The following is a 135,000-nucleotide window of genomic DNA, read 5'->3' as shown; positions in this document are numbered from 1 at the left end:
GGGTAACCTAGGTTAGACTGCTTGTTGTCATCCTTCTCTGAATTGTTATCACAGTGATTAGTATTTGCAAAGATCTGTGCAAATTACATCACCTTTATTAGAAGAACATCTTTTTGTGGAATAATTACAACAGTCATAACAATGAACAAAATGAAGCACCTAATCTGGTGTAGCAATTTTATCCAAGATATGGAAATTGAACTTGATCATTAAAGTAATCATTTCTTAAAAGACTTAGAGGGTTAGTCACTGCTATATGTGATCATTTTTTGATAAAAGCTTTAAAGTTTGCTCTTTTAATGTGTTGCACTTGAGAATCTTAACATTTCCTCTCTAAATTTTTTTCAAAATATTCTGTTACAAGCTGAATTAACTTAATCTTCTTGTTCAACCTCAATATATATATATATATATATATATATATATATATATATATATATATATATATATTAGATATTGTGGATAAATTAGAATAAAAAGGCATGATTATTTAACAGTTTTAAGTTTGTTATATTACAGAATGATTTTAAACACAAAAATTATACTAAAATGTGGTTATGCAAAATACTTCATAAGAATTCAAATGAAATCGAAATCTCAGGATAGACACGATAATGGATAACTTGGGGGTCTATACTGACACAATGGTTGATAGACATGATAATGGGTATCTTTAGGGGTCTACACTTTTAAAATGGGAACTTTTTGTCTTAGTTTTACTTAAAATGCAAGTTATTAAGTTTAAAACTTAGTTTCTCAATATGTATAACAAAAGGGTTGGAATTTGAAGCCATAAAAATAGCAGCCTACAAAAATGGTAGCATACACTATTCATCATTTGTGTATATACAATTTGTGATTTAAAAATGTTGGTATTGTTTATAAAAATTATTATAGAAACAAACCTGTGAACAAAACTGTTATCTGCAAAAATACAATTCAAGTCGATTAAAGGTTTCTTTTTCAAGTTATACCAAAGAGTTAGAAGAAAGTTTTGTTTCTTTTAATGTTAACTGCTTGTATTTACTGAAGCATATCTCCAGTTACCTGTTTTGATTTTAGATTTACATTGTATTAATATGATTTAAAAGGCTTTAATTTTTTGAATAAGTACATAAATCCAGAAAACCTTTTTATAAAAATAAGTAAAATAGTGTAAATATATATATATATATATATATATATATATATATATATATATATATATATATATATATATATATATATATATATATATATATATATATATATATATATATATTTCACTGTACCTCAGATATGTAGATAATTCTTCTCCAAATCCTTACTCATTATTAATTGTAATTAAATAACTGACCTACTTCTACATCATTAGAATATCATTAGTGAACTTTCATGTAGATTAAAGTCTGCAGTTTTTAATTTTAAAAATATCTCTACACTTTGGATCTCCAAGAGAACTCTGTCATAGGCTGATAATTTTTTTTAAACTTTAGTTAATAAAATCTTTCTTTAGTTTTCAAATTTTTTCATATTGTTGTTATACCCCACATAAATTCACACACTATGTTCAACAAAAGATGGAAAAAGCAAAAATAAGTTTTCAAAATTAGCGTTCATAGTTTCACACTTGTCTGGTTTAGACAGGTTTTGATAATGTCTTTTTCTTATTTAACAATGATATTATGAGACTTGAAGCAGTTTTTTACCACCATATGTCCTTCCTCACAGTGGATCAAATAACTGTCATATGTTTCATGGACATTTGTTTCATTTTGAATAAAAAGTGCTGTGGGGTTGATTGAGAACTTTTCGGAAAAATTTTATTGTGGAAAATTTGATAAGATAAAAAAAAAAACATTTGATAACACTAAATAAATAAAAATCCATAACTATAGAAATAAATTAAAATCTGTATAGTAACTTTTATATTGGTTTGCATAAAATTTTTTTTTTGAGGAAAGTACTTGAAGAGTAACTAAGGGCATCAATCCAAATTTTTTTGATGTTGCATGATATTGAGCAAGCAATTGTGTTATAATTAAATCCCTTTTTGTTTTCTTGTAAAAATTTTCTCAAGTAATGTTACCTGTTGTTGTTGTTCCCTTTTTCCCGGTAGTATTAGGGTAGTCACAGTTGATCACAAAACCATTTTCAATTTCTTCAATATCCAAACACTAATCTTTTAAGCATGTACACAGATCAAAACATGCATTTCCAACTCCTAAATAATGATTTGCTTCTTTCAGATCTTTACAACTAAAGTTTGCTAAAGCTAAAGTTCGCCATTATGCCAATCTGAAAACATTAAACATATATCATGCCATTTTTGGCTCGCATATACGATATGCTTGTCAAATATCGGGACAATCTCAACAGCAAGAAGTTTTAAGGATATCTCATCTTCAAAACAAAGCTTTAAAAATAATACATTTTCAGAAATCCAATCCTAATGTGCTTTATCTTACTTCTAAGATCCTTAAACTATGTGACCTTGTTCAATTCTTGAATTGCCAGTTTGTCTGGAACCACCAACACAAAAACCTACCTCTTACCTTCAACAATTTCTTCCCAAAAAATGCAAATAACCGATACTATTTTTGATCAACTGATAATCTGAATCTTGCAGTCTTAAATCATCGTTCTGTTACTTATGGATATAAGTCCATATAAAAACCAAAGTATAAAATCTTGGAATAACTTTCCCTATGACCTAAAAGCTCTCCATTCAATCTATGTTTTTAAGAGTAACCTATTCCATTCCTTCCTAATCAAATACAGTTTATAAATCCAAAGATATGTGTATCTATGTATAAGTGTTTGTGATAAGCGCATGCGAATAAGTGTGATTGTATATGTATGCATGTGTATATGTATACATGGATGTGTATGTGTGTATGTGTATGTTTATATATTTATATGTGTATATATATGTGTACATGTATATGTAAGTATATATATATATATATATATATATATATATATATACATATATATATATATATATATATATATATATATATATATATATATATATATATATATATATATATATATATATATATATGTGTGTGTGTGTGTGTTTATATATGTGTATATATATATATGTGTATGTAACATAATGTGTGTATAAACATAATTTTATAATCTGATATTTTCATAATTACTGTCGTGTAAGGTTTTTATATAACCAAAATTATTAATATATTTGATTATCTATTTGAGTTTATTAATCAAAGTATAATATAAATCACATTAATAAAATATGATAATAATATAAATCATATTAATAAAAGGTGTATGTGTGTGGCTAATACTAAATTACTATTATTCTTTTTATGATTATTGTAATTATTTTTATTGTTGTCATTTTATTTTTATTATTATCATTATACTCTTATCATTTTATTGTTATTATTGTTACTACTACCACTTTTATTATTATCATTATTATTATTTTACTCCTTTAACTTTTAATGTTCGTTTTGTTACAGCTGTGGACGATTAATATTACTATTAACATTAACAATATATTTAGTAGCTTTTTTTTACAAGGTTTTTACTTAAGATTAGTACATGTACTATTTGTAAACTCCCGTGAATGTAACAACTATTTCAGAATATATATATATATATATATATATATATATATATATATATATATATATATATATATATATATATATATTAGGGTGGAGCAATTTTCATAGCAAAAAAAAAAGAGTTTAAAAACCAATATTACTGAGACACAAATCAATGTCTATTAATTATAAGATAAAAGTAAAAAATATTTTTTGATTTTGATGAGATCTTGAGGGTCCTCTTTGGAATTTAAATTCTTGACAGGTCCTAATATTTTTGAATTTTTTTTTTTCTAAACCATATCAACCTTGGACTCAAAAAAAGCAGAAAAATGCTTGTTTAATAAATAATAATTTTATTAAAAAAATTTTTTAGTGAAAAAAATACTTGCAAAAATATACCTTAAAACCCCCGTTTTGTTGAGGACGGGGGTTTTTAATGAAAAAAACAATTCTACTTTTTTACTTTTAATTTTTTAATAAAAACAAATATTATTTTCAAAATCAGCATATTATTTTGCTACTTTTAAGTATCAAGTTGATATAGTTTAGAAGAAAAAAAATTTAAACAATATTAGGACCCATCAAAAATTTAGAATCCAAAGAGGAACCTCAAGAACTCATCTAAACTAAAAAAAAAAGAGTAAGGTTCTTTTTTCACCAAAAGATATTGATTTGCTGCTCAGGCAAATCAAATTTCAAAAATTTTCAAAATCGCTCCACCCTAATATATATATACAACCATAAAAAACCAGCTTTCGTTCTAAGTGAAAATGAACATTGTCAGCATGATATTAAAAGTGCTATCATTATTATTTTGAATAAATGTTGCATGTCTTCCACTCATTTAATCCAAACTTTATTTTAATTAGTATATTATCAGAGTCTAAAAAAGTGTTCTCCTTGGGTTGTTTAATAGCCTAAAATGAATTGAAATAAACACCAAAATAGATTTCAAGCATGTTCAATATATTACTAAGCAATACATTAAAACCAGAAAATGAAAGAATTTTTTATTTGAATGCCTACTAGGAGCACAGTCTGTCCAGACTTGTCTTAAAATCTTGTTTAAAAAAAATCAAGAAATTTGGCTAAACTAATATTTTCAAGTTCACAAAACTTGTTTAATTTCAATAAAGTCTAATTTCATCAAAGGAGTTTTTATGTAAATCATATCTTGCAATCTTTTCTGGCAAATTGATCTCTTCAGATATGCTAAAATATTTTAAAAATACAATAACAAAAAATTTTTAAAATTCTGCAACCTAAAAAAATAATAACAACCTAAAAGTTAAAAAAATTATTAAAATTATTATTATTAATTTAATTATATTAATTTACATATTTAACTATATTAATTCAAAATATATATTTTCAACAAATAAATACATAAATGCATAACTTTTCTTTCCAGCTAGAAATGAATGCTAGCATATCCCATTTTTTTAAAGTTTATTTTTCTTCAGATGTTGAAGTATTTTGCAGCTATTCTAAAGAAATATTTTTCGTAAAAATATAAGTTCATCAGAACCAAGTGTTTTAGCATTTCTCAGTATGCATTCCATTACATTTGAAGAAATGGCTTTTAGTTTTTTATTTTCCTTAAAAATAAATATTTTATTTAAATCATATTCAGTGAGTTTTATTATTATAAACTAAAACTAAAAATATTTTTGTTAATTTATGTCTAGTAAAGTTTTAAAACAAATTAGTTTAAAATAAAACTTAAAACAGCAGAAATCTCCAAACAAAAAGTATAAAGAAGTTTATGCTTTATATAAATAAATAAATGTCTTATGGTGTTTAACCATGGCTTAACAAAGCATAGCAGTTTACTATGCAATTTTTTACAATTAATTTTTAAAATGACTTATTTACATCTTAGTTACAATGATTTTTCTTTTATAAACAATTTTGTGAACTTAAACATAATATTTAAGTTCACAAAATTGACCAATTATAAAATAGAGCAATTATAAATTAGTAGAAAATCACTTGACAAAAATTTTTAACACTAAATAAATAAAAATCCATAACACTATAAATAAATAAAAATCCATTTTACACTGTGTTTCATCAATAAAGAGTCATCAGAAATCTGATGAGTCTTTATTGATGAAACACAGTGTAAAATGAGAAAAAATTTTTGTTAAGTGATTTTCTACTAATTTATATATATATATATATATATATATATATGTATATATATACATATATATATATATATATATATATATATATATATATATATATATATATATATATATATATATATTTATATATATATATATATATATATATATATATATATATATATAAATATATATATGTATATATATATATGTATATATATATTCAATATATATGTTTAATATATATATATATATACAAATTGTTGTAGTATAAAATAACTTATATTACAAAATCAACAAGTTGTAAGCCATTTGTATAGTTAAAATATAATCTCAAGCACTACAAAAAAATTGTTACGCAAAATAAATAAACAATCACATTTTGTAAAAAGTGGTTTATATTTATGAAAAAATAATATTTTTGCTAGAGCCATAAATTGCTCCTGAAAACTACTTTAGGGGAGTGTGGGCGAGAGCCTGAAAAAATATCTTATAAATATAAACTATAGACACCAGATAGTATATAATCATCGCATATCATATCATCATATGGTTTTCATAGACACCAGAGAGTATATAATCATCACATATCATATCATTGTATGGTTGATCATAGATCACTCCGGATTTATTATTAAGATTGTGCCTTGATGAGACTGGAGATTAGATTTTAAAAGAGTTGAAAAACAACTGCATTTATTTTTGGCATTTGATTGATCCAAATTTTGCAAACAAAAAGAGTTAGAAATGAGTTCAATGCAGTCATCTATTTGTTATAAATTATCACAATAATTTATAAATTGTTTCTAAATTATTGAGAAAAGTGCTCAATTTAAATTTTAAAATAGAGTATTATATAATTGAATCAGTGAATGTTATATATATATATATATATATATATATATATATATATATATATATATATATATATATATATATATATATATATATATATATATATATATATATATATATATATATATATATATACATATACATATACATATATGCATGTACTATATATATATATACATATACATACACACATATGCATGTACTGCCTGTCTACACAAAGTTATATACTGTCTGTTCAAACATAAAATTATAAAGAAAACATAAAAAAAGTAACACTGTATTCATGTTTAGACACAAACTGCAGGTGTGTTTACTTCCTGGTGTTTGGTTTTGGTGACATGGCGTGAAGATATGGGAATCTATATGTATTTGAATGGTGCTCTTGTTGCTAAAGAAAAAGCAAGTCGTTTCTTTGTTAGTGAAATGAAGTTTTTGTCAAACTTTACAGTTGGATGCAGCGTTAATAAAGGTTTTTTTTTTTAGTTTTTTTTTATTTAAAAGAAGTAATCATGGTTAATAATTTAATTACTAGATTTTTTTTCTTGTCTAAGTTGTTACCTGATATCTTTTTTACTTGTGTAAGTTGTTACCTGGTATCTTTTTTACTTGTGTAAGTCGTTACCTGGTATCTTTTTTACTTGTCTATGTTGTTACATGAATTGATAAGTGTTATTATGTTTCTATTGACATTTTTAAAGAGAGGTTTTATGAATACCTCTTAATAAAATTGTTATGTTAAATTTTACAACTTATATTATGTTGCTTTTTTTAATGGAAAAGAAGGGAGGGATAGAAGTTAACCTAAATGCAAAACTGCTTATTGACAAAAGTTAAATTATTTTACATTAGTGACCATGTCATGCCATGCAAATGTTGCCATGTCTGGCGATGTTTATTTATTATTTTTAAACATGTTTATATTTAGGTGAAACAAGTTATGGGAGGTTTCAGATTGCGATGACATCATTTTTTCCCACATATACATCAATTGATGAACTTATGAAAATTTCTCCACCTTTGGTGTTATTTCCTACATTTGATTGGTTTTTATTGCTGATTCAAAATAATCGAACATTAACATCTCCATCATTAAGAGTATTTGGTGATGTTCAATCAACAGAAAATGGTCTAACATTTGATGGAGAAACTGGATGGGTAGAGACAGATTTGTTAGAAGGTTTCTATTTAAATTAAGTTTTTAAAATGTTATTACCTCTCACCACAATGATGAAGCAACCAATACAAAATATATTTTAAATTTGCTTTTTTTTTTCGAGCTTCAATCATAAACTTCTTTGAAACAAATTTTTATTTTTTATTTTTATTTTCTATTTTTTGAACTTTTAAAATTTATGATTTGCATTATAATGATATTAATGGTAAAAATTAATAAATAAAAAGTAAAAAACTGTCAAATGTGCTTGGTGTAATTCCTCCTATATAAATAACAGTATAGTTAGAATTAAATCCCATCAAAACTTGCAATTAACTAATATTTTGATGAAAAAAAAGTTATTTATGGTACTAATTATGTGCAGCACTAATTATGCATGGCATTAGTTGTGAACAGCACTAAGTATGAAATTTAGAATTTATAAATTATATGATGATTGGAAGATTTTTATTGCTACAGTGAAAGAGTTCATTGTTAAAGTTTCTTTTTTTTTATGTTAATTCTGCTCCCCAAGGCCCAGAAAAACAATTTATAATTTCTTTATATATTGTCGCATGAGAATTATAGGGTTCTATCTGCCTTTCTTTACGTTAAAAGAATTTAAAAAAAGTTTTAATTAGTAATAAAAACAAACAACTTGAAAAATATTATGAATAATAATATATGTTTAATAATAAAACCTAAATAACAACTTATAATTTATAATTATAAAAATAACACCATTAAAACATTTTAATAATTAGATATCGAAACTTAAGTTTTCACAACATAAAAAAATGCAGATAAAACCCTATAATTCTCATGCGACAATATATAAAGAAATTATAAATTATTTTTTTGTTTTTTTGTATACTTTACAATTTATTCACTTAAAATTAAGAAATTGAAAAACTTTGTATGAAATATTAAGAAAAACACAAAAATGATTATTGAAGGTTTAATAAATCAAAGGCAACAAACGTGTATAATGTTAAAAACAAAATTAGAATTAGTAATTGAGCTAAAAGTATCTCTCAACTTTTTCTCTGATTTTTTTAACTAATTTTTAATTTTAAAGTTCGAAGTTATTATTAGCAAATGAGTAGCTTGAAGTAAAAAAATTATTTGTATAATTTTACTTCCATACAACATGACACACCCATGTTTCAAAATAATATCTTTCTGTCAACCTTTAACACATTTGCTACGCATGCTACATACTTGCTACATGTTTGCTTCATATTCTGTGCATATTTACTACTCTTAAAAATAATAGCTATGTCTCAACTGCTTGTGAATCCACAACAAACACTTTGATTTGTTAGCCATTTAAACACAAACTTAAAAATAGTAAATAAAATATTAATAAAGTATTGTAGCTTTCTCTTTTTTATTTATTTTTACACATGTAGTCTTCATATTTTTTAATTGTTAAATCCGTCCTTTTAGATGATAGATCTTTAGATTTTGTCTTTCTTTTTGATTCCATCCATTGTAGTGTGTTACCCATTAAGGTAGCATTAGTTTGTTTTTAAATATTTTCTTGTTTTTCAATCAAAAACTAAGTGCATAAATCAGCAGCTTTCTAAGCTTAGCTGAATTCCAGCTTAATGTGCCAGTGCCACTACCACAAGTAAACACTAAAACAATTTATTACTGCATTATAAAAAATTAAAACTAAAATGAATGGAAAATCTGATTGGCAACAAAATGTTATTTTGTGTTGTTATGAAATTCTATTTTTATTAAACGTTTATTAAAAAAACGTTTAATAATTAAAAAAAAACAAAAAATAATTTAAAATGGAGCATTAAATGGAGCAATAAATGGAGCAATGCTAATTAATGCTACAAATTGATATTTTATTTTATTTTCAAATGTTTTTTTAATACTATAATAAATTATATTTGATATACTATATAAAAGTTATATTTAATATACTATAATAAATTATATTTAATATAATATGTTAAATTATATTTAATAATATAATAAATTATAGTTTAATAAATTTCTAGATTTTTCTGAAGAAAAAGCAGAAATAATTTGTGAACATTTTCAAAAAGATGTTGCATGTCCTTCTTACCAAACCATAAAAGTAGTTTATGTTAATTATGGCCGAACTTCAGATATACCTTGCCAAGGAAGACGCAAATACATCATTACAAATTGTAAATCAGTTGGATCACTTACAAAAGCAAAAGAGATGTGTGATGGAAAGTCTGTATGCACCATTAAGGCGCTAAATTCTGTTTGGGGAAATACTTGTCCTGGTGTTGTCAAGTATCTTGATATTCGTTTTCAATGCATTGGAAGAGTTCATCAAAATGCAAGTGATCTTCAATTAGGAGGTGGGGGAGGTTTTTCATTTAATTTATTTAGCATCAATAACATTTTTTTTTTTTTTGGTGTTATTTTTATGTGATTTGATAATAATAAGTTTTTATGAGCTATTTATTTTTTGTTTCTATATGATTTGATTTTTTTAATTGAGTTTGTTTCTCTGCCTTACCTCTGTCTCTCTGCATTACCCTCCCTCCCTCCTTTTTTTTTTCCTTTTTAGATATAGAAAAAATTGGAGCCTGCTGATAACTCTTTCGTTGCCAGTGGTTTTAACAAAAATTGCAGTGACCGCACATTTTTTTTGTATAAAATTTAGATGACATAACATTGAAAGTTAAAATTTGAATAGTAAATCTCTTTGAAAGCATAGCAAACTATGTATCAATAGAAAGCTAAACAAATGAACTTTTTAATTAAATAAGTTTTTAACACACTTCATTTAACAACAAGAAATGCAAAGTGCTTAAAATTGTTTTTATAAATAGTAACTAAAACATTAAGTCCAAAACAAAACTCATTTAATGTGTAAAAAGAATGTTTTTCTTCAAAAGACCTTTGTAACTACTTAGTAAATACTTATACACTTCTACAAGTTAGATTTTACAGTGTTAACGCTGTTTTATTTTAGAACGAAATTTAAAGAAGTTATTTTTTTATCAAGGATTTCATGAGATTTTATAAATTTATCAAGTGATAACTTTCTATTTCTAAATTACACAATAAGGCTCTTATTTGTTCTTAATTATGTAGAGACTTAATTAAAATGTATTTTAATTAAGTCTCTACATAATTAAATTTGTATTTTAATACAAATTTAAATGTATGTACAAAAAAGGATAAATTGTGAAGCATATTCATAAGCCGCTACCAGTGGCTTGCAGTAAAAATTTAAAAAAATCAAAAGCTGCTCTCAGCGGCTTGCGGTAGTGAAAGAGTTAACTAAGAAACATATTAAAAATTTTACTTAAGTTTTTTAACGTTGTAATTTAAAAAGTAGTATTGCAGTTGCATGATCTTATGAATTTGATGCACCGCAGTTGTATATTTATGAAATTTGTGATTTAGCTCATTTTCTCACAAACCCATCACTAGCAAGAAATGGTTTAACAATTGTCGTTAAAATCAGACTAAGCAAGATTGTCGATAGTTACACAACCCCACATTTTATATTTGATTCTGGGGGTCATCATGGAAAAGGGGTTTCGTTGTATGTCATAAACAAAAGGTTATATTGCACTTTATCTACAAGTGAATCTGTTTGGGAAGTATGCCTTTTGAATATATTTTAATTTTTTTTTTTTTTTTGCGAGTTAGTATATTTACTTTATTTAAATCCTTACACCATGTTTTAAGTTTGAGTTTTGTTTAGGTTAGCACTTTGGTCCATAGTCAAGATTGGCTTTTTGTTTTGATAACGTGGCATAAAGACCAAGGAGTTGTTCTTTACATAAATGGGAATATCAAGGCAATTTCAACAAAGCCTTCTTTAAGCAATCGGCAAGTGGCAGCCGCAACGACTTTTGTACTTGGAAAGTCTGTTTTTAATTATACAAATTCTTTCACTCAATTTCAAGTTACTACGTTTACTGTGTTAAAAACATATGTTGCTAGAAGTGAAAGTTTTCGTTTATTTTCTTATTACATTGGAAGATCTATCGCTAACAGCTACGAAAGTTTTTGTGAGTTTTTTTTTCATCCTTTATTTTTGTTATCATTTTTCGGTTTTCACTTTATTTTTGTCTGCATTTTATTGATGTTCATGATGATTATTGATGTTGCATTTTTTTCCATTATAAATTGCCCACTAAAAAGTGATTATTAATCATTTTTTTTAGTGTTTATGAAATTTTTATAATTATTCTTTTTCGTTACATTAATTCTTTGCCCGATTTAATGATTTTTTTGTCAGCTTCTTCAATAAACCAAGACACTGTCATAGTTTGTGAATATCAGAGTAAAACGATATTGTGCCCAAGTGATCAATTTATAGAGATAGTTTTTGCAAACTATGGTCGCACGTCTCAAAGACCATGTGCTTGGGGAACTCATCGTGAAACTAACTGTAGCTTAACAAATGCAGTAGATATAGCACGAAAAGAATGCAACGGCAAAAACTCTTGCGAAGTTGTTGCAAAGAACTCAATGTGGAAAATAAATCCGTGTCCTGGCATTATCAAGTACGTCGAGGTTAAATATATTTGTGATGGCGCCGGCCCTCAAGGTATAGTGGAAGATTACTTTATACTTTTTATTTTAATGCAAAAAGTTTGTAACTTTTTTTGACATATGCATTTCCATATTTCAGGTGCTGTGAGTTCGCAGTATGTTGGCAGCGAAGATCCTAACTCCCTAGTGATTCCCTAACAAGAATTTTTCTAATTTTAATTTGACATATTAATAAGCTATTCAATATAGCTATATGCAATATATGTGCTTGTAATATAAGAATGGCAAATGTCTGTCTTTTCTACCAAAGTATTCTAAAAAACAGTAAATATAAAAAATGGTTATTTACAATGAAACAACAAGGTTTCACACCTTTTTTATCAAAATGATGACAAAAGAGTGACTCCTTCATGGTGACTATACTGTAATTTATGTTGAATATTTTATGTCATATTAATTTATGTTTGCTTGACGAACTTCATAAAATTATATAATTTTTTATACATACATATATATATTTTTAACTTAATAGTTTGTATTCAAACAAAATATGTTAATAGTTTTCTGAATAAAGTTTACACAAAATAAATGTTTCGAATATTTCAAATAGTATTGAAAATAATAAATTTATATATATATATATATATATATATATATAGAGAGAGAGAGAGAGAGAGAGAGAGAGAGAGAGAGAGAGAGAGAGAGAGAGAGAGAGAGAGAGAGAGAGAGAGAGAGAGAGAGAGAGAGAGAGAGAGAGAGAGAGAGAGAGAGAGAGAGAGAGAAGAGAAAGAGAGATGTAAATTTTGACGTATATATTCATTTAATATACTTAGCTATAATTAACCTTGCAACTTAGCAATTTCTCTAAGAAAAAGAACTAAGCAAAATTCGTATGCTTTTCTAGAAACAATAGTAACTAAAAATATATATTTTAACTTGTTACTAGAAAATGGGAAGGAAAAAGGAATGATTGATGATAAACAGTAAGTTATCGAATCAAAAATTAAAAAAACAAAACGCAGACGTTTCCTTTATTTATTAAAATATCCACTGATAGAGTTTCCGAACAGACAACTACCTATAAATGGTGACATAGCTTGGTACTATCAATTTGTCGTTAGTATGAGCAGCAACAAATATAAAGCTTCTTTGAATGACATAGGGTGCAAACTAAAACATAAGAGCGATGACCACGTTTGCTCTGATATGCCTTCAAGTATATGATGTTCTTGCCTTGTTTCCAAGCTTCAAAAAGTTTAGTAAAAACCAGGATTTATTTCAAAGTTTGCAATTTCCGGAAACTCAATTTAACAGAAAGTGTTAAAACTTTTCAATAAGTTGATCATAAAATTCTGAGATGTTATTTCATTTTTTTAACTATATCAAGCGCATTGCATGAATCCAAAATTCGAATTATTCCCGTTTTATCATGAACATTAACTCCAAAATATTTTTTTTCTCTTAAAGAAGTAACCTCATCAACAGTCGTGTTAAAGATTATTTATTGGCTACTTTCAATTTTATGAAAAAAATTGAACCATTTAAGTAAGAAACTCCCTAGTACAAGCCTGTGTGCTTAGTTTTTTTTATAAACAAATGCTAACTACTAAACTAAAGTCATTTAATAAAGTTATTTTTTATCCTATTTTAAAAACAATTTATCAAATTATTATTAAAAAAGAAAACCAAATCAAATTACCATTTAAATTGTTTTAATTTTAGTGTTGTGAAAGAAACTTTTCTATTAGCAATTGGTAATTTTTATTTTATTTTATTTGAAACTTTTATCTAAAAATGTACTAGTCAAAAAATTCAATCAGTTTCAGGTTTGATTGAAAGTTTATGCAGTTAAAACTAGGGTTGAAAATTTCCAGAAATTTTCCGAGAAAACTTGCTCAAAATTTCCGTAAATTTTCAAAAAATTTTAATTGGAATAAACCAATATACTTTTATAAAATTCATTTCTTTGTTTCAAAAATATGCATTTTATCATCGTAGTATTTGGGTATTCTTTAAATATTTCAACAAAAAGTATAAAATAATAATAATATATACTTTATATTATATTGTAAATTTATTAAAAGATTATTTAGGAGTGTTTTTTAAGTGTTTTTTAAAGAGTATTTTTTAATATTTTTCACTGTTGCTTGTCATTCAAATATTAAACTGCTTGTGCCAAAATTTGAAGAGTAATCAGAAATAACATTTTCTAAATCCCTAATTTTAACTTTTTTCTTAACTAGCATTAAGTTTTTTATATTTAATCTATGAATGTTGCATAATTCCTCTATATCATCCTAAAAGATGGGTTTAACTGAACAATAATTAAGCTAGGAATTATTGGGAATAAATAATTTCAAAATATACTTTATAATGTATTAACCAAAAATATGAAATAATAAATACCCCCAAGCAAGAAATACACATTGTTTGACTCAAATTTTTCAACCGTTGTCGTAATCTATTTTTTATAATCAATTTTATCAGTTTATAAGTTTTGCATAAGATAAAAATGCAATAAAACAATTCAATGATATTTTTCTTAAGTCGAATTCAATACAATGATAGTTTTCTTAACTGCTTCCTTTTTTCATATTTAATTCAAATGATATTTTTCATAACTTTTTTTAACTGTGAATGAAATTTTCACTGATAAGACTTACAAAATGAAAAATTTAATACTCTCATAGAAGCGATTTGGAACGAATGGAGTCAACAAAAGTATATTTACCGAAATGTCAAGGACTGGTGGGAAGCCGGTAAAGAAAACAATCAGATTATTTCAAAAAAGTTTAGCAAAAACTGAAGCAAACAAAGAACAAAAGAGAATTTAAAATTATTAAGAAATGCATTTAAAAAGATGCTTCTATTATAACAATATGTAAAATTGAGGTGACGAACTAAAATTAAAACTTGAAGCTATTAAAATAGAAAAATCCAAAGGCGCAGCAATAAGAGCGAAGAATCAGTGGAGTCTAGAAGGTGAAAGATGCTCCAATTTTTTTTTTGGTTTTACAAAAACTAGCTAAGCAATATGTCTCTGAAATAAACGGCAGAGACGGGGAAGTTAAAACCGAACCAAAAAAAATTTGCTGGAATTTAAAAATTTTAATAAAAAGTTTTACAAGTTCTAAGAAAATGACAAACCTTCTCAGGAATTTTTGTTCTCAAACGACAAAATTAAGAAAATAGCTAAAAAGAAATAAAATGTTGAAAAAAGAAATTTCTGAAAGCATGGTGTAAACAAAATATAGGGCAAATGAAAAATAATAAATCCCCCGGTTCAGACGGTTTAACAATAGAATATTACAAACATTTTTTAAATATATTTAAAAAAGACTTGGTTGATAGTTTAAATAATGTTTTGTTAACTGGCGAGATGACAAACTCTCAAAAAGAATCTCTGAAAGCATGTACTTTTAAAAAAGGAAACAAAAATGATAAAGAAAATTATAGACCCATATCATTAACAAATGTGGGTAATAAAATGCTAACAAAAGTTTTAAAAAATCGCGACGTTAGAATTATCTTGTTCTATCTCCACTTTTTGAAAAAATCGAGTTTTTATAGTTTTTGAATAGTTTTGCACTATGTTTTTCTATTTTATTTATATTGAAAACATATAAAACTTTAAATACGGTGTTGCATGCCATATTGCATTGTTCTATCTCCTAAATAAGCAAATTTGAAAATGTTATCTTATTTTAACGATCAACCAATCATATATTTACAATTACATATTTGTGCGGAATAATTTTGTTATTGTAATTTTCAAAATGGCAACTAAAAATATTAACCAAAAAATGGAACATGCTCTAAATCAAAACGAAGGTATTTTTTCATTTAGTTCCAGTAGTTAAGCATTTAATAAATGCTTAACTACTGGAACGCCAATGCAATCAAAATTTGGAAGACATGTAAAAAAAAGCTTACCGGAAGATTCTAAAAAAGTTGTACGAGACCATATAAATCTTTTCCCAAGAATTAAGGCCCATTATTGCAGGAAAAAGACATTTAAAGAGTATATGGAAGGATCACTCAATATAGGTAAACTGTATGATCTTTTAAAATATATTGTGATGAAAATGACTATATACCAGTAAAAGAACATATGTATCGTTATATCTTCAATCACGAGTTCAACATAGAATTTCAAAAACCAAAGAAAGATTTATGTGACACATGCTATGAATATTGCAACATTGTTAATGCAAGCAATGAGCAGACAGATAGTTATAATAAGCACATAACACCAAGGAATGATACCGAAACTGAATGTGAAAAAGATCGTCAAAATGCTGATCCTAAAACTGCAGTTGTTTGTATTGATCTTGAAAATGTTTTACGTGTGCCTCGGGCTAATGTTGGAAAATTTTATTACAAACGGAAACTTTCAAATTATAACTTAACTGGTCATTGTTTGCTTAACAAGAAAGGTTATTGCATCCTTTGGCTTGAAGCTATGGCTGGTCGTGGAGGAAATGATCTTGCCAGTGCTGTAACATGTCTGCTTCTGAAAATCATGGATGACCTTGACATAAATAAGTTCATACTTTGGTTTGATTCATGTGTACCACAAAACCACAATAGTTACATGTCAGCAGCTTTATGTGAATTTATTATACGATACCCAAAATTCATTGAGCAAAAGTTCTGCGAGCCAGGTCACTCCAGCATTCAAGAATGTGATAACATTTATAGTCAAATTGAAAAATCTCTCTGTTGCAGAAATATTTAGTCCGCTTGGACTAGAAAGAGCTATTAAAAATGTAAACCGTAAAAAACCATTCTCTGTTTACCAAATTCAATTAATAGATGTGAAGAATTTTTCAGTTGTTGCTGGTTTTTCAAGTTATAAGTTAGTGCCTTATACAAGAGTTAAAAATCTTGTTTATTGAAATGGACTGCCATACCATGTTTTTTTTAAAACCTCATTTTCAGACAATTATTTACAAGCTCGTATTAATAAGTTTGTCAAGCGAGCAGCATCAAGCATTATTACCAAACCATTAAAGACAAATATACCAATGGCAGCTTGCTTACGTGCTCCTTATCAGTCTTTATCTGCTGAAAAAGCCAACGATAACATTTCCATGTATTCATACATGCCTGCTGTTGATATTGCGTTTTACAAAGCATTAATAAAGTGATTTTATATATGACTTTCTCTGTTATTTATTTAGTATTAATATATAGAACATATAATTATTATTATTATTTAGAAATCTTGATAAAATTCCTTATTTAGCTTATTATTTATAATAGTTTTTAATAAATACTTAAACTCTTGTAATAGAATCACAGGTATACGAAAAATAAAATCAAGTTCATCTTGCATGTTATTTGTAATTAGATTAGTTTAATTGTTGTGTTAATATCTGTAAGAGTTAAATAATTGATAGAAAATTTTAAAAAAGCTATTTCTTTGATAAATATTTTTCATCCCTTTCCTATACGCTATATATTACCTTTTTTTATTATGTAGCGAAGTGTTCTGTTTTAAATTAGATGTCTTAGTCTTGTTCAGAGCCGGCGCAAACAGGTATCAAACAAACTTGTAAGAACAGTGCAATAGCTAGTGGGTCGGAGCCCCTCCCAAAATAAATTTTAAAAATTCCATTTTTAGGTATTACAAAAAAAAATAACTCCTTTTACTTTAAAAAGAGTTCCCATAGATTCGCCGGGTCCCAACCAACTCTAATTTAGGGGCGTGGGGGTGCAACAACACTGCGTGAGAAGAATGACTACCTAGAACAAAATTCCATCGATTTTCAACATGTCTTTGTTAAAAAATGTAGGTAATATATTTAATATATAAGATGTAACAAAATAACATTTATGCATTTTACAAAATACCAAAGTTATTTTGTTCTCCAAAAGCGGGTGGGAAAATATGGGCGTTAGCGAAATTTTTATAAGTTTTTTTTATTTAAAAATAAACAACGGAACAATCATCAATCTAAAGAAAATCTTTAATTCCCAAATAATTTTTTCAACTTAGCAGCAAACAAACTCAAACTTTGACATCGATTTTCTCAGTTTGCAAAAACATGGACTTAGAACAAGATAATTCTAACGTCGCGAAATAGATAAAAAATATTTTACCAAACATAATACATAGCAACGAAAGAGTGTGTATTGAAAACAGAACAATATATTTTAATCTCAGTTACACGAGAGACAATATTCTCATTGCTAAAAAAAAGTGATTTAGATGCATGCATACTTTCTATAGACCAGGTGAAAGCTTTTGATAGGGTTGATAAAGCTTTTTTGTTTGATAGTTTGAAACATTTTGGATTTGGAAAGATTTTTACATCTTTTGTGAAAACAATTTATAACAAGATAAATTTAAAATAAACGGTTTGTTATCAGAAAGAATAGATATTTTAAGAGGGGTAAGTGAATAATACTGTACATCATTCACGCATAACTTTTTTCGACCTATGTTAGACAAAACAAAGATAAATCCATTAGAGTAGTTGGGGACTTTTTAAAGCTCAATCAAAAAGCCATTTGCACTAAAATAAACAATTTGCGCTAAAATAAACCTTCCCAAATGTCAAGGCTTATGGTTTTGTAAAAGTATTTTCAAAGACAAAAATCTAAATTTTAATTGGGACGAGAACTCCTTTAAAAGCTTAGGAATAATTTTTTTAAATTACAGAAACTTCCAATACGACAACCAATGGAAAGAGCGTTATAAGAAAATGGAAAGCTCTTTGCGAAAATGGAAAAAGTACAAACTATCTTTAAAAGGCAGAAAAGCAATCATGAACACTTCGAAATTCCCGCAATTAATAAACTTAGCTTTTATAGCACCCCAACCGAGCAAAGGAATCCTGAACAAAATAGAGGCAAAAATAAATGATTTCTTGGGCAATATATTGGGTAAAGTATGTAGACTTAATAAATCAAAAAATACTTAATAAAAAAAAAATACAACAAATAATAAAAAAAGGAGTTAACTGCTTAATCAAAAAACTCTGTTCAATTGCAATGGGTAAGCAAATTTTACAATGAAAATCTAGATAGACCTTGGAAGGATGCAATGGTTCATGGAAGGATGCAATCGTACACATACTAAACCACCATAGAAATGTGAACCAAAGCAAATACATTTTTGAAACTATCCCAACTCAGATCAAGATGTTACCCTCTTTTTATTCTCAGTTATTATTCAATTGACATAAGTTAAAACAAAAATATGTTTTACCTTTAACTGAAATTGAAGAAATTTTGAATAAGCCTCTTTTTTTTAACACAATTATTAAAAGGTTCGCCTGAAAAGTTTTTAATTCCAAACAAAAAACACGTAAAAAATGATATTGTAGTTGTAGCTGATGTTACTAAAACATTTCAGCAAGGTTTTTTATACCATAAAAGCATAGGCTTAACTGAAAACGAGTTATTGAGGAATCCTTAAAATGGGTATGATTAAAAATGAAGTTTCGGATCATTTCCCTATTTTTTCTCCATTACCGTTGAGAAAAAAATAAAAAAAAAGAACACTATTGTGTTAAAAAATTTAGATTTTTCTCATGAGTGGAGTTATTTTTTATTTAAAAGAAAACCTAAAGAAGTAATTTTTTCAATACATACTTACATACTTTTAAACTATACTTAATTCATAAATACCTAAATATTGATTTATTTTAATCAATGTTAATTTAAATTTACTATTTATATACATTTATTTGAGTATAATTGAAGGTTGCATTGACTACGATATTCGGTTTATTAATTTTTCATTTTATTTACGCTTTTATACTGAACGACTTTAAATGTAAATATAATTGCTGTGCTAGTTTTTAATCTTTATTTAAACTTGTATTATTAACTATGTATATATATTTCTTATTTTGTATATGTACTACGAACATCGTAGTACATATACAAAAATCGTAAAAAAAAAATAAAATAAAATAAAAATAAAAGTATATGTATACGTATCTATATGTGTGTGTATGTATGTGTATGCATATGTGTTTATGTGTATGTATGTATATGGATATATATGTGTGCTTATATGTATATGGATTAGGGCTTCTCATTTCCCGTAAAAATCTAATTCCCAGGATTCCGGGACAAAAATGAATAATTTCCCGGGATCCTGGGAAATCCCGGGATTTGGTAAAAGCGACAATTTCTCCAATTAGGTGGAGGAAATGTGTAAACTCAAACAAATACAACTAAAAGCCCTTTTTGATACTATTAATTTTAACAAGAAAATAAATACAAAATAATTCTTAGAAACTAAGACTCTCAAAACAAAACAAATATAAACTTCAATAACATTATATTTTATATATATATTAATTTTTTAAATAATTTTTTAAAAACAAAAATTGTCAATAGCGCTATCACTTAACGATGACCGAATTTTCGTAATAAAAAGACCTGCTACCGAAAATCTTATTCTGAATCGATTGATGTTGGTGGGATAGTTAATAGAGCATTATATAATTTTTCTAAATTATTTGTACGCTTTTTCGTTGCATCAAAAATATCCATTTCTTTTGTAATATTTTTAATGCCATAAAATACATTATCTGGACTTTCAATTCGACTGACGTTTGTAATGGCAGCATCCAACTTTTGATGAAGTGTTAATTCAGATGTTGTCTTCAAATTTGGTTCGGCCATAAATTACTGCATTCTAATTCTTCAATTTAAGCGGAATTTCCACCACCATTAATATCCTCAACAAATAGCTTAGAAAATAATTTTTTAGCTGTAGCTTAAAGGACTGATTTGGAAGGCAATAATAATACAGAATCTATGTCCGATTCATGTTTATAATTTGATGGATTATTTAAATATTTTAGCAAGTCAACTGAATTTTTTACTTCGTCTTTTAACAATTCTCTGTTGCACATACTGCAGCATTTTAACCAAAAAACAATCTTTATTTTTGCGCAAAACATCTAATATAAAGACTAATACACTCTCTGCATCAAGTAGGGATGCGTTGCGTCGGCCAAGTCTTTCAACTCTCAGTTTAATTGGTTGTACCACCGTTACTACAGTTTGCACCACTAAATACTTGCACCACTTCATCCTCCGAAATATTGGTAATATTGTTGTGTTTAAAATCTATCAATGCTTTTAATATACATGTTTTTAATGCAATAAATAGCTCCAACATTGCAAGAAAACTATTTCACCTTGTCTTTACATCCAGTATTAACTTGATTTCTTTATTGTATGTAATTTTTACGTATTTTAGTAAAATTTCATTTTTGAGTGGTGATTTACGAAACATTCGTACAGTTCTCCGGACTTTTTTAATTGTTTGTGCAATACTTATGTGGCCTAATAATTCGTCAGTGATCTCAACGTCTCGTAATTTAATACATCGTTGTTTTAGCTTGACTGTAAATCCACTGAAGTTGGATTATCGATTTCTTCAGACTCGTCATCTTCACTATTATTTTCATCAGAATTCTGACTGTCTGATGCACTACACTCACTGCCCGATAAATTTGAAATCACTGATTTTTTGTAGAGAACATCACAAACTGCTAAATGTAGCCCATGTGCATAACAAAGTTATGCACATGGGCTACATTTAGCAGTTTGTGCACATGGGCTACATTTAGCAGTTTGTTAATCTCCCTTTCTTTTATAACTGATACACCGTCAGTTACACTATAAATTATATGCTTCTTTGTAGATAAATTAAATTCGGATAATTAATTTTCAACCATATCAATAATTTTTTCAGCTTGAAGCGACCCAACTATTCGAATCATGCCCAAGTTTCAAAGCCTAGTTAATGAATGCACATTTAAATTCAAATAGCGACGATATTTTAAAGATGTGTATTTGTCCATCAAAATAGAAAATCTTGAGCCATCTTGAATTTGTATAGTCATTTCCTTAACCACTTCTTGTTTTGCTAGATGGTATTGAATTTTTACCAAATTCATTACATGTGAAAGGTTTTTTGGCAATAACATTCCTTAATCAGATAAAGATTTTCTTATAAATTCAGATTTTGCAATAGCATCAATAGAAAAGCCATCTACAGCCACCAATTTTGAAACAATTTCTTCTATAGATTCCTTTTTTATAAATGACGTAATTTTAGGTTGAGCATTTCTAACTTTGTGTCTTTGTTTGGCGTTTTTTTCAACTTAGGTTGAGCATTTCTAAATTTGTGTCTTTGTTTGGCGTTTTTTTCGTTACTTCAACTTCGTCTTCCTTGTGAAGATTTTTTAAATGACGAAGAAGAGCACTTGTTGAAAATCCTTTACACATTATTGTTGTTTTACATATATTACAAGTGGCAGATTTTGTGTTTTTTCTTTTGTTAAATTTTGCCATACCTTCGATCCATTTGACATGATGATATTTATTATCCTATTAATTAAATAGATTAAAATATACTAAAATATAAATATAAAACTATATTATCTACAATTAAATCCCGAAATAGTGTGCTAATAGTAGATTTACATAAACTATTTTAAATTAGTTGTAATTACTAAACATATATTTTAAACTTCACTAATTTGGTTTTTCACTTATTTCACTCTTTACATACTAACGACTTTCTTAACGTAACTAATTACTTTATTCATTAACTACCAACATTTATGCGTAACTAATTATTTTTTTTGCTCTTACATGTACTTGTAACTTGTCCGTGGTTATTTTATATAACATATCAGGGACTCCCCTTTATTCATTGTAATTTCTTGCAATTTTTTTTTTTTTTTTTTTTTTTTTTTTTATTTACACTTTGCCGATAAAAAAAATTTACAGTCGTAACTTATAAAAAAAATAATTACATGACCGGGGCTAGAAGAAGACAAATTTAGTCTTATCATTAAGCCCCCAAAAATGCGTCATTACTAGACAAAATATAGTTTGACAATAAAATAAAGTTTCAATGTATGTATCTCTGATATATATTATAAAAGAAAATTTAAATATATCGCATATCGTTTAAAATTTATAGTTTTTCAAAAAATAAGATATAACAATTGCTTTGTAAAATAAAAGAAACAATATTTGTTAAAATATTAAATGACAAAAATAACATTTAAGAATTGGTTTGAAAAATAAGAAGATATGATTTTATATAAAAACATTTTATTGGTAGAGCATTTTATAGTTTAACTTATTTAATTATATTTATAATACTTTTCATTGCCAATTAAGTAAAAGCAAATAAACAGTATAAAATAAAAGTAAAAGATAATAAATAACGCAAAAATAAAAAATAAATTTCTCAAAAAGAAGATTATCATTTAAAATGATAAAAATATATGTACAATTGTGATTATTTATTAGATTAGTCACCAATTTCTTGCAGTTTTGGTTTGTGTCTAAGATAGATAAAATATTATTATTGAATTTGATTTATAAATTGATTGGTTTGTTTATTTAAGCTTTATATGCTGTAAGTTACAACATAAAATTTAAACAAGTAAATCAAATCTATTTATAAATCAAATTCAATAATAATATTTTATCTATCTTAGACGCAAATCAAAACTGCAAAATATTGGTGAGTTAATTGTCCTCTATAATATCTCTTACTAATTTTTATAAAAATTCATTACAAAAGGGAAAAGAAAGTTATCAGTACTCAAATTTTGAGTACTAATTACTTTCTTCTTCAAATGTTTAAAAAAATGTTTAAAAAAATTACTTTGAATGTGTGTATGTATGTATGTATGTATGTATGTATGTATGTATGTATGTATGTATGTATGTATGTATGTATGTATGTATGTATGTATGTATGTATGTATGTATGTATGTATGTATGTATGTATGTATGTATGTATGTATGTATGTATGTATGTATGTATGTACGTATGTATGTATGTATGTATGTATGTATGTATGTATGTATGTATGTATGTATGTATGTATGTATGTATGTATGTATGTATGTATGTAAGTATGTATGTATGTATGTATGTATGTATGTATGTATGAATGTATGTATGTATGTATGTAAGTATGTATGTATGTATGTATGTATGTATGTATGTATGTATGTATGTATGTATGTATGTATGTATGTATGTATGTATGTATGTATGTATGTATGTATGTATGTATGTATGTATGTATGTATGTATGTATGTATGTATGTATGTATGTATGTATGTATGTATGTATGTATGTATGTATGTAAGTATGTATGTATGTATGTATGTATGTATGTATGTATGTATGTATGTATGTATGTATGTATGTATGTATGTATGTATGTATGTATGTATGTATGTATGTATGTATGTATGTATGTATGTATGTATGTATGTATGTATGTATGTATGTATGTATGTATGTATGTATGTATGTATGTATGTATGTATGTATGTATGTATGTATGTATGTATGTATGTATGTATGTATGTATGTATGTATGTATGTATGTATGTATGTATGTATGTATGTATGTATGTATGTATGTATGTATGTATGTATGTATGTATGTATGTATGTATGTATGTATGTATGTATGTATGTATGTATGTATGTGTATGTATGTATGTATGTATGTATGTATGTGTGTATGTATGTATGTATCTGGATATGTGTACTTGTATATGTGTGTGCGTTTGTATGTATATGTGCACATTCATAAACCTTTATACCAGAAGAGTAGCATTGTACAAATATATCACAGAAGAGGTAACGTTATTACAGACGAAGAAAGAACATGAAATTACATTACAAGTATTTGATCAATATTTATCAATACAATAAAGATCAAGATAAATATTTATCAATACTATAAAACGAAAAAAAGTAGCACCCTAATTATTTATACTTTATTGTTGACTTTGTATGGAGAAATTAGTCCTAAATATAGAAAATGAAGTAGAAAAACTCAATTGAAATATCAAATAATAAAATTTCAACGGAATTCCAAAATTATGATTATAAAAAAGCTTCTTTTTATATATATTATTAGTTAAAAAAGTTAAAAACAAAGTACAAATATAAAAATCTAACAGTTTTAACTTTATATAATTTATTAAATAAACCAATAAAAAAACCAAAATATAATTGGAAATTTTATAATTGGAAAGCATCTATTGAAAACATTTTTTTCTAAGTCTTCATAAAAGAAACACCAACAATAAAACTAGCAAAATTCCTTTAAAACAGCACATTTTATATTGCCCACCAACGAAAAGATGTTTGATTTTAAAATTAGAAAAGACAAACTTTGCCCACAGTGTATAACAAAAAACGAAAATACTGCCCATATAATATACGAATGTGATAGAGTACAGCCACTCATTTTTTATGTTTTAGATATTTTAAACCAGCTCTACCCAACCAAATATCCTCATGCTAACACTTTAAAATTTTTTTTTTTGGATTTGCAAAAATGCGAAGAGAGAATTTTCCGCTGTTTGTTATTAGAAAATCTTATTGTTGAAATATATTTGATAGAATAAGATGTCAATATGAAAACAAAATATTTACGAAAAAATATTTGAATTGAAAGAATTTGATGGAAAAATTCAAAAATTATTTACAAATGAGTTACTTATGTTAACACAACAAAATAAACAAAAAGATGAAATTAGAAATATTTTAAAAAATAGAAAATTAAATTTGATAGTAGATATTCGTGACAATTTCGTATAGTTTTTTTTTTTTTTTCTTAAATTTTAATTTTTATATTATGAATAGATTTTACTTTACGGTGTTTGTTATTTTTATACGGGTCCAATAGCCATCTTTGTAAAACGTTTTTTATTTTATTTTATTTTTTTTTACGATTTTACCTTGTGATTTATTATGAGGACATCAGTATGGAGAGTAGCCGGATGACGGAATAAACTATAATACCAAAAAGCAATAAAACGTTTAAGTGGTTATATTTTACGTTGTTATAAGTTTTAAGTAGTTATATTTTACGTATATTTCTTTTATCTTTTACGTAGGGGAGACCGGGGTTAGCTGGAACGTTTTTTTTTTATTTGTGAACTTATGGCCAAAATGCAAATTCTTTTTGAAATTTTTTGTATTGCCTTAATACTAATTACTAAAGCACACAGTATTTACTAATAATAATTAAATTTAGTTATGTAGTTTTTAATATATCTTTGATTAGAGAGCTATAAAAAAATGTTCCAAAAAACCCATTGGGACTAGTTGGAATAGACATTGGGGTTAGTTGAAACATAATATGAAAGTTTAAAGTACGGCATGTTTAATAATAAAAAATACGGCATGTTTAATAATAAAAAACACAAGTATATTATATATCGTATATTGAAAAAATAATTTAAATTTAAACAACAAACTTCTTTGAAAAACTAAATAAAAGAACTTTTAAAATGTTTAAGTTTTAAGTTCACAAACATAGATTTGTAAAGAGTTAAAAACCATTGCTTTTAAGAATTCAATGGATATTAAAAAGCCGCAACCAACGGATTGAGTTCAAAATAATAAAGAACAAGCCGCTGTCAACAACGTGCGGTAGCAAGATTTAAATAAATGAAAACAAATGCTAAAGAATAAGTTCCTTGATTTAAACTCTAATTTAGTATGCCAGTATGGATAATTATAAAATAACAAAAATAATATATGAGCGATAATAGAAGGAATATAATTGATGCCTTAAAACAAAAACGTTCCAACAAACCTCAATCACAACGTTCCAACAAACCCCCATTAAACCAGTGCATTCTTAAACTTAAATTTAATTAAGGTATCCTAAGCACAAAAACCTATAAAAAGTACATTAAAAGAAAGCCCACAAAAAATACTACTTAGATTTTATCAAAACTATTTTATTATCTTTTATAATACAAGATTACCATTAATAATACAAAAACCACAAAAAGTTACTTTCATGTGTACAATTCTCTAAAATCTTGAGCAACAACTTAATTTTCGCAATTTATTTTATCCAAAAACAAAGTAGTATGTATTTTAGTTCTTGAAACCTTCGTTTCTTGTTTGCAATAATAAACTGCTCGTTAGTCGGCGCAAAAGTTCTATGTTTCAACTAACCCCGTGTTTCGACTAACTCCGGTCTCCCCTATATTTCTTTTGTGGAGCAACAAAAAGTAGATGTTTTTCGTCTTTTGAGCTTGTGTATTAGCATATTTCTAGCTTTCACTTCTCCTTTTTTTAAATCAACAAATTTTATGTCGTATTATTTTTACAGAGTGTTTTAAAGAAACTAAGATTTTTATGTGTAAAAGTTGTTTATAAAATTTCAAATAAGATAGGAAAATTTTTAGGTGTAAAGATTGCATTTAATTTTTTTCTATAAAAGGTACACGTTATAAATTAACATACTAGATGTGTTATAATACTCTATCTAAAAATGACATTAGAAAATACATTTGATCTGAATATTCAGTAAAATAATAATAAAATTATTTGCTTGGTATGATTTATATATAAACAAATCGTCCAATTGGCAGTACCGATTAAAAAATATGGTATACATGTAAACCATTTTAAAGTGTAGCATTATATTTTAATTTATTGATTTATAACATCAAAAGTGTAATAGCAAAGTTGTGGCGAGTGAGACTCTTAAAAGTCTTAAAAAGTCTTAAAAGTCTTAAAAGTCTTAAAAGTCTTAAAAGTCTTAAAAGCAATCTCAGAAAGGCGTTTATTTACCAATAGCGCCAGAATTTATGATCTCGAAATCGTTAGTTTATTATTTTTATTGCTAACTATTTTTAAATAGTTTAAATTAAACAAAAATGTCATTTTACTTTTTGCCTTCCATCAATCAATAACGCCGTTAAATCAAGAAAATAAATATAACGCATAATATATAATAAATATATATATATATATATATATATATATATATATATATATATATATATATATATATATATATATATATATATATATATATATATATATATATATTATATATATTTTATATATATATATATATATATATATTTTTTGCGGAACTTCGATGGAGTTAAGGCCGTTCTTCATTCAGAATTTTTTGCGCTTAGGCGGAAAATTTACGCGCTATAGTTTGCTCTTGGGCGGAAAACTACAAGCGGAATTTAATCTCCATTTACCGCGCTGAATTTTGTGCTGTTTTGTTTTTTTATAAAAAAAAATGGTTTTAAATAAAAGAAATCTACTAAAAAAGAAAATTACTTTGTTGCTTATATTAAAAAAAGTGTATTTTATTGAGAAATCGCAGGAAACATAATATGTGGATGCGTAGAATTTTTATGGAACGTTCACGAAAAGGTCTTTTTAATGTATTAGTAAAAGATTTAAAACTATTTGACAGTGTATACTTCTTTCAGAGTTTTCGCATGAGTTCACAAACTTTTGAAATATTACTATCATGGGTTGCTCCATTTATGTCTAAATTTTCTCTAACACGGGCAGTTGCAACTGCTGAAGAAAGACTATGTATAGCATTAAGATATCTTGTTACTGGCGATGCTCAGATAACAATCGCAATAAGTTTCAGAATGAGCCCTACAACTATAGGAAGAATTGTCATAGAAACATGTAAAGTAATTTGGAATGTTATTTGAAAAAAAGGATATTTGTTAGCACCATCTTCATAAAAAGAATGGCTTGAAATATCTTCTGAGTTCTACGAAAGATGGAATTTTCCTAATTGTCTTGGGGCAATAGATGGTAAACATGTAATTATTCAGTCGCCAGCCCGAAGTGGCTCAATGTATTTTAACTACAAAAAAACATTTAGCATTGTACTTTTAGCAACGTGTAATGCAAAATATGAATTCACTTAGGTTGATATAGGTGGCTCCGGGCGTCAAAGTGACGGTGGTATTTACAATAATAGCAAAGTTGGATCCGCTATTGACAATAATCTGTTAAATTTTCCTGATCCATCATGTAAAGTGATTACACTTTTTTAGCCGACGAGGCACTTGCATTAAAGCCGCATATGATGAGGCCTTATCCAAGAAGAACTAATCTCGATAAAACAGAAATTGTGTTTAACTATCGCTTATCAAGAGGAAGAAGAGTAATTGAGAACTCTTTTGGGGTATTGGCTAGCAGATTCCGAATATTTAGAAGACCGATAGTATTAAAAGTTGAAAATGTGAATTGTTGAATTGTTGTAAAAGCAACTGTGGCTCTGCACAACTTTCTAATGAAAATACAAATAAAAACAGATAATTTCTCATATTGCCCAAGTCATTATGTTGATCAAGAAACTTCACACGAGAGTATTCCTGGTCAATGGAGAAAAGAAACAAATAATTATTAAGGACTTAAATCAATTCAATGTCATGGAGCCCATAATTTTATCAAAAAAGCAAAATCTATAAGAAATAATTATAAAGATTACTTTAATTCGGAGGAGGGCTAAGTTTTATGGCAAGATAGAATAGTTAACAGTACATGTAATCCTTTTGATGAAGAATAATATAAAATAGTAAATAATAATATTCAGACAGTATACAAGGAATAAAAAAAAATAATTTAAAGTTTGACGTTTTTTATCATAAATAGAAATAAATTTATAAAATTTTTATATAAAAAGTTTTGTTTAAAAAGTTATTATACTTCAAACTCTAAAGTAAATAAAACCTCTTCAATTCTTATTCTTGCCAAACGATTTTTCTTTTTTGGAAGCTCTTTTAACCTGCTAAACAAACTTCTACAATATAAATCATCAGAATCTGTGTTAATAGTTTCATTGTCATCTTTATTTAATTGTTTTAAACATTCAACAAGTAAGGTGTCAATAGCATTGACTGGTTTATGTTTTTTTTTATTGCGACTTGAGCAAGTTTTTGTGTTGAATTGCAAATCGGTGGAACTGCAACCGACTTGTTCAGCTAAATTTTTTGTGTATATAGTTGGTTCAACTTGAAACTCTATATTGACGTTTTCTCAACTATTGAATCTAAGTTCGAATCTGTGTCTTGAGGACAGACTGTATCTGTCAAGAATTGTAGTTGTTTGAAATATTTGCATGTTGGCAGTATAGATGCTGCTGCCCCTGACCGTGTTGCTTTCTCTCGTCTGTCATTGCATTGTTTAAAATTTTCTCGTAAACCTTTCCATAGCTTTTTTAGGGATTCAACTATAAAATTAATTAGAACAGAGTGAGTTTTAATAACAAAAAATCAAGTATAACAAAAAAACTTAAAAAAAGCACTACTTAGAGTGCCATGATATATTAAAATAAGTATAATCAGTTACTATTAATTGATTAGAATTATAAATTATATCTATAAACATAAATCAGCCCAAAACTTTTCTCTATAGTTTCCCTTTGAATGCAAGAAACTTATTAACCTGTATAAGCACCACCAAGACTTTCATTAATCATTTCCCAAGCATTTTTTCTTTTATCATAATCTTTAAGCGAAGATAATGCAGTATTGCATAAACAGAAGTATTTTTTAACACACTCAATAAACTCTTCATTATCGATTTCGTCTATATTGTTGGAGTTAATTTTTCTTTTTAGAGTTGTATTTACATTTTTTTAGTTAATTCTTTAGAACATATAAGTGAGGTTTCAATTGTTGGTTGCGACAAAAACAATTGCTGTGAATTGTTTTGTATTTGAAGCAAAGATAAAATATATGTTTGTTGTTCAGGTGGCATATTAATTCTAGCCAAATCACCATTGCTATTAATTTCCATTTTGCTTTTATACCTTTTTATAATTCAAAAACAAATTAGTTGTAAAGTAAAATATTATAAAAGTCTTGTTATATTATTCCTAAAATAATTATTACTTTATTTACCCGTTTACTATATCTAATTTAGCATTAATATTTCATAATATAATCATAAAATAGCAAAATTTTTAATCCAAGTATACTTGTTAATTTTTTAAAGTTTGTTTAAAAATATTATTTCTAGTATTATGATAGCTTTCTTGTTTTTTATTGGATAATACTATAGGAGCAAATAACTTTCCGCTCAAAAGCTCAACGTTGTTGAGCATTTATTTCCTCCAATGCGCACACTGTAATATTTTTAATATTACAGTGTGCGCATGCGTGAAGTCGCTTTCCGCGCGGAAAGTTTAAAAAAAAGCTGGATGGAGAATAGCCTTTAGTAGATTTAAATACTTCGTAAACTACTTTTCGCTGATATATCAAATTTATTTTTCTTCATTTTTTCATGCACACATGTATTGTATTTTGTTTGTAAACAAAATTTAACTTTGTAGTTTCATAGTCTTTAGTAAAGTCTGTGACTGCTTTTAACTTAACACCAAAAAATCAAATTCATAAGCGGCTAATAAATATTTCTTAAAATATACTTTTTGATTCACCCGAGTCTATACAAATAGATTTACATGCTTAACTGGTTTATATTTTATAAATTTACTTTTGTAGAATGATATAATGTAGTTAAAATAGATTAAAGTAAACAATAAGCATGTTTTACAAGTAAATTAGTATACTAATTGTAAAAATATTATCATCAAGTAAGTTATTATTTTGTGCAAAATTTAAATAGTTTAGTACTTTAATAAAGTGTTACTAATTTATTGCAAATAATTTATGTGTCTCGTAATAATAATATGAACAAAGTATTTAGTTTTAGAAAATAAAATATGCCAAAAATAAAAAAAAGGCCCTATACGCGATCGAAACGTGAAGAGAATTATGGAGGTTGCCCTTGTGATTAAATTACAACGGATCCAAGCACATACAGACAATTGATTCAATTTTATTACTTCTTAGATTGTTCTGACTTTAAGCCAAACTGTTAAGCGTGTTTCATGTGTTTTAAAATCTATATGGTTATCTGTCAATCAACGATTGCTTTTAATAAACGATAAATCTATTGAAACAAAAATTAAAAATCTATTTGCAACTGTAAAAAACATAAACCTCAAACACGCTAAAGCACGTATTAAATGAAACCTGTATTTTAAACTCAGAGCAGTATGGAGGATGGGGAGGGGGGGGGGGAGCAGGGGGTTCGAGTGGAGCACGTGCTCCCCCCTGCCTTGTCCTATTTGCGCCCCTAATATGTTGCAATATAATATAAACTTTAATAATGAAAATTAGTGTTCATTGATAAAAATTAAAAAACTGAAATATTTTTTTAATATAATAGCTATTTTAGTAAATACGCGTCGCAAAGACGCTTGGCGGGCCTGCATACGATTAGTTTGCGTCTAAAAACAATTAGCTTGGGTTCCTTTGTTTGATTTTTTCCCGCGCTACGGCACTTAATTATAACAAAATAAATAAATGTGATTTAAGTTAGAACGTTGGTTTGTATCTTATACATAGTTTAGTTTCCTAATTTATCTGTTGTTTCATTTCAAATTTCTCTCAATTTTAAATACAAGTTATTGGGTTGACTCGTTAAATCATTAATTGTTTTGATGATAGGGGAATTGATTTGTTTTTAATTTTTTTTTTTCGGATTTTTTAAATTTACAACTTTTTACATAAATTTGATATACAATTAACTATAAGATTTTGTATAACAAAATATTTGCATTAACATTATGGGTAACGTAAGAAACGAACGTGAGTAAAGTTCGACTTGAACTTTACTTTGTAACCAATAGCGGCAGAGTATTTTTTGAGGGAAAAACACATATTCTGCCGCTATTGGTTACAATGTAAAGTTCAAGTCGAACTTGACTCAAGTTCGCTTCTTGCATTCCACCCTATATTTGCATTGTTATTCGGGCTAGTTGCAAAGTGGGCAAGTTGCAACAGTGCAGTTTAAAAGATTTTTTCTATTTTTTTAACAAAATATTTTAAATTTATATAACTACAATGGTAAAACGCCTAGTAATAATAAAAAATTGTAAAAAGTAATACTGTAATTTGAGTACTACTGTAAACTAAGAAGTATATTAATAAGTACATAATTTTTTAAATATATTTTGTATAACTATTTTTAATTTATTATTTATTTTAAAATTGTATATTTTTGTAATTTAATTGGTCAATTACTGAATAAAATGCAAATTTGAACAAAATAATTAAAAAAAAAACAACATTTAATACAAGAATTGGTAGTTATATATATTTTTTTAGAAATGTCAAAATCAACTAAAAGAAAAAAATCAGGTTCAGAATTCAAGCATGCCAAAGAGCAAAAGGTTATGAAGAAAGCTGGCAAATCACTTACTAAAATTACGAATTTTTTTGGAAAATTGATATCTACTCCAAACACTTTTGACATTCCTCAAACAGGTGGCAGTGACGGTAATGCTGCAGAAACATCTCGAATTCATGATGTTACAGCTCAACAATTGGAAATTGATTGCAGAACAACAATCTGGAAGCAATGGTTATACAACTCAACGATCTGACATTGACGATAATGCAGCACAGCAATCTGGTAGCGATGGTAATGTAGCACAACAATCTGGCAATGGTAATAATGAAGCGCAACAATCTGATACTTCAGCTCATCTTTGTTATGATATTGGGTTGTTAGAGATTGAAACACTGCCATTGTTATCCAATGCTGAAAAACTTAATTTGTATGATAACCACCACCGTCGTGTGTCAACACCTCTTTCTTTATCAGTCGATGGAAAAAAGCGACGTTTCCCCATTAAACTACTTGATAAATATCCATACTTAAGGTACAGTAAGGAAAATAATGGTTTATACTGTTGATCTTGAGTTTTTTTTTGCCAACTGGTAGTAAGGAAAGTAAAGGACAATTTTTTTTGACTCCAGCTGTTGACTGGAAAAATTTAGCAAAACATCTTAAAAAACATGTTTCAAACAAATATCAATCATATGCTTTGGAGTATTTGGATGATGCAAAGAGATTGTGCAACAACCCCAATTCACAAATACACATAAAACTTGATACAACGTTGCAAAAAAGAATTCGCTTTAACAAACACATTCTTGAAGGTTGCATTACTGAAGCAGTTCTTTTTTTAGGAAAGCAAGGTCTGACATTCCGTGGATCTAACGAAAAGATATCTGATACTAATACAAGTGTCAACCAAGAAAACTTTATTGCACTGCTTCAGCTTCTTGCAAAGCATAATTCAGAATTACTTCAACATCTCAATTCACAAAGACTAAAGAATGCTACGTATCTCTTTGGAACAATCCAAAATAAACTTATTGACATTGTTGGTTATCATATGATTCAAGCTGATTTTCTCTTAGAAATAAAAAAGGCCAAATTATATACTCTTTTGATAGATGAAGTATCTTTACACAACAAAGAAAAGGTGGTGATTTTAATTCGGTTTGTTAACTTTAAAAATATTATTCGAGAAGAAGTTCTTGATGTTATTCCAGCTGACAGAATTACAAGTTATGCTTTATATCATTTGACAAAAAAATGGCTTTTAGACCATGAATTAGAAATTGAAAATCTTCGTGGCCAAGGGTATGATGGAGCAAGCAACATGCGGCATGGTTTGGCAAAGACCATTTTGACAGAGAATAGCTTAGCATTCTACGGATGTTAAAATTAAAAAACTGTTTAAATCTTGTTATATCCCACAGCTACGCTATTCCGCAAATACATAACGTGTTAGTCAAATTAAAGGCTATAAAATTATGGATCAACAATTCACCAAAGAGAGAACAACTGCATATTGAAATAATAAAACACAGAAAAAGTCTCCTGAACTTCTGTATTACAAGAGGGATGGAGAATATTGATGGCTATCATTATTTTTATGATGCACTATGCTACATTGTTATTCTGTGTGAGGTTATTAGCGATAAATTGCATCTGATTGTAAACACCGGTAAAGATGAAGATTGGTCAAGCTGGAATGTTTTGTGAACAATCTTGTCAAGCAATAAAACTGTTGCATGTTGTGTGTGAAAATATATCTCAAGCCTCAATATGTGACATAATCGAAAGTCATAAAGGTGTTGTCGAAATCTATAGCAACGATCTACCTCTGCCACGTTTGCTTGATGTAGAAATTATTCGCTGTAAGACACTGATTAACACTGATTATTGTACATACAATAAAACATTTTACTACAATATTTTATTGTATTTTACTTAATTTGATTTTCCGAATAAAATGTTGTCGCAATGAATGCAATTTATACCGTTTTAGCGCCTTTAAAAAAAATGCTTCCCCCTTCAAAATATTCTGGCTACGGGCCTGAAACTAGATAAACTTTTTGACATATCTACTTGTTGCTGTTCATTGGATATTGTGTCATGTAACAATGTTTATGTAAAATGCAAATTGGAAAACAATATTTGGATATGCCCTAAAGAAGCAAAAGTTCAAAAACAGGACCAAAAGGGCTATTTCAGATGACTTCGGTATATAATTCTGCTTTAAAACAAAACAGCAGGTTTAAAGAGAAGGAAGGAAATATATCACACCACAAACATATTAATAACGAGCTTTCAAGTTTATTACCAGATCTCCCAGAATGTATATCTGAGATAATAACATCTCAGGTATTTTTATTTGCGTGGCCTTATAATTGTAATTTGTTTAGTATGTATTTAACGCTTACTAAAAATAAAATCACTTATCATAAGTATTTTTAATTTTTTACTTAAGGAACAGGATGAGTGGAAACCAAGTAAAAGAACTCAGGCAGATTATAGTATTCAAAAGTTTCCAAGATATACAATGGAGCTGGTCAGAGGCGGATGTTCTTCAAATCTCGGCGCAATTCTTGGAAACGCCTTATATCCATGATATCAAGCATCTATTGCTACCGGAAATTGACATCATTAATATTTTAATGGGTAAGTGTAAATTAGACAGAGCTAAGTCAAAAGTAAAAATAATTTCAAAAAACGCAGATTCAGAAGAATAGACATAAATATTTTGCATTGGTTTAGATGGAAAGATAGATAAGAACAAAAGAAGAGAAAATGATTCTTGGAGCTGATTTTAATGGACATGTTGGTGAAGGGAACAGTGGTGATGAGGAGGTGATGGGTAGATATGGGGTTAAAGAATGGAATACAAAAAGACAAATGGTGGTAGATTTTGCTAGAAGGATAAAGATGGCTGTAGTTAACACTTATTTTAAGAAAAAGGAAGAGCACAGGGTGATTCATAAGAGTGGGGGAAGAGGCACACAGGTCGACTATATCCTCTGTAGGAGAAGAAACCTGAAAGAGGTTAGTGATTGCAAGGTGATATCAGGAGAGAGTGTAGCTAAACAACATAGGATGGTGATATGTAGGATGGTTTTTGAGGTGAAGAAGAAGAAGAGATTGAGAGCAGAACCTAAGATCAGGTGGTGGAAGTTAAAGGATGAGGACTGTTGTGTCAAGTTCAGGGATGAGGTGAGACAGGCACTGGGTGGTAATGTTCTGGAAACCTGGGATGAGACGTCAAATAGAGTGAGGGATGTGGCTAGGAAGCTACTTAATGTGACATCAGGACAGAAGGAGATAGACAAGGAGACGTGGTGGTGGAATGAGGAATTTCAGGAAAGTTTAAGAGGAAAGCGGTTGGCTAAAAAAAGTTGGCATTTTCAGCAAGATGAAGAAAGTAGACAGAAGTACAAGGAGATGTGTGGCAAGACAAAGAGAGCAGTGGCAAAAGCTAAAGGAAAGTCATATAGTAATCTGTATGAGAAGTTGAACACTAAGGAAGGGGAAAAGGATCTGTACAGATTGGCTAGACAGAGAAACAGTGATGGGCACGATGTGCAGCAGGTTAGGATGATTAAGGATAAAAATGGAAATGTGTTATCTAGTGAGGAGAGTGTCTTGGGAAGGTGGAAGAAGTATTTTGAGGAACTGATGAATCAAGAGAATGATAGGGAAGGAAGATTAGAAGAGACAGAGGTTGTGAATCAGGAGGTTTCCCAGGTGAGCAAGGAGGAAGGAAAAGCTGCAATTCGGAGAATGAAATGTGCTTAGGCAATTGGACTGGATAATATTCCAGTGGAGGCATGGAAATTTTTGGGAGAGATGGCAGTGGAGATTTTGACAGGGTTATTTAACAGAATCTTGGAAGGTCAGAAAATGCCTGAGGAGTGGAGACGTAGCATGATGGTGCCAATTTTCAAAAATAAGGGCGACGTTCAGAGCTGTAGTAATTACAGGGGAATAAAGTCAATTAGTCACAGCCTGAAAATCTGGGAAAGAGTAGTGGAAGCTCGGCTTAGAGGAAAAGTAGAGATCTGTGAGCAGCAGTATGGTTTCATGCCAGCTAAGTGCACCACAGATGCTATGTTTGCTCTGAGAGTGTTAATGGAGAAGTATAGGGAAGGACAGAAGGAGTTACATTGTGTGTTTGAGGACTTAGAGAAAGCTTATGATAGATATGATATGGTATTGTATGAGGAGGTCAGGAGTAGCGGAAAGGTAAGTGAGGGTGGTGCAGGATATGTATGAGAGCAGTGTGACAGCAGTGAGATGTGCAGTAGGAATGACAGACAGGTTTGAGTCCCTTTCTGTTCATAATTGTCATGGACAGACTGACGGACAAAGTTAGACAGGAGTCCCCTTGGACTATGATGTTTGCTGATGACATTGTGATCTGTAGTGAGAGTAGGGAGCAAGTGGAGGTAAACTTGGAAAGATAGAGGTATGCTTTGGAAAGCAGGGGAATGAAATTGAGCATGAGTAAAACAGAGTACACGTGTGTGATTGAGAGGGCAGACGGTGGACAGGTCCAGTTACAAGGAGTTGATTTGGTGAAGGTCGACGAGTTTACCTACTTAGGGTTGAGGGTACAGAGTAATGGAAGAAGTGAAAAAGAGATAAAGAAGAGAGTGCAGGCAGGGTGGTGTGGATGGCACAAAGTGTCTGGTGTGATCTGTGATAGAAGGGTGTTGGCTAGAATGAAGGGTAAGATCTATAGGACAGTAGTGAGACCTGCTATGTTGTATGGACTGGAGAGAGTGGCACTGACAAAGAGACAAGTGAGGGAGATGAAAATGTCTGAGATGAAGATGTTAAGATTCTCATTTGGAGTGACGAAGAAGAGTAGGATCAGAAATGAGTTTATTAGAGGATCAGCACTGGTAGCATATTTTGGGGATAAAGTTAGAGAATCGAGATTGAGATAGTTTGGACATGTACAGAGGAGACAATAGAGCTATAATGGCAGGAAGATTTTGGGAATGGAACTTCTAGGTAAGAGGAGGAGAGGTAGACCTAAGAGGAGGTTTATGGATGCAGTGGTGGAGGATATGAGAGTGGTTGGTGTGTCAGTGGAGGACACTCATGACAGGGCTAGATGGAGGAGTTTGATCCTCAGTGGCGACCTCTAAACGGGAAATGCCGAAAGAAAAAGAAGATTGTGCTCTGTTTTATAATATTAACTTTTAATTAAGGTTATTAATTTTTTTTGTTTTTTGCAATTTTTTTGAAAGTAACAATGTTTTTATTTTTAGAAACAAAAGCAGTTATGGAATAGAAAAAAAAAACCTCAACTAAATTGGAATGCTACGAGCTGGATATCTCTTATTGATATTGCTGATCTTGCTTACATCGAAATGGAGCCACTAACTACAAAAGAGTTTTTTGATGAAGATATTTACAAATTCATTAAAAATGAAATAAAGCCTAATATTCAAGGCCTCCCTTCTCATTCCCAGAGCGTTGAGAGATGTGTCAAAAAGCTTCTAACACAGTATATGGATTTGAAGCCAGGCATAAATCAGTACTAACAAAACTACTTAGCAGAAAAATGCGTCAAAGGTTTTTGTCTAAAGGACATTATTCTCAGTCGTACGATGATTTATTTTCTTAACTTACTTGTTACATTCTCGAAATAATTTTTTTTAGTTTAATATTGTTTTTTAAACGACTTATTAAACTAATAATGATTATCTATTGGATTTTATAGAGTGTTTAATTAGATAATAGATGTAACACAAAAAGTAAAAAATTTATAGTTAAATATGAATTGGACTTGTAACATATTTGCTTAATAAAACGAAACGATAAACCGTAATCAATGATTTTAAATACAAATATTTGAGTTATTTCTTGGTGTGTCAAACTTTTTTGATTGCAATTTTGTCTGAACTTATTGAAAAGTATGAAACCACAAGCAAAAAGTTTATATTTTTAGAGCAAATGTTGATGAGGGAACTTTTAAATTTCGATCGTTAATCCGCAAGCCGCCGCTTGACTAAACATATTCAACTTTTTATTTTTTTATTTTATATATATAAATACAGCTTTCAGTACTTTTTTTGAACTTCCGCTTTTAAAGTGACAAGACGTGTATTTGCGTACGATTTTATCAACGAAATTATTACAAGTAAAAAAGGTTTAATAAAGTTAAATCAAATAATAATGGTAAATGTTCAGTCAACTGAGTTCAATAATTATAAAGTCGAGCAAGATAAAATAATTGGAGCGTTAAACAAGACAATCGATGAGCTAAAAAATTGCAATTCACTGTTGTTAGAAAGAATTAAAGCTTTAGAAAATGTCTCTAAGCGCACCAACCTCAACATCTTGGGCAAACGTTGTTAGTGGCAGAGCACCATTAAAAAAGTCAGTTGAGCAATTGCATATTATGAATGCTGTTGCTGCCGAAACAAAAGAAAGGGAGAAAAGGGAAAACAACGTAATAATTTTTGGCATAATTGCGTCAAAAGTTTTGGATACTGCAAGTGCTAAAGAGGAAGATAAAAAATCAATTCTAGATATGTTTAGTTCAATCAACTCAAATATTGAACTTAAACAAGTTATAAAGCTTAAATCTAAATCTGATAAAGAACCACTGTTTGTTGTCGTCCTTAATAATAAAAAAGAACAAAATTCTATTTTAAAAGCTGCGAAAATCTTAAAAAACTCAAGCAGGTTTAGCAATGTTTTTATTAACCCTGACTTAACTGAAACCGAAAGGTATAATGCCAAATTATTAAGAGATAAGTGCAAAAAACTAAGTTTAGAAAATGTACAACCTTTGGTTTATTATTATGGAATACGTAACAGAGTTGTAAAAATCGTCACGTTGCAATTAACTGCAAATAACAGGAAATCAAATCTGAACTGTTACGAATCATTAAATTCTGTTGGTTTTAACAATATGTCATATAAAAAAAATTTTCGTCCAAAAATAGCTCGATTTATCAGAAAAGCAGAAAAGTTAAAAATGAAAAAATAAGTCGAAAAAATATAGCTAACAAAGAAATTGATTTCAATAACAATGCCAGCTTTTCTTTACAAAAAAATTCAAATAAAAAATTTTCTTTCCGTCTTGTCAATGCAAGATGCCTTGCCAATAAACTTCATGAGTTTTATTTATATGCCGAGGCTACAAAACCTGCTGTAATCTGCGTACGTGAGGCGTTTTTCAATAATAAACTTTCTAACGCAATTTTATGTCCTAAAGATTACTCAATTTGTCGCAAAGACCGTATTAAAATTGGCGGAGGAGTCGCAATTTACTGTAGAAATGACATTAAAGTAGAACAAGTACAAATTAAGTAAACAGATACTGATATTGATATCATCTGTATTGATATGATTTTTGGATCTCAGAAACTCCGTCTAATAACTTGCTATCGTCCACCTTTTTATACAATAACAGATGTTGCTTATCTTGAATTTATAATTTCAATTATTTATAATTTGTGTTACTCGGTGTCACAGATTATCATTGTTGATGACTTCAACTTACCTAAAATGGATTGGCCAAGCTATGTTTCACCAAACGAAAAGTGTCATAGTATATTCTTAAATTTGGTAAATGAACTCGGTTTGCACCAATTCGTTAAAGAACCCACGTGCAATATGAATTTTCTTGATCTTATTTTTTCGAATAACAGTTCTCTTATAAGTGATATATCTGTTGAGTGTCCTTTTAGCACTAGCGATCATAACACAGTCCAATTTTCTATAAATACGAACGATTTCAACCAGTGTGAAAATAAACCAGAATCTTTCTACGACTTTTCTAATGCTGATTTTAAGAGTCTTGAGTTATATTTATCAAAAATAAATTGGTATTTCGAGTTTTCTTGTGCCTGTACAATTGAGGATTACTGGAGCATTTTTCTAAGGCTTTTTGTTACTGGTATTAATGAACTTGTACCTATTAGGAAAAAGTATTATAACAAAACGAGTAATCGCTATCCAAAATACATTAAAAAAATCTTAAGCCGCAAAGTATTATTATGGAAAAGATGGACAAATAGTAAAACAATTTATAACAAATCAGCTTACAAACAGTTCGCCAGGAATTGCAAACTAATTTTATCTAATTACCAATCGAAAATTGAATTAAACCTAGTAGAGGGAAATAATATTAGCAAGTTTTATAAGTATGTTAATAATAAAATGAATATCCTTAATAAACACCACCAGTGTCAGTGTATTAAACCCTAATGGGAATTAATCCTTGTACCTCGTTCGGTCCTGATGGTTTACCTAATGCAATTCTTAAAGTTAGCTCATGTTTTATGTTTTCCTCTTTCATATATTTTGGAGTATCGCACTTGACAATCATCAGATTACAGATATTATGTATATTGACTTCCGAAAGGCGTTTGATTCCGTATCACATTAAAAACTAATATTTAAACTTTCATTATACAATATTCGTGGTAATCTTTTAAAGTGGATTTCTGTATTTCTCACAGACAGATCTCAACAAGTAAAGATTGGTAATGATTTGTTAGATCCGATTCGAATTGTTAGTGGCGTACCTCAGGGTAGTGTACTAGGACCAACTTTGTTCTTATTATTTATAAATTTATTTATCATCTGACGTACACAATCTCGATTGTACAATAAAACTTTTTGCTGATGATGTAAAGTTATACAGTTCGTTTCGCGATATGAATCATAGTCACGATTTAACTATTGCTCTTGATAGGATAATTATTTGGTCGGATACTTGGCAATTGCCACTTGCCAGCAAGAAACATTTTGCACACAGATTAGCACTTTCTCCATTGCATAGTATTGGTTTTAATTACATGTTAGGTGATTGTTTCTAGATTGGTCATCTAACCCAAAAGATCTTGGAGTAACTATGGACTCCCACCAAAACTACAAAAAACATATTGCCAGAGTCATTCATGTAGCAAATACTAAAGCATACCTAATCTTAAAATACTTTAAAACTCGCAATCATATTATATTAGTACGTGCATTTATCACTTATATAAGACCAATTCTTGAATATTGCTCTCCAGTTAGGTTGCCACACCAAACTATGTTAATAAAATCTATTAATAATATTCAAAAACGATTCACAAAAAAAATTGCCAATCTTAGTTGTTTAAGCTATTCTAGCCGTTTACAGCTGCTTGGTTTGGATTCTCTGGAGCTCAGACGTTTAAAACATGATTTAGTTATATGTTTCAAAATTATGCATAATTTGGTTTGCATTGATAAAAATTTGTTTTTCGAAATTACCAATAATAAATATACCCGTGGTCATTTGTTCCATATGTACTTTGTTTTCTTATTTTGGGGCATATTGTCAGTGTCCATTTATTGGACCTGTATGTCCTTTAGAATATGTAATTTTTAAACTTGTTCTAATAAATCTTTATTCATTTTATTTTTTATTTATTTACCTCACGATTTAAATTTATAGCCGTTACGATTTAAAAAACAAAGCGAAAAATTGACCTACCCTAATATATATATATATATATATATATATATATATATATATATATATATATATATATATATATATATATATATATATATATATATATATATATATATATATATTAGGGTAGGTCAATTTTTAACTTTATATATATATATATATATATATATATATATATATATATATATATATATATATATATATATATATATATATATATATATATTGATGGTGCGTATTCTCGAGTCATTAATACATGGGAGGAGGGTGGGAGAGGGGCGCTTATTAATTTTTGGAAACATTCTCACTCATCCTAAACTTATCTTAAGACCCCAGCCCCGTTTATTAATTTTTAATTGTGAACGACAAAAAATTAGTATCTCAAAACTATAAAAACAACATTATTTTTATTAGATCTTGACTAAAATTACCACCAAACCCCCCAATCCCCGTTTATTCCCAACCCCTCTTGTATTAAGGACTCGAGAGTAGACTTGAGGGTTCTCAAAAATGATTTGATCAATACCTTTTGAAATTCTAAATTGTCGAATCAAATCATCTCGAACTCTCCTTTCTTTAAGTGTAGTTAAGATAATAGGGTAACCTGGGGCAAAACGAGACACCGGGGCAAAGTGAGACATTTAGGTTTTCTACCTTTGTACAGAATTTTTTAGAAATGATTCAGTAATTTTGTTTTTCTTATGTTTTAAAGTAGTTTCCATCAGCTTTTTCATATAATATGACAAAGAAAAATGGGTTATAAGCTTACAAGTTGCGTCAATGTGATTGAAAAATCAAAATTAATTTTTTTTTCTTTTACGGAAAAAATCCACGTACTCTAGACGTACACTACACGTACACATTTTTTACCACAGAACAAACATAATATTGAGTTTGTAATCATTCATTTGCTATCTTTCAGCTGCCATGTCAGATTATTTTGTTTCAAAGATATTTAAGAAATATATAACTTCACATTTACGGGAAAAGTGCGACAACGCTAGTTGCTGAAAGATATCGTCAAAGTAAATGTTTAGGATAGCAAGTTTATAATCTATCATCATTTTATAAAAGAATTTTATGTAAAAGTAAAACATAATTTTATTAGAAACTTTAAAAGAATAACATAACTTTGTTGTCATTTAGTGACCAATAATTTTTAAATGAGAAACTACAAGAGAAAAACTAATCAAGCTAACTGGAACGACGATGACATGAAAAATGCTATTACAGCAGTAAAGTTGAAGCAGATGTCTTTAAGAAAAGCTTGTAAAACCTTTAGTGTGCCAAAAGATTCACTACATCGGCGTGTTAAAAAGGCTTCACTTGAAAGTAGTTTAGATACTAATTTACTTGGAAGATTTAGATAAGTGCTTTCTGTTAACCAAGAACAAGATCTAAATAAGTATATTAAAGATATGGACAATTCATTTTATGGTCTCTCGATGATATTAGATTTATAGTATTTGAGTTCTGCAAAAAAAAATTTAATTCCAAATCCTTTTAACAAAGATAGTAAATTAGCAGGAGAAGACTTTGTGCGAGGCTTTTTAAAACGCCATCCTAATTTATCACTAAGGAAACCAGAAGCAATTATCATAAACAGAGTATTTGGTTTGAACGAAGATGATATTAAAATCTATTTTAGTAATTTAGATAATTTGTTAGATAAATATCACTTTAAGCCACACCAAATTTTTAATTGTGATGAGTCTGGGTTGTCATGTGTCCATAAGCCATTAAAAGTTATCTCATCTTCAGGAAACCGGTGTGTTTCATCAGTGACAAGTGGGGGAAAAGGAGTCACAGCAACAATTTTATGTCCATGTAATTCTGTTGGTCATTATGTACCATCCATGTTGATATTTAAGCACAAAAAAAAGAAACTATTACTTGCAGTAATGCTCCAGTTGAAACTATTCAAGGATGCTCAAAAAATGGCTGGATTAATACTGATTTATTTCTTGAATATATACAACATTTTGTTAAACATGTACGATGCACCTTGATCAACAAAGTTTTTTTTATATTTGACAATCATCATTCTCATACCAAAAACTTAAAACTTATAGACTATGCTCGTCACAATGGATTGTTTTTGTTATCGCTACCACCACACAACTCATAAACTTCAACCATTGGACTGTGGATTTTTTCAGCCTTTGAAAACCTTTTTTAATCAAGCATGTATGAGATAGATGCCAAACTATTAAGGAAGACGAATTCAAACAGAAACTCTTGGCAAATTTTTTAATGAAGCATATTTAAGAGCTGCTAATATGGAAAATGCTACTTCAAGTTTTAGAGCAACTGGAATTGTCCCATTTAATTGGCATTTGTTAGAAAATGAATATCCAAGAGCATCTTTGAGTGATAATAATAAAATCAGGTTATCCATACCTCATGAAATTCACTTTGAATGCGATAACAAAAAAGAAAGTGAAATTTTACAGCAGCCAGAGTTGACTACATTAGAATTAATGAGTCATGATAAATTAAAGCCAATTGAAAGCTTTTCAGAGACCACTGTTACTTCATCAAGTTCTTTTGAAGACATACTTCAAATTCCAAAACTTCATCCTCCAAAAAGAAAATTAGCTGGAAAATCTCAGATTATAACTAGTTCTCCAAATAGGAAAAATATTTTACTTGAACAACGAGAAAAAAACAATAGGAAAAATAAAAAAAAGAGCAATAAGAAAAAGAAACTACTGGAAAAGAACAATGACAATAAATTAAACAAAAAAATATTTAAAAAAGAACAAAAAAAAAAAGAAAAGTAAAGAAATGCTTGATTGAAAAAGATGTAAACAATGAAGAGGAATGGTTTTGTCCAGTTTGTCAAGGGAAATGGTGCAATGGTACCCATATTGACTGGATAGCTTGTGTATGTACTGTTTGGGTACGTAAAGACTGCACATTAAACGATGTTTGCTTTTTATGTGAATAGATTTTATTCAAATTTTTCGACTAACATGAAACTTAGCATATGCATTTTTTTTATTGATATTATTTTTTTAATTCCTATCATGTTTTTTGAAGGAAAAATTACATTATAAAATAATACCTTTGTGTTTTTATTTGCATTCTTATATTTAATCAGATCAAATTTATCAAGTCTGCTTTAATTTTATTGAAAATTATATTTTTACTTAGTTTTTCTTCAAATGAAATCTGTCTCACTTTGCCCAAGGTTTTGGGGAAAGTGAGACAGGGTAGTTGTTGCCATTTTGAATTTAATTATGTATCATGCAACAACCTATCACCACAAATATTTAAGAGATTATTAGACACATAATGTGCTAGTGAGCTGCAAACTTTCTTGTTGTGAAACGTGATTCCTCTCAAGTTATGAACATTCTCCCAGAAAGTGTCTCGCTTTGCCCCAGGTTACCCTATGACGGAGTCTTTCTTCATATGGCAAGTGCTTTATTTCCGTGATTGTTTTAGTGGTTTTATGCTGCGCTTGCTCTAGACCAACAATGTCTCTTTCCTTGTGTAATATATATAAATATATATATATATATTTATATATATATATATATATATATATATATATATATATATATATATATATATATATATATATATATATATATATATATATATATATATATATATATATATATATATATATATATATATATATATATATATATATATATATAACAAGACTTATAATGTAATAAGACAGTTTAATATTTCAACTTTTCTAAAAAAGTTCTCTCTTACTTATTTAGTGTTCACTTGTTTCTTCCCTGATACAATTTTTGCAGTTACTACATACAATTTTCAGTAAATTTCATAGTACTTTCTTTTCGGTATCTTAGAATAGATACCGAAAAGAAAGTTTAAATTATTTAAACTTTTCAAATAAAATTTAAAAAGAGTTTTTAATGGACAAAAATGTTTTTGTTATTTATACATTATAATTGCTCGCTAAATTCCATTCGTGTAACTTATTAGCTGTTGGTATATTTATGAACAGGCAATCCGACAAAATATCAATTTTTTAATCTAAATTGATTTTTTTATTGGTACTTTCAGGTACTGTGTTAATTCAAGACTTGAAAATTTTCATTTTATATCAAATAAGAATGTTTCACAAAAAACCATGGTGCCAAGAAAATTGCAAATGTCAGGTAACAGAAATGCCGAAAATGTTTGCCGAACCTACCCCAAACGTAAGAGCGACAAGACACTAAAAGTTTATTTTTACTTTCTTGTAATAAAGGTAATCATTTGACTGGATGAGTTTCTCGTAACTCGTAATTCGATAAAATTACTATTCTAATAATACTTATATATGTCTGAAAAAAATGTTTTAAAAAAACAAAAGTTATATTTTAAGATTGGAAGTTTTCGCCACTTTATCATGTCTCTGAGGCAAAGTGAGCTGTTTTGGCTTTCTTTTATTTTTGCGACATTAGAAAGATTTAAATAGAATAGTTGAACTTTTATTTTAATAAAACTTCCTTGATACACTGTACAGTGGGCTAAAATCGTCTAAAAATGGCAAAACTATTTATGGGTTAAATATAAACATATTTAGGCTTTATAGATATTTTTGGGCTCCATTTTAAATTTGGAGTGGTCATGACCATACAAGTGGTCATTTTAGGGGTAGTCAAGGTGGTACTGGAACATCCCAATGGTTTTTCAATTAGATGGGACATATTGTATGTTTAAACATAGTTATTTGAGGTCGGAGAATTTAAATCTGGGCATATTTGATCTCCAGGAGTGATCATGGTTTGTCAGGATGGTATTTTATTTATTTTATGTACTTAATTTCTTTGATATTGTGAGTATAAACATAAAACTTTTAATAAAATCAAACTTTATAAACACAATTATATATATATATATATATATATATATATATATATATATATATATATATATATATATATATATATATATATATATATATATACATATACACACATGTACATATACACTTACATATATAGTATATATGTTACTGTTACCCGCAGTACCAGGAATTAGCTAAATGCTAATGTTTGTAATACAATTTAATATTGCAACTCTGAGTTTTATGTGTTACTACAATCATCAGGCAAGTAGTAAAAGTTTAATTTTGCTACGATTTATTTAGTCGACGTTACGGTTTATATTTGTATTTTGGACCGTTACGGGACGGAAATCAATTTGTAGTTAGGTTAATAATATTATTAATTTGTTTTTAGTTAACTAATAGTTGTAAAATAGTTATACGTTTAATGTTGTTTAAAATATTTGTTTATGTGATAGTGTGCATTATTTATATATCAAAAATATTAAAATTAAAATTGATATAAAAATGTATATAACATGAAATATATTACAATAGCAAATTTCTCAGAGTTGCAATATTAAATTGTTTTATAAACATTAGCATTTAGCTAATTCCTGGTACTGCGGGTAACAGTAACATATATACTATATAGCTCTAGTTTATCTATTGAGCACTCTTTTAAGTATACAATTTTATGCATGATAATATAAAGATATTTTCTTTTTTCATATATATATACTTACATCATACATTAGTATGTCACGAGCTCCTTGGCCTCCTCAGGTTGATTGGAGTCTTACTTTTCTTTCACTCATAACCATTCTGTAAACCTTAGTATCGTAGCTGCAAAGCATTTTCATTGATCATTACTTGCCTGGAATTTCCTTGAGCAGTGCTCTTTATTGTTTTAGTGTAAAAATGTAATATTCAAGTGTATGAAATGACTACTTTTTACAAATAATATACTGTTTTTCCATTTTTTGGGCGTTAAATGAACAAAACAAATTTGACCCATTTAAAATACAATTTTCTAGTGAAAACTGCATTTTAGTTATTTAGACGACATTTTTTTGCATAAATAAAAACTTTTTGCATGCATAAATACAATTAACAACTCTTCTCTTCCATTAGTCCTCTTTTAACACATGATCCCGTAAAATTAACATAATACAACATAACAATCCACAAAAACATACATTAAAAAACGGTTAAACATAACAAAAATAGTTGAAAATAAAAAGCTTTTATACTAACACCACATAGTTGTCATAAAATGTTCCATCACTTTTCCACAATAACATTAAAAGTGCTATTCAAAAAAGTTTTACAAGATTTAAATGATTAAAAATCTAAAACCATTCGTTATACGTCTTTTTCAGTTTTTCAAAGCAAAATCTACGATGGGATTATTTATAATAAAAAGCCTTGCGCCTACTGCGCTCAGAATATTTGGTTGTAAATTTTTTTCTATATATGAGAGTGTAATTTAAAGTTGATCACATGTGCGGCCTAGTGTTTTTCTGTGTGCAAAGGTAAGTGTTAAAAAAAGTGTTAAAAAAAAATTGCGCATTTTAAGGGGTTTTAATTGAAAAGAAGCAATTATAAAAAACAAATTTTCAAATTTCTTCTTCTTATTTCAATATATGATTTCGTTGGAAATATATGCCGTTAAGAAATTGAAATTGTCTCACTTGGGCCATTTCTTTTTATATGATTTTTTTGCTTTTACCAATATTTGAAACGAAAAAATATTGCCATTTTCGTGGTAAAATTAATATACTGGGCTCAAAAATCTATTCAGGGAAAAAATTATATCAGTTTTAGGTACTGGGGGTCTCTAGATTATATTTATAAAAAAACAACAACTCTAATATAGAAGTTGGTTTTGAGGGGTTTTGCTTACCTCTGACCCACTGTGCTTACCCTCTGTGCACTGCAGCGCAAAAAAATTCATTTTAAAATATTGAAGGAGGACTGAATTGACTAGAAAACTAAAACACAAATTGACTATTAAGAAACATTAAAATTTATTAAGTATGCGTTAACTTATACATGTTTTTTTCAAAATTTATAACTTGAATTGTTTTACAAATATATTCTTTTAAAATAAAAATACCATAAATATACAAACTTAAAACAAAAATTTTTTAAGCGGAACATCCAAAAATTATTTTCATTGGTCGAAATAATAGTAATTTTTTTATTAACATTACATTTTTTTAGTTACTGTAGCGTTTTTAAGTCGTTAAATATCGTAAAAAATGTTAATACCGTTATTTTTCAAATTTTAAGTTTAGCAATTTTTAATAACGATATTAAGCAACTCTTTAAAATTTTTATATATTTTATATATCATATAAATAGATTATCGCAAAATTTATTTTATATAATAAATAAAATAGTTTTTGTAATATAAAATTAAAGTTATGTTGCATGCAGGATTGCCACTCAATAATTCATGCAATCCATTGCAGGATTACTACTTTATATTTTTTATCCTAGAGCATTTCTAAAAAATAATTCTTAGAATTTTATTTATATAAATTTTAAGAAAAAGCCACCTTTAACTTATCAAAATCTAAACTTAATACGTATCTTGGTAGCAAGTCCATTCATAAAAATTATATTGTTATTCATAGATTGACAACACAATTGAGATAAACATCAATTGTGAAAACCTCAACTTGATCAAAGCTTGTATTAATATACGAAGCTAAACAAAAAGTGACTTGAATTTAATTATATATAATAATATTTAATAAACATATAGTAATTTAAACAAATAGTAATTTGAATTTAATTATATATAATAAGTAATTAAATTAAATTATTAAGAACACGTTTAACGTAAGTTATCTAAGGGTAACTAATTAACAATTATTTCACTCGTAATTATTACAATATCTGATTATGTTAATAAAAAACTTTAAAAAAAAACCAATCATCAAAAAGATAAAAACTTATTCAAAAGATTACACTCCGCGAAAAAAGCATAGCTTACAAACATAATTTATTAAATTTTGAAGATTTAAAAAATACTTGGATCTTTTTTTAATTTTATCTGATTGAGTGGCAACTCTGTAAGTTTCAATCTCGCTACCAACATGCTATATCACTAAAAAGGTGTTTATAAGCCAATTAATAATAATAATAATAATAATAATAATAATAATAATAATAATAATAACAACAATAATAATAAGAAAAACAAATAACAAGAATTAACAAAGAAAAACAAAAAATTGCTTTGCAACAAATGTCTTAAAAACTGGTTTGGAGTTTTAATTAAATTTAATTTTTATGAAAAATAAAATGCCAAGTTTTCATAAAAGTGTAAAAATTCTTATAAAACTTTTTTTATAAATAACAAAATAAAAAACCAGACACATTGTATATAAATCGATATATATAAACTTGACTGGTTAACTTTACAACTGCTAACAATACAATACAATATTTTATATATAACAAATTATAAGATATTAGTTTTTTCTTTGACAAATTTTTGTAAACTCAACAGCATATGTAAAATTTACAAAAATTCGAGAAGATTTAACTTCGGATAACAATATTCTACATAATTTTATGACAAAATTATTGCAATATTAAAAACTATTTGTTTTAGAAACTTTATGCAATTTTTTAAATTTAGGCTAAATATTTCATAGTGACAACTTCAGCTGTAAAATCGATTAATAAATCCAAAATACAGTTTTTCTAACCATATCTGAAATAATCATGTGCAACCAGGCTTCGGTAAACCATGTCTTTTATATAAAGGCCATTTGTAAAACCATTTTCGCTCTTCTCCTTCTTCCCATTCATCAAATACCTGGAAAAAAAAGCAACACGCTTTTAAAGTTTAATGTATGTTGATCACAATACAATTTATAACTATGATCAATAATCAGTATACAGATGAGAGTACTACTAAGTAAGTTCACAAAAAGTGTTGTCGGTTTTTTTTTTCGTTCAATTAAATGTATACCCAGAATCAAAGTTATAAATAAAATTTGATTAAAATGTTGGCCTCAATACTAGTTTCAGTTTAACAACTTTCATGTTATTAAAAACTGCCCAAACGGCTTATTATATACGAGAGAGCTATTTTATCTACATTTTTCTAACTGTATACGAAGCTCGACATAATTTAATTAATAATTAAACCAAAATAAATGTAGCAACCCAGTGAGACACATTAAAAATTGCTCAAACGGTTGATTATGCGTCGTAATCAAGAAAATAGCGACTTTACAAAATCAAAACGCCAACTGCAACGAGAACGTTAAATTTATAACCTTTTAAGTTGTCGTCCTCGTAGCCGTTCTTAGTAAAATATCGTTACGAAAATTACTATGAAAACGTCACGGAATGAAAAGTTTTTGTATAGTTCTGTATTATTATTTTGTATATAAATGTCTATAATTTTGACATCACAACAAAAAAGCAAAGTTTAAAATAATTTTTAAGTAAATAGTTATCCGAGGTTTGTAATGACTTATTTATTTTTCATTCTGATAAGATAATAAGCAATGTAGAGCTATTACTTTACGATGTTAATAAATGTAATAACTTAACTTTGCTTTATCACAGTTATCAAAGATTCAATTTAGACGACACATCACAGTTATCAAAAATTCAATTTAGACGACAAATTAGGGGATGAAGCCAAAATTAAATTTTGTTTTTTATCAAAAGATATTTACGACTGATCTATATTTATAATGTTCCCGTGAAAATAACATGTTACAATGGTATCACTATTTCAAGACTTGAATTTTTTCAAAACGTTTCGCTTACCCCTGCAAGTATCAAGATATAATACCGTGATTTTCAAGACCAATACCGCAATTGTGTATGATTTTCAAATCATATCATGAATTTTTTGTTAACAAAGTAGGGCCATATATATATATATATATATATATATATATATATATCAACGCATGTATATATAATTATTAAAGCCTTTTTTTAATATTTATTTTGTATAAATATATCATAAAGTTAGTAATTCAGGCTTAAAATAAAAACTAATAGCCGATATAACGATATGAAATTAACCACAAAAAAAAAAAAAAAACTCAATTTTTGTGAAAAAATTTAACGTTTTCAATAAAAACGCTAAAACTTTCACGTTCGGCCTAGAACTTTAAAACGCGAGTAGGGATTTAATCTGATCTTCACATACGCGCATTACCAATATTTGTGCTCAGACATTGCGGTTGCAGTTGGCGCTTTGATTTCGTAGTCGGTAGTTGAAGTCGGTAATATTTAACAGCCAGCGGAACTAATAAATTTGGTTAAAATAAGATGTTTCCAAAAAGCAGTTTAAAATTGCAGGAAGCTATGTCTAGCTGTAAAACAGTACTGTACTCATTTTAATGTATATAACTTTAATGTATAAAACAATACTGTACTCATTTTAATGTATATAACTTTTTTATTTTGATTTTATGAAAGTTATTATTATGAGTACCACCTAAAAAAAAATATTTAATTCCGTTTCTACTCTCACCTTAAACATAGACGTGTTGAGAGCGGATTTTGTAAACTGCAACTCTTTGATTAAGAGTCTGCTTTAAGCACGATTACGGCTGTAGCGTACTTTTTTACGTGTTATAATTGCATTGTTTGGTTTTCACAGCATTCTATTGTGCATTTCTTATTTATTAATGTTTCACAATTTCTTGCATATTTATTTATCCATAGGTTTTCGTTTTTACTTAAACTTTAAAGACAATATATACTTTTAATGTGTAGGGGCAAATGAGATGAGATGGGGCATATGGCAACGGGAATGTTTAATTTTTCATTAATTTCAATGGTTTCAATTTGTTTAATTATTTACCAAATTTGAGGCTTCATACTATGTTATTGTTCTGATGTTAATTGCATGTACAAGTAAGTTGTTGCACCAATAGCCATTAGTTTTAATTTATGATTTCTTTGGAATAGAGTAATCGATAAGTTATAAAGTTATAACAATTAGCTGTATCATTTTTTTTTAGCAAATATTATTAGAGGAAAGCTCCTTTAAAAGCCTTCCTGGTTTTATCAATCTAAGTCTCTACTAAAGTCTCAGCAGAAATGGTTATGGATTGAAAGATAGAGCTGAATCAAAAAAAAAAAAAAACAAAAAAAAAAACAAACAAATTACTGACATTTTAGCCTCATTAATCCTTTGTGTGTGTGTCTATGCTTTTAATACTCTATTAATAAGGATGATAACGCCCGGTTTAGGAAGACGACGTTGTAAAATTCTTATCAGCTGCATTAAAAAAATATGTCATTATAACTAGAAGATGATTTAATAGCAGCAAAAGAAGCCAAAATATCAAAAATACATTTTAATATATAAAAAACAACTTAAACTTTATTCCATTTTTTATCTATAGTAGAATACTTATTTATCAAATGAGGTCTGAATATGATGAAAACTTTAAATGTGATAGTATAAAACATTAAATGTTTAGATGGAAAATAATGCTTCCAAGAAAGTCTTTTAAATCCAATTTATTATTTTTCCCAAACAATTACAGGTCAAAAAAAATTATCTCAGCTAAACAACTTCAAAAACAATGTACACCTGCAAGTTTTTGTAAACAAATTACAAACAAAGGTCTTAATGCGATTAATTGATTATTTAGGTGATGAGAAATATGGGGTAACAGATTTGTAACATGGAAACAGTAAAATAAGTTTATAAGTTTATTAAATAAGTTTATTCTCCAAATTGCCAGATAATGGTATTTTTTTTACATAAATTATTCCTGTCTAAGGTTTGACAATTTCTTTGAATCAAAAATCATAACAATCCTCTCTTTTATCATTATTATTAAGTTCTAGCAACTGAGACAGTCCTTTATTGATATAACATTATTGACCTTTAGACATTATTGCCATAATCGTTTATGTAAGTCATATTATTGATATGACTTACATAAACAATTATGGTTAACCTTTAACATTATTAGTATTGATTGCAACCAAAAATAAATAAGTGTTGTAAGCCTCACTGTTGTTAAAACTGTTCACAAGTGTTATACAATGTTGTAGCTAAAATTCTACTGTCTTATCATTTGTTAATAATGACCTTGTTAGACTTGTACTAAAATATTAATACTAAAAATTAAATCCTTTTAAAATTCTTTCAATTAAAAACAATATCAGACAACCATGCATCTTCCTTGATGTTTTTATATTTGCTTAACTCTGGTTGTTTATTTGCTTAACTTTGGTTTTTTAAATAATAGTCGTCAGTTTAATAGTTATTCATTGTTATTTTTAATTCCATTATTCAATTAGATTTTATAATTCTTACATTAACATCTTACATTTAGGCCAATGTTTCAGAAATCGTACGCTTACGCCAAAGTTCAAAAAATCTTATGCTTAGCATTAAATGCTTTAAATCAAATTTTAAATCAAATTATGAATTTTAACTGTACCTTAAATTGAGCAACAAAAAAACAGCAATACTTTCTGCAGATTAGTAATATCCATAAAGATATTACTAATCTCAGTAGTATTTTTTAGAAATATTTTTTACACATATGCCCCCACCAGAGCCGTGGCAAGGCTCCTCCACACCCCCCAATAAGAGAGGCCAGCAATTTTAGGGGATTTATTTGGAAATTTAGGAGCCCTTTTGCAAATTAAAGAAGGGCCTCTTTGTCCTATGGTGACCACTAGCACCGGCACTGGCCCCCACCATAAAACAAAGTAGTTAACGAAATTAATACTACATTAAAAAGAGTTTCTAATAAAAAAAACTCTAATACAATAAACTCAATTGATTACATATTACTTTTTAAAAAGTATAATTGCTTACCCTTGTGATCCATTTAGAATCTGTTTCTTTTCGAACACGAGCATCCATTCTTTGTTTATCTTCGAGCTAAAAAGCAATTAAAAATGCAATATAAATATAATATATAATATAAAAGTTCAACAAACAAAATAAATAAGATTAGTTTACCCTTAGTTTGTTATTTGTTGCGTTGTCAATATCATTGATTTTTAAACATTTTGTGACATCACACCACATCCTTTTAATTTTAAAATTATAAAAATATTAAATTTATAAAAATATAACATTAGGCAACTAAATTAAAGAATTTGCCTTATATTGGGAAGAAAAAAACAAACAAAAAGTAACCCCAGCATTCAAAACTTTTTACTATCACATACCTTTGGCATCAGTCTTATAAATACATTATCTAATAGATAACTTAAGGTAACAAAGGTAACACTTTCATCAAAGCTTGACTTACATTATACAGGTAACGAAAAAGTTTAGAACCACTTAACAATTTTGCATAATTTCATTATTTTTTCAATGGTATGAAACTAATATTGAACTTTGATGATAGATTATATATATATGACATGCTTTAATAAAAAACCTAAAGGAATTTACACCGCATTCAATTGCATACACATTAAGCGATCAATAAACAAACACACACAAATGTATTGAATTCAAATGAAAATAAATACATTTTAAACATTTAAACTTTTTAATAAATACATTTAAACAAAGCAATGTAAATATTTATCAATATTTACATGGATATCCTTTGTTTTTAATCACCAGATGAAGTCTTCTATATATCCTTTAATTTTTAAAAGGATATATTCTATATATCCTTTGTTTTTAATCACCAGATGTCTTCTCGGCATTCTTTCAAACAACTTTGAACACTGATCTTTATTAGCTTCCAGACACCAAACTCGTCTGATTTCATCCTTCAAGGATTCTGTAGATGTACATTTGGTTCTATCAAGATTATATTTGATGTATTTCCACAAATTTTCAAACGGATTAAGATCCGGACTATTTCCAGGCCAAGGAAGAACTTTTATTTTGTTGCCTACAAACCAAACCTTTGATATTTTAGAGGTGTGACAAGTGGCATTAACTTGCTGAAATTTTGAACAGTGAAGCTTTTTCAATGAACATTTTGCATTTTGTGACAAGATGTCAACATATCGGGCTATATATTGTTGTTGGCAATCTTTTTGCAAAAAGGTTGACTCGTCATGCATGTCATATATATATCAGTAGCAAACACTGTAACTGGCAGAGTCAGTGTGTTATCAGGCACACTTTGAAAGCCAAAATTATCGATTGCTGCTCATCCAGCAATCAATTGCTGCTCTAAAGCTGTAGACTGAAGGCGATTTAACAACTTCTTCTGGCAGAGAGTTCCATAAATTCCCTACTCGATTAAAAAAGTTTTCTCTGTGCTTATGTTTTGTCATTTCCTTGGACATTTTAAAACAGTGACCTCTCGTATGATTGTTAAGGATTTTAAAACGAATGGCTTTCTCTAATTTGTCATTATTATTCATAATTTTATACATTTGTATTAGATCTCCTCTTTGTCTCCATTCCACTAGTGTAGTTAGGTTTTATTCTTCGTGTAGTTATTTCGTGTAGTTAGGTTTGTATTGAAAAGCACTCCAAGATCTCTTTCTGTATCTGACTCTGTTAATTGAATACTTTTTAAATTATATAAATAGTTTTTGTTATTATGGCGATAATGCATAGCTACACATTTTGATATGTTAAACAGAAGAAGCCAAGTTCGAGACCATTAGTAGACAATATCTAGATCATTTTGAAGATTAGTAGCGCATAGCTCTGAAGATAATTGAGCAAATAGTTTGGTTACATTAATCAATTTTTTTGGAAGGTCGTTAATGTATAAAATAAATAAAAGTGCTGCAATTACCGAACCTTGTGGTACACCACTAAAAATCTTAAACCAGTCAGAAATGATTTCACCTTGAACAACTCTTTGTCATCTATTTTCTAAGAAAGCTGCAATCCATTTAAGTAGCAGACCATCAAAGCCGTATACTTTCAGTTTGGCTAACAGTCTCCTGTGAGGAACTGTGTTGAAGTCTTTAGCAAAATCTAACAAAATTACATTAACTAGAATACCAACATCTAAGCTTGATGAAATGTAGTCAATGTTTTATAAAAGATTAGTAGTACATAATTTGTTTCGAAACCATGTTGCTCTTTTGCTAATAGATTATTTTTATACAGGTACTCTTCCATTTTAGCTCTAATTATACTTTCCATAATTTTATATGGAAAAGTCAATTAAACTGGACAATAATTGCTGGGAAGAGTCTTATTACCTTTTTTGAATAGTGGTGTTACATTTGCTGATTTAAATTGAACTGGAAGCTGACTATTAGTTAAAGATGCCCGAATAATTAATGATAGAGGAATAGCAAATGCTTAAGCACAGTTTTTGAGCAGAAATGGATGCATATTACCACATGCTTTATTTTGATTAAGGTTTTTTTAATTTATCTAATATCATTTCGTAGCTGATATCATTTGGATTTAGATCAACAAACTTTGAGTGATTTTCATTAAATTCAACTGTGAAATGTGGAAGTTCCCCTTCTTTTTCGTTTATGAAAACATCTTGGAAATATTTGAGTAGATTAGCTATCTCTCTAGGTTCTTGAGTTAGATCACCATTAGCTGTTTTTAAGGCTCAGATTGATTCTTTAACTAGTTTTTGGCTGTTAAGGAATTTATACAGAAGTTTCGAATTCAATTTAGATCTTTTAACTAAAACATTTTCATATGCAAGACAAGCTATTTTAATTTCTTTTTTTATCTAACTTGCAAGTCAGTTTATACTCTTTACACATATTAAGTTCTTTCCATTTACAAGTACAGTTCAGGTATCTAAGATTTTGCTTTTTTTTAATTAAAGTTTTAAGTTTTTTTTATATCCATGGAGCAATTTGTTTTTTTATTCGAGATACATCAAGCACTGGAATGAACTGATTATATGCTACATTTAAAAAATGAATTAGTTTGTCGTACATTTCCTGAACAGATAAAGTTTCAAATAGCATTACCCAATCAACAATTGTAATAAATTCAGAGATTTTATTGGTGTCAGCTTTTTTGTAATTAAACTTTAAGTAGCTGTGCAATAAGTTATTAACCCTATTTTTAATGATGAAATCGAAAAAGATGACCATATGATCTTTATTTATGTTACCAAGGACAGATCTTGGATCAATAGTGCAGATGCTTCCTGGCTGAGTTGTGAAGATTAGATCAAGACTGTTAGTAGCAGAATTATATATTTGAAAAGTTGGAACACATGCTGATACAGAAATGTTTTGCTAAGAGTTTCACTTAAGTTTTGTTCGATGCCATTTTCATTTTTAATATTTGTGATGTACTCATTTGACCATACGACTGATGGGAAATTAAAATCCCCAGTAATTAGTAAGTCTTTGTATCCTTTTCTATCAACATAGTCTTTAATCTTTTTGAAAACCAAACCAAAATCGTTCATGTCAACAAAACTGTTTGGTCTGTAGATACAACCAACTAAATACTTATTGCTTTCAAAATACACTGTAGCCCAAATTAGTTCAATTTTACTTAAGTTAAAAATAGCATCGCTTAGCTCTAATGATTTAATAGTTTCAGTAATATATAAACACACACCACCTCCTCTGTGCCCATCATTTCTGTCTCTTCTACACAGATTTTAGCCATTTAGATTTACAACCGAGATGCTTTTAAACCATGTTTCACTAACAGCTATGATTTGTGGACGGTACATGTCTACTAATACCTTAAATTCTTCAAACTTATTTTCTAAAGGCGTTGCATTAAATAAATACATTTCAAAGCATTTAGTCTGTTTAGAGATAGTGGCTGATATGATTTTGTTGAGTTAGTACTGTTGAGCTTTGATTTTGAAGATCTTATTTCCACGAATGCCATATCGAAAGGGTGAGTCTTCAGAAAGTGTACTGTTTGCTTCGTTTCTTTTCTTTCTTAAATCGTAATCAAGATTTCTTTGTGCTTCAGTAAATCTGGACTTGAATGTATGTTGATTTGTAACCTTCTTTCTCTCTCAAATTTTTTGCTGCTAGAAGAAGTGGATTTCTAAACAAAACATTAATTGGTTCAACTATTATTGGACAGGGTTTATTTGTGTCTTTAGAATTTAACCTTCTTGCATAAACTGGTGAAATATTGCTTTTGCCAATTACATTAAAAATCTCTTTGATTTTTTTGCCATCATCTGCTTTTTTATCTGCTAAAAATTCCATTTCGGATTCAGGTATTTCATAAATAATTACATTTTTTTTCTCTTCTTTCTCTTTCATTAAACTCACTTATAGTTGCATTTGCTACAGCAAGTTGGTCAGCTGGTTTTTAGCACTTTCATCATCTTGTTTTATTACTTAAACCCAATTGCTGCTGATGTTTGAAGGATTTACTTCTTTTTTTGCTGATTCCAAATTTACTCTGAGTTTTGCTATTTCATTGTTTTTCTCATTTCCATTGCACTCAAGTAGATCTATTTGATCAGCGAAGGTTAAGAGAATCTTTGATATATTCCCACACTATTCATGTAGCTGCTTACTTGATTCACTCGCTCTGCCATCATGTTTTGGCCAGTTTTTCTCTTGTAGAAATTCTGTAATCATTTTGATAAAACAAAGGTTTCACTTATTATTTTTATAAAAGCAAAGGTTTCACTTATTATTTTTATAAAAGGTTTCATTTTTTATTTCACTCACAAAGGTATTATTTTTATAAAAGGTTTCACTTATTTTGTTTATAAAAACAAAGGTTTACTTATTATTTTTATGCTATTTACGGTATCATAATTTGTAATATAACTTTTACTGATTTGTAACAATTTTATTTGTCCGTTAATATTTCTCTGTAATTTCTTCAAATTTTGATTTTATATTCTGAGCTTTAAATGTAATTTTTTCTTTTAAAAATATAGTATGTAATCTATGAAACATGTCAAGATTGAAAAATATTGTGTTTTTTTTAATATATATATATATATATATATATATATATATATATATATATATATATATATATATATATATATATATATATATATATGTATATATAATTTATATTTAAATTATAACTTTATGCTTGAAGGTGAAAACAAACCTTCTTGATTCAAATTCTTCTTGTTTGTCTATTTTTTTCACAATCTTTTTAGTAACAGGCATTTTAAGAGTATCAACAAATGGAGTAGCTTCCTAAAAAATAATTTGATTAAACAGTTGAAAAAGTTACTTAATTTCTAATTTATTTTATTTGAAATTTTTTGGACTTTTTTGACTCTTAACTTGACAACCTTTTACTGACATATTTTTAGTTTATTTTTTACTGATATATTTTCTTATATTTAAAAAAAAACCAAACAAATTCAAAAACTTATAAATAACCTTATCATCAGCAAACTTTGCATACATGATTCCATTCCATTCGCCGCTAACAGATAGAATTGGTTTTTTTTGATTTGGTGCGCTATAATACAAAAACAAACAAACAACAAACAATTCAAAACCCAATAATAAAGTATAATTGAAATGTTAAATTCAGGAATCCAAATATAATAAAAAACTATATTCAATAATGATTTATCTATCTTTCTTATTTCCTTTGCTCAAAAAGAAGCCCATTTCTTAATATTTTAAATTCAGGTGTTTTGGCAATTAAACAATAAATAGTTTAAATAATAAAAACATTTGGAGTTTGATTAAAATTTTATGTTTGAAATTGAATTTTTAAATTGTAACTAACAAATATAAATAAATCTGTTTTCTGTGTCAAAATATAGTACAGGTAGACTGCTTTATTTAAAGACAGTAGAGAGCTTCAAAAATACCCACCATGGCAGCCTCAAACTGCATACACAGCTAAGAATATTGAACTAGTGCATGCCATTATTAAAGAAAACTCTCAATATTTAATTGAAGCCTTGATTTTGAGTAACAGTTTTACAAACAATGAAATTATTCACAATACTCTTAAAAAAAAGCTTGTATCGAATTGGATACACAAATCATTTGATGAAAATTGAAAGGACACTTTTAACCCATGTAAAAAAACAAAACAGGGGATGAATTGACAATGACACAGTTAAGCCATGTAAAATAACAATTATTATACAGGGGATGAATTATGGTTTAATTTAAGACAAGTTTGACCTAGTCAACTAACAATAGTCTAAAAACTGTAGCAAGGAGCCAAAAAAGATCTTCTACACCTTCTTCAAAACATCAGGTTCATTTGGGCTTTGTTGTAAACCATTACTGATCAATATTGTTTAGAAATTGTTCAAAACCCATTATACAAAAATAAAATAAACAATGAACAGCAGCAGACAAAAGTTTTAAATTTATCAAAAACCATCACCAATTATCTTAATTGAACTGCACATAAACCCACCACCTGCTGTATTGACATTCCTTAGTTTCATGTTTACACTACAATGCAAATTATTCATCATGGAAGTTTTGCAAAAACCATATTTTTTTTGACATCTTTACGCAATTTATATACATACATAAATCATTATCAACATATGAAACAAATTTTTTTGGCGCTATTAGTGCTGACCTTAAACACAATAAGTAAATTAAATTAAGTATGTGCACACATAAAAACATATTGAATTTAACACTTAAATACAAAAAAAAAAAAAAAAAAGTCAGCTGAATGTAGTTTTGGTTGCTTAAGGTTTACAATTTTATTTCAACACTGACAAATTATTTGTAACAAACTACTTTATTTTAAACAAGAAATCTTTTAAGTACATTTTTGATTTTTTTTTCTTTTGCTTTTTTAACTTTAATGTTAAATTTTTACCTAAAAATTTTATTGCTGCAAGGATAAACAAGTTTATAAACACATAAAACTAAACTTACAAAACTTCAGCAGTAATTCTATTTCGCTTTCCACCATAAAATGGCTGAATAATAAAAAAACCATCATCTTCATTAACATGATCATCGCCATCATAATCATCATCATCATTATCATCATCAGCAGCATTATCAAAATTCATAAAAAAAACAAAACCTTAGTATGTAATTCTATCTGTGAAGAATACCCAGATTTTGCACATGTGATCTCAGTACGACCACCAAGCTCCACCCAGGGTACAGTTAATATTGATCTAAAATCATATAAAATAGGGTACAGCTAATATTGATCTAAAATCATGTTTTTGGTATGATAGGTAAATCCTATTTAAGAAGTCTTATAGAATCCTATAGGATTTTGGATAAAACCTTTATAATTAATTCATTTCAATTTTAGCTAATTCAATTTTAACAAATGTCAAATCATCAAATTAAAAAAAAAATAATAATAACTTTAGAAGTCTAAAGTCCTAAATATATAATTATATCTATACTTGTCAAACAACCCTGCACACTCAGTATAAAACTTGCATGAAACACACTTAGCCTTGCATTAATGAGATCATACTGATCATAGCCATCTGCAGAAGTTTCAGTACATACATTAAGTAAGGGTTAGGGCAGGTACTAATAGTAAAAAAATTTCAATAGGTAATGTCCATCACGATTAGATAGTAACTATCTAATCGTGATGGACATTAACTATGGAAATTTGTTTTAAATGTTCTTCTTTTTTTCCCATTTTGTCTGGAATAAATTTACATTTTAAAACTTATGCAAAATTTATTTGAACAGCGCATATCTAAAATATTTTCACAAACCTTTATATACATAACTACTCTTGGTAGTTTGTGTTCAATTTTGAGCAATTAAAAAAAAAATCTAATAAATAAATAATCAAAAAAAAATTAAATGTGATTTTGGGTTATACCTTAATTAAAAACTCTTTGAAAATATGTTTTAACAAATATAAATTGCACTTCTTTGTTAGTACTTCTTGTTTTAAATTTTAATTGCTTTTAAAAAAGATTTAAAAAACTTCATTATAGTATTAAACCCTCCAGATTTCCAGGTGATAAATTAGTCAAAGACAAAACATACAAAAAAAACAACAACATTCAATTCAAATGTAGATTAACAAAATAAAATAAAAATAGTACCTGCCATATGCATTTGGGAATGTCATTATATATTCTTCATCATGATCACTCACAAAAACACTTCCTTAACCACAAAAAACAAATTGTATATAGCAATGTTGGAAAGATAAATGTTTTTAAAATATATTTGCACTTATCAAAATATCCGAAAGTCTTTATTGAACATATTATTGAATTTTTTTCCCTCTTTTTTTGTTTTTGTTTTATATTGTGCAAAGATATATCATAAATAATAATAACAAAAAAAAAATTGAAATTTATTGTTATTTAAACCTATTTATTTAAAAAAGAAAAATAACAATAGAAATTAAAATATATATGTATTAGAAAAACATTATTAGAAACTTCTAAAAAAATTTTAATTCAGAGTTTTACCACTTCCCATCATATGAACTCCGATAGATAGACCAAGGAATTTTGATTTTGTCCAAATTTGGGAATTAAAGCAAATTCTTTTGTTCTCGCATTCCGCATAAAACGCTGAAACTAAAGATTTTTAAACATAAACAGTTAAAATAAAACTAAAATAAATCTAAACTCAAAAAAAAATTAATTAAAAAAAAAAAAAGATTACTTAAATAGATTAGGAAAAAAATTTTGCAAACGTGTTTTAAATGTTTTAATGGAAAACTGGGTCAATAAAATCATAACAAAAAATGGTTGCAATATGAAAATATTTATATAGGAAGTTTATACTAGTTGAGTAACTGTTTTTCATTTCTGTTTTTATTTTTAACCAATAAAAAAAAGTTAAAAAAAAAAGTTAAAAAAAAACATTTTTAATCTAAAATTGGGAATTAATTCAAAAATAGGTTTCAAATAATTGTAAAGTTTTTTGAAACATCCTTTTTTTCTGACTTACAAAGGCAGATTTTTGTATTTCATAATCTAGCATACTAAAAAGTATTTCTAATGTCTCCAATTTTTTTTAGTGTTAGTCTTAACAAATCAACATCTGTGTTAAAAATGAGCAATTAGTCATATTCCAGTGTAACTGCATCATAAACATAACAATTGTCATAAGGTTTATTATTATTTATTTATTTGTGGTAGTGGTGTAGTACTAGATCGCTCGCTTCATAAGTGAGAGGTTCGGAGTTTAATTCCCACCACATCTCTAGTAGTAATGCGCTCAACTTGTTTCTCTGCGCAGCGGCCTTGTTCGTCAAGGTTCGTGTTTTGGAGTTATAGAGTTGAGAGAGGGTTATAATCACAAGTAACCTCCTCATCTGTAGTTGCCTTATCAACCTTGGGAAGGTGATTTACAAAATCAAAAAAAAAATTAAATTAGTAAATAATAAATATTAGTATTAATATAGTTTATAATAAATACTTTAGGTCTTTAAAAATCAATAATACAAATTTTTACTTTAAAAAAAAAAAAAGAACACAAACTTGGAGGATGATGAGATACTTGTTCTGCTAAAAATGTAACGTCATCTTTTGTTGCCCAGGGTATGGGACCACTTGAAGCCAAGTTATCCTTAAGAACATTTTAATCAATAAATAATATTGTGCCTATTGTCAATTTAAACAAAAAATGTGTTGAAAATAAGTACCTGACTTGGTGCAACATGATTTTCTCTGCATTTATAAAAACACTGGAAAATTTCACCTAAAATTGTGTTATAAGGCTTCTTTGCAACAGAACCCTAATATTAAAAATTAACAAAAAACTATATATATATATATATATGTATATATATATATATATATATATATATATATATATATATATATATATATATATATATATATATATATATATATATATATATATATATATATATATATATTGACCTAAAATAATAATAAAATTCAGCTATAGAGTTTCTTTCCAATAAAATATTTAGGAGATGCAGGAAAATTATTTATAAAGCTAATTTTTTTCAAACAAAAAGAAATTCAACCTTTTTTAAAAGTTAAACTGTACACAAAAAAAGCACCTTTCGCCCAGCATGAAATGAGGAGAGATACCATTTTAAAACTTGAATCATTCGATCACCTGGGTCTTTGATATCAGGAATTCTAAAAAATAATACCACTAATATACTAATAATATAAAACTCTTTTTATAATATATAACTAATAATATACAACTCTTTAACAAAAGTGATAAAAATAACTTCACAAGTTACTTATTACTTTTATTTTTAGTGCTGTATTTTTTATTTCTCTCATAACACAGTGGGACAGAGTGTGCCAAAATACCTAAAAAACAATGTCGGCATTGCCCGGTGAAAATTTGTCATAATGGAGAAGAAATGTTGATTAGAGGAAATATCTAGTTAAAAAAACATTAATATTAATTTAAGCGTTATTTTATGCAGTTATTTACACGCTAATTTGACATGTGTTCCAAAACACTGTTTAGCATTTTTTGTTTATCAACTTTCTTACACTACTATTGCTTTAAATTAACTTTATTGACTTTCATTTTAAAATATATTATTTTAATTAACAATGCTTTTTTCGCTCAGACTTTTAAAAACAATTTAACGTAAGTTTAATCATAAGTTTTTATGCATCAAAAACAGACAGTTTTTGATATATTTTTTCCTACTAACCTTTACTATTAGGTATCACACAAACCAACCTCCAATATCCTCCAAACATTTGCTTATGTAAATCTCATGCTAAATGTATGTAAACAGCCATGCATCATAAATATTTTGCAACTTTTTGCAATAAAAAATGTTATAACAAAACATTGGTCTTCGGTTAATGGTCAGTTGATGAGAAATACTGAACATGTAAAAAAGATGTTTTGTACACAAAGAATACCTACAAAATCTTTCATTACTGTTATAATATATAAGTTCTGTAAATATAAATTTAAAAAAGGTATTTTATGACAAATACATGCATTCAAAAATATTTTTTTTGATGTTTACACTGATAAAAGTTGTCTTGTCCATTAAAAATATTTCGTATTTTTCACCAAAATTTAATATTTTTAATATATTTTTTTTTATATTATATAATTACATGTTTATTACTTTATTTATGTATTTTATATATAAATATAGCTATTTAAAAAAAAACAAACTATGAAAATAATTTTGGCAAAAAACTTGATTTTGTCCCACTGTGCATTAGGCATCGATTTCAACTTATAAAAAATTTTCAGTAGAAAGGAGCAGAAAAGAAAACTATCCAATCAGGTAACATAAAAATTGTGCATCTTAAATTTTTTTGTTACATGATTAGATAATTTTCTTTTCTGTTCAGCTCCATAGAAAAATTCCTGAAAGTGGAAATCGGCCTTTAGTGTTGTATTTTTATTTCTTCTTAGTGTTGTATTTTTTTGTCATTAATGTAATACTATTAAGTTTTTAATTTAATTAGAGAATAATTTAAAACTTAAAAAAGAAAAACTTTCTCAAATAAATTCAAAATAGCACTAAAAACTTTCACACTAAAGACGAGCTATGAGGATTTTTTGTTTATTAAAAAGCTTTAGAAGATATCTTTTTTTTTAAAAAAAATTTTACTTTTGTTTTTTTAGTTCTAACCACTGCAAACTTGAAGGGTTATGTACTGTATTGTTTATATTCTATTTGAAAGGATTATAAATTTTATATACATTTAGATGTTTATTTTTTATTAAATTTTTTTTTCTTCTAGTTTTTTAAATTTATCTTTCCCATGAAAGATAAAACTAAACAAATATAAATATAGAATATATTAAAAGATAACTTTCTTTTGTTTTCCTTGTTTTGTTTTCCTTCTGTTGAAATATGATTTTAATTTAGCAAATTTTCATAATTTGAAATTTACTTTATTATTTATAAGCAGTAAGAAAAATTGAATACAACAGAATAAGAGTAAGAATAGTTTTTAAGCCTCAAAATATTTTTATAGATGTCATCAGTGAAATGTTGTTTGCACCTAAGCATTTAGTTCATATCTAAACTAATATCTTAACATTTATTTCTATATTTTTCTAGCTTTAGTCGACTCCAAGTAGTAAACACATTTGGTTTAGACCATAATGCAATTTGTGGTCAACACACATTAAAGCACACATATGATTTAGGCAAGTTTTCATAATGTAATTATGAAAAAATTACCATCTATAGGTTATGAGTTCCTCCTACATATATCATTCTTACCCAAAAATACATTCTGGGCTTTATATTATATTTTCCCCATTCCAATGCAGTTACATATTTAGAGACAGGTGAAATTCCCCAGGAATTTCACCTGTCTCTAAATATGTAACTGCATATGTTTTTTCTGAATAAAATTTTTTTTATAAACTAATAAATTGTTTTTCTTTAACTCTATAAAAGATATTTTCAATATTTCAGATATTTTCAATATTTCTATATTTCAGATAAAAGATATTTTCAACATACTATGAATGATATACTTAAATAGTTAACATACTTACTCTTTGAACAAATCTGGATGTGCGAAAAAATCAGCATACATCTCTAGTAAAGATCTGCGCTCAAGTATAAAGGTAGGAAGAGTGACCTTAAGAAAAATCAATTCAAAAATCAGTACATAATATGCAAATTTTCACTTAAAGTATTTAATTTAAAACGTAATTTAAGTCAAATAATGGATGTAATATATATATATATATATATATATATATATATATATATATATATATATATATATATATATATATATATATATATATATATAAAATAGCCAATCCCATTTTAACTCTCAGGAACAAATTTTATTACGTGGAGTGTCAAAATATTTCCAAGGTATTGTTTTTTTTTATGAAATTTTTTATTTTTTATTTTAAATGACTATTTATACTAGCGCTACTTATTTAAAGTTTAAAATTTTTACATTTTTTGAGTTTTTAAGAGCAATTGAAACAATTCAAACAATTGACGCAAATAGAGATTTACAAATCATTAACTATATAATAACGCCATTACAAATAATAGAAGGTTTTTTATCTATACTGATTGTGCACATTTTTATTACTATTATTTTTGTTAACTGGTGGTATTTTAAAAAAGCACTAAATTCGTTATAAAATTTAAAAAACATGGTTTTTAAACACAATAGCGTTGAGGCCCAATACACAGCAATTAGAAATTTGTTTGATTCTTTTGATCTCATACATTTCACCCACTTCAATCCCCGGCTATTTAAAAGGGGTTTGCACAAGATTAGCTAAGTTTCCTAGCCAACAATTATTCTTGATAACCTCCTGCCATCATGTCGGAGAGCTTCATATAGCCGTAAATAAAACTGTTAAGCCAGTGAATAGACTATTTTTTATCATAAAACTATAAAAGGTTAATAAATAGTAAGGTAAAGATAAAACAATTTCAATATAAAATACTTTTTTGCAAAAACATAATGAATAAGTTTCTAATTTTAAAATTATTTCATTTAGACTTTTAAGAAGTGCAGAAATTATTGTGAACTTGTGGAAAAAAATCAGACAATTAGGTGAAAATTAACAAATATGGAGCTGTTTCACACTCCTTGAATTTCATAAAATTCAAGTTGCATTTCTCTAAAATCAGGAAGGTTTTTATTCTGAGTAATAAAATACTCAAAGAGATCAATAGAATAGCTGACTACATTTCTCTCTCCTGGACATTTTGGTTTCTGACCTGCAATTTTTAAAGTAAAACTTAATTTCATAAGTTTTGATATTTTAGTCTTATTATTTAAGAAGAATATGACATAAAAAAAACAAATTATTTAAAGCAATGGTTTGCAAAACGGTTTAAAGTCAGATATAAAATACAAAGAAAATAACTCTAAACCAATTTTTTTTTCCACTGACATACTTTTCTTAAAATCACTAGAAATTTAGTAAAAATGAACATAATGACAAAGGGAGGTCCGTAAAGATGTAAAAACGGATTGAATCAAAGTTGAAATCCTTCTAAAAGCAATTTTTGTTAATAAAGACCAGCCACTAGGTCTTCAATTGTATATTTCCCCAGAATTAATTTTTGATATTCTAAGTAATAGTTTGAAAAAATGCCTATTGATGAGACTCCCTCAGACATTTTGGATAGAATGAATTCCAAAACTTTTTGAAAGACCAAAGTCTTTCAAAGTTGCTAACAACTCATCAGAACTCACAGCAAAATTGTAAATCTATTGACCATAGTTTAAGAAATTTATTCCTCAAAACAAAAAATATATTTGTTGTTTTTAAAAATAAATTGCAGAGTAGGATATTTTTTTCTTAATACAAGAAACATATTTCTTGTTTTAAAAAAAATATTTCATAATAAAAAATTCAATTTTGCTGTGCTTACAGTAAAATATATTCAAGATAATGTAGAGCTTGTGATGAGCTTGGAGAAGCTTCAGAAACTACTTCAAATAAAGAGTTCTTGTAAAAAACCATTAAAAAAGAAGAAGAGTGGATTCAAGGAGCTAGCTACGGCGACTTCTTTCTTGTTATTGAATGGTTCTAATAATTTGAATTTTGATTCGATACCTAACTGCAAACTCTGAACCTTAAAAGTACATTTAAAAACAATTGTTTGGAGTTTCCACCATGTTTGTTTAGCTATCTGAAACACCAAAAAATGCTGGATCCTTCGCTGATCTGTAGTTCGATGCCTACTCCAGGATTTTTTTCGAGATAAAGAAAGCGTAAACTTTTAAGGTAAAGGCTCTACTGCAGAGCTCTTAGGTTATTTTAAGTCTTCTTTGAGCATCTAAAATAACCACAAAAAAATGTGTACAGTAGCGTGCAAAAGTAACCGGACAAGAGCATAACTTGAGATAACCTTTTGAAAGAAAAGTCCAATTTCTTTCAAATTTTCACTGAAATGTCAAAAAATTGATTACAAATCTGTTTTTCAAATTTTCACTATTGCAAATCTATTTTCAAATTTTCACAAGGGTTGAAGTGTGCTTTGGGTCATTGTCCTGCTAAAACATCCTTCCTTGAGGCTATTTTTTTTTAACATGTGGTAGCATAACATTCTTAAGTATACAAAAACATGTACAAAGTACAAATTTTTGTCCATTTTGCCATCAATCAAATGGATAGGACCGATACATTCTCTATTCAAGTTAGCCCAGTTCATAACGTTTCAACCTCTGTGGTTTACTTTTGGTAGCTGGTATTTAGGATCGTTTTTATGGCCTTTGTGTCGATGGACTTATCTAATATTATCAGATCCAAATAACATAAACTTAAATTATTAAAAAGTACTTTCACTCACTGTTTTCTTGCCCAATTCAAATGTTCATTAGCAAATCTTAAGCGTGCTTTTCAATTCTTTATATAAATAAAAAGTTTCTTTGTAGGACATCTTCCAAATAGATTTGCAGACCTCAAAAGATGTTTGATTGTGTCAACACTACATTTTACATTATAAAGTTCTTTAATTTCAGCATTTACCAAGACAAAATTTTGCATGGAACATTTTTTAGGGCTCGAGGATGGATATTTTAGCAGGACAATGATCCAAAGCACACTTCAACCCTTGTGAAAAACTTTTTCAAAACCAAAGAAATTTGATTAATCGAATAGCCTTAGCAAAGTCCTGACCTTAATTCTATTGAATGTCTATGTAAGCTTATTGATCGATAAATTTCAGGTCGAAAACCAACAAATAAACATGATTTATTGAACACTCTAAAACAAGAATGGGGAAAAATCAAAATTATTGTGATTATGAAGCTGGTAGACTCAATACCTTGTCACTCTCAAGCAGTAATCAATGCTAAGGAATTCCCGACGAAGTACTAAAGCAATTTACTTTAAAATAAAGCATTTTCAATTTTAAAAATGTTTAAAAATAAATCCAATTCAAGTTTTTTTATTTCTGTCCGGATACTTTTGCAAGCACATAATTTAATTAAAATAACTTTTAAGATTAGATTGCTTAAATTTAGTTAAAATTCATTTGTTTTTAGACTTGTAATCAATTTTTTGACATTTCAGTGAAAATTTGAAAGAAATTGGTCTTTTCATTCAAAAGTTATCTCAAGTTATGCTCTCGTCCGGTTACTTTTGCACGCTACTGTATATATATTTTTGACTCACATTGATACATTTTGATCTCGTTTAGTTTACAACAAAAGATCGAAATTCCTTTACCCAATCTTTTAAAAAAACCATTTTGGATTTGGATTTGTTTGATCCAAGATTCTAGTAACAGTATTTTAAAAAAACATTAGTTGATACCAAAAATGAGGTAAAAATCATAAAGTTTGTTGCATGACTGAAAAAAAGCTCAAAGATCAGCAAAAAATCATTTTACAATAATCAAAGTATTTATCCATTGTAATCAGCGTAAGATAGGTACAAAATATTTCTCAAGTTAATAAGCACAGTGCTTTTTTTGGTACAAGAACATATTAAGAAAATATCATTGAACAAATTAACTGGATTTGACATCAGAATCAATTTGCGCCAATGCACGAAAATTGCTCTAAATTTAGTCAAAAATCATATAAAGCATAACATCGAATAATCGGCGTGAATACTTCTATAAAAAAAAATTTAAAATATACATATATATATATATATATAGTATGCAAAAAAAAAAAATAATAATTGTAAACTTAAAAATTTTTTTTTAAAGATTGTATCAAAAAAAACGAGTTTTCCATTAAAATTTGAAATTTTATTTTATAGATAATTTTTTTTTTAGATATCAAGTATTGTTTTAAGAACTTATTTGTGTATTGGTGAATTAATTGTTTTTCAAACATATTGAATTTTACACAATTGATCTATTGGTCTATATAATAAACTGCAAAAAAAAATAATTGTACAATTCAAAAATAATGTCAAATTGATCAAATTCCATAGAAATTAATATCAAGTGTGGGGCTTCCTTTAACCTTGATAGCCTCAGCTAGACGATTTGGCATTGGGTTGTCTAATTTTTGGGTCTCTTTTGTTATTTTATTAGCCCATGTGCTCATTATTGCTTCTTTCAAGTCGTCTTTGCATCTAAATGCTTGGTTGACAATTTTCCTGTCCAAAATATACCACAAATTTTCTATTGGATTCAAGTCCGGATTTTGAGATGGCCATTTCAATACATTGATGTTATTTGTGTCTAAGTATACCTTTTTCTCAATTGTTAAGAATCATAATCTGATTGGAACTGTGGCTTGTGGGGGACAAAAATGCAAGACCACCAGTTAGTGGTCTTGCATTTTTGTCCTCTACAGTATCATCATTAATGTAAAGAAAAATAGATTTGTTTTGGCAGATAAATTAGCTTTAAAAATTCTAGAAGATCACAACATCGCAGTGACTCCTCAAACAATCAGAAATCGAATTAGAGAACAAGGATATAAGGTAGAGTAGTTTAAAAACAACCCTTTTTAACTTTTAAACAAAGGAAACGTTGATTGGAAATTGCAAAGAAATCATGGAAATCACGGAAATAATAATAAAATCGTGGAAAAAACTTTTGTGGTCTGATGAGTCAAATACAACCTCATCTCATCAGATGGAGGCCAAAAAAAAAGCTTATAAATTGAATTATTTTCAAGGAAATGTTAAGTATGGAGATGGAAATGTAACCGTTTGGGGTAGTAGGAGTTGGAAAGGAGTAGGAAAATTTACATTTATTGATGACAAAATAAATGCTTCAATGTATTGTGAAATTCTCAAAGCCAACTTGCAACCATCTACTTAAAATTGAGAATGGGAAACGATTTTAAACTCCAGCAGGATAACGATCCAAAACATACCAATAAGAAAATGTATTCTTTGATACAAATAACATCAATGATTTGGAATGGCCATCTCAAAGTCGAAACTTTGAGATGGCCATCTAAATCATTGGAAATTTGTGGTAATATTTTGGACAGAAAAATTGGAGACAGCATTTAGACACAAAGACGACTTGAAAGGAGCTATAATAAGCGCATGGGATCATATAACAACAGAAAAGACCCCAAAATTGGTCAACTCAATGCCAAATCATCTAGTTGAGGCCACCAAGCCCGATGGAGGCTCCACTTGATACTAATTTCTATGGAATTTAGTTAATTTGACATTATTTTTGAAGTGCACGATTATTTTTTTTGTAGCCAATTATATGCACCATTAGATCAACTGTGTAAAATTCAATAGGTTTGAAAAGCATTAATTCACCAATGCACAAATAAATTCTTAAAACAATATCTGATAAGATATCTAAAAAAATTTTTTTTTAATTTTAATGGACAACTCATTTTTTTGATCCTTTAAAATTATGATTTTTTTTGAAGTGTACGATTATTTTTTTTGCATACTGTATGTGTGTGTGTGTGCGTGTGCGTGTGTGTGTGTGTGTGTGTGTGTGTGTGTGTGTGGAAAGTAAAAGATAGTCAAATCAGTAAACAAAAGTAAATCTTTTTTTCTCAAAAATCAAATATTTATTATTAAAAATATTTTTTAATTTCCAAAAAACGCACTAATAAAAAGTATTTTTATATTTAAATAATTAATTAAATTTTAAGCACTAGAGACCTTTCAAAAAATCATCAGTAGTGCTGACAAACACACAAGGAGACACATTTAAAAAAACACAGATTACTAGACACATTATTTAAAAAAAAAAAATTAAGAAACGTATTGAAATTTTTTAAAACAATTAATTTTTTTTATCAAAGCAATTAAAAATCAAAAATAAATACAGTGTTACACAAAAAAAACTCTAAACAAGTTATAATATTCCTAATAGAACAGTTTTTGAAAAATTTGGGGGTTTAAATCCTGCAGCTTTAAAACAAATGATTTGGAAAAGTTACTTTAATTTGATGTAAAACCTGCAGAGAGTATTCAGAGTTTTTAAAAAATTGTCACAAAAATAAAGACTACTAAATTAGTTACAAGAGCATTCATATGCTGAAAATCAGTCATAAAAAGAGTAACTTTTCAGACTGTGTTTTACATTCTCATACAGGTGTCTTATAATTGAGTAAAGCTAAGAAAAAAAACTCCTGTTACTATTAATTCCAACAAAAAAGTCAATTTCTAATTTCAAATTATTTTAATTAATTTTCTAAAAGCAAATTCTTATTCCTGGTGGAGGTTAGAATAATTGGAAGTTAACTGTATCAACTAATTTTTTAAAATAATTTGACGTTAATAAAATCTTTGCCTACTGCTGATAGACTAAATTTGCATTTCTAATAACTTTCTTTATATGATCAATCTAAAAAATGATCAATCTAAACTATGAAATTATTTGTCAAAACTAAAAAAACGTTATTTCATAAATTTGCTAAATAAAAAGCTATGCTCCTACAGAGCAATGCTTTTGTAACCAATAAATTCTTATAACAAGATGCAAAAAATGAAAAGCAAAATTTTTTTGACAGATAAGTATGCCAATTTAGTGCTGACCTAAAATCATTTAGATTTTATGGGCTGAGTCATAATTTAAAATATTCTTTTTGATATTGAAGCAACATGACTTCATTACAGTTTTTCTTAGATCTGCTAGAGAGGTTAAGTTCTGTTTAGAAACATTTGTTTTTAATTTTACTAACAGTTTTTAATGATGTTTAAATTATATAAAATGGTAAATTGGAAGGTAAGCTTGGCTTATCTTCCTGTTGGTGTCCATAATTTTAGATTTATTGTATCATGTAATTGTTATGCTTTACTAATTTGCAAAGAAACTTATTAAAAATATATATTTTGTGTTCATTTTGTTATATTTTCTTTATATTGTTTAGTAAATAAGCTTTGCTGTAAACATAATACTTTTAATAATTTTAATAATTACAAACCGAGGTCCATCAATATGGAATCGTTTCCAAAATAAAAATATTAAAGACCTAAAAAGCATCTCATTGTTTAAACAACAAACTAAAATGCATCTCCTTAATTCCTGACATATATATTATAGTTTACAGTATTTGTTTTCAGATTTTTTTTTATTTATTTTTTTTATTTATTTTTTATTTATTTTTTCTTATGTGTTTTAATTTTATTAAATTTTGTTTTGCATTATATTATTATAGTAAGTGCTGCTCCTGAATAAAAATCTTAAAATTAAAATCTTGATTAATTATTTAAAACTCGCTTCATTTTGATATAATGTATACTTGATTAGGTTTCTTTTTAAGAAACCATCCATAAAAAACATAAGTAGCAGCCTAATTTTTTGTTGTTTTAAATCTGAACAGATCGTTATACTTAAAATAATGCTATAATAAAACTGTTATAAAATAAATCATAATAATAACCTGTTAAAAAAGCAAATATTTTATAGTTTAAAGAATTTGTAAGACTGCTAGTTTTTAAAAGCTTAAAAATAAAGTTACATCTAAAATCATAAAGTCATAAAGTTGATAAACTTTTTTGAATGGTATCTTAAGTGTACAATTGTTTTTTTGAATGGTATCTTGAGTTGCTTTATTGGTATCTGTTTTCACTCAAACTGAAATATTTTTCACACTTTTATTAATACAACGGTGTATATAAAATGTTTATACTTAAGCATTAAATAAAGAAAAATCACTTTAACTCAAACTAATATCTCATATAAGTTTAATTTGATGGGAAATCGAAGTCGAATCACTTTCCTTGGTTCTTGGAAAGTTCAAGTCATTGAAAATTATTAAAAAAAAATATATTTAAAAAAAAAAGATCATTGAATTTCGGGAATTTTAAACCCATTTAAAATTCCGCAGTATATGCAGTGCCATTGGGCCAGCTAACACCCTGATATATATATATATATATCAGGGCCTATTCTAAGAAAATAATTTGGCGGCGGTACCACCTTGTTCCAGCAAACTTTAGCGGAAAATCTGCACTTTTTTCAAATTTTAATTTGAATGGCCCCCAAATACTGTCAACACTATCGAAAACTGTCTAGAATAGCCCCTGTATATATATATATATATATATATATATATATATATATATATATATATATATATATATATATATAAACATCTTCACTTCCTACAAGGCAGCAAGCAACCGCTATTAGAGTTGGAAGTTACTGGTAGAGAAAAAATGAAATTTATAGAGCAAGATAATGATTAACAGATGACTTAAAAGATTGCAAATTATATGAATCAGAAAAACAAGATAAAGGAAGCGAATTCCAAAAAACTGATGTTTGAGGAAAAAAACTAGACAAATAAGAACTTTTGGAGAACTTTAGAACAGTCACAGTAAAAGTATGAGACTTAATAGAATGACGAGTAACAAAAGAATGATTTTTAGTATATGGCACAAGAGTATATGGCACTAGCTCTTTAGAGCAGTACCCATTATAGTATTTATAGAAAAGAGAAAAAGAAGCAACATTACGACAATGTGATAATGGTTGGAGGCATTCCATACAAGGACGGATTTGAGATTTATAGAGATAAAGAATAGAATCCGGAGTAAGAAAGTGGCTAACATGATAAAGAGATGTAAACTTAGCAGAATTTTGCAATCAAATTGATGATCTAGATTATTGCAATAAGGATTACCTGAAAAAAATTGAGTTTTATCTGAGTTAAAGTACACCAACCACTGAGAGCTCCATGCTGTAGCAGAAGTGAGATCCTTTTCCAGCTCAAATGCCCCCTACAAGCAATCAGAGAGTTTTGGCATCAGCAAACAATTCCACCTTAGATGTGAGAATTTCTGGAAGATAGTTATTGTAAATTAAAAAGAGTTTAAGGCCAAGGATAGAACCCTGAGGAACTCCTGAAGTTACAGAATATGAAGAAGAGTGCTGTCCATCGAGAAAAACTTTTATACTATGAGTAGTGAGCAAAGATTTAATAATCTTAAAGTATACATATATATATATATATATATATATATATATATATATATATATATATATATATATATATATATATATATATATATATATATATATATATATATATATATATATATAGATATATATATATTTTTTACTGTAAATCATGCACAAAGTGTTGCTACATCGACTATCTTATAGCCTGACTCGCAACAAAGTGCTGCTACATCAACTGACAAACAGCCTGACTCGCAACGGAGTGTTGCTAAATCAATTGAGGGTTTGGTGGGGCAGGCAGTCTATGAAGTAACAAAAAAAAAATTCCGGTCTTGCATTTTAATTTTTACTTTTTGTCAACAAAATACAGAAAAACTATCTGACAACCAGTTAGGGGTTATATATATATATATATATATATATTTATATATATATATATTTATATATATATATATATATATATATATATATATATATATATATATATATATATATATATATATATATATATATATATTTATTTATATATATATGTAGTTCTATAAATTGTTGAACTTGGGAGTACGGAAGGAAAAAAGTGATTCTTTTGTCAACAAATACGTCAATTTAATTACTTTTGACCTTTGTCCAACATTTCCATGTTGTCAAAAAGCAGGGATGCGGAGTCCCAAAAAGGACTCTGCATTTGAAAGTCACAAAAAGATTACTTTATCCTAGTTTTTGGTATCCAGGAGCTATAAAAATATAAATAAGTTTATGGACTACTAATAGGAAAAAAATTAAGACGTTTAAATTAGAGGAACAATCATTTTTTGAACCCGGAGTATTTAAATATAATGGCGGCAAGGACTCCGGGACTGCAGGACTCCGGGCTTAAAAACAATAAGTTTCAAGTCATTAAATCTTATGAAGTTTTTTCTTATAGCAGATCATAAGTCAACAAACATGTTTAGAGCTTCTGGACACTACAGACTTGGAAAAAGTAGAGAAAAGAAAAAAAAAGAAAAGAAAAGAAAGTTAAAACCATTAATTTAATTACAAATTATTCGTTTTTTAAAAAAACCGCAAATTTAATTGACCAGAATGCTTTTAAAAACATTCAGAATGTTTTTAAAACATTCAGAATGTTTTTAAAACATTCTGAATGTTTTTAATAATATAAACAATGTTTTTATTTTTATTTTTTTTAATAAAATGTTTTTATTTTTATTTTTTTGTACTGTAAATCATGCACGTAGTGTTGCTACATCGACTATCTAATAGCCTGACTCACAACGGAGTGCTGCCACATCGACTATATTTTAGCCTGACTCGCAAGGGAGTGCTGCTACATCAACTGAGGGTTTGGTTGGGGCAGGCAGTCTATCAAGTATTAAAAAAAAAATTCCGGTCTTGCATTTTAATTTTTACTTTTTGTCAACAAAATACGGAAAAACTTTTTGACAACCAGTTGGAGTTGGAGCATAGGTCTGTCATGATCTGTATCAGCACCAGTTGGAGCATAGGTCTACCATGACCTGTATCATGGGCCCGGCCAGCTAGTAGATATATAATCTTAAAAAACTTTTATTAAAAAATAAAATATAACCTTTGTCAGGTCCATTCCAATTTTGACTTGAGATAATAAATGAGTGATAACCGAACCATGAGATTGCATATCTTCATCTATAATAAAATTGAAAATAAATTTTAAAGTTCAATTTTAAAAAACATAATTTTTACTATTTGACTTACTACGATTATTTTATTATTTTTAACTTCAAGAAAAAACTAAATTTTCATTTTAACTTTTAAACAATCAAATACTCATATTTTTATAATTTTTCTCAATTTTTATTATCCATTTTTCTCCACATTTTTTTTTTGTAATTCACAATGTTTTTAAATCCACATATAAAATATTTAATTAAAAGTTATTTCAAATATCAAGTTATTTATCATTAAAAATAATTTTTAAATACGAAACAATTTATATTTATTTAATAATTTATGTAAAAATCTTTGATAATTTAAATAAACATTTGATAAAATAAATATGCGAAACAAGTTTCGCATAATATAAAATCATTAGAAAAAATCAACTTCGAAGTTTTTTATTCCAGACATAAACTATAAACATTTAAAATAACTTCCCTTTAGACTTTGAGTTTTATTTTAGTTAAAGGGATCCTGAAGTACTGAAACAAATTGTTCATATTAGTGTTCATATTAATGATAATGTTTGCCCAAACTTTATCATATTAATGATAAAGTTTGGGTTGAACTTTTTTGACTAAAACAAAATAATAAAAATAAACAAAGAAAAAACTAACTTGGTAGTTTTACTTGAAGCTCACTGTCTCCATGTTAGTGTGTGTTTTTAAGCCGCCATCTACAGAATTTATAATTTATTCAAGGGTGTTAAATTCCAAAGAGTTTTACTATTAAAAATGACGTCATTGTAGGATTTTTTTTTTTTTTTTGAATCAATATTATTTGTTTTTGTTTAATTTATTTTTTTAAATAAGGGGTTATCATTAAACATATGACTTTTCTATAAATTTCGATAATATTTGTACCTGATGAAAAGTTTAGCAAATAAATGTTCTTAATTAAACTTTCTTGAGGTTAAATAATGCAAAATAATTTTTTTTAACAGAATCTTAATAAGAATAATATTCATTTAATACCAATAAATATAATAATAACAATATTATTTAATAAATAAATATAACACAAAACTAATTTATAGCATTAGACAAGCTTGAAATATCTAAAATATTTTATTCAAATTTTTAATGCTAACTTTGAGAAATTTAGAAAATAAAATAACTTAAAAGAAATTCTATAGTCATTTATGATGAAAAAATCTTTATATAATAATAAGTAACTAAACAAATTCTTTAGTAATCTATAATAATAATAATAATAATAATAATAATAATAATAAAAAATACCATAATTTGAAGAAAAAAAGAATTTTTAGATTTCTTATCGAAATTCTACAATGACGTCATATACTAAAACTCTTAGGAATTAAATGCGCTTGAATAAGTTATTAAAATCGTAGATTGTGGCTTATGTTTTAGACTTAAAAACACACACTGACATGAAGACAGTAAGCATCGAGTTAGGCTAAAAAGTTTTTTTTTTTGTATAAGTTAATTATTTTGTTTTAGTCAAAAAAATTCAGCTCAAACATTTTTTTTAAAACATCTTTAATATGAACACAACTTGTCTTGCACTTTGGGATCTCTTTAAGTTTTATCTTTATTATTTTAGAATTCTGGTTTATTAATTTTTTATTTATACTTTTCCTATTTTAATATATTATTATATTAAAATATTATAATATTTAATATATTATTCTTATTAGTTAATTGTTTTTTAATTCTTTTATGTTAAGTTTAGCTTAATTTTGTTCTGCAAATATTTGAAAAACTTAATATTTAAAAACATGCAAAAAGCTGTGGTCAAGTTGTCTTAAAAAAATATTCAAATTGTCAAAAAAATAAGGTGTTACTTTTAGGTGCTTAATATGCAGAAGTTGATGTTTGTTAAGTTTTCCCACCCACAGCTTATAAAGACCCCCTCCCACCATTTATTAAATTTTACTTGTTATAAACAATGAAACAGAAACAAAGACCAAAATCATTTTTAAAATGGTGGATTTTTGTTGGTTCAAGACAAAGTGAATATAGTTATATCTTTGAAACTGTTTGGAATTAGATTATCAAATTTTGGGGATGTTCATAACTTAATAAAATCTTTGAGTGGTGTAAAAATCAGCAAAATCTGAGACTCAGCATTTTATAAAAAAATTTAATGTTTTCACATAGAAGTGCCCTGGTATAAAACACTCTCAAAGGTACCCTTTTTACCCACAGAATGGACCTTAAGGATTTTCAAAAATTTTAAATAAATTTTTTATAAAGAATGAAACCATATCTGGAGAGATAAGCTAGGGCTTTTATTTTTTTCAGACATAACCTTGTAAAGAAACACCTAGTATCTATATAGGTGTAAAATAAGTGTGCGTTGTTAGAATTATTTGTTTGGTGGAACCTAAAGAATAATTGTTATAATTTACAAAAACATTTTAAATATATAAAAAATTAAAACTATTAACCTTTTTCATCTACATCAGAGTCTTTATCTTCTTCAAATTCATCATCTTTAAAAAATAATTAAAAAAAGAAAAAACTTTAAACTTATCATGATCATCATGATCATAATCACCATCACATTACATCATCACACCACATCATCATTAATTTCATTGTATGACTTGAATTTACATTTAGTGAAGTTGCAACCTTTTAAGGTGACTGTTCCTTAGGGTGACAATAGAAAAAAACTTTTTTTGTGTGAAAATTACCACTACATTAAAAGTTGTTCTCCATCTCAATATGAATTCAAAAAGGTCTGAGGTTGTTTTTGACCACTCTAAGAGCTTCATGTTTGTATTTTGAAGCAAAGAGTTTTATAGAGTTTTCTTTGGATAACACAAATTTTCCAAGGGATTATTACAAGCATCTTGTAGAATACCTTACTTTTTATTTTAACAACTACTCTGATAAGTTAAAAGATTTTAAAATTTATCAGCCTAGTGCCTGTCATCCAGTTTATTTTATGGCAGATTTTAACCATGAGCCAGATCTCGTCTTGTTCTCGTTTCTCGTGAGAAATGGGACTTCTCGTGAGAAACGAGAAATAGAAAATTCTCGCGAGAAGTAGAACAAGACTTAAATATTATACTATTTTCCAAATTAAAAATTATTATAATTTACAAAATGCTTAATAATTTGTTTTTTTAATTAATTAATATTTTGACTCCATGATTTTAATAAATCTAATTAAAAATTTAATTTGTTTTTGACAAAAAAAATTAAACTTTTAATTAGATTTTTTTTTAAAACCTAATTAAAAAATTTTAATTAGATTTTAAACACAAAAACTTTTTGTATAAAATGGTGCACTTTCGACTTAATTTCATTAGTTTACCAGTGGAATTCAACTTGACACATTGTTCATATTGAAAAGAAATATTCTTGCTTCATATCAACAATCAAAATTGTCACCAAGAAAAAACAAAATCTGGAGATATTTTCAAAAAACAAGTGACGGTGCTGAATGCAAGGCGTGCAAAAAGTCTTTGAAATAGAAGATGGAAACACAAGCGGACTTCATCGTCACCTCGAAAAAAAAACACAGCCAAGATTACGTTGAGTATTCTGAAAAAACTGACGACTCTCTTCTTCCTCCTCCTAAGAAGAAACAACAAACCATGGTCGAAATGCTTGAAACAAAGTCCAAATTTGACAAAGACAATTCCATTCAAAAACAGTTTGACTCTGCAATGCTGGATTACTTTTGCACTGATCTGGCATCCTTTTCAGCAGTCGAAGGAAGAGGTTTCAAGAAATTGTTTGACATTGCAAACCCTAAACTGAGCCTTCATCACAGAACAACATATTCAAGAAAGCTTTCAATTCGGTCAAGAGAAGTTCAAGCTGGAATGAAGAGCATAATAACAGAGATTACGCCAAATCTAAAAAGTGCTGCATTTACTTCTAACCTTTGGACTTCTAGAGCTCAGGACAGCTACATCTCTTGGACTTTTCATGCTATTGACAAAAATTGGAGACTACATCACTGGACACACCATGTCCAACAGTTCCCAGGCAGACACACAGGTATCTTAATTGAAGGAAAGCTGGATTCTTTCTTAGAAGAACTAAATTTGCCTGCTGATTTGCCAATGTACTGCGTGAATGACGAGGCAAGAAACATGAAACTTGCAGTCAAATTGTCAAAGCGCCTTGACCAATACTTGTGCAACAATCATATTTTGCAATGTGCAGTTCGAGACTCATTTGGAATGACTGCTGGAATGATGCATTGCAAACATGCAAAGATTTGGCTTCTTTAACTCACCAGTCAACAGTTGCAGCTGAGTTGCTTGAATCAGAATCAGACGCTCAAGGAATCAATTTTAGACAGTTACGCCAATCTGTTGACACAAGATGGAATAGTGAACTGGATTACATGGCTTCTGTCCTACATCTAAAGAGTGCAATTATCAGCTTATGTGCATATTTATGAAGATATTTTTTCTTTTAAGACCATCAGTGCATCACAGTGGAAATCAATCGAGGGAGCAGTAGAAATTTTGGCACCACTTAAAGAAGCTACAGAAACGTGGTCGGCTGAGTCTATTCCAACAATTAACACTGTAGCGGATTCTCTTTATTTAATCCATGACAAACTTGATCAATTTATTAAGACGGATGGAAAAAATGGCTACGGTGTCTTGTATGCAAAAAACTTGAAAAGCTGCATTGAGAAAAGATTTCCTCTTTGTCACACTGGAAACTTATTGAGTGCTGCAGCAAACTACTTAAATCCTGCTTTAAAAGGACTTCACTTGAAGCTCTTCAAAAACTTTCAAACAACAAAAGAATGGTTAGCCTCACAGGTTAAGGATAATGTTGAGTGCCAACCTGTTGCCAGAGTCCTTTCAGCAGATTTGTCCCCTAATTCAAAACTGAAGCGCAAGTTAAACGTCAGACTTGAAACACAAGAGCCAACATCTGAACTGAATCCTATTTTGTGCAAAATGTGCCAGTATGAATATCTCCCTGATGCCAAAAAAGACTTTTCGATTCTTGATTGGTGGAAATTGCATTCAAATACATTGCCAGAACTCTCTTCATTAGCTAGACAAATTTTAGCTATTCTAGCAAGGTCAACTAAATCAGAGAGAGTTTTTAGCTCAGGTGGAAATGTCGTCCGATCATCCAGACACAACTTACACCCAGAAAAAGTAGAACAAATCATCTTAATCAGAGAAAACATTGTCTTGTTGGAAAAGTTTGGCAAAAAAATTCTGAATTAATATTTGAAAAAGTTGTTTACATTTGACAAATGTCATTTGTGTCTATTTGTCAAAACCATGTTTACATTTTTTTTTTTACTTGGATTTTAATAAATTTGTGTTCAAAAATTGTTAAATTTCTCGTCTCGTTCTCAGTCTCACGAGAAGTACTAACTTCTCATCTCGATTTCGTCTTGGTTTGAAAAAACCTAGTCTCGCTCATGGTTAGCAGATTTCGTATACCGCTTGGTTCTTGAAATTTCATAACCAGTAATTAATTATCTACATGAGCAACAAGAAGATAACATAAGATGTGTTTTAGGAACGCAATTTTCCATGTACCGATGTTATCGAAGTCAAGTTTTGCTAAGCATTTTTTTAAAATGACTTTGGAGCTTTCAATAATTCACAAATTATGCAAAGAAAAAAGGCTTGTTATTGGTACTTGTCCCTAAAGCAGCTATCATGGTTTTAGCTGATTCATGTCTTAATTTGCCAACTAAATCAGTCATTTTAGAAACTTTCCTTCAGCTGAAATAGAACTTATAAATTAAGCTAACAGTTTTTGTTTTTATCAAACTGAATTTAGTTAGTGAGATTAAGGTTTGGTTATATGCCATTGATGATAAAGGCAACTTAAAAGATCTTGAATTTTACAATATCTGTTTTTTTATTTATCAAAAATTGTGTCAAAAAAACTGTATCAAAAACAAATGTCACAAATGATGGGGGCGGAAAGAAATATCAGAATAATCCAGCAACTTGTCGGCTCATCTCAAAACGAAGAACAACAAAAAAAAACATTATATTAGTAGTCAGGCAACATCACAAATTAATATCTACAAATATTTTCCAGAAAAAATTAACCTATCTTTAAAAAATATATGTTGAAATATTATAAAAATGTTTTTATTTTATAGACCATTATTTTTGTAATTGTTAAAAAGATTGTTAAAATGTGTTATTTTGCATATAACCAAAAATCTACATAAAGCTCTTTCTCTTAGACTTTTGAGCTGAAATTTTTTTTGTAAACTTTGTAGTATTTTAAATATAGTGGTATTTCAAATTCCAAAAAAAGTTCAAAAGTCACCCAACTGTTCCAACATGTTTTTACTTAACTTTCTCCTGCATTTATAATGCATTAATTTTCTCTGTAACTTTAACAATAAAACAAAATTGACCTTGACAAAAATAATCCTCTTCATCCATTGTTTTTTTTTCTTTAACCCTGAAAAAAATTATAATAAAAATTTAGTAAGAATGTGATCAAAACAACTTTTTATTGATTTTTCATGCATATACAAATCAATCGATATAATCCATGCTTTTATTTAATATTTTATTTAAATATAAAGAAATAAATATTGGCTATATTATAAATATTTATTTATAATATATTTAAATTTCAAAAAAAGGTTCACCCATAAAAGAACATTTAAATTAACATAGAAATAAAGCCTAGTTTGAGAGCAATAACAAAAAAAGAAAAACTATGTAACAAAAATCTAGAAAGTAATATTTATAAAAACACATGAATACCTATTGTTTTCAATTGCAGAAGAAACAAGTTGCTTAGCTGCAGAACTTTTCACCAAATCACTAACATTATTTAAAAGATTATTTTCAAATGTACTTATGTTGGTAAATTCATCTGCAGCATCAAAAAACTCATCACATCCTTCTTCATCACTACTTAGTGTGTATGTATCAATAGGGATTGTGGGAGTCAAAAACTCTGCTGAAGGAATGTTTATATATTCAAGCCCAATCTCTGTTAACTCACAACCCACCTCAATATCCTTTTCAAATTGTTGTGAAACAGATGGCAGTTCAGAAGTGGTTTCAATAGAAGACTTTATTTGCTTTAATTTACTTTTTATATCAGAATCATTTACAACAGAACCCACTATTACAGGTATTGGAACTTTACGAACCAAAGATAACTGGAAAAAAAAAATTTACATATATATATATACATACATACATACATATATATATATATATATATGTGTATATATATATATATATATATATATATATATATATATATATATATATATATATATATATATATATATATATATATATATATATATATATATATATATATATATATATATATATATATATATATATATATATACACATATATATATACACATACATACATACAAACATACATACATACATATATAAATATATATATACATATATATATACATTAGGGGTGTTCACATAACAACTGGAAAAAAAAATTTTTCTCTGATCTGAATGCACACTAGTTTATTTTGTGCCAATTGGGATTAAAATTTACTGTGCAAAAGATAATTAAAATAAATTAATGTTTAGAGGTTGCTCAATGGCCTTTTAGTTTTACAAAAATAGCATTACGCCTTAAATAATTTCCTAATTTTATTCCATGTTCAATTTAGATAAAATATTAAATAAATTTGATGTACCATTGTCTTTAATGAGCTAACTTCTTTGGTCATGTGACAAGCAGCCATCTTGTCATCTGATGTTTTTGATTGAAAAACATTTTCATTAATTTTAATTTTTTGTTGAACAACTGAAATATTTAAAGATTTTGAGGTTCTTATTTATTTTAATCCTATAAAATAATAATTATAGCTGTTATGCCAATATCTTTTTCTTTAGTGCTAAATATTATTGGGTGTCTTAACTTACTTTAGTGTTTGTAGTTTTGTAATACTTATGATTTCATCACATTCATATTGAAATATTGATCACATATTTTAAATTATGTTTGCAAATTAATATTTAATTTCTCAAGTTGAGTTTAATTTGGTATCATTTAATTTTAGCTTGTTGCTGAATATGAGTGAAAAGATAAGTTCTTCAAATTTTCCTTAGACACATAATCGAACTGCAATATGGTTGATTGGTCAACCTGAGAAAAACCTACCAAACAATGTCCTTCCAACGATGATTGATGTGTTAAGGACGTTTTTCCACTATCACAAAGCATTGAAGCAAACAGTTCCAGCCAGTGCAAAAGCAACATCTAATGGTTTAGCTCACATCTGGAAAAAAGCCAGAATTCCAATGACTTACCAGCCTCATACTGCATCAAAAGTGAAAGCATGTGTTGATGAATATAATTTAATTAAAAAGAATAAAGGAAGAGCTAGTAAGTAACAGATTGCTGGAGAGAAAGATTTTAGTATCAAATTAGATTTACTGTTTGACATTTCACACAAGGATGCAAACGAGCTACTTAAAATTGATAAAGATAAAATATTTCTGGAAGACCAAAAGAATGCTCGTATGATGAAGATGGCTGGAGAAGATGTAAAATTTTCTCAACAGCAGAGCGCCAACAAGCAGAAACAAAAAGAAAGCAGAATGAGGAAGAGAGAAGACAAAAAGCAAATGCTGTCCTTACCCCTAGCTGTAGCCACTTTAGTCTTGATTGTGATAGTGATAGCAAAGCAACAGAAGTCAGTAACATTCCTGATGACAACGATGATTATGAAATAGAAATTCCGGTTTATCACAAAAAACTAGTAACCCAATCAACTGACTGTGAACAAAGTCCTAAAAATAAAAAGCCACATATTCTCAATGAAGATTTGTCTTCTCCAGATGTATCATCCACACTTGATTGAATCAATTTATCTGACCAAAAATTCACTATATTGGCAGCTGCAATTGCTAGAGCAAGTGGAGAGGACCTCCAAAGTACACCATTATCAAGATCAACAGTCCGCCACAAACATATCATGCACCGTTCATCAACTGAAAATCATATTCCGCAGAAATTTATGTCAAGTGAGAAACAACATATGGTCGTCCACTGGGATGGTAAGATAATGAGAGACAGCACCAACTATGAAAATCCAAAGTCCAATGTTGATAGAATTGCTATTGATGTGACTGGTCGTAATCTGGAGAAAATACTGGGTATTGTAAAGATATCATCTGGCACTGGACTGGCACAAGCAAAAGCAACCTTCCAGTTACTGACCATATGGAATGTTGCAAATAATATTGTCGATATGTGTTTTGACACAACAGCGTCAAACACGGGTTCCAAAAATGGTTCGTGCATCTTGCTAGAGAAGTTGATTGAGAAAAATCTTCTCTACTTTGCTTGCCCTCACCATATGCATGAAGTAATTATTGGGGAAATATTCTCAGTTTTGCTTGGACCCAGCAGTGGGTCCAACATAGCTCTATTTGAATTATTTCAGAAGTGTTGGCCTAGCATAAATCAAGCCAATTATGCTCCATTAGATGACACCTATCTTGCTGAACAACAGCTTCAGTAACTTAGATCAGAGGCTGGCTTCTTTCTGCAGCCTTTCTTATCAGATGACTCTTTGTACTTACCAAGAGAAGACTACAAAGAGATGATCGAGTTGTGCCTTTTAATTTTGGGTTTTCCGTTATCAGACTATGCCACCAAGAAGCTTCGCTTTCGCATGCCTGGAGCTTATCACAAGGCTAGATGGATGGTTAAAGTCATCTATTGTATGAAGATATACCTCTTAAGAAATGAATTCAAGCTAACTATGAAAGAACAGAACAACTTGTGCAAATTTTGTATCGTTGCTGCTCATATCTATGTACCAGCATGGATTGCCTGTCCAATTGCAAGTGATGCTCCAGCAAATGACCTGATGCTCTTCACAAGAATTAAACAATATTCTGAGATCAACAAGGTCATTTCAAATGCTGCTATGAAGAAGCTTCAAAAGCACACTTGGTACTTGGGTCAGAAATGATTCCACTTTCATTATTTTCTGACAGGGTTTGTGACACAGAAAAAAAGTTGATTGTTAAAGCTATGGTTCAAAGTGGAGCTGGTTGGAGTGTCAGGAGTATAAAGTGTCCAGCAGCAGAATTAAACAAGTTGGAAAAGAAGCAACTTCATGAACTTGTTACATCATCATCAACTGCTGCTTTGCAGTCACTTGGTCTTGATGTAACCATTTTATCTATAACCGATCCAAAGACCTGGGAGAAAATTGTTATATTTCATTATACTAAAGCAATTGTTAAATCTATGAAAGTTATCAATGACACTGCTGAGCATTCTGTTGCTCTTATGAGCACATTTAATCGATCCATCACAAAAACTGAATCTGAAATGCAGAAACTAATACAAGTTGTTGAATACAACAGAAAATGCATTCCAGATTGCCGCAAAAGCATCTTGATGACATATGCCACTGTTGTTACAGACTAAACTTTTGATCTTGTAAATAGTGCAACATTTGAATGTAATTTGCATTATTCAAGGAATTTTTTGAAAATGATTATTAGTATATCATAGCTATAACTCAAGTTTTTTAAATATTGTTGTTGCGACAAATGCTTTTAACACAGTAAATTTTTATTTTCCTTGAGCAACCTCTAAATATTATCCAAAACACCTAAGATTTTGCACAGAAGTTTTTTCGATCAAAAAAAAACAATATTTAAAACTGTGCAACATTTAATTTAAAAAATTTTATTTTTTGGACACCCCTAATATACATACATATATATATATATATATATATATATATATATATATATATATATATATATATATATATATGCGGTAGTGGTGTAGTGGTAGACCGCTTTCTTATAAGCGAGAAGTTCCAAACTTGATCCCCACCAAGTCCTTGGTAGTATTGCACTCAACTTGCATCTCCTTGCGGTGGCCTTGTTCATAAAGGTTCAGGTTTCAGTTATAGAGTTGAGAGAAAGTTGTAACCACAATTAAAAAAAAGTAGCCTCCAAAGTTTTCAAAAAATCCAAAAGACCTTTTTAACTATATATAAAACTAAAACTCAAATACACATGATTACCACATATTTACAACATACATATCTATATTTACATTCCAACCACAGACTATCAAAAGAAAATATTATCTAAATAAGGATGAGTTCAAACAAAGATTTATCTATAAAATAATAAAAAGCATGCAAAATGAATTCATATGCACATACAGACTGCATGTGCGTATGGTTGTATAATTGTAATGTGTAAGTCTATTCTGTTCATGACTCTGTTTGGTAGAGTCTTTTGTTGTTAGTGACCAGCATAAAAGGTTTATTCAACTATTAAAAAATTAAACTTATTTTCATCATTAAATTATTTTAAACTTATTTTTTTTATTTAAAACATTTATTACAGAAAAATCAACGAATGAAATGTGATTTCGCTATCTATCAAAAGTTCAATTATTTAATTATTAGAGTTCAAATTAGATTACATTATCATTCATTAGAGAAAATTCAAAGCTTATAATATGGTTTAACTCTTCAGCGAGAGTTTAATTATTTGATATACATTAAAAAAATTGTTTTTACTTTAAAATTTTTTCTATAAATTTTTAATACCTTAACAAATACAAAATAAGTTTCTATAAATGAAAATATCAAAATAAAATAATAGGAAAGATTTTTAAATACCTTAGCTGCACGTAAAAGTTCAATTGCTTGACCAATGGTTTCAATCATTTGCTAGAAAAAAAATTGTATATCACAAAAAGAAATTAGTTTTAGAAAAAGTAGTCACTGTGATAATAAAATTAAATTTAATAGAACTAAAAGTCTTTCATGGTGTTAATAGAATTAAATTTAGTAGAACTAAAAGTCTTTCATGGCATTATTAAAAGTAAATCTAGTGGTACTAGAAGTCTTTTATGGTGTTAATAAATATAAATTTAGTGGTACTAGAAGTCTTTCATGGTGTTAATAGCAGTTTTAGTTGCAAAAGAAAGTTGCAGTGTTAGCATAAGTTGTTTTTGTGGTCAGAGAATGCATGTTTTTCATATTAGAAAATTGGTTATAACAGTTTCAACCATTATTACTGAAAACTTGATAAAAAACTTACAGTTAAAGAATCTTTGAAAAGTAAACTTCTCTAGAAAAAAAGAATTTATACTGATAAAAAGACTAAGTTTAGCATTAAAAGACAAACATAATAAAACAAACAAATAAATTAAAAATAAAATAAAAATAAATGTATATATATAATAAATTAAATTAAATAAGAAAAAACATAATAATAAAAATTTAAGTAATAGAATAAAAATAAATAAAAACCTAAAATAAACAAAATAATAAATAAAAACATAAAATAAGAACATAAGAAAAACAATAATAATAATAAGAGAACATATTATAAAAAAAATAAAAGATTTAATAATCAATAATAATAATTATTAAAATATTATTCACTTTTTTAATACTTAATTTAGTTAATATAAATCAAGATTCAAATAAAAATTATATTTGTTGCATCGCATTTTGTTTGCACTTACACAGCACTTACGACACAGCACTTATACACAGCACTTACAACACAGCACTTACAACACAGCACTTACAACAAAGCACTTACAACACAGCACTTATACACAGCATTTACAACAAAGCACTTACAACGCAGCACTTACAACACAGCACTTACAACAGCACCTACAACGCAGCACTTATACACAGCACTTACAACACAAGGCTTAATAATCTTAATAAGAATCATACTATGTAGCATTGATTAGCACATCATTGGGCTACTGTATTTTATATCAAATTTCACATTAATACATATATATAAAAAAAATACATTAGTAACAAGATATGTTTAGCATTCTGATAGAAACATTATAAAAGTTATAAACATTGTGTAAAGAAATTTAAACAGTACAGCTATATAAAAAAGCAAACCACATGATCAAACTATTTGCTTATCAGTTTTTTAAAGGCAAGTATATAATATAATGATACAACAGGTTTTGTGCTTACCAGATGGTTGATGTTTTAATAAAAGCCAATCTTAACCAGCTAAAATATCTTGAATTCATTTAGAAGTCAAGATTATAAAATGCTGTTCAAATTGTGGCCTACTTTGATTTATTGGAAACCTGATCTTGAGTATTTACTTCTCTACTGTATGTTTTGCCATAATGTAAAGCATTTAAAATTTTTGCATAAAATACATTTTTTTATTGAGCAAAAACCAAATGCAAATAAGCCAAAAAATAAATTTAAAAATATCAATAAAAAAATAATTATAAATAAATGAAATAAACATACCTCACACTTTGCATTCACAGAATGATCAATTTGTAGTTCAAGTTTCTAAAACAGAAAAAAAAAAAAAAAAAATAATTAATAATTGTGTTCATCTGTCTTCTTTGGTTACCTGTGATCATTTGTCTTCTATGGTTATCTGTTTTCAATTTTTACCCAAAAAGGCATTTACAATTTATGATATATGTAAATAGAAAAACATATTTATATTCATATTAAAAAAAAAAAAGATCAAGATTATTTATTGCTTATAAACTTAGCAGAACGTTGAATTCCTTTTCTGAACTTTACATACTTTTTTTGAAGAAAAAGTGGCATAAATTAAAATATTTTTAGTTTATAAAAAATAAAATGTTTTATCATTTTTAGATTTAATGTTATATATTATAGATTTCAAAGTTTAAAAGATTAGGGTTAGGGAATTAAAACTACTAATTGTATATAATTAAGCGTGTTGATTCGTTTGTTGTTTGTTTGTTGTTGTTGTTTGCAGGGTTTGTTGAAAAATTTTTTTGTTGTAAAAAAGAAATAATTACTAAAAAATTAATTGGCATTCAATCAACTATCTTTAGTTAGTTAAATCATATAAAAATATTGCAAAGAACAGGTCTACAGAATGGTATGAGTCAACTCATTATAATTCAATCAATGGCCAGCAGCACTAACTTTAATTTTCCTAATTTTTACATATTGTTAACTTTAGAAACTACAGCTTTATAAACACTATTAGTGATATATAATGTTAGACAGCTTTAGGCCTATATAACTTTTTTCTAACTTTTAACAAGTGTCATATTGTTTTTGGAACTGTTTTCAGAAAAAATGAGTTCTATTCTAAAACTAGCCATATTTATTAACTTTTATCAATTTATAAAATTGTTATAACCTTCTCAACTTTGGGAAAATTCTGAATAATGCTAAAAATAATGACAAGAAATTCAAAATGTAGCATTTTTCTATTTATCAACAAGACCTTGCACATTAGTTTTTTGAATAGCAACTATTGTTTGCAATAAATTGGTAAAATATGTTTAACTAGTTATGTTCACAACAAAAATGGCAGCGCTTTTTAATAAACCTATTAATTCTTAGCATTAAAAGCTTTGTTGAAAAACAGCCCCCCTACCAACTAATATAAAACTCAAAATATCAGCTAATTATAAATTATCTCATAAAAAGGAAAGATATGGTTAGTTATTGCCTGAATTGTTATTTATACTGGAAAGAAGCACAAATAAAGAGACATTTGCAAAATTATATATACATTTTTTGTATATATAATTTTAACTCAAAATAACTTATGTTTGATATTTTTCTGTTCAAACAACAGTTTGCAGTTTTTTTGAATTGAATTAATTTGAATTTAATTGCAGTTTCCAATTGGTTTAAGATTTAAGTTTAAATGCAGTTTGTTTAGTTCTATTCACTAATGGTATATGACATATTTATTACCTTTCTCAATTTATTCAAAATTTGATAAAAGAAACACAACAGTCGCTCTGGAGCATAACTAGCTCATACTCTAGTGGAAATATTCTCTACGAAAAAAAAAGTAAACCAGAAACTGATTACATTTTTAAAACTGCCATCAATATTTTACATAATAAATGGGGGTTAAACAGGCGGGCCCTGGATTTTTGGTGTGATAGGTAACTTTCAGAGATGGTTCAAACTTGAAATTTAGTAATAATAATATTGAAATCATGCAATATATATTTCTTCAAATAAAACTTGAAATCTAGCAATGCATTTTAACTTTTGTTAATATAAAATTAGAAAAAAAAAGAAAAAGAAATTATAAGGGGGGTGTTACACTAAAAAATTTTTTTCGGTACTTTTATATTTTACTCTTAAACAAGTTCTACTTTTTATAAAGTTTTTATTAACATTTTTGAGATATAGAGTAGGGTTGGCTACCATCACTCATAGGGTTGACTACCATCACTTGTAGGGTTGACTACCATCACTTACAGGGTTGACTACCATCACTTGTAGGGTTGGCTACCATCACTTGCAGGGTTGGCTACCATCACTCAGATACAAAAACAAAAGAAGATTTTAATCTTTTTTTTTATTTTTATATCAAAGTGATCGGAGTGGATTTTAGTGATATTTTATATAACAAATTTTTTATTACGATTTGATAGTTTACTTTTATAAATTAACTAAATACAATAAATAAAATAAATGAATATATAAATTCATTCAGCAAGATTTTCATACAACAGATTCAGAGGCTTGTTTGTTTCAATAGCCTAGCCCTTTGTTTAGACAACCAATTGATGTCATTTTTAAAAATATTTTATTGATATCAGTTGATTATCCAAAATAAAAATAAAAATTTGGGGCTATTTTAAAAATTTCAACCTTTTGTTTTTTAAATCTGCTTAAACTTTTTATTATAAAAGTTTGACTAGCCACTTTCTCTGAGTCAAGTGATTTTTCGGAGCCATGTGATTGTCCAGAATTAATTTTTGAGATCAAAATATCTTTTTTCTATTCAGTTTTCCTACTAATATTCACAAGCTCATTGAATTAAAAAACTTCTTATATCTCATCTTATATCTAACAACACTTCAGCACACTAAACATAAAATAGCAGGTAGGCAGTGAATTTGACTGGCTAACACATAGATTGTAGATGGTCAACTGTTTTTATTGACTGGTCAGTTAATTTTTTTTTTAATTTTTTGTTTTAGGATATTTACTAAATTTTGTAAATAAAAAAAATATTTTTTTTTTAACTTTTGACATAATTTTAAAGGCAACAGTGAAATAAAACTAAAGATATGTAAAAATGAAGCTTATGTCTATATTATATAAAATACGCATCAACAAGTGAATTAAAAATAGCATATCATAAACAATAAAACAATTTTAAACAATTTTTCAAAATATTTCAGTCTAAAATATTTTATATATTATGAATATTTATTATTAAGAACTAATTTTGGGATGTCAAAACAGCAATTTTGATCATTTCCAGCGGTCATTGACCATTAACCACCTGTTATTTAGTAAAACAAGATGCCAAATAACTTTTATAAAAAATTTTTTGTAAATAGAAAGCCTCAAAATATGTTATGTCTGACAATGTGACAAGTTAACTAAACACAATAAATTTTTTTTAACAAAAATTATGGTCTTTTAGAAAACCATACTCTGGGTCATTCTTTGATAACTGGGTTAAGTCTAATGTCAGAGATTCTTTATGCACAGGATCTAATTCATTATAGATTATTTAATATAGAATTTCCATTTCTCAACTCTCATTGGGCTGTATGTTGTATATTGTAAATAGTTTAAATTAAATTTTATAGTTTGTTTACAATAAGAGCTCTTCAAATAAAAACTAAAGTGAAAAATGTTTTAAAAATTTTCAAAAAAAAAGGGGAAAAAACATAACTTCAACCTTAATTTGCTGTGTTAAAATACGAAAATAAGCTTCTGCTTCAAGCAATTTCCCATTTAATTCTTCTTCAATGGATGCATCATTGGTATTTCCTACACTTTGAGAGTTAGCAAGTTTTTTAATAGTTGCCTCCAAACTTTGCACCCATTTGATTCTTTCATCTTTATCATGTGCTGCAAAATATTAAAAGATTAAACTTTACTTAATATCAATTACCTAAATTATTTTTTAATTATATTATTAAACATTATATTAAGATTGAACTTAAAAAATCAAAGATTAAAATGTATTTTTTTATTCTTTTTTTTGTAAATTCACCTTCCCAAGGCCGAGAAGACCACTACAGATGAAGAAGCTACTTAATTGTAGTTATAACCCTCTCTCGACTCTATAACTCTAAAACACGATCCTTGACGAACAAGGCCGCTGCGCCGAGAAACAAGTTGAGCGCGGTACTACCAGGGACATGGCAGGGATAGAACTCGGAACCTCTCATTTATAAAGCGAGTGGTCTACCACGACACCACTACCGCATTTAAAATTAAAATAAATATTAAACTTTATATTTGCCACAGATATACTAATTGCAAGTTTGGCAGAGATTGTGTTAACAAAACAAAAGTATTTATAGCTGAAGATGTACTAATTGTTTTCCAATACAAAATAACTCAAAGTAAATTCAGTTATTATACTTAAAAAGTAAATGGTACCTGTTATAATAATGTAAATGTTATGATGGTGTATGAATGTGAATGATATGATAAAGTATGGCAGATGATATAAAAAAGGCTGGTATCATTTTACTAATAATTTCTTACTTAGGTAATTAACTTTGTGTCTTATTTTCCATACAACCTTAATCACTTACCTTCATTTCTTTATGTGTGACTTGCCTCTGACACCTTTGTTTCTCTTAGCTCTCCTTTGGATGGTTTGAACCATGAAATAATCTCAATAAAACTTTATCTCATGTTTTTTTCTTTACCAGACCTAACCTATCATCAAAATTCATAAACCTAACTGGAATTCTTTTTGTGGTATTCTTTGTGATAGTCCTTGGGCTGATGTCTTTCTGTCAAATATTGTATGTCCATAATTTCCTTTATTCAAGAAGGCATGGGAACTTTCGTTCCTTCTTGTTGGTTTTAAATCTAGCCTTACTCTACCATATAATTTTTTTTGTGCTAGTTCCTATTTCAAAACATAATCATTTCTAAATTTTTTCAAAACATTATTAATATAAATTTAAATCATTTCGATCTAGTCTTCAAAAAGATAAAAGATTAAGTTAAATAAATTGTTTTCAATTTGAATTAAAAAACTAACAAAACAAAGACTAAAAGCTCTTTTAGTGTTTTTTTTAAATATATTTATTTTCAACAAGAGTACAAGCAATCACTTTTTATGTAGTATGGAACAAGAGCCACTACTTATGTAGCATGGGACAAGCAACCATTACTTATGTAGTATGGAACAAGCATCCACTATATATGTATTATGGGACAAGCAGTCACTACTTGTAGTATATGACACTACTTGTAGTACCATGACACTACTTGTAGTACTATGACACTACCAGTCACTACTTGTAGTATATGATAAGCAATCACTACTCTACCCTGATAAGAAACAACACAGTATCTGCAAAATATCCATTTTACTGTTTTCTCACAAAGTTTGGCTACATTTCCTGCAGATACTATGAAATATAAACATCTAAAACAGATACTTAAAGCTCGCATAAGATGTTCTTACTTACACACCAGGTCTAGAAAATAATGAATAATATTACCCAAAAAAAATTGAAAATTGAGTTACTGTGTTCTTTCTTCTTTATCTTTTAGTCTTTAGGAGACTAAAAGATAAAGAAGAAAGTTAAAAAGTTAAAAAAAAACTATAAAGAGTTAAAAAAGTTAGAAAATAAAATCTTGATAAATCTTGATTTCTTTATTCTTGATAATTATTATCAATGATTGCGAAGATTGCGTTTTGGTTGGTAAAACAAGGGATGATAGCACACCTAAGCAGTAACCATAGTAATATCTGTAAAAAAGAGCAAGAGATGCAACCTTATAATGGTTTATGCTTTGGCATCTAGAGCAGAGCAAAAAAAGTTTAAAAAAAAAATGTATTAATTGAGTCAAGCTCGGAAGAATTGTTGTGTGGATTTTGGAGAAAGTGTTCAGTGCACAGCATACACTTTTTAATTTACTTAAAAAAATAGCATGTTTAGATAAATGAGATGCCATTGTGTCTGTATTTATAAATATCAAAAACATGATATAATTCCTCATGATTTCTTGATTCCCAAGTTAAAAGGTTAAAGGTTTTCAAATTCTTGTTATCTTCTCTTTCTGCTAACTAATAAAGAATAGGATTGAGATCTTCATTTTTAGAAAGACCTTTATTTTCATTTAATTATTTTGGTGTGCCCTAAGGTTCAATATTAGGACTGGGTTCAATATTTAATTTTTTTTTTTTTAAATGATTTTTATTTATTAAAGAATTGCAAATCTGTAACTTTGCTGACAACATCATTCTTTATGTTTATAAAAACAACTTAGAGAATATCATTATTTTATAGAAACATCAAATACCAACTCATGGATTACAATAAACAAAATAGTTGCAAATCCTGATAAATTTCAATTTCATTTTTTGACTTCATTGTGATGGTCAATATTTAATGGTTGAAAATATAAAGGTCTTTGCTTTCTCTGTTTATTCTTTACTAATTGTAATCTTCTCAGATTACAATTAAGGAAGTTTGATATTTATAATAAAAAACCTGTGTGGAAAAGCCAACTATAAATGCTTTGCAATTTTTCACAAATGAGGAAAAATGTTCTAACTCAAGCTACTCTTTTATTCAAGTATTTTATATTTGTCAAATTTCTCATACTGTTCTTTAATTTGGATGTTTTGCTTAAAGTAATAAATAAATTTTTTTTTTTAACATCATAATTTATTGTTATACTTATTGTTTTTCTTTGATTTTTTAAATTTATTTCCAGGCTTTTTGTGATTAAAGAAATTTTTATGGTTAAACAAATATTTCAGTGGTCAACCTCCATCCATTAACTTTAGGGTTTAATCCATTCTAGATTGCTGAGAAACTATTCATTTTTATAGGGTTTGGAAAATGTGTCTGCACATATCTGCATGTCTGCACATGTCTGCAAAATATGCGCATATCTGCGCAGACGTCTACGACGTTTGCGCAGGAAATGAAAAAATTAAGATATCTGAATCAAATGTCAGAAACTATTTTTGCATAATTATCTACTTTTTACGAGTTTTTCATTACTTATCAGTTTCTTTTTGGTTTGAGCTACATATAATCAATCGATATAAACTTTTGTAAGTGTTTCTTACTACAATTTAAAGTGATTTAGAATCAAGAAATTGTGTCTTTTTGTCATTCAAAATGTTTAAAATGGAAAACATCAAAATTTAATTATTTGAATTAAAATCTTGATCGAGAGAAGCACTTCTGGCACTTGTTTAGCATGTAACAAAACTCTTCAATGGTCGAAGGAATGCCTTGCAGAGCATAAAAGATCAACATGTCCAAATGCCAGTGTCGAGGAAAAAAGATTGTTTTCTAAGTGTAATTATGAATCGCTACATCTAATCAATGATTCTCAGCAACTTCCGTCTATGTTTGATTCACCAACCCAGCGTGTACATTCACCAATTAAGAGCTCAAAAATGATATCGACACGAAGCCTGCTAATTTCTTTTACCGTACGGGTATATCATTTCGCTTAGATCAAACCTGAAATTGCTGACACTGCTAAGGATGAATTGATTGCTTTTATAGGAGAAATGGCTGTGCTGCCTGAGAGAAGAAAGAAAACAATATTCAAGATGAACAAGCGAAATTATTGAAACGGTCGCAATAAATATCCTGCTCTTTACAAAATTGCTAAGCTTATTAACAAAATGATCTGCTCATCAGCTACAGCAGAAAAAGCTTGGTCGACCTTTCGATTTATTCACTCGCGACTAAGAAATCGTCTTACGAATGAGAGAGTTGAAACACTGGTATTCTTGTATACCAATAGCGTGCTGATGGACACAAATGACAAGACTGATTACATTCTTGAAGAAGGTGCAATTCTCAATGAAATTGAATGTCAAGAAATCACCGAATAGGTGCCAGCATTATATTTTTTTATTGCTGTAAGAATCTTCGAAAACTCCTATTGTTACTAATCACTGAATTTATAATAAAGTTAAAATATTACTTAAAACATTTTTTAAGTTTAAAACTTTTTTTGTTGATTTCAAAAAATCGTCTGCTAAGCAGTAAATTTTGTTGGCGCCGACATCTGCGCAGACAAATTACACTGTCTGCGCAGATCTGCGCAGACAGTCCGAACCCTAATTTTTTATCAACACAGAGAGTATCAAAAAAGAGTACTTTTATGGCCACTGCTTCAACCATAAAATGACAAACAAAATGAATTTTTCTGGAATAGACTTTATGAATTAAAAAATAGCATATTAATTCTGAATAAAACACTAACAACTAAAATACAAGATATTAGATCTTAGGTATAAATATTAGACACAAACTGATTTTAAAAAACACACTGATTAATAAATAAAATAATTCAAAATACCTTGAAAATGAAATGTTCGGTGATCACATGTTAAAGTAAATGTACTATCATCTTCATCACTTATTCCAGTTTGAGCACCCTTTAGTCGAAGGCATCCTCTCCTAGCTCCTCGTACCATTTTCTCTTTTGACTTTATATGTAGTAAGTATAATTTTATAATTATAATGATCTCATAAAAACAATTAAGTCTAAATATATGCCAATTATATAAAGGCAATATAATGTATATAATATAAATATAATATATTTTTGGCTTGAATTTCTTCTTTTTAGCCTTTCTTAGTAATTTATTAGTTAAAAGAAACTATTATATTGTACTGCTGACAGTAGATATAAAAGTTAAAAAATTAAAAAAATCATTTAATAAAAAGCTAAGTTTACAGTAAAGTTTTTACCATATTTTTATTTCTGCATAATTGTATATATCATTGTATTACTAAAACTCTTTTTAATGAACAAATGCATTATGCAGATTTTTTCAATTGTGCAAATACACATATAACTCTTGGAATTTTAAAAATGCTGCATATTTAATAAAAAAGTTATTAAATTTAAAAAAAAAAACTTTATACTTGCTTATTTTTATTCTCATTTATTCACATTATTTGAAAATATAGCAAAGAAGTTTTTATTATCTATATTTAATATATTTTTAAAAATCTATTCATTTGTTTAAAATATTTAAATTATCAAGTTTTATTTTATAAAGAAAGTTCTAAAAAAATAAAATTATTTTCATAAAACCTTTAAATAACAGCATTCTGAACTAAATAATATATAAATCATATAAATGTATAACTATATATAACTAAAATATATTATATATTGTCTAAGTTTTATATCATTCACAAAATTCTCAACTAAATAATTTGTGTGTTTATTTATATAAACTATATAAAAGTATAATTATATATAAAATACATTATATATTATCTAATCATTGAATAATTACTTAAAAACAGTGTTTCCATTACCAGGCTGAAAATATTTACCCGGGTAATGAGTAATTTTAAATTTACCTGGGTATTACCTGGATAATTTATCAATTAGAGGTTACAACAGCCATTAAATAACCTATGGAGTAAAAATTTAGTCAATTTTGATTAAAAAAAACAACAAGTTTTTGAAAGACTAAAATGAAGATGTTTTATATCTTTTATCTTTAAACTACATTTTTTTTTTCTTGCTTTTTGTAGAACTGACGCATTAAAATCAATGCATCAATGGTATCATCTCCCAATTTTTGTGGCAAAAAATCCCATGGCAGAAAAAGCTTGTTCTGGCTCCACTGGTGTTGGTTTAATAGTTAATAAAGCTTTAAAAAGTTTTTCAAGAATATTAGGCCTTAAACGATTAGCTCCAAATAAACTCATCTCTTTTTTCAAAATCTTAGATCCAATTTTATCTACCACGACCATACCCTGTTGAATAAATGAAGCAAATTTATATGAAAGAGATTTTCCATCAATTTTTAATGTTTGATCAGCTGTACTTAGGGCTAGCAAAACCGGTAAACCAGTTTACCGGTAAATTGGTTAAAAATTATGTTTAAATTTACTGGTAATTTTCAAATAATTTACCGGTAATTCGGTAAAATTTTATGGAAATTCTGAATAAATTATTATTAGTATTTTTTTCTAACTAAAAAGAAAAATTCTACAAAAAAACTTTTTTACATATTATAAAAAAACAGTTGAAATCGCAAAAAATTAAGAACTTTATAATGGAAAAGAATTTTGTTTTCTTACAATATTACAATATGCATTTCTTAATAAAAAATACAGCCTACTTGATTGATTTTTCTTAAATTTTCGTTTTTTAATAGAGAAAGAAAAATATTTACATCAATTAGGATTTGTTTATGTAGTTTATTTATAATTACATTCAGTTTATTTTTTGCTCGCGTCCCATCTGGTTACAGTTACAGGTGACATTTTATTTAATTTAAATAGTGCGTTGGTGAGTTTTTTTTTAATTATTTGGTTTTTTGCACTGGATGATAAAATTATTAATCATTAAAAAAAATTGAAAATAAACACAAAACATAACTTTGAAAATAAAGCGAATATTCTATATTTTTATTGTGTTGAGTAAGTATTTCACAAAAAGTCTTTAAAATTATATTATAGAATATATTTGTATTGTGTTCCAAAATTTACATATTGAATTTTTTTTAAAAAAATAGCTTTATCTATGATGTCTACTGGATCCGGACAAAATCAATTGTGGAATCATTTTCTACGTATGAAAGCTGGCGATTCAGCTATATGCAATGTATGCAAAAAAAATATAAAATGCTCTGGCGGCAGCACAAGTGGTTTGCACAATCACCTTATCAGAAAACATAAAATTAATCTGCTAAAAAGAGTTCAACATGATGATGCAGAAGCTAGCTGTTCTAATATCAATACCACAACTTCCGTTATGAATGATACAAATTCTAGATCAAAAATTTCTGATTATTACAACATTATTAAAACAATTGATGACTCATTTCCAGCTGTTTTAGCATGACTGACAGCACAAGATTGTTTATCATTTAAAAAGATTTGCACATCATACGATCTTCAGCAATTATTTAAATCCAAAGGATATGATTGCCTAAAGTCTCCAAAGACAATTAGGAAAATGGTGTTGCAGTACGGTGACAAAATCCAAAAACAAATCGTTACAGAATTATCAGAAAGAATAGCCTGTGGTGAATTATTCAGCTTGACTTTCGATGAATGGACATCTCTCAAAAATCGAAGGTTTATGAATGTGAATGTCCACTCGTATGATAATGTATTTTGGAATCTCAAATTGGTTAGGATTAAAGAATCGATGCCTGCTGAAAAGTGTATAACGTATCTTCAAAAAACACTTAAAGAATTTAGTATTGCGATAGAAAATATAATTTCCATTACTACGGATGGGGCCGCCGTAATGAAAAAGGTAGGCAGATTACTGGACGTAAATCATCAACTTTGTTTAGCCCACGGCATCCAGTTATCAGTAATTAAGGTGCTGTATAAAAGATCTGTTTTGGATAATATTTCTGTAGAAAATTAAGAAGTGGCTATTACTGAATTTGAACATGGTGAAGATAAAGAGGACGATGTAATGGAAGATATTGGGGTTTTTGACGTTATTTAGGATACATCAACTACTGATTCATCAATTCAACATGAAAGTATAGGTCCAATAATAACAAAAATTCGAAAAATTGTTGTCATGTTCCGTAGATCACCAACAAAAAATGACATCCTCCAAAAACATGTTAAGGATGAATTTAAAAAAGAACTTCCTTGACACAAAAACACGGTGGAGCAGTATGTTAATAATGTTGGAAAGAATTTATGAGATTAAAAATTGTGTTCGTAAGAGTCTAATCGATATCAAATCCGATATAGATTTATCAGAAAATGATCTCAATGTTGTATCAAATATAATAATGGCTTTGCAACCTATTAAAGTAGCTGTGTAAGCTCTTTGTTCAAGGGGCACGAATCTATATGTTGAGATTTGACAATTAGGTTCATGTTAGATGAACTAAGTAACCAAAATAATTTCTTAAGTAATGAATTGAAACAAGATTTAATATTTCGAATAAGTGAGAGAAGAACCGTACATTCTGATATATATTCATATCTTCATGAACCATGTCCACGTACAGCTTTAAATAATGAAAATAATTATGGTGTGTTTAATACAACAAGTAAATTGGTTATGGAAAAAAATATTTTTAAAAAATGATTCCAAAACTACGGAAGCTGAAGCTGTGCAAGTGTATGAAACTGAATCAACTAGTGAATCTACGGTTTTATCAGCAGTGGCGACATCAAGTCAAGCAATGTCAATGAAGGAAAAACTTGATTTAGTAAATAAAAAAAAAAAAGATAACTATTGCTCACAAAGAGATTAGTGATCCGAAGACAACATCCGGTCTTTTAAATATAGTCAGGAAAGAAATGACGTATTTCAAGGAACAAAATATTAAAAAAATATTTAAACAAACTCTAAAAGTATATTTCAGCAGTTCGCCCAACCAGTGTAGAGTCGGAAAGAGCTTTTTCTGCAGCAGGTTTAATTGGCACAAGGTACAGAACAAGTTTAAACAACGAAACATTAAATGTAATGTGTTTTTTAAGAGCTTACTTCAATAAAGAAACTATGCTCCTTGAAAAGAATTGACTATATTAATTATTTTTATTTTAAAAATGAAGTTTTCTTTATGTTTATGTTTGTTTATGTTTACGCTAAAATACAAAAATGTTAATGTATAATAAATGAATTAATTATATTTTATAATATAAAAAAAATCTTTTTGATTGTTTAATTTATTTATTTTTAACTAGGATGAACCTGTAAACTGATGCTGTTTTACTAATATATTCATTTGTTATGCTTTTTGTTGTTTTCAGTGTTTAGATTATTACTATTAAAGCCTTTAGAAAAAAACCCGGTAAATTACCGGTAACCCGGTAATAATTTTTTTTTACCGAATAACCGGTTTTTAAAATATTGGTAAATTTACTAGCACTAGCTGTACTAGTAACTTCAAAATCAACTGGTAGCTCTCCACTCGCTTTCCATGGATAAAGTCTGCTTAAAAGTGAAGTAGCCAGAGATATTATTTTATTTTTTTTATTTTTAGACCAAACTGATCTTTTTGCTCTTTTAAAGTGTCCGGAGATTTTAAATATTGTGTTAAGTGTACAAGAACGAGGCTGATACATGTCCCTTGATCTTTCACCTTTATAACAGCAAGTTCAGTAACTTTTTCAACAAGCAAAAGATCACCATCTTCTTTGCATAAATATTCTACAGTCATCTCAATGGGAGCAAGAGCATTGCACAGTTCTTTAATCTTCGACAATTCTTTATCGGAAACATCAAACTTTTCTTCAAGATGGATCATTGCTACTTTGACTTTATAAAATCTTTGTAGCATTTTTATAAGGCTATTCCATCGCATTTTACTATCTAAAAAAAAAGCTTTTTTATCCACAGGACTGAATATTTTGAGGCTGAAGATTGTCATCATTTCTGACTGGAGACTTTCTGAAGACTTTAACAATTTTATGAATTTAAGCAACCATAGCACCAATATCAGAAAAAGGTTTGTCTCAGTGCTTAATTCATCACATTCCTCTATTGTTTCTTCATAACCCTCTTCCACTTCAGTTTCATCATAATTTAAATCATCGTTTATCTTATGAGATTTATTTTAAGTAAATCTCAAACACAAAGATGGATTGCATGTGCAAAACAGCCAACATAAATGGGACTAGAATTTCATCATAACACTTGCACCATCAGTGATTGTTGCTACAATGTCATTGTCTAACTGGAATTCAGACAATCTTGACTTAACAAGTTGAATAGCTTTTTCAGTGTTCATGATTCCGTTGACACGGATCATTCCAAATTATTAAAAACCATCTAAACAATGTAAGTTCAGATTCATAAAAGAACAGTTTCTGACTGAAGTGGATTCATCAAAGCTAATAGAAAAACAACCTTCTTCTTCTTGAATCTGTTGAATATCTTGCTTAATGATGGTGATAGTCCTCAAAATATGAAAGATCATAAATTAATCATTCATATTTTGAGTACTTTTTGGCAAATACTCAACTGTTATTATTCATTGTAGATAATGCTTGGTTTTAACTTCGACTTATGTTAATGTGATATGTAGGTCGAAACTTACAACTTAAACTCTAAATAAAATAAGTTTCTTATCGAAAAGTAACTTGGTACTAACAGTTTCTTGAGATTTTAGGGCTAGTTTCTACTAGTTTCTTATTTATAAAAAAAAGTATATATATATATATATATATATATATATATATATATATATATATATATATATATATATATATATACATATATATATATATATATATACAGTATATATATACAGTATATATATACAGTATATATATATACATATATATACATATATATATATATATATATAATATATATATATATATATATATATATATATATATATATATATATATATATATATATATATATATATATATATATATATACAGGCCTTGTTTTAGAACGTTAAGTGTAGAGCGATTTACGTATGCCTTAAGCAATTTTAACATAAGCAGTTAGTGATTTTGGTTAAGCTACTTTTAATCATTTTTTAACTTTTAAATTATACTAGGAGCAGTAAGATAATAGAAGTAATTAATTTAAAAAAAAGTCACATTAACTTTTGAATGACGCTTATGTAAAAATATTTGTTACAAAAGTTTGAATGACAATTATGTTTGATATAAGCGCTATCTAAATAAAAATTTAAATAACTTAATAAATTTAATTAAAAAATTTAAATAATAACTTTTTTCATTAGTAAATATTTACTAATGAAAAAAGCTCAAATAAAATTAAAATTTAATTTTTATTTTTTCTCTGCTTGAAGCAAAGATCATAAAAACATGGTATGGTTTAATTTAAGACTAATTTAATAAATATGTATAATTTTATTCTGATAAAAAAAATATATAATTTAATTTAGATTTAAAAAATATATAATTTAATTTTGATTTAAAAAATATTTTTATTTAAAAAATAAGTTTAATAATAAGTAAATAAAATTAAAGTTAATTCTTGGGTTTAACCGTCAAATCTAAAACTTAAAAATAATACTAAATATTGTTCAATTTTTAAATTTTATTTGGTCTTAAAAAAAAAATCAGTTTATTTTTATCGCAATTGTTTTTTTGGTTTTCCTTCCTGAACATTTTTTTTGTACTCAAATTTAAATTTTAAATAAACGACTGCATTAAAAGTTTGCACAAAATGTAAGTTAAATTATTTTTTTTATAACGCAAGTTAAATTGCAGCAACTATTTTTTAATAAACTATATATTCAGCAATCTAATTTTAATGATAAAATAATTTTAAATAATAAACTTTAATAAAAACCTTTGATAAATAAAGTAAATAAAGTAATGTACTTTGTTTATTTGTTACTTGCTAATTTTTTTAAAATAAAAAATCATTTGTAGTTGCAAAGTTGCTATTAGAAATTTTAGAAATAACACCAGCTGAATTCAAAAATGACATTAAAAAGGGCATATTAGCTCTAGTTTAAGAAATAAAAGCAAAAATTTTCTCTCAAGGGTATTAATTTTCATTGTTTAAAAGAATTTTTGTTTTTGTTTTTGACTACCCATGTTTTATTCATGTTTAAAACTTGTGATATTAGTTATGTGTGTTTGCTAAAGTTTTTGGCCTAATCTATTCTTAGTTTTTTTTCAACATGCCAAGGAATTGTGTAAATTTAGTGGACAATTTTTGTTACATTTGTGGTGAAATAACATTTTTCTCACAGAAAAGAACTATGACACCTCTTGTGAGGACTGCTTACCAGCATTACTTCGATATGAAGGACCAGGATAAGTCATAGGCTCCACATACATGCTGTAGCTCTTGTTCGGTTACACTACAAGAATGGATGAAAAATAAAAAAAAGATCTTTGACTTTTGCTGTTCCTATGGTATGGAGGGAGCCTAAAAACCGCACAGATGTCTGCTATTTCTGCTTGACCCAACCCATTAAAGCAGGTTTGTCAATGAAGAAAATAGGAACAGTTAAATACCCAAATCATCCATCTGCCATTCAACCTATTCCACACTCGGATAGTTTACCAGTTCCTACTCCACCACAAAGTTGTGAGTTAGAAGCAGAAAAGAAGACAGAAATGAAGTAGAAATAGAAGAAAATGAAGAAAACAAGCCTTCCACATCAAATGATCCTGATTTTGTGTTAACAGATGATGTACTACACAGATTGAGTCAGGCAAAATTAAGAGATCTTGTTCAGCAGAACTTCTAGGGTTAAGACTAAAGCAGTGGAATCTTCTCCAATTTGATGTCAAGGTTTCACATTACAAAAAACGACAACAGAATCTGCTTTCTTTTTTTGAGAAGAAAAATAATCTTGTTGTTTGCATTGATGTCTTTATATTAATGTATTGTCTTAATTTGAACTATGATCCAACTGAATGGAGATTATTCATAGACTCATCTAAGCTAAGCTTAAAAGCTGTATTACTGCACAAAATCAACTTCCTTCTATTTCTATTGGCCATGCAGTTCACATGAAAGAGCTTTTTGTGTATGTGGGACAGTAGAGACAGAAGTTCACATAATATAAAAGAAGACTGGCCTGCAAGAAATCTCAACACAGATGAAAAAAATGTTATTACTGAACCATTTGTAGATCAAAAAAAGGGGTTCTTCTTCTACCATTACATATAAAGTTGAGTTAAATAAAAAAATTTGTCAAAGGTATGAACAAAGAAGGACAGGCTTTTAGGTATTTAACAAAAAAATTTCCAAAAATAAGTGATGCAAAAGTTAAACAGGGTATTTTTGTTGGACCACAAATACATCAACTTATGAAGGATTCTGCATTTGACGAAGTTTTGAAGTGGCAAGAAAAGGATACTTGAGAAGCACTTAAAGGAGTGATTTGTGGTCTTTTAGGCAACAAAAGAGATGATAACTACTTTTAATTGGTAACAGTACTTTTGCAAAAATACTATTAACTTGGATGTAACATGTTCTTCAAGATTCATTTCCTCTACTCACACCTAGACTTCTCCACCATCACCCCCCCCCCCAGTTGTGGAGCTGTTAGTGATGAACATGGGGAAAGGTTTCACCAAGTTATTTCTGTAATGGAACAAAGATACCAGGGTTGTTGGAATGAGGGTATGCATACAGATTACTGTTGGTTTGTGTGTATTGATGCTCCAGAACTAGTCTACAAAAGGAAAGCAAAAAGATCACGATCTCGTAACAATACATCATAATCATCTTTATACCTACAAGCTTGATGATCATGATTTCTTTGTTTAAAACTGTTAGACTATATCTGTTATGAAAAAAACAAAATGTACTTTAAATATTATTAGAATATGTAAATTATATGTCAAATTGCTCTGTTGCAAATTAACTTAAATAAAAATTTATTGCTATTGTATATCTTAGAAACTAAAGCTAATAAAAAATTTTCATTGTAATTTTCTTTTTTCTCAGTCCAAAATTAGTATAATTTTGAATAAAATTGCTAAAGATACAAAACAAAAATATTTTTTTGTTGCCCAGTGTAATCATTTTAAAAACTCAAAAACTTAACATATTTTAATTCATTTATGCAAATGTAGAGAAAAGATAGAAATTTGATAATACTAAACATTAATAAAATGCAATATTAAATTTAATTATTCAATATTAAAAAGAAAATAAACGTTCCTTCCTCTGTTCCTTTTATGTTAAATATTTCCAAATTTCTTTCTTTTCTTGACATTTGCGTAAATGAATTAAAATATGTTAAATTTTTAAAATGACTATTTCTTCAATTTCTAATTGCGGCTTTGCAAATACAAGTGATATTTTATTTAAAAAATTAGAGAGTAACAAATAAAAAAATTACAAACTTCATTAATAATTTTAGTAAAAAAAAATGTTTAGGAAGGGAAACCGAAAAAATAATTTTGATAAAAATGAGCTAACTTTTTTTTAAAAACAAATAAAATTTAATACTGAACAATATTTAGTAATATTTTTAAATAAATTTGACAGTTAAGTTAAATCCAAGCATTTAATTTTAACAAACTTAAATATATATTTTTTAAATCTAAATTAAATTACATATTTTTTTTATAAGAATGAAATTATATATTTTTATTAAGTTAGTTTTAAATTAAATCAAATATTTTTTCATCAGAATTAAATTATATTATGATCAAATATTATATTATAGATCATTATATATCTATCATTATATTATATTATCAATTATTTTTTATCAGAATTAAATTATATTATGATCTTTGCTTCAAGCTTACAGTATTAGCGTTTTTCAAGCAAAAAAGTCAATCATTACAATAATATAAAAACAAAATAAAAATAAATTTTTAATTTCATTTGAGTTTTTTTTCATTAGTAAGTAAATAGTGCTTTATTTAACATTGTCATTTAAACTTCTTTAACAAATATTTTTACATAAACATCATTCAAAAGTTAATGTGATTTTTTTTTTAATTAATTACTTTTTTTATCTTACCGCTTATAGAATAATTTAAAAGTTAAAAAATGATAAGTCACTTAACCAAAATCACTTACTGCTTATGTAAATTGCTCTACACATCTTTAAATATATATATATATATATATATATATATATATATATATATATATATATATATATATATATATATATATATATTCTTATCATTTAGTACTAGTTTCTTATAAACAACTTGTTTTTTATTAAAAAAACGTGTATAACTTTGACAATAATGTTAATAACAAATAAATTAAATTTAAACTTTAAATTCACTATAAATCTTTTACACACTGAAAATAACTTCTGAAAAATAAAATATAAAGTTACCTGAATTACCTGGGTAATTTTGAAAAATTACCCAGGTAACAGGTAAGAAAAATTAGCAAATTACCAGGGTAACAGTTAAGGTAATACCAGGGTAAGAAACACTGCTATAAAATATTAATTAATTATATAAACTATTATTAGCATATAAATATATACATTTTACATATTTAATATACTTTAAAGCAAACGTTTATTTTACATTTTTTCTTTTTAACTTGATAACGGATATGCACATATTATAACAATATATAATTTTTTCAATCTATTTTATTGATAAACAATGTTTATTAATAAAATAGATTTTTAAAGCCTCTATAAAATTCTGGAACTTTTAAAACCCAGGTTCATACACTTTTAAAGAAAGAAAAAAACTTTACAGATACATGTCTTAGCGTGTAATGTAGAGTTATCCAGGGTAGACTTTTTTCAAAAAGGTTTTTAAGTTACTTTCAAACTAAAACTCATCTATTTTTTGTACTGATTTCATACAGGTAGGTATGTTAAAACCCGCGTTTTACGGAACCGATTTTTGTGCTAAAAAACTGTTCCATGTTTTTAGAACTTGGCATTTAGGCAATATGGTACGATGATGTTTTGTAGCATATTATTTTAGAATTTTATATTAACTTGAAAGTTTTTTTAAAAGTAGAATAGTTGAACTTTTTTAAAGAGTATTTTTTTATTATATTGACGAAAGTTAAAGTGTTATTTATTGATATCAAAAAGTGTGTTGTACTTCTTGTGCTTAGTAAATGTTGAAGATATTATCTTTTTTTTTTCTATCCTATTCTTTTTTTTAAGTTTATACGTTTTCTATGCACATGCCAAATTTCAAGAATTTATTTTAACTAGCAGATACCCTATTTTTACCCTCACTTTTGGTACCTAAATTTTGTTTTTCCGACTTCTGTTTGGGGGAGAGGGGGGGGGGGCACTGAAGTATAAAATATTCGTTTTTATAAGCCAATAATAATAGTTATTAAAAAATTTATGTGATTTTTCTATAAAATAATTTTGTGATATAAGTACTAATATTACATTTATAAAGTATCAATGTAAAAATAACATTTATTATATATTAAATCCATAACACATGTTTTTTGCTCAGTCCAATCATACTAATACATTTTTAAAAAGCTTTATATCATATAATTATATAATATATCGCTTTTTTACGTATTTAGAATATATCATATATTAGTAATATACTAATATTTGTCCAAAAATATATAGACATATAATATATTTATAGTATATTAAATTTAATATACTATTTATAGTATATTATATTTATAGTATATTATATACTTAATATATACTATATTATAGTATATATTAAATATATACTATAATATAATATATATATTTAATACATACTATATCAATAATAATTATGAATGATGTGATTCCGATAGAGCAATTGCACAATAGCAGAATACTAAAACTTAAAAAAAAACATAGAAAGGCTATTACTATTTCTTACTGGAATAGAAAAGAAAATGATTCTGAAACTGTTGATTATTATATGAAAAAGTTCTAGCTGGTTGCTGACATTGTAGCTGATGTTTTCATTGAGTTGATGTTTCCAGTGATGTTTACCTAACGTGAATATGTTTTGAGTTGATGATTTCCTAATGCGAATATGTTGCCATTATTTTTTGATGATTGGACATGCATTTTATTATCTTACTACATGATTTTACTATTTTTCGACTAATATATATATATATATATATATATATATATATATATATATATATATATATATATATATATATATATATATATATATATATATATATGTATGTAAATTATGTTAGTGTATTTTACAAATAGAGTGCTCAATGATCTTAAAGAACAGAGCAATAATAAATTAGTAAAAAATACTTATCTAACTTTTTCTTCAACTTGAAGCTTCACCATTGCTAGATCATCAGGAAGAGTTCTCAGGAACTCCTCCTGATGATCCTGATGATATATATATATATATATATATATATATATATATATATATATATATATATATATATATATATATATATATATATATATGTAGTATGAAGCAAGTAGTGGAACTTGCAAAAAAAATGTACAGCGAGTAGTCGAATTTGCAAAAAAAATTGACAGCGAGTAGTGGAACTTGCAAATAAAGTTACAGCGAGTAGTGGAACTTGCACAAAAAAATTATAGCGAGTAGTCGAACTTGCACAAAAAATGTACAGTGAGTAGTGGAACTTGCAAAGATATGTACACGGAGTAGTGAACTTGCAAAAAATATGTACAGCGAGTAGTGGAACTTGCAACAAAAATTTACAGCAAGTCGTGAAACTTGCACAAAAAAAATTACTGCGAATAGTGGAACTTGTAACAATATAAAGTGAGTAGTGGAACTTTTTTTTGATAGATGGGTCTAGCTTACATTCACGTCGTGTCTATTGTTAACAATGATTATTATATAGTTTCATTAATGGAATTTAATATCTTAATCATTAACTAAAAGCCAAGATGTAAATTAATTAAAATAATATTATAAAACATTTTTTGTTTTTAAAAATTTTTTCAGGTTAGAGGGGGAACCATCTATAACTATCACTAAGTATTATGTGATGTATTTTGAATTTTGGTACAAGATGTTTTTATATTAAAGTTTATTATTTTAATTACATTTAAATACTTTTTCGAATCTCATTAAAAATATAATTTTTTTTTAGGTTGTAAAAGAGGAGGGGGAAGGGGGTGATACGCCCCTTCCCTATCTACACCCCTTAAAATAAATGGTGGGCTGCTAGTGATGTTGTGAAGTAGTAAAATATAATTTTTGATTTGATACTAGATTTCTTTTTAATTGTAAAGATAAATATTTATTAAAAAAAATGAGTCATTTTTGACAATAGGGTGTTTGAAACCATCACCCTTACATCCACCCAAAAACAATGATAAAACTTCTATATTTGACTGTGTTCGGATAGCTAATTACAAAATATCTTGTATATAAAAATTTATACTTTCATTAAAAAAAAACACTTTTTTACAAATATTGTTAGTCTTTATTGCCGGTATGGATGGTGGTTTTGTGCCCCCGGATGCGCCCGTAATCTAGAAACCTTTATAAATTTGTAAATAACTCTTGTATCTATCTTTTAATACCAAGATGTAAACTTTTGGATAAGAATTGATTAAGTTATCATAGTTTTAGTTAATAAAAACTTTATTTTGACCACAGTTTCTTAAACAAATCCTAATATCAAAAAATCGGTACTTAAAACGTAATAACTTTTTGTAGGGTGGTTCGATTTTGAAAATTTTTTTCACTTTTAGAATAATGAAATAAAGCTCTTTTTAATATATAACAACCTAGAATTTGATGAATTTAAAAATTTCATGTAACATACCTAATACAGGGATACCAAAAAATTATGACCCTAATGTATATAATATGATTGTAATATAAAATTATTTTGAAACTTTTGAAATAAGCAAGAAAAAATGTTAGTATAATTAATCAGTCATTAAATTATAGAATCAAAACAATAATACTTCAAATCCTGGTAGTTTCAGGAAATCCAGCTACATGTTTTTACTTAGAGTTTAACAGTTTAAATCTTATAATTTAGTTTTATACTAAACCTCTTGAGTTAAGAATACTCATAATAAATATTATCAATAATATAAAATAGATAAATATTTGATTTTATGTATTTTATATAAAGTTTTATAGTATTTATCAATTGTAATTTTTTTATAATACTTAAAAAAACTACAATTGATAAATACTATAAATGATCATTAATTTTGGTCAATAAACTAAACTTTCTTAATGCAGTCAGAATACATTAAGTTTTAAACATTAATTTGAATTAAAAAACTACTCTTGTATTAGAAACTAAGAAAAATTCTAATCTAAATTAATGTAGTTTATAACAATTTGATTCAAAATTTTTTACTTAATAATAAAAAACACTCAACATAACTATAAACACTGAAACACATATTTTAATAACAAACTAATGATCTTACTGTGTAATAAGATAATAAACCAGCGTTATCATCTAAAACAAACCAGCGGTATTGCCATCCTTGTACCACATTAGTCCATTTTGTTAATGGACCTTCCAATTTAACTGCCATCTTTGATATCTCACACCATCCGATTATATTTGTAATGTATTTTGTTATTTTAATGTATAGCTTAAAATAAATACAAATCAAAAAATGGAATAAAATATTTACAAATTTCTTCTAAAATATTAAGTGAAACTGATGAAATAAAGAGAAACAATAAGCTCACTTAAAATCTAAAATTTTAATATTTAATCAACATTCTTTAATAAAAAATCTCCATTTTGTTTACTTTAAAGGAAAATCGTCTGTTTGTTTATATTTTGAAAACAAATAGAGCTTTCCCGCCATAACTTAAAACCACATGGTTACGTTATGTCCTTAAAAAGTGTTGCACGCATAGCTTGTTAACTTTAAATCGTTCACATTTGACAACTTATCATGAAGATTGAAGAAGTTCAAAGCACCACTAAAACTCAGCGCATTGCAGCCCATAGTCATGTTAAAGGGCTTGGACTTAATGAGGATGGTGCAGCCATTAGTATAGCATCTGGTTTAGTTGGCCAAGAAAATGCTAGGGAGGTATAATGTAGTTATTATTTTTTATTTACTTTTTATTTTTACAGTAATAGCTATATTACATAATAAGTTAAAGCTCATTATTTTAATGTATTAGCTTATTATTTTGATGAACATCCAATATATTATATAATAATTATAATAATATAATAAATGTTTAAAACATCAATTCACAAATATATAGATTAATCTTTCTAATTTTTAAATAATCTAACCATAACTAAAATAATCATTTAAAAAAAAATGACAATTCTAAAACTTTAAAAAACTACCCTAAAAGTGTGCTAGTTTTGGAATTATAAAATAAAATAATTATTTAAACTATCACTATAATGAAATTGTTATTTTTTATAAATTATACAAAAAAATTATTTATTCTTCATTAAATAAGTTAATTTTACTAAACATGTTATATAATTTAGGTTACATTAAGATAATGGATAATTAAGGAAACCTTGATAATAAGATATTGTTAATTTAAACATATTTTTTATTAAATATGTAAAAGATAAATAATCATTAAATGATTGTGATCATTATTTTATAAACAGATTTGTATAAAAAGCTTTATAAAAGTAGCACAATTTACAAAAAGGAACAATGAAGGAAATAATAATTTATTTTTTTAAATAATTTTTGTTTTATTTTCCTCAAGAGAAAAAAGATTACAAGCACAAGACTGTTTGCATAGCTAGGTCTCTTTTGTTCAAAAGTTAAGAAAACTTCAGCTCATTTACTATATTGTTAAAAAAAGTTTTAAAATCCTTTTTTTTTTTTTTTTGCTTTGTTTATTTTATGATTAATTATTTAAAATTTATGAATTATATTTCAGTTCTATTTTACTAAAGAAAGTTAAAAAAGCTTATAAATTTTAAGTTTATATTTATTATATCACATCTTTCTAAAAAGAAACAATTTGAACAAATTTAAAATAAACAAATTTTGAAATAAGTTAATGATGTTTTTTTAATTATTAAAAAACAAATGTGCTTAGTTTTATAACATAAGTATGTGTTACACTCTAGTGTGATGTAACAATCACAAGTTCTGTAAAAAAAAGTATTGTTATGCTTGAGAATGAAGTATATAGAAATTATTGTCAAATGAATATTTGACAATAATTTCTATATACTTCATTCTCTTGACAATTTTAAATATTTCTAACAAAACCATTGATTATTAAAAAAAAAAAAGAGTTATAAGTTTTTTTTATTTCCGGGGTGTTTTTTATACAAGAGGGGGATTAAAACAAGGGAATTTCAGTCCATATCTAATAAATGGGTGTCTTAATAAAAGGTTATGTGGTAATTTTTTACAGAACAATTTAATTCTAATGTAGCTTGGGGTCAGATGCACATTTTAACAGTTGTATCAATGTAATTCAATAGAATTTCATATGCTTACAGAGGCTTTTCGATGAAAAAAAGTTGGAGGGAGGGGGTTAGAAAAATTTCCAAAAATTAAGAAATGTCCTCTCTCATGTATTAAGCACCTAAAGAGTACTTAACTTTTATGAGCATGATTTTCTTTTGATATTATTAATGAAAGCTAGTTTTTGATTTTTATTCAGAGAACTGATTTTTGTAGGGAAATTTTGTGAGCAAGTATAGTTATATCAACTTAAACAAAGTATAGTATTACTGTATTTATCTAAATATGTAGTTGTAACTATAAATAATAGTTTCAAATTTCTATGCATCAAAGCATAAATTCTACTATTTATGTTTTAATATTTTTTTCTATCATTTTATAATACCAAATTAAGTATATAACAAAATTACAAGCTGGTAATTTTTTGTTAACATATTGTTTCAAATTAATTGATTACATGCAATATATTAACCTTTATTTTGTATAAAGTTATTTATATAATAAAATTTATTTTATTTTTAAAAGGCATGTGGTATTGTTGTGGAGCTAATCAAATGCAAAAAGATGGCAGGGAGGGCCATTCTTCTTGCTGGCCCACCTGGCACTGGAAAAACAGCATTAGCACTAGCAATTGCACAAGAACTTGGTCCTAAAGTTCCATTTTGCCCTATGGTAGGAAGTGAAGTTTACTCTACTGAAGTAAAAAAAACTGAAGTCTTGATGGAGAATTTTCGTAGAGCTATAGGTTTGCGTATTAAAGAGACCAAAGAAGTCTATGAAGGTGAAGTTACTGAGCTAACACCATTTGAAACAGAAAATCCATTAGGGGGGTATGGAAAAACTATAAGTCACATTATTATTGGACTGAAGACAGCTAAAGGAACGAAACAATTAAAGCTTGATCCATCAATCTATGAGAGCTTGCAGAAAGAAAAAGTTGAAACTGGTGATGTAATTTACATTGAAGCAAATAGTGGTTCTGTCAAAAGATTAGGGCGCTCAGATGCTTTTGCAACAGAATTTGACTTGGAGGCAGAGGAGTATGTACCATTACCCAAAGGTTATATATTTCTTCATAAAGTTCACTGGATTTTTGTTATCTTAATATGTTTATTTTTTACATAAAGTTAATTTAATTACATAAAGCTAATACTAACTGAATTATTTAGGCCCTGGAACAATCTATATATTTTATAAGCTCAGTAAGCATAAATCTTTTGTAGGTCACTTTTTATAGCTCACTCATCTTTTTACAACATTCAAAAAAAAGTTCTACATCCATGTTATCATATTTTTGCGGTTTAAAAAAAAAGTTTTTATCTATGTTATTGTTAACTTAAAAAAAAGTTTTGCATCCATTTTTTTATATATTAAAAAAAAGAGTTTCCATATAAAAATTAAAGAAATAGATAAAGCCTTTCAGAATAACATTTAAACCAGTTTTAATGAAGCAATAAGAGTCAAAATTCTCATTTTATCATCATCAATAACAAAAAGCAACATATCATCGATAACAAAAAGCAACGTATCATCAAAACAAAGAACATTTAAAATAGTTTATAACAGGGATGCAGAGTCCCAAAAGGACTTCGTCTTTATATTTCTACTTTTTCCAAGTCAGAAACTTATTGTTTTTAAGCCCAGAGTCCCGGAGTCCTTGCCGCCATTATACCTAAGGACTCCAGATTTAAAAAATGATTGTTCCTCTAACCTAAAAGTCCTTCTTTTTTTTTATTAATAGTCCATAAACTTATTTATATTTTTAGAGCTCTTGGATACCAAAAACTTAGATAAAATAATCTTTTTGTGACTTTCAAATACGGAATCCTTTTTGGGACTCCGCATCCCTGGTTTATAAATATCACTTTTTATAAAATGCATTATGATCATCAAAAATAAATCGCAACATTCATTTGAGTTCACATTTTATAGGCCTAGTCACTATCTATATATAATTTTTTTAGAGTAAGACATAGTGAGGTGTATATGTAAATGATTTTTGTAAGAATATGTATGTTTTGTAAGGTGACTTTACATACATCAACTGATAATTTGGGTTTCTATAGAAGTATCTTTATGACAGTATCCTTTTTCTCTAATAACTTCAGACATTAAGTTGCATTTCAAAAATATCTTTGGATTAAAGTTCAAAAATGTTATTGAGCAGAATATATTAATACTGTACTGATCTAATAATGTAGTTGTAATTATAGATAGTAGTACTTATAATAATAGATAATATACATACATTTAAAAATGTATTTATTTTGAAGTTAAAAATTGTTTTAAAGTCTTCGAATGTTAAAACTAATTATTTTTTTATTTTTTTTTATTAGGTGATGTCCATAAAAAGAAAGAAATAGTACAAGATGTTACTTTACATGATCTGGACATAGCTAATGCTCGTCCACAAGGTGGTCAGGACATTTTGTCAATGATGGGTCAACTTATGAAACCGAAGAAAACTGAAATTACCGATAAACTTCGTAAAGAAATAAATAAAGTGGTCAATAAATATATAGATCAAGGAGTTGCAGAATTAGTTCCAGGTGTATTATTTATTGATGAAGTGCATATGCTGGATATAGAATGCTTTACATATCTCCATAAGGCGCTTGAGTCTTCCCTTTCTCCAATTGTAATTTTTGCTACAAATCGTGGTACTTGCACAATCCGTGGGACAGATGTGCGATCACCTCATGGTATGCCTCTTGACTTGCTAGATCGTGTTATGATCATACGTACAATGCCATACTCTCAAGATGAAATGAGACAAATTTTAAAAATACGTACTCAAATTGAGGGAATATCTGTTGATGAAGAGTCAATTGTTGAACTTGCTTCTATTGGAAATAAGTCGACACTGAGGTATGCTGTTCAATTTTTAACTCCCGCTTCAGTGTTAGCTAGTATTAATGGACAAGAAACTGTTACTATAGCAGAGGTTAATGAAATTAATGAACTATTTTATGATGCCAAGTCTTCTGCAAAGTTATTACAAGAGCAGGAAGATAAATATATGAAGTAAAAATCATTGAAGTATGTTTTTGTGTATATAAATTTAATAGTATTCTTGGTGACTTGTAATGTTATTGACAAGTTATTTTAGATTTGTTTTTCATGCGCTTTGTGTGTTCTTAAAAATTCACAAATTTTGACAACAAATAATGTTAGTTTTTCCTTTTTTTTCATTATATCGAACCCCTAATCATTAGTAGAATAACGAAACAGGCCATGAACAATAAAAAAAGGACTGGCTTTGAATAGTCTTAAGATAGCAGAGCTAATAAAAATATTCATAAATATATATATATTTTTTTTTCTTAAGAAAAATAACATTTTTAGTTAATAAAGATTTCATCCATATACAAACCACGGCGACCTATGGTTGGAAGTGAAACATTTAATTCCCGAAGTTTGAAATATTTTTCCGCAAATTACACGTTTTAAGTTCCGCAAAAGCGTTATCAAACGTTTTAGCATTTGAATTTAAAAAGATTCGAAACAAAAAAACAAACACGTTAACTTTGGGAAATTTTTTCACCTAAGTTTTCTATTCTTATCCATTCCATTTTTGACAGTAATATGAATTTAAATGACAAAGACATTAACGAACTTATTGCAGTAAAAAATTTATTGCTGTAATTAACACCAAAGTATAACAGAAGAATCTTATTTCTGTTCTGTGTTATACTTTCTATCTTATAACTGTTCTTTATTATAAAAAAGCTGAATTAATTTGTGTTTAGATGTAATACATGAATAAATTCTTAGAAATATAATCATAACAAAGATTTTGATTTCATCTAGAAATTAACGTCTGCGTTTTGACGTACGTAAAACACAGCATAATAATAAAATATAATGAATTCAAGAATAATCCGACGGAATGCTCAACTTGGAGGCAAAATATGAAATAGAGATTTTTTTTGTTTAAGGTGGTATACCAGGGAAAAAATTAAACTGAAATATTGTAAGAAATGTTTCCCTTTGATGAAAATTTGTTTCAATACCGTAAAAGGGTTACTTTGAGTAGCGGGGTATGTTTGAATACCAATCTTTCTTTTTTCAAGTTGTATTTATGGCAAAAATTTATATAAAACTGTCCGAACATCAAAGTATTAAGAAAAGTTTATATTTTGATTATTTAAAGTTTAACTTTGTTAATTGGTTGTTATTGTTACTTGAAAAATGAATTAAATATTTCGGATATTTTTCTCAAAAAATTAGTCAGAATACTTTGCACACTGCATCAGCTTGTCTAAGTTGTATAATTTTTGTTTATAAATTTTTTTAGCATATAAAATCTAAAGAAGTTTGTTAGCCTACTATAGTTAAGTTCCATTGTTAAAACGTAACATACCTTATCTCGTACGGGTAACTTTAAATAAAGTTTAAAGTAACTCTACTACGTATATTAGTCAGAAACAAGAAACAATGAAACAATTTAAAAACTTCCTTTGTCATACATGCATAATATATAATATATTAGGTATGGTACATAATATTATTGTGATTAAAAATTAAAATACCATCTGTATAAACAGTAACTCACACATTGTTTCTGTGTGTGTGTGTGTGTGTGTGTGTGTGTGTGTGTGTGTGTGTGTGTGTGTGTGTGTGTGTCTGTGTGTATATATATATAAATATATATATATATATATATATATATATATATATATATATATATATATATATATATATATATACATGTAAATAAATATATATGTGTGTGTCTGTGTGTATAATAGGGTGGTCTAGAATTACATAGTAAAAACTAAAAGTGTTCCTAACCACTCTCCACACGGCAAACTTTGTTCTTCTATATATAAGGAATAACCACCTAAAAAATTGGACCAATTTGAAAAATTTTAGGGGTCAATAGAATTTCAACATTTTGGGCAAGCACCTAATTTTTTTTAAGCACCTCATTTAATTCGGCATGTTCGTAGCAGAAATCATATTGTTGAGTGTTTATACATAATTTTTGGTTTTGTTTTTCTGAACAGCCCTTCTGGGACACGATACAAAGTAATTATTTTAGTTCTTTGTGCAATTTGAAGCATGGGAATCGGATGCTTGCTATCAAAATTGAAAGGATCGAGTCGACAAGATGAAGGTTGTCAATGATAGCACAGAGCTTGGCATTGCTCTTATCCAGAAATATAATAAAATCCTCACCAAAGACGTGGACCAAAAACAGTTTCTGCTTCGTTTTGCCCAGCAACATCGCCAGATTTACCCATCCTCCTCTAAGGCAGCCATGATTGCGGTAGATAACATTTGATGGGGCATTACTTATATGTCATACTTTTGAAATCAGTATTATAACAATTTTTCATTTAAAATTTTAAATATTAAAATATCAAATAAAATTTTTACTCTTTTGACCGTATAGACCGTATAAATAAAAAGCCAAAGTTTTTATTGACTTCTAAATATTGTCCGATTTGCTTCAAATTTTTACAGAAATTCTCTAACATTATATGAAACAAGATAAGCCTTGTGGAGAACAGAATTTTCAAACTTCATTTTTTTGGACCACCCTAATGTATATAGAGTTTTTGCAGAACAATTTTATAAAAATTTTATATTTTTTTGCATAAAAAATATGCCATATAATATGTGTGTATATATTCAATATTGTGTTTAATTAAGTTTTTTGAAAGTACAGTGATTCATTTTTAAATTTGTTTTTGTTTAGCATTTCATAGCAGTACTATCCCACTTTTATACATACAAAAATTGATTCAAGGCAGTATATAAATTATAATGAGTGCCAGTTTTCAAATTTTATGGTAACAATAAATATTATTAGATTAAAATATTGATAGATGTTCATTGGGTGCAAGTTGCCACTTTGTTTTTAAAAGTTTAAAAACATAATCTGAAAACACATGGAAAATCCATAGTTTTTACAAATATGCGAAATATAGCAACTGTTCAACATTTTATATTACGTCGATTATTTTTAGTGCCTCTTGTCAATTAATGTCAATTTAATCTGGACCATTTATGCACAACAAGAACCGAAGTGGACCATCTAATATATATACAGTCTAAAATACAATCAAAGTCAGGACGGCTTGATTCTATTGACTTTTTTGACTAGTTTGTTATTGTTTTTTTTCAGATTGTAGGAAAGTTCCTATTAGTAATAATCGAAGCAATTTTTACAGTGAAAAAGTACTTGAGTTTACTAAAGAAAATAGTATCTTGTTGAGAAGAAAATAGTGTGTTGTTTTATAACTGGTATAACTCTACCCATTTATTGCAACCTTTTTATGTTGCATTTTTATGGATCTCTTAAAAAATATTGGAGTAAAATAGTTGATCAATTGAAAACCTCTTGTTTAAAAAAAGCACAGACAAGTACAAAAAATAAATCTCCTTTGTTCTTTATTTACTTATAAACATTATATTTGTCAAATCAAAAGGTAATCAGCAGCTTAGTAGCTTGGCGGTTTTGAAAGAAATATGGAGTATACCGATTAGATATAAGTATCATCTTCATTCATTAGCCATTTGGTAGTTGTAACTTTAGTACGCTGAGTAGTAATTAATGTACTTTAACAAATTTTTCATGTTGATGTCAAGGAAAAAGCAGGCTCAAAGGGGAAAAAAAATTACTCTTGACCTTGTTAAAAATATTTCTTTTGAGGATTTTTTGTAAAGATGTTCCACTTACATAGTCTGTTAGTGAAACTGATGTAAATGAGACTTTTTTATGCTAGTTCACTTAAAACATACCCATTAAAACAAAATAAAATACTAAATGGGAGTTTTTTATGAAATAATATTATATTATTTTAGCAATAATAAATTAATGTGAAACTTGACTGTTGTTTTTATTAAATGGTAAAATTAAACAATGCGTTTTTGATTAGGTTTTGCTTTTACAAAAAACGCATTCAAAGTTACCCCATTTGTGGGGTACCTTTGAGTGACTCCTTAAATTAATATTATACTGAATCCTTTTATTTAAATATTATTTCGATTTTGAAATACCTTGGCCTCTATATTCATTTTGTTAAATTTCAAATATTGTCAATAGTGAAGGAAGAGCAAGTAAAAATCTCAAAAACTTTCAAAGTAACCCTGGTTTAATGTTTTAAGTGTGTTGTTTAATGTTTTAAATGTATAGTTTAATGTTTTAAGTTTAATGTTTTAAGTGTATGGTTTAATGTTTTAAGTATTTTCATTTGAAAAGGTTTATTTAAAAACTCATTAAAAATCCACAATGGCGGAAAAAAGAACAAAAAAGACTGTATTTTAAAACATAAAATCTTGATCCATTGAAAAATTTATGGATTGAAAATTTACACAGTGATAAAACAAATTGTTATATTCTGATTGACCCGCGCGTTTTTAAAATTTTTCTTTTTACTTTTTTCATCACAAATTTACTTAAAAAATTGAAAATTGTACACTTCTGTAGTACACTTCTGTAGTACACTTCTTTAGTACACTTCTGTAGTACACTTCTGTTTTTACACTTCTTTAGTAGATTGATGGCAATAACTCTTTATCTAACCAAATTCAAAAAAAAAGGTTGAGTCAACCGGAGTCTAGTAAATATGGGTCAGTAGCAAATAAACATCTCCTAAAAAGTGTTAAAACTGCTAAAAACCATATTGAGTAAATAAGAATATACAGCAAAAAAAAACCCTAATAAGTAACAAATTTGTTTGTATTAGCATTTTCTATATATTAAATAAGGTTTGTAATTTCTATCACTGCTGTTTAGACCGGGAACAACAAGTACACCTCTTTCTTGATGACTTTATGCTACTATCTTACATTTACTATTAAATAAACAAGCCCAGAATAACTTTTAAAACAACTGATCGACCTGTTGCTATGAGGTTGCTAGGGAGTTTTACATTATAGCTTAAGTAGGGCAGAATTGGGCTATATATTAAAAAATAAACTATTAATTTGGGCTATATATTAAAAAAATAAAGAATGAAGGATCAATCTTATATAAAATTTAAAAAAAAAATTTTTTTTTTTGCCTTTTTTTCATCCCGGTGTACCTCCTTAAATACGCATGCGTCATTAAGGTTGTAAAACCCTTTAAGAAAGAAAAACTTTAAAACTTGATGTTATATGGAACATTTATGTTTTTATGAAGAGTTAGATTAAATCATTTCAAAAAATAACAATAATTTTTATATCCCTCTGCCTAATAATTAATCACATAAATAAGCAAAATTTAGGCAAAAATTGGACCTTTTTTTAACAAGAATATTTTGAGAACCATGCATGCTCTACAAACCAAACTTTATAAGTAGTAATATATATGTTCAAAAAATGTACCAAATTAAAAATTATACAGTAAACAATATTTAATAACTTTAAAATCATTAAATTCTATCAATAAAAAGGCCAAAAACCAACAAGAGTATTTATCAATTTAGTCATAAACAAAAAAAAGTGCATAAATTTAGAGTGCATAAATTGTATTTGCATTTTTCAAGATATTGTAAGAAATCTCTAAAGGCCGCTGCTAAGGTGCTTTATCTTCCAGTACCAAATCTATTAAGGATAACTTGTCTAATGTATCTAATGTAATGTAATATAGACACATGTAAGTATGTACTGTGTTATATTTCTGGTTTAATGAAGTTTTATTACGCCAATTGGCGAGAAACTCTAGTGACGCCTAAGTTACACATGATGAAAGATCATGTTATTCCTTTTTTGCATAAATAGGTTGTTCGTATTTAGTTTGTACAGTGAACAAGGAAGTGAGTACCGAGTCGAGCTCTGTTACAGTGTGACAATCCATTTAATTACAGATCAGTATTACTTACTAGTTTCCCTGGCAAAGTTATGGAGAGGTTTGTTCTACATCAGATTATGAATAGCTGCATTTTAAACGGTTTGATATCAAAAACCTAACTTGTTTTTAAAAAGTAGTGTCTGATAAATCTTCTCGAGATTATTATTACTCGATATTATAACAGAAGCTATGTACTAGTGATACCTTACAAACGTAGTATTCACGGATCAGGAAAAAGCCTTTGATAAAATCCCCCGCAAAAGACTCCTCCTCAAACTTTATAGCTACAAAACCAAAAATGAGCTCCACGGGTAGATCACAGCACATCTCTCATAAAGGCGGCAGAGAATTGTAGTTGGAGAACAAACCTCACATAGGAAAAATGTTACCATCGGCGTACCAAAGGGTCCAGTTTTAGGCCGTTGGAAAGAAATACCAACACAAGAAAATTTCATGCCAGGACAAGACAACCTACCACTTGCATTTGAATTTACTTGCATTTGAATTTAGAAAAAGATCTAGGAGTACTAATTTTGGAAGTTCTTAAACTCAAAACTCAAGCTACAGCAGCTGCTGCAAAAGCTAACCGATCCTTAAAAAAGGGGAAAAAAAACTTTTTGTAGTCGTAGTTTACTACTGTAGAAAAATAACTTTAGATTGCGTGTGTTCAACCTCACCTTGAGTTTGTCATTCAGGCGTGGTCACAATACCAACATGGAGACATAGACGCGCTGGAAAAAGTCCAAAACTGAGCTACCAAAATAATTTCTTCTATTAAAGAAAATGTAAAGAAAATGTTGTATTTTTATTTTTCAAAACTTGAAAAATTGTTACGGATAGTTGTAAATATTTAAAATTATTGACCACTGAAATATTCTATAAAGGATCTGCAAAAAGCGTTCAATAAAGTAATGAGAGGGGAAGGTTGGGGGAGGGGGGATAAATTTGACCGTTTTTAAAATTTGCTTGCTCTAATTTAAAAAATATTTCTTAACTTGTACAATTTTTTCTAATTAAAAATAAGTTGCTTAAAAACATAGACAGCATTGAGCTGTTTTTTTTGGGGGCCCAGTCTTAGAGATCCCAATGCCAAATACATTAGGATACTTAGTGATTTTGTAAAACTAGTCCATGGCTGATTTGGAAAATTATTAAGCTCTATTTGTGTTCATAAAACAAAACTGTTAACCTTTTATTAAAGTTACCAAAACTATTCAATAAAAAAGAAATACTTAAAAAAAGTAAGATATAGAACAGCTCTTTACGAGCTATAGAAATTTAGGGGCTACAATTCCTTTGAAGGTAAACATAGTTGAGCAACATTTTATCGATTTCATTGACATGAAAGGTGGAGTCTTCGGCATGATAAAGAAATTTTAGGTTTGATAAAAGATTATAATAGTATAAATAAATTATGATAATACTAATTAAATACTTATTATTACAATATTATAACAGTTTATGCAAGTTAAAAACTTGCATGAGCTACGACGATTGTTCATTAGACTAGATTTAAAATTTAAATTATCACTCAATCCTTGCATGCATAAAAAGCTTACAAAATATTCAAAAAATAAACAAAATCTTAATGATACATTTTTAAAAAGCAGAAGTGAAGATCTTATAAAAAAAAGTCAGTAAATATAACTAGCTTTTTCAGATTATTGTTTCATTTTGTCTTTTACGTGGTAAATCTCTATCTTGGTGATGAGTTGTTTGACGAAGCACTCAAAGACATTGCCAACATTGCATACAATCCTAAAGAGCGTTGCTGAAAACAATCACTACCTGTTTCCAAGTAGGCCCAAAGCATTGCATTCTATTCACTAAACAGAAATGCAGTTGCCATTTGCCTTGCACACGGCAACTGCATTCCTATTTAAGTGCTTAAAGCTTTGTAAAGACGGCTTTGCATGGCTTAAAAGCTGCTATTCAATCACTCTGATACAAAGGTACTGTTCGAAACAATAATCATTGAATAAGAAAGTTTTAACCTCTGGTTTAGGGCAAATAAACTGTGTTTGAACTGTGAAAAAACCCAGCTTTACTCTGTTTCATAAAACAAGACAAGCTGTTAACCTTCCACTAAGGTTACCAAAATTATCTATCAATAAAAAAGAAATACGTACCGAAAATTATCCTAAGTTTTCAGGAATTTTACTTACTATTGTGGAAAAACCATATGCGTCTAACAGAAACAAAATTGTTCTCTGCAGTAGGTGTGCTATATAAATTAGGATCTTTTTTTGATATTAAATCACGAAAATGTTGTTTTAGCTTTGTACATAGTCATCTTTCATACGCTAATATTGTATGTGCAGGCACTCACAAAACTAAAAATTAAAAAATTTCAAAGCTTACAAAACCATGCTTGTAAAGCAATAAATTATTTAAATAACTTTTCTCAAAAGTATAATCTTTGGTCAAATACTAGCCAAGACTATTATCCAGATTCGAAAAATTCTAATAAGTCAAAATTTTCTATAATGACTCAAGGTCCATTATTATGGAATAACATGAAAAATACTAGCATAAAAGACTTAAATAACATGTCCTCGTTTAACCGGCAAACAAAATTTGCAACTATTCAATTTCTGACGTACATCATTTAGCAATCTTTCCCAGTCTTATTTTTATTTCCTTTTTTCTGTTTTTTTTTTATTTTATTTTGCAGTAATAATTTTCTAGTAAAAACTTTAGTATATTAGGAAAACACATTTTTTAAGTACATTTTTATTTTTTTGGCTTTGTTTTATTTGTTTTTTAATGTTGTTTTATTTTATTTTTAATGTTTTATTTTTAATAAAGTTTTTATAAATTTTGCAATTTAAAAGAAAAAAAAAAGTTTTTAAATCCTATTAAATCAAAAAATTAATAGGTATTATATTAAATGCAATTTTTAAAAAAGGTTTTCGAAGGGACTCTTGAGTTAATAGTCATTCATGCCTTCTTTGAGTCCCTTTCTGTATATATTGTATATTATCTAAACCGAGAAGCTTGGGCTTTAATTTTTCAATATTATTGCATGAAGCTCTTTGTTAAAATTTATTATATTATATAATCATAAAAAAAGAGGAAAAAACAAAGCACTTGGAGGGATCAAGCCACTTTTATTGTTAGCGCCAAGCATGGCTAGCAAGCGGTTGATCTTTTTGTTGGACTAGAGTCGAGTGTTGGTGGGATTTGGGACTAAAATGCAAGAGGTGCAATAAAAGTTCCGCAAAACATCATGCCGGAGCATAAGCTAATGCAGCGCAACTGTGCAGAATCAAGTGGATGTTATAGATGCATTAATGCTGACGCGTCATACCCATTGCAAACTCTCAACCACGCACTAAAATAAAGAGCTTCCTATCCTGCATAGTTAAAATTAGCTGGGTTTTTTTTCTCGGGCGCTGTCACAACAAATATCATAATGACAATCAAGACATACTCATTGCTATACCAACTATAAATATACTACTGAATAACAGGCGTTTGAAGTAGAAGTCTAGTATAGTAAAAAATAAACATGGGTTTAATAATATACCTCAATTGTTTTATTATTGTTCAGCTATAAAATTTGTTTTAGGATTAGCTGGGTTTTTTTTTTTCGGGCGCTGTCACGACAAATAACAAAGCTGTTGAAATTTTTAAGAAGTCTAAAAACCAATAAATAGCATATTACCAAACAGTTTATCAAATGAACTGGACTTTGAAGTTGTTGTTCTACCAGCTTTACTTGAGCATTGACTGACCTTGAGCTTTTCAACTTGCGACAAGCTGATCTAAATAATTCACTAACAAACTTAAGTCAGCCAATAGAGTATTCGAAACTGCTTGGCTCTCGGTTGCACAAATAAATTTTCATAATCCGGGTACTAAAATTTCCATCGTAAAAAAGTTGTAATGTTCTGTAAAAACCGATTCCAAACAGCAAATACCTTGACTATACAATGTTAATCAACTTACCTCTCTTTTATTAGCACACTGTTAAGATGAAGGAAACCTATCATAATATGAAAATTTACCTCGTAAACCTTAAATTTGAACACAAGTAATATATTTATGGATTTATGCGATTTGAAAGTTACTGCTTTATTACTTGGGCTGCAAAGTAGCTACACCAAACAGTATTTTTGTGTGTATAATTACGCTAAAGAGATACATTACAGAGGGAGTGCAATTAAAACTTTGCTTATCTTTATCGTGCTTGCCATTATCTCACTCCTGATTCTCTACTTCTACCAATGATGTATTATATAAGCGGGATTTTATTGGACGAAAAATGTTTATAAACAAAAAAAAAGCCGCTTTTTTTTTGTTTATAAACATAGTCCGCCATTTGTAAAAGAGCAAAAGCTAAAGCTGATGTGAGGAATAAAAGTTAAAAATGCAAACCAAAAGTTCCTGTTAAATAAAAGATAATTCAAAAACACGTTTTAATAATTATAAAATACTTATAAAAGTTATTTTATGAGTCTGTTTATAAAAAAGTATTATAATTCATAAAAATGCTTCAAAAGCGTCTGTTGTTTCACTTTTCTTTAAAAACTTTGATCCCTTTCTAATCGAAATCAAATTTAGGAATCATAAATTACTATTTTACAAATATTCGAATTTCCTTTTAACACTTTTACATAAAAACATTTATATTTAAAAAACATATATATTTAAAAAATATTTACTTCATTTAAGGAAAGAAAAGTTAAATAATAGTTTACAAAAAAAAAAAAAAAACGCATTGCAAACGTAGTTGGACCAGCTTTATCTGCCAAGCTTGAGCCACATCATATCTTTGCAAAGTTGCACCTCTATCTTTCTTAAATTAAGATAAATGTGCATTTTTTTAGCCTCCCAATCGAAAAACTACTCAGTAACACGCAGTTTACTTTGCAAATTACATGCAACTAAATACCTGAAATGGATTTAAATTTGTAGTAGGGAACTTCGTCAGTAACAAGTCAACCAACTACAAGTACAAGTCAACCAACTACATACAAATAGTTTTAAAACGCTACAGGGCACTCGGCAGCAGTTTTATCAAGATATTTACGTAATGGAAATGGTGACAGACAACTGTTAGAGCTTAAGATATTTTCGTAATGGAAATGGTGACAGACAACTGTTGGAGTTTAAGCGCCACTATCAAGTTGCAGAAAACACAAGAAAATTGAAAAAAAAAATAACTCATAAACGATTATGTTATAACTTCTCTTAGCGTGTGCACAACTTGTCTTAGTGCATAGCAGAATATTTAAAACTATGAGTACAGATCTAACGTACCACACGTAAAATCAAACTAACTCACAAAAAATAAAATATTTCGTGTTGTATTAAAAGATTTAAATATTATAATTTTATTTAGATAACTAATAAATATAACTGTTTTTAAATTATTTACAAAGATTTACAAAAAACAACTACAATTTACAAGTATATATATATATATAAAAAAACATTTATTTAGAGTTTAAGATAAATTATCAAATTCTGACAAAAACTGTCTTGCCAACCAGTCTAAACCTTCATTTAACCCTGTACCTGTATGTGCACTGCAGCCAATTAAAGTCCAAGTGCGACCTGAGCAAAGTCGATGTATTCCAATTTTTTCACGCAGATCATCAAGACTTAGAGCACTTGGTAAATCCTAGAACAAACATGTTCAAAAAAATTAAAAACTTCAAAAAATTTTTTTGTTAAAAGTAATTTTGGGATACCTGTTTGTTAGCATATATCAATATGAGTGCATCCTGCAATCTTTTTTCTGCAAGAAGTTTAGTTAATTCCTCTTGTGCTTCAAATAATCGTTCTAAGTTAGTGCTATCAATCACGAATATTACAGCTAAAAATTAAAATGCGGTTTGATAAAAAAACAAAACAGCAATTATAATTAAATGTTAACCATGCACACATCATTTTGCACATTACGACGCAACACTCTTAGACTCATATTGAAATTTTCTTGTTACCACACTCACAAAACTTTTCACAATTGCATTTTTCACATTAGTTTTTTAAAACAAAAATGTTTGAAATACCTTGGGTGTTTAAGTAGTAATGCCGCCATAGTGGACGCAGTTTTTGAACACCACCAACATCCCATATCGTAAATTTAACACTTTTATGTTCAATAGTCTCAACATTAAATCCTTAACAAAAAGATAACAACATTAAATCCTTAACAACAAGATAACAACATAAAACACTTAGAACAAGATAACAACATTTTTGTTTTATTTGTACTAAAAACAAAGTATTAAAAAATTGATAAGAATTTTACCTCATTAAATTATTTAACTACTGCTCTTAACTCAATTAATGACTCAAATAAACGAGCCAAATTTTTTTTATCTAATTATTATATTATATAATAGTCTATATCTAAATCATTTAAATTATATTTTAATATAAAATCTATTTTATTTTAATGATCTGAATACACCCAGTACTAAAAAGTTTACCAATTGTTGTGATTGCTGAAACAAACTCATTTTGCTTAAGTTTGAACAAAATCGATGTCTTTCCGCCATTATCTAAACCTAAGGCTAGAACCCGCATCTCCATTTTTGGTCCAATGTGCACCCGATTGTCTTTTGTAAATGCAAACGGAATTTCAGGATCTTCTTTGCAAAGTTCTGAAAGCTCTGTAAAATATTGTTGTTGCTGCTGCACTGCATCAAGAAGATTTACAATATTTGCTCTTGCTTGAATCACCTTTTGCATAAGAAAAAAGATGACAAAATAAAAATTGTGGACAACAATTTCTAGTCATTTTTTCTTTCAAAAATAAAATTTTTTTATTATTTTAGCAATTTCGTTAAAGTAAATCTATGTCTTGTGAAGTGAAAAATCATGTGATGTGCGTGTGTGACACACACATGCGCACACACACATTTGACTTTATTTATAAACAAGATAATAAACAAACATGACAACATACTATGAACATGAAACTATGATAGAAAATAAACTCTTTTTTTTTTGTTCTTCTAAAAAATAACTTTTAACTAAAATTACAATCTCAGCTCATTTTAAACTTATTGTTGCAAAAATCTTTATTATCCTAAACCAAGGACTGGCAAGATACATGGTAAATTGTTTACATTTAAACATCTGATATTATGTTTTTTGGTTAAAGTCAGCACTATGACCTGGATTATTAGAAGTTTTTAGTAACTAGAGATAATACCATTAGAATGCTATTTACTAAAACTTCTACAACTGTAACAGGTCATAGCGCAATAGCAGCTATGATTTTAAAAAATTCTAAAAAAAGTGCCAATTGATCATTAAAAATGGTCTACACTTTATTATTTTACATTTTACACTGGTTAGTAGAATGCTCATTTACATAAACTTAGTTTTTCATGCAGATTTCTTTGTTTGAAAATATTCCATTTCCATATTTTCTTTGAAATAATTCGCAGCATTTTTAAGATTTTTGTTTTTTCATTTCTTATCTTATTTTTTATAATTTTTATTTCAAAATACCTAGTAAATTCTTCTATTTAAAAAGCAATTAAATCTAATTAAATGCAAAATTATTTTCGAATTTAATTTAGAAAATTAACTAATTTCATTCAAACATCTGTAACATATTCATGAAAACTGTTTTTTAAATAATTTTTCAGTACCTTTACACTTCGCAGAGAAATTTTTTAGAATGCTCACCTCAGCATCACTTCGCAATAGAGCTTGATCACATTGAGAACAAACATGGGTAATTTGTGAAATTAAAACTGCCATGTCTTCTTGTTGTTGTCGTATTGAACATAAATTTTCACGAACATAACTGTTAACAACTGACAAAGCTTCGTTTTCTTGCTGTCTAATAGTATCCCTCAATTCATTAAAATACTCTCGAATACGCAACCTTGCAATTTCAGCATTTCCAATTACCGGTATTTGTATTACCTCTCCATTATTTGAGCAGGATATGCTAACACCACCTATATAGTAAAAAAAAACACAAAAACAAACAACTACCAAACAACTTGGGTCTTAAAAGAAGCAAAATTATATAAAAATATCAAAAATAATAACTATTTTATGCAAATGTTGCTGCCATTTTATCATTTAATCCCAAAAATAAAAAAATTCATTTCCCAAAAAAAGTTGTCTTTATATATTTTTTTAAATTTTTCTTTAAAATTTTTAAAGTGTTTTTAATACAAAGCTATAATTTTTAAAATTTTTAAATAATTCAACTTCTTTTAAGACACAGGTTGGCATAAATCTAATAGTAAAGTTCAATGAAAATTTTTATAATTTTTTAGGCTTTTTTGGAAAATAGGGGGATCAAACACATTCTAATATATACCATCATCATTGTTTTAGCTCTCTTGTTTCCATGCTTGTACAGGTTGGACATTAAAAGAAATTAAGCTAGGTGGAAAATTTTGGTATTTTTTCTGATACTAAATTTGCCCTATTACTATAAGTGGAAAAAATAACGTATTCTAAAGATAATTTCAACCATTAATGGTTCAAAAATACTTTGTGCAAACTTGTTACTGAGAAATGCAATCGATGTCTAAAAGACAATCATTCTAAGTATCAATTTTTAAATCTTTATAAGCAAGTACCAGTTTGGACTTTTAATGTCTTTCCTAACAGTCAAGGCAATGACCATGCTAATTTTATATTTTTTGATCATTAATGGTTCTTCTGCAAAAAATAAAAACATGGCTCATGGCTGACTTATTTCAGAAACCTGAACCTACAACCTATAACAAAACTGCACAACTCTATTAGTGATTCTTTTATTTGACTAGGTCAAAGCATGTATATAGCAATAGATCGCACTTGAATTCTATTGTACATTCCAAACAGACACGGATTTAGATATCCAGGTAAATTCATTGTGTTTTTGACTCATCCTTTACATAAAAAATCCAGCTCAACATGACGTTCCTTCCATATTTATTACATTTAATATCTGGCCTGTTAGGTATGTGCTGTTCAATTAAATTATGATAGTAACTAGCAACTCACTAATAAACCAGTAATTATTATAAGGTGATATCAACAAGGAATTTAACTTTAAGTTCATAAAATACTTAAGAATGAGATCAGGAACATAAAGTCAAAAACTAAACATGGTATAACTTTTGTCAAATGCTTAATTACTTTATTTTTCAAAATTGTATACACTTTCTTGATGTCACATATTACAAATTTTATTTAATAAATTATATCCCAAAATTACTTGGCATAACGTTAAAATATATCCCAATAGTACTTGGCGTAACGTTAAAATACTTTCAATGATAAAAAGATTTGGACTTGTTCAACCAAATATTGGATTTGCTCATCCAAACCAAAGAATTGGACTTACTTATCCAAACCAAAGTATACTCAAAATGCAAGTACTATAGTTATATTATTTTTGATATTATTATCAAAATAAATATAACACATTTCCATTAATTACTCAATATAAGACCAAATCCAGCTTATTTCATGTACTAAAATTGTAGAAGCTTTTTGGAGCGCAGATCCAAAAACCAATGCTTTACTAATGACATCATATAATTAACATCTAATGCAATAGTTAAACAATTATGCAATAGTTAAACATCTTATGCAATAGTTCCTGTTGACTATATTGGCAGACCTTCATTTTCAGTTACTTTTTTTACTATATTACTGGTGATCCTTGCACATTTCATTGGAATGGTGTAATCACTACTCAAATTTTACTACTGAAATTGTCTGTATCATTAAATGATTGAATATTTCTTTTATTTCAAATTATGTTTTTTCAAGCAACAAAGATGGACGAC

At 27.5% G+C, this 135,000-nt stretch overlaps 5 protein-coding genes across 6 annotated transcripts in view; 3 read left to right on the top strand and 2 right to left on the bottom strand.

Moving 5' to 3' along the window:
• LOC100205557 (uncharacterized) overlaps positions 1–12,798 on the top strand; it is a 50,520-nt gene extending 37,722 nt beyond the window's left edge. Inside the window, exons 10-16 of the mRNA XM_065801567.1 lie at positions 6,839–7,016; positions 7,473–7,724; positions 9,719–10,051; positions 11,109–11,308; positions 11,413–11,722; positions 11,953–12,264; positions 12,349–12,798. Of these exons, the coding sequence (XP_065657639.1) occupies positions 6,839–7,016; positions 7,473–7,724; positions 9,719–10,051; positions 11,109–11,308; positions 11,413–11,722; positions 11,953–12,264; positions 12,349–12,407 (1,644 nt within the window). The 3' untranslated portion in view covers positions 12,408–12,798. The remainder of the gene's footprint in view (positions 1–6,838; positions 7,017–7,472; positions 7,725–9,718; positions 10,052–11,108; positions 11,309–11,412; positions 11,723–11,952; positions 12,265–12,348) is intronic.
• Positions 12,799–36,005: 23,207 nt separating this feature from the next.
• On the top strand, positions 36,006–37,007 carry LOC136082660 (uncharacterized). The gene has a single exon (XM_065802077.1). It carries the CDS (start codon positions 36,006–36,008, stop codon positions 37,005–37,007), a length of 1,002 nt encoding a protein of 333 aa, XP_065658149.1.
• Positions 37,008–50,425: 13,418 nt separating this feature from the next.
• Positions 50,426–114,627, bottom strand: LOC101240001 (oxysterol-binding protein-related protein 9). 2 transcript variants are annotated; one of them, XM_065801564.1, is made up of 24 exons: positions 114,457–114,627; positions 100,029–100,158; positions 95,401–95,573; positions 91,992–92,036; positions 90,787–90,816; positions 90,363–90,413; positions 85,471–85,874; positions 85,113–85,159; positions 81,181–81,225; positions 78,661–78,737; positions 67,784–67,869; positions 65,334–65,415; positions 64,947–65,039; positions 64,783–64,870; positions 63,763–63,873; positions 63,388–63,451; positions 62,385–62,481; positions 62,231–62,274; positions 60,746–60,827; positions 60,465–60,556; positions 55,461–55,530; positions 55,314–55,379; positions 51,202–51,311; positions 50,426–50,594 (listed from the first exon to the last, which is right to left on the bottom strand). In XM_065801564.1, the coding sequence occupies exons 1-23, from the start codon at positions 114,565–114,567 to the stop codon at positions 51,216–51,218; spliced, it is 2,184 nt and encodes a 727-aa protein (XP_065657636.1). In that variant the 5' UTR covers positions 114,568–114,627; the 3' UTR covers positions 50,426–50,594; positions 51,202–51,215. The 2 variants fall into 2 exon arrangements, with proteins under 2 accessions (XP_065657636.1, XP_065657635.1); XM_065801563.1 differs by lacking the exon at positions 50,426–50,594 and having other exon boundaries at positions 50,800–51,311.
• A 225-nt stretch (positions 114,628–114,852) lies between these two features.
• On the top strand, positions 114,853–119,613 carry LOC100202153 (ruvB-like 1). The gene is made up of 3 exons (XM_065801566.1): positions 114,853–115,080; positions 116,974–117,508; positions 118,785–119,613. The coding sequence occupies exons 1-3, from the start codon at positions 114,940–114,942 to the stop codon at positions 119,474–119,476; spliced, it is 1,368 nt and encodes a 455-aa protein (XP_065657638.1). The 5' UTR covers positions 114,853–114,939; the 3' UTR covers positions 119,477–119,613.
• A 10,916-nt stretch (positions 119,614–130,529) lies between these two features.
• LOC100210847 (E3 ubiquitin-protein ligase TRIM23) overlaps positions 130,530–135,000 on the bottom strand; it is a 20,734-nt gene continuing 16,263 nt past the window's right edge. The window contains exons 4-8 of the mRNA XM_065801562.1: positions 132,887–133,164; positions 131,677–131,929; positions 131,254–131,364; positions 130,933–131,057; positions 130,530–130,862 (exon numbers count right to left, since the gene is read on the bottom strand). Coding sequence (XP_065657634.1) covers positions 130,686–130,862; positions 130,933–131,057; positions 131,254–131,364; positions 131,677–131,929; positions 132,887–133,164 — 944 coding nt within the window. The 3' untranslated portion in view covers positions 130,530–130,685. The remainder of the gene's footprint in view (positions 130,863–130,932; positions 131,058–131,253; positions 131,365–131,676; positions 131,930–132,886; positions 133,165–135,000) is intronic.

Source organism: Hydra vulgaris, chromosome 07 (genome assembly GCF_038396675.1).
Source record: "Hydra vulgaris chromosome 07, alternate assembly HydraT2T_AEP".
Lineage (NCBI taxonomy): Eukaryota > Metazoa > Cnidaria > Hydrozoa > Anthoathecata > Hydridae > Hydra > Hydra vulgaris.
This window is presented reverse-complemented; position numbering and strand designations above follow the sequence as displayed.

What these genes read in the sequence shown, in the direction of transcription:
- LOC136082660 (XM_065802077.1), top strand. Translation starts at nt 36,006, where the DNA reads ATGATTCTTGGAGCTGATTTTAATGGACATGTTGGTGAAGGGAACAGT.
- LOC101240001 (XM_065801564.1), bottom strand. Translation starts at nt 114,567, where the DNA reads ATGGCAGTTAAATTGGAAGGTCCATTAACAAAATGGACTAATGTGGTA. An exon ending in CTGTGAATGCAAAGTGTGAG is followed by an intron (nt 90,817 to 91,991) that starts GTATGTTTATTT and finishes CTTTTTTTCTAG; the next exon opens with AGAAGTTTACTTTTCAAAGA. An exon ending in CATTTCATGCTGGGCGAAAG is followed by an intron (nt 65,040 to 65,333) that starts GTGCTTTTTTTG and finishes TTTTAATATTAG; the next exon opens with GGTTCTGTTGCAAAGAAGCC.
- LOC100202153 (XM_065801566.1), top strand. Translation starts at nt 114,940, where the DNA reads ATGAAGATTGAAGAAGTTCAAAGCACCACTAAAACTCAGCGCATTGCA. An exon ending in GCCAAGAAAATGCTAGGGAG is followed by an intron (nt 115,081 to 116,973) that starts GTATAATGTAGT and finishes TATTTTTAAAAG; the next exon opens with GCATGTGGTATTGTTGTGGA. An exon ending in GTATGTACCATTACCCAAAG is followed by an intron (nt 117,509 to 118,784) that starts GTTATATATTTC and finishes TTTTTTTATTAG; the next exon opens with GTGATGTCCATAAAAAGAAA.